Raw genomic sequence first — 105518 nt, 5'->3', positions numbered from 1 at the left:
TGAGGTTTTAAATGCGAATACAATTCCGCCTTCACCAGTCTGGAACATATGTAGTAAAAGTAAATTTTTTTGAAAAACAGGACAAAAATGTGTTCGCTACAACAAAAAGCTAGCTAATGTAGTCACAAATAATTTTTCCACACTGCCTTTTCAGAAAAGCAAAACATTCAGATGAAACACTCCAAACAGGTTGTATGGTGTATCATCGAACAACTTAAATGACATCAGTAGTATTTGTTAAAGGCCTGAAATGTTTAAATCGTCAAATTATATCACAAAAAAGAAAACTTTATGAATGTTTGTCAACCGCCCTGTATTCTTTAATGTATGAATTGTTCACGATATGAAATATATCATTTGTCATTTTAGGTCTATTCACAACGTAAGTATGGTGAGAAGTACCTGTGATAATATAAAGTTCACAAAAAATACGTCACGTTTTTCTTTTTGTCTGATACGTATGTTCTACTTAATTTATCGCACCTTGAAGAACATGCAATGATCCTTTAAAGCATGTATGAATGTAATACTAACTAGACTAGTGAAAAAATATAAGCAAACATTTTAAGACTCAGATTCAAGAATAACATGTTTTGCTGTAAAAGTGCAGCAATGTCTATCTTTACATTTCTAATAAGAATGTATTCATAGAAAAGATGACTTATAGTGTCTTTGGTTTCATCACAAACAGGTTGGTATAGGGGGAGGGTTGAGATCTCATAAACATGTTTAACCCCGCCGCATTTTTGCGCCTGTCCCAAGTCAGGAGCCTCTAGCCTTTGTCAGTCTTGTATTATTTTTAATTTTAGTTTCTTGTGTACAATTTGGAGTTTAGTATGGCGTTCATTATCACTGAACTAGTATATATATTTGTTTAGGGGCCAGCTGAAGGACGCCTCCGGGTGCGGGAATTTCTCGCTGCATTGAAGACCTGTTGGTGACCTTCTGCTGTTGTCTGTTCTATGGTCGGGTTGTTGTCTCTTTGACACATTCCCCATTTCCATTCTCAATTTTATTCCTCATTTGTACAGAGCAACAATTTTACGATAATTTTCCTTCTTGTTTTTATGACATTCTGAATACCTTAAATTTTGTAAAAATAAAAGACTTGACAAGATTTTTATTTACTTTGATACACTCAAAAGATTTAATTTTATTAATAGAAAAACTTGTGATAAAGGGAAATAACCAAATTTTAATAAATAGCATACTAAACTACAGAACCTTAGAATGCTATAGTAAAATCGTTGTAACTAAAAAACCGAACTCCAAAGTAAATTTTAAAGGGCGGAAGTCTATCTGGATCATGTTTTTAATTGTTGTTTGTCTCTTGAAGATTGAAAAGAAGCTAGCACAATCCTTAAACTCACGTTCCGCTATATGGATGATGTCCTCTCTACAAATGATTCAAATTGTGGCGACTATGTTGAACACATCTATCCCATCAGACTTGAAATAAAGTATAAAACAGATACAGTTCAGTCTGCCTCATATCTTGACTTACATCTGGAAATTAACAATGAGGACAGTTGAGAACAAAACTTTTTGACAAAAGAGATGATGTCAGCTTCCCAATTGTGAACTTTCTATGTAGAAACATTCCAGAAGCGCCTGCATATGGAGTATATATCTCCCAGTTGATACGATATTTCATGGCTTGCATTTCCTATCATGATTTCCTTGAAAGAGAACTGCTGCACACAATGACGAAATTTAACCAAGGGTTCCAAGCGGTGAAGTAGAAATCATCCCATCTGTTCCAATTGTCGTAGCCACAATCCCGTTCTCTTTTCTTAGAATGTGACCCTATTATTTAGACTTATCACCGGATTTGTACGTACATGAGCAACACGACGGGCGCCACATGTGGAGCAAGATCTGCTTACCCTTCCGGAGCACCTGAGATCACACCGATTTTTGGTGGGGTTCGTGTTGCTCAGTCTATAGTTTTCTATGTTGTGTTTTGTATACTGTTGTTTGTCTTGTGGTCCTTTTCTTTTTCTTTTTTTCTATGGGGTTGTCAGTTTATTTTCGACTTACGAGTTATAATGTTCATTTTGGTATTTTTCGCCTCTGTTTTAATGCACGTTTGTTTATTTGGGGGGAGCGGGGGTAGAAGGTCGGAAACTGGCGATTAGTGCAATCTGTTGTTCTTTCAAATCATTCGGGGTTAACTGTTATCTTTTTTATTCGTTTATTAGAAGTGTGTATAAAATTCAGTATGAACAATAACTGTTGGATTTATGTTATTACGTTTAAGTTAGAACCTTGGATTGATTGATTTAATGATTGATGTTAACCGCCACTTTCATCACTATTGTGCTATTTCGTGGCGGCCTATTTTTATTAAATGTAGGAAACCGGAATCCCAGTGTTTACAAGCTAGTGGTACAGTAATTTGACTCTTTAGACAACTCGACCACCAATGCCCTTCAGAACCTTGGAATGTTCATAATACAAATAGCTATGTTATAGAAGTATACTCTTCTTTATTTATTCCTCTTTGGAACATGACAAACAGTTTTTTGTATTGAGGGTTTTTACTTTAAGGTGTATTTTGTATATTTATTAAGTTGTTCATTACAAGATGGTTGTAAGTAATTTTGTATGTTTCTTTTATGTTCCAGTGTATCGGTAGTTTCCTACTTTGGTACACCAAATTAGTATAGGATCACCGATTAGTCATTAGTTTGCAGTAATATGTTAAATCATGTTCCTATGACGGGCGTCTTGGGTTTGATTTTTGGTACTAAAAGTTAAAAAAATAATAAAGGACCCTCTACAATATCCCGATTTAGTATACAAAGAAATTGCTCATAGGATCATTGAACTTTCAGCCAATAATTATAAATTTTGGCCATAGCGATGATTAAAATGAGAATAGGTTCCTGGCGAAGGTGCAGATAAAGGGATGACATTACCTCATTTGACCATTTGGGTCAACGTTCAAAAGCTGTTTAGGTCAGGTGAGCTCATAAGTATATGACGTATACTTTTGTGTTTAAATTGAATTCTATCATTGAAAAACTTTTCTGTCCAGACCCAAAAGGCGTTGTTTGCATGATATCATGGGACATGCTTCCAATTTAATCTTAATTGTAGTAAAATGGTTAATCAAAAGTGCGTGTATTTTATTATTTAGTGTGGATTTGCATTGCGATTGATGAATGTATGGCATGAGACGCTTATCATGTCGACGTAACTGGTCTCGCTCCCTTTCGAGTTACTGCAGTTATCTCTGTTTTCGTTTATTAACTAGTATACCATAAAAATGACGTCGTAGTCAAATGAACCCTAACAGACGCACATGTGACCCTTAAAATTGTTATACATATCTAATGTAGTTGATCAATTGATTATAGTATCTGAAAAATGCACCTTTTAACGAAATATAAAGATAATCATTGGTCTTTGAAATGAGGTCAGCTGAACCCTGTCTGACATACATATATACCTTGCAATGTATATATCAAATGAAGTGGGCATATTTTTCATCAATACTAATATAAACTTGAGAAAAACACTATACCATCTTAATGAGGTCAATGACAACGGACACATGCCAACTTCAGGCATGATAGACATCTGTATGGATGCAAGATATGAAGTATCAATGTCTTTTACCTTTTGAAATATGAAGCTTTTACAAAGATGTTACCACACCGGATAAGCTTCCCTATATCTCGCATGTTGAGACATTAGTCACAGGCGCAATAAAAATGACAAGAGACAAACAACAAAACATTACAAAGAAACTTAAGATTGAGAACACAGGACCCTAAGAAACCGGCTATGAATTTAGATGATCAGGAAAGGTCAACATTTCCTTTTTTAGTAGTAGTCGTGTTACTCCTGTTTAATGAAAAAATCACTTTGTAAATTTCTTGCGTCCAAAGTGTTTTTCTAGATTAGTCTTCATCAGGAAAGCTTTATTAGTCTTTATCAGGAAAGCTTTATTAGTCTTTATCAGGAAAGCTTTATTAGTCTTTATCAGGAAAACTTAAACCTAAGAAATGTAGAAATGTAAGGTTACCAAAAGTGACGAAAAAGAATCGCAAAATTTGTCAAAGTTCGAATTTGCTTGAGGAAGTTGGAACCTTAGTTTCATAATAATTTCTTATTTTATAAACGGGGCATTTGAAAATACTTGTTCTAAATCGTGACTGCCGAAGCACCGACTATAAAGCTGATGATACCCTAAAGGACTTACAGTGCAGTAGCAGCAGTATCAACCCAATGTTAAAATACATTTATGAGACATATTCGTTGATTAGGCAGCACAAAATAGCAGATTAGTAAATAATTTGAGTTTAACCATACGAATCACTAAATGTATTAACATACGGTCATGGAAAATCGTAACTTTAAATTTTTAATCTTTATCTCATTCAGTGAAAGGACATCATGTATATAGCGGAACGTAAAATAGAAGCGACATATACCAAAGGGAAATTCAAACTCAAGTCGAAAACAAACTGACAATGCCATGAAAAAAACAAAAAACGACCAAAAGAAAACAACAATACACAAAACACATCATAGAATACTAAAGACTGTTCAACGCGAACCTCATCAAAAACCGGAGGTGGTCTCATGTTCTCCGGAAGGGTTGGCAGATCCTGCTCCACATGTAAAGCCAAAGGTTAATGACAGCTCCTTTCCACTTTTCTTGAGAAGGCCTTGTTTTAATTCTACATTATAAGAATAAAGGTGGAAATCGGCAAACAAATACATGGTCCTAAAAGAATTCCGTGCATATGTTATTGCCCCGGAGGTCGTGAAATTTCGTCATACATTTTGTTCATAGGCGTGATGCCTGGACACCTTCGTATCATAAATTGTCAAATGTCTTGGAAAACAATTAAGGACAAAGCAAAAACGATGTCGAATAGCATTGACGATTAAAGACAGGAATATCGAATTAGCATGATACGACGAAGGCAATGTATGCCTTGGAGTAGAAAACCCTTAGTGTTTCGATAAATTTGACACTTTATACACAGTAAATTTACCGTACTTGATATAAGTGACTCAAGGACTACCATGGCTAACATATTGTCTTTTCTATGTTTGAAAAGATTTCTGGATGAATTGTTATCAGGAACATATCTTTAACGAACATGCCTTCCACTAACCCTCACCTTTTTTCATTTATCTACTATCGTGACCACATGTTGTGCAACATTGCAACAAAATCAGAAGACAATATTGAGATATGTTAGAAATATTATTGAATAAAATCAAAGCTGTTAGGATGGATTTCAATTAGACAATTTTTGAACAACTACTAGTATATATATCATTAGTAAATTAATATAAATAGTAGAAACAATAATGTATATATTTATTCAGATTCATGAATATCGAAATATGTATAAAGTATTAACACAAAAATGTGCAAGTAAAATTCACTGAAAATATGAAATGAAATATTAGTTTCTAAGATGGGAACTAGCTTGCTTTTAATGTGAGAGCACCAAAGAGATAATAAAATTCTATGCTCCAGGATGGCCCCTTTTTGTTTAAAGAGGTGAGCAATGAAGTGGTTTCAGATCTTCAATTTTTATTCCTTTGTTTGATTTTCTCTCAGTGGTAAGTCGAAGTTGTATTTTTTATCTTTGATAGTGTATTGTATTATAACTGGTACAGAAAAACTTGTACCGTATGGTATTATCGGTCAGCGTAAACGCAGGTATTTCGGACAGTTTGCATAAATATACCAGATCAAATTGTTCTCGACATCATCAATAGTGATGTGTATGTTGAGGCTATGGTGATAAAAGCGTTGACTTCACATAGCCAAGATTTCAGTTAAATTAGCTGACTGCTGCATTAAGTAAAAGGAAATCGAGGAGCTTCATCGAATCAAAGTAGGATGTTATACACCATCCATCGAAATGTAAGCCTACGGGTTTATGTCATCGATTTTTGTGTATCACATCTATCAGTTGTAGATGCAGATCTTTCAAGAAGGGGAAGGTAGAGGGTCAATGGAAAGTACGGGGTTCAATTTGTGTATATTTTACCTCTTATTGAACATTTGATTTAAGACTACAAAGAGTAAAGAATAATTATTTGAACATCATCATGATCATATACACAATCAGAGATACCAGTAGTGAACTGATGCCACCAAACCGGTCAGATCCATTAGTATTATCATTTTGAAGATTTTGAAGGTACAAATCGGCAGCCATTTCACCTTTACATGAATCAACTGCTACAATGAATCCTTGCATTTCCTTATTGTCCCACTGAATAGCCATTTGTTTGATCAATTCGTATACGTCACCTGTCATGCATGGATGCTCTGCAAATAGGACCTGAAGTGTCGCTTTGCATTCAGATAAACAATTACCGAACGGTTTACAATTTGTCATTACTTCATCCTTTACGCGCTTTGTTTCATTTACATTGACAGATATAAAATCAGACCATTTGCAATCGTTATATTCTCGTGTAATCCACTGATCACATATTGAGATATCTTTCCATGCTGTGCACGTAGAGAATGGCATGTTATCAGCAGGGTAAAAAGCCATGAATCCGAAACACATCTCGTCACTTGTAGCATCACCAAAAAACGTGGTCTTTGGTCTAGAAAGGGATTTGAACTTGCATGTCGTTACAATTTCGTCTCCTGGTAGCACTTGAACTGCAGTTGAGTACCTAAAATTTACATTTTAAAATCAGTTGACATACATTTTGTTACAAGAATCACAGTTGCCAAATCAACAAAAACATGAATAAGCACTACTGCGCTTTGATTTTTAAATGTTAAGTATAAATACTTTAATGTTCAAATACCGACCAAGAAGTGTAACGACTGATATTGCATAAAAAGTTCAATTCCATGAATGTGGCGTACAAAATTATAAGCTTGGTATCTTTGGTGAGTTCTTTTTTCATGATTACTACAAACATGAAAAAGGGAGATGTGGGAAATACGTCCTTGAGACAACAACTCATCTACACAAATATCCAAAAGACGAATAGAGAGTGTTATACAGTCATTAGATAGATATCAACAAAATATGCCAAGCTGTAAATCGAGTCCATTCGAGTTATACCATTTGTCAAGAATACACTATCAAAAATCCACATTTCTTAGGTTGTAGCGAATATGATGCCCTATACTTTTCTATTGTTATCCAAACTCTAATATATTTGGTCAAATACTAAAACAACGCCCATGCAAAAAATAAGAACATGGAGGAAAGTTTATTTTACGATAACATTGACCACTTATAATTGTAACTTGATGAAGATGAATTTCATGTTAATTGTGACGTGAATACTTCACAAATTACTGCTTCGTCCAATCCTATTTGATACAAAACCTGTTCTATAACTTCTTTGTAAATAGATGGGTCAATTTTGCACACTTAACATGTTTTGGTAAAAGTTAAAATCGGGGAGATCTTTAATCAAAACATTTAAATGTGTGCTTGTTAAACTATACCGGTATATCACTTTACTTCAATTTGAATTTTGGTTTTGTTAAAGAATGTTATTCGTATACATTGTTTTACATATACTGTTGCAGTCTTCATCTTTCTATTTGGCCACATTTAGTTCGCTCATATTGTTACAAATACGCCATAATATTGTAAGAACCTCAATATACACACACGACGCTGTGAAACTGTGCAGTTAGGTTAAGATTGATAGACTGTTTGAATACAGTCTTCTAAATAATAAATCAAGGGAAATTTGTCTATTAGACCTAATTGGCATTTCATCAACAAGAATGTAAGCGTTTAATCACTAGTAAGTCAAACTATCAGAAACGAGATATCATATGTACAGATTTTTTTTCATTCCATACGCTGAAAAATTCATAGTATCGGCAAGCAGAAAGCAGGTATCTAATAGATAAAAAATCAACATACGTTGAAACTCATCTTTATCAAGCTGTTGGCCAAATATTAAGGCATTCTGTTAAGTAAACTGAATAAATGCAAGACGAAAATTTTAAGCTCATTTAATTTATTAAAATCTTTATAGTGTCTGCAAACAACAAGAGGGTTTCAGCCAGATCCTAAAAGTGCTCGCACAGTACAACTCATCAATGTCAAGCTGCTGACCAAATATAGAGTAGTTCTGTTCTTTGGTTTTTGTGATACGTGTGACAAAATATTTGTTGGGCGAACAGACGGACGGACGTATAGTCGGACAAGACTATTGCATTATAGTTCTTACTTTACGAGTCGGGTATAATTGCTTGCAAATAAATTGTGAGAGTTTGTATTATCTATATATATAGATAAAAAAAGTAAAAAAGCAAGATAAATAACGTATCTCACAACTATTTTTTTTTACATTTAAATAGCTCAATGAATCTTGATTTGTACACTCACTTGTTCTCTACAGGACTGTCATAGTTATAAATGGCATCATTTGTAAGTTCTGTATAAAACACACCATCTCTGTATACCTGAATACTCATTTCATGTCCTGAAATTTTTTTGACAACAAAATTATATTTATTCATGAAATCTAGCTTCAAAACTCTCTCTCTCTCTCTCAGTAAATTTACAGAACAGATGACGTTTCTGGTATTAAAGATTTAAAACATGTCGCTTTTGAGTTGAGACATAAAAAGATCGTATCGGTCAACCAACTCGAGATCTTAAAATATTTTTATAAACAGAACAAACTAATTGTAAACCACTTAATTATAATAAAATGTATACATCGCAAGTTCGATTACTGCCTTTTGAATCCAAATGAAAAGCAACCGTACAATTTAAATGCACATGGAATAATATTAATGAGTTTAAATGAGAAAGGTAAAATAACAAAAATACCGAACTCCAAGGAAGATTAAAATAGAAACTACTTATGTTTCATCTCGGTTGTTAAATGCTCAGTGTTAACCAGTTGTCAGCTATATTATGTATGTAACGTATACGACTATACGTGATCAACTGATACAGCAGTGTGCAAAAGCTAAGACCTAATGACAGTTAGAACAGACTGTAATTTTAAACGGAATATGTGGGTTAATGGTTGTTATAAATAACTAAATGAATTGTTTCATGAATTTGTTTTGGTTAAAAAGGTTGTAATCAATATAAGTTTGTTTTAAAATTTTCCATTAAATGAAAATCACTAGGACTCTAGGGCTAACGTGATGATGAATTATAGGAGGGATAAATATTAGAATGTGTTTGTTTAATAGACCACTTTTGAGTTATGTTCTTCACCGGAAACGTTTGTCAATCATGCACGCCTCTATAACGTCATTTACTAGATAGAGGGGATCGCCTATATCCATTCACTATTACAAGCGTCTTCGTGGTCGTCATTGTACATGATAAACTAGAAATAATGTTTGTTCCGTAGGTACTTAATCACAATTCCCTAATGACAGCTTTGCCGATTATCAATTATAAGAATTTATGTTGGCGAATGATTTGTGCAATATAGCATCCTATTTTTTTCAACTACTCGCTCAACATGAAAAGGAAATTACGATGCCCGTAACGCACGAATGATGTTCACTGAAACCAAAGTTTTTGACGGAAATGCAACGAACTCGAAAGTGATCTATTAGTTTTATGACAACGGCCGTTAGTTTTAATTAAAGGAATTAAAACAGCCTTGGTCTGTATTAACTACATTAATCCTTTATGTTATAAAATTGCAAATTCGCATAGTATTGACATCTATTTTTAATACAGGCTTTTAAAATAAGAAATAATTATTACCTAAATAGTGCATATGGTTTATAGCCCAAAATATGTTAATTGGTGCTTGTATTAATTTCCTTGAACATTCTGAATGGCATTTCCCAACTACTGTGTAACTCTGCTGTCCAGGTGGAATTTCAAGATATAGCTGACCAGTTTGCATAATGGCAGCATCATTTGCTCGAAGCTTCGGAGTATAATAAAGAGTAACTCCCGATGAATCTTTCCAATCCGCTACTAACTGTGGATTGTTCCAGTGAAACTATGAAATGATAAAATTATCATTTAAAACCAATAAATCTGTTTGATCAAAAACATTTTCTCTCTTTCTCTTCAACAGCAGTTATCAATATTTTTTTAACAAAAATTAATTATAATTTCTAATATTTAATTTTTTCAGGTATCCACTTTATTTGACTGCCAAAAACTAAATCCTTTTATCAGTAAAATACGAGGAGAATATTGTAATTGAACATTTTTCTTCAAATGCTCGTTTTTTATCATGACGGAGCATTTGTTCAAGTTTCATTATATTTCGTGGAGATTTGACAAAGTAAATGACCAACTTTATTTAAGCTGAATAATTTAAAAAAAAATGATATGATAAACTGACACACAACGATCACTGTACTGACGAAATATAACTTCGATTGCATTGTGACATCAACATGTTATGATTGTTATAATTAGGTTAAACGTGTCATTTAACAAAAAGTTAATGATAGTGTTAAACGAAATTACTCAAAAATACATTTGACTCACACCGACATCTTAGTGGCAAAAATTTGTTAGGGCGACGGTGTTGATCATATCATCACATCGATGTGAAGTCAAATGTCTTTTAAGATAGTGTTTATATTAAATTTCAAATGAGATGAATTGTGTATTTTTTTCCCTTTATATTTCAAACGTTTGAAGGCCTAATGCCAACATGTTAGCTTCAGAAGAAAGTTATGAGACATCTTTATAAAACTTCGTGATCTACAAAATCAGAGGAACTACGAGTTGGTGTATATAATTTCGTCTCATTTTGTGAAATCCTATTTTAAAGATTTTTCTACTTTCGAACCTCTAATGCGGCCTGTTTGAATCCACTTTGACCAAAACGGAATCCCATTGGTCCATCTATGCAATATCCAGAAAATCCAACCGCCCATAATCCGATGAGTTTACTACAGCTACCACCTGCTCCCATGCCACACTTGGTAACTGTATTGAGCTGTTCGTCTGGCACTGGGTCCTCTGTATAAGTACAAACATTTACTTATCTAATTTCTTCTCAGATTCAAATGAAAAGTTATTTTTTCTCAACAGTAATCAATACTCGTATCTCAAGCTTTATTGCCAAGGTACTGATATAATCATGAATACTATTACTTAGAAGAGAGGCGAAAGATACCAAAGGGACATCACACTCATAAGTCGAAAATAAACTGACAACGTCATGGCTAAAAATGAAAAAGACCAACAGACAAACAACAACATAGAAAAATTAGGACTGAGCAACACGAACCTCACCAAAAAACTGGGGGTGTTCTCAGGTGCTCCGGAAGTGTAAGCAGAGCTCCCATGTGGCACCCATCTTAATGATGTCAAAATAAGGAGTCCATTACATTATCATACTTATACAACATTTCTTTTATCAGATGTCAATGGTTCAGTTATTATGTATAATAACTGGGAAATTGCTCCAATCGAGAAACCAAGAACTTAACGCAATTTTTTTTAAACACTGTCAACTTTAAAAATGAGGTTAAACATTCAATCAGCATGTCAAGCTGACATAGTTACAATGTCCTATAGGGCACTACTGAAATACCAAAAGCGATAAATAACGAATTATAGTCAAATCCACATTACGTCAACTTTGCCTGAGTGAGTTGAAACAATGGTTCTCTAGTAATTTCTGAATTTATCAACGGATAATCTAAGAATGGTTGTTATAAGTCATGTCATATGAAAAATATGGATGGTATTATTTGTCTTCGATGTTGCGTTTGCATCAAGTTATACATTCTTGTTGGAATAACAGACATATGTTTAAACTTCAGCAACACCTTGAAGGGAAGGCACAAACGAAATTATTTGTGAACCATAACAGCTTTGCACATTTTTTCATGTATATACATTTAAAAACAAATATATATGTTTATTTAAAAAAAAGTCTTTATAAGGCCTTTTTGATGTACTTCTAATATTCTACTTGTGTAAAGTATTTGTTTGTTTGTATGTAATGAGTTTTATTTGGACTATTTGGCCACTTTTTATACATCCTGGACAATTAAATAGTTCGGCATTGAGCATGTGTAATGACAGTAAATCCAGACAAACGCTTCGATTTTGCGTGCTGACGTTGTTTATCATCTTAATAACGTGTTATAGTATTCTTTTATTTGTCTGTATTATATTACTTTTACTGTTAAGTCTGTTTTTTTAGATATCTATTTGACGTGACTCTGTGCTTATGTATCCCGTCATACTTTGAACGACAAAATTATTTTATTTATTAATATTACTTTTACTGTTAAGTCTGTTTTTTGTGATATACCTTTGACGAGACTCTGTACTTATGTCTCCCGTCATACTTAGAACCACACAATTATTATATTTATTAATATTTCTTTTACTGTTAAGTCTGTTTTTGTGATATCCATTTTACGTGACTCTGTATTTATGTATCCTGTCATACTTTGAACGACAAAATTATTTTATGTCTACCTGTGCGAATTTTAAACGCGCGATGTTACGCCAGTACTTAAAACCTTCCATCCTTTATGGGTGGATTATACATAGATAAATAAAATCGTATAATATAAGCAAAATGAGGATGTTAAATTTGATGTATGCCTTTTTGTGCTTCTTCGTTACATTTGTTTTTTTTTTATAGTGATTAAGATGATACCACAATGTTGACTGCTGTACCCCTATTTTTGACATTTTTACCTATTGTGTCTTTTTGTTTTGTTCACGCATCGTTGTCAATATAATGGATTTTGATGCGACTGTCATACAAGTGAGAGGTTTAGCTACCTATAAAACCAGGTTCAATCCACCATTTTCTACATAAGAAAATACCTGTACCAAGTCAGGAATAATGCAGTTGTTATCCATTCGTTTGATGTGTTTGAGCTTTTGATTTTGCCATTTGATTATGACTTATATCTAGACATTGACTATGAGGGTCGGTTGAAAACAAAACTTTACAACACAAGAGATGATTTCAGCTTCCCAATTGTGAATTTTCATTTATTAAACAAAGAGCTCCAAATGGTGAAGTTGAAATCATCACTTTGTACGTTTTACGGACGCCATCTCGAGTTGGTTGACCGTTATGGAATATCCGTTTCACAGATGATATCGGATATGTTCCTTATGTCGTAACTACAATTCCGTTCCCTTTTCACGAATGTGACCTACCGAATTAGACTATTTACACCTATTTGTGACAGTTTTACCTATTGTTTTTGTTTGTTTTGTTCACGCATCGTTGTCAATATAATGGAATTTGATGCGACTGTCATACAAGTGAGAGGTTTAACTAGCTTTAAAACCAGGTTCAATCCACCAGTTTCTACTTAAGAAAATGCCTGTACCAAGTCAGGAATATGACAGTTGTTATCAATTCGTTTGATGTGTTTGAACTTTTTATTTTGCCATTTGATTGGGGACTTTCCTTTTTGAATTTTCCTCGGAGTTTAGTATTTTTGTGATTTTACTTTTTTCGAAGGCATGAAATTTGTGTTGTTATCATATTGTACCTACCATTCGGATCACATCCGTAAATTAATATATGATGCATGACCATCTCATTATCTATGTAAGGTTCATATGCCATCAGATGATAATCTTGGTCAGAGGGAAGATTGAAGATCATACAGGAATACGTTGTTTCTTCAGCTGGCACTGCCGTCTCAGGAAAGCGAATGGTTGTATTTAATGTCTCTGAAAACAAAAAGGTACGATGAAAATGACTGGGTAAAAGAAATTAGACAAAATGTATGGATAAAAACAGAATATTTAACATACTCTTGCTATCAAAGTTGCTTTAACCTCATAAAATTAGTTCATTAAAAAAATATTCTTATATTTGCTTTTTGCTTTTTTGGTTTTACCTGGTTCTTTCAAAACATTACAGTTTTTCAGTCCATCTTCCACTTGACAATCTATCCATCCTTTGTCCGCATCACAAATGGACCCATCTGATAACGTACACACTCCTGAAAATTATCACATTATTTAAATAAGATCTTGTTTAATGGTTGGGTGTATGATATGTGCTCAATGATGCCGATAACATCAGTACAAAACACAAACAACATAAAGACAAACAAAAACCAAAAAAACGAGAAGACAATCAGAAGTCAGATAAACACTTTACAGAAAATTATTAAACATCACAAGAACCCTGCTATCTAAAACCCGCTGCTGAATTAAGTTTCTTTATGGGTTACTCCCGCAGCCGTTACTACTTCAAAGATGCACAAGTGTTACGAACTAATGGATACGCACACACGGGACGCAAATATCTGATTTCTGACATGAACCAGAGAATATGTGGCTGTGTTTCAGTTAAAACTCTTTTCACAAATTCGCTACAATGGGTTTTACTTTTAGGACAAGAAAAGAAGCAGACATTTATGAAGAAAAGTCTAGCGAACAATTTATTTTCGACATTTAAAACAAACACAATTTGGAAATGAAGCTTAATAAATACAAATGTCCATTAAAACCGAGAATGTCACAAGATCTTTTGATCAAAAGATGTCTCACTCCACTTTTTAATCTTACCTGGGTGTGTTATATCTGCTAAACGTGATGGTAAAGTTCCTTGTTTCCAGACACAATCAGGATCTCCAAGTTCTTCACCATTTGTTCTTCCGTCTCCGTCAGAATCTTCTCTACACAATTCAGATGTCCATGACTAAATGCAAATTAATTTCGATGAGATTCTATGTATAGTAATCCGTCAGAGCCAACAATGTTCTACATGTGATTAATCATATTAAAATTCTTATTGGTAAATGTGTCTCGCCGCTAGTCGATATCTTTAAAGATGAAATTAGATATGACATATTTGATTTTTAAATTCGAGTTTTTTATTATGAACATATTATAAGTTATATGCTAAAAACTACTTTTATCATGAACAAACAGACGAAGATAAAATAAGAAACAATCAAAAGTAAAACAAAAAACATTGGTAAATTGTTGTTTGCTTTATTTTCAATGACTAGTATTTCTTACCTTAAACAATAAATGGGGATGCTGTATGGTTGTCAATAAGACAACAATATACAAAGATCAAAGTACTTAGATATGGTTAAGCAAGGTAGACCCACCTCGGGTTGAACATCATATTTTGGCAGCCAGTGGAAAAAAGTTGGTAGGGCAAAAATCAATAAGCCACAATACGACCACTAAAGGTTTCTTGATCATGCGGTGATTGTAGAACTCTTACTACACACGGCCCAAGGATTAATGGCCCGGTTATCCCGCGTATCCCCCACAGCGGAACGGATGCACCTCTTTAGCATGCACTTTTCTAAATATATGCCTACTTTCTCAAGTTCAAGCGGAAGGAAAAAAATATAATTATATGTCTGGTGTCATTGTATGATCGATTGTGACATTTAATAAATGAAAATGAAACATAGAATCAGTTATTTGATATTCAACGTAAGATATTTTGGCTAAGCGATATACTACAACTACTCCATCAAATGTGTATTAAATGTTTGACCAAAAAGGTGGAATAGTGCTTCAAATGTGAATGCTTAAATGTTCGATCCTTGGATTTTTTCTTAATTTTCTATCTCACTGAAGCTTAACTTTACAGGTACATATGTTTAAATAGAAGCGTTCTTTCAAATTTTTACCATACTAAACCTACTGTAAAAAAACAGCAGAAATTTTCAATAACCAGGAGCATTCAGACAACTATTGCAGGGTTTTGTTAAGATACACCTAGTGCAAATTGGGAAATAAAATGCCTCGTGCCGGAATAGTGCATCGCAGTCTGAACGTTCAAGACCTACGCAACAACTCTACCATCGGAGATATATAGCCTGTTGCAACACAAAATTTCTATCCGTATCCAAAGTACTTCTTTTCCAAAGACAGTCTAAATTTTCTGTTCTTTATCCCGACAATGCTTTACAAAACGCACCCAATGATTCAATATATTATATACGGTCATAAAGATAAACTCGACACATCAATTAAACAACCATCAGTCAATTTATCTTATTCGTGTTGTATAAAAGTTATGCTTTCAACATACCAATCCTGCTGCTTTAAAATCCACACCAAACTGGTTTCTACTTCCACCTCCAAGTGGATTGTTGTGGCCTACACCATGCCACAAGTAGTTAGCTTTACATGGATGTGGTACTTCATTTCCATTCGGAAGGATATCTTTAAAGTTAGGATAGGCAGCTGCAATGCCGACACACACAAGAGTTTTGAGTAATAGTCTAATCATTCCACTAAAATAAATGAGTTAAAACAGAAATAAGAATGATTTTTCATATATAAGACTGCTGCATCTTATAAAAATAATCCCGATATCAAAACGAATATGCATGTGTTATTGAAAGGGCAGCACCCAATGACTGTCTCTTCATCTTTCGTCATTATGGTAATCCGAATGATTTTGATAAGCTTCCTATTCTAATGCTAATAATACTGATGAAATAGTTTCATTTAGTTTCATATGTACAGTGAAAGAAGTATATAGTCAACTACTCCCCGCGAAGAGAGAGTGCCACGCTCTCTGCACGTTAAGAACCCTTGCAACAACTCTTTGAGGGGTCCATAGGTTGTCATTTGCAAAACAAAGTGTATGTCCCTATCCAATATACCATCAATTTCCAGTGGAAGTCCAAATTTCGACGGCCTTTTCCCTGGACGGCCTCTTTTATATGACCTACTTATTATATTTATTGTTAATTTGTTCTCGTCCTGAACATGCACGAAATATTTGCCACTGGACGTTTAGCTACCACCAATCAATCAATAAATGCGTTTGCTGAACATTCAGCCATAAATATTCGGGTAAAACACAATAAAAGAAACAGTAAGGTTGCACTTTGGGTCCAAAAAAAAAGTTCAACACAATTGGAAAAAAAATGTGATCCTGAAAAGGTAACTCATTTGGTTAGTGGAAAAAACAACCAGATGTGTTTTATATTATAATTTGTGTCTGGTAAGGTACTTGCTAGTTACGGACACTAATTGTAAAATTAACCTCTGCAATTTTATGTCTTTACGTATAACTTAATATTTATAATAGTTATATATATATATATTTCACAAGTGGTATGCACAGTTATAATTCAAATACAATTAACTAACAAAGTTCAAACAACAAAAAAATCACAGGAAAAAACATATATCTTTGTATTCTGCAAAAATGTACCACCGTTCTTGATTATTGAAAAATATGATCATTGAAAGATCAGCACAAAACCTTCAATGAATGACTTTATACGCGAAGCATATCAAAATAATCAAGAGTTGACCTATTATTCATTAGAAACTATCCACACTGATCTGTGTCTACACTTGTATTCATTGGAAAAAAATCACAGATGTATATTCAATTCTTACGTAAATGGTAATTAAAAGTTAGTAAGTTATTTAATTTACGGACACTACAAAGATCTAATGTTTTATAATATTCTCAAAATGAACAATTGTCCTTAAGTAACACATGAAATTCATGTATTTTCTATTAATATTTACATTTTTAATAACAGAATGCTGCTGAATTGTAATGAAATATATGTAATTAAAGGTAAATCCAATGTTAACAAACATGTTGACATGGATGGTATTCCAAATCTATTCAAGATAGAATCATAAAATTTTCAATGAAGTTAAGTATTAAAAACAGAGCACTGATCTCCTTTTTTGTGTAAATTAACTGTAGAGCTAACATAGCAAAGACCAATTGTAAATGTTACACTCTTTTACATTCAAAATCAGAACGATATCATGTTCAAGGGCGTAATTTAGTTTCTCGAAGATTTAGTCCGTTGATCTACATTTGTATAGAGTAACAAATTACAAAGAAAGTCCTTTGATAGGAGAAGTATGGGTCTGTTTATCTCGATTTATCGACGAAATGTTTTGAAGATTAATTATAAAATCTTATGGTATTAATATTAACATGTGTGCAATCCATTTGATTATGAAAATAAAAAGTAAGTAAGTAAGTAAGTAAGAGTAGGTAAGTAAGTAAGTATTTAGTAAGTAAGTAAGTAAGTAAGTAAGTAAGTAAGTAAGTAAGTAAGTAAGTAAGAGTAGGTAATTAAGTTAGACTAAGTAGGTAAGTAAGTAAGGAAGTAAGGGTAAATTAGTTAGTAAGTATCATGAAATAGATCATATCGAATATCGTCATAAAGCGTGCATTCCTTTAGAAAATATTTCAGTTTCTACACTATGTACAATGATAATGACATGATGTTTGAAAGATATGATAATTAATTGAAACTATCACCCAATTATGCGTAGTTTGCAAAGATTTGCGTATTTCTGATAAAGAATTGTCCGTTGATATGAAGAGTCAATCTTTTTTTTAAACTCAGTCTGTTGACTGGTCCGTTGAACGTACTTAGGATGGGACGTTTACCTTTCTTGGACTGTCAACTGTTGAATATGAAGATGGATTAAAGATATGTCTTTAAAAGCATCCTTATTCAATTTATATATAAATAAATATCTTATTTAGGTCTGTGCTATTATACCATTTTGTTCATGTATATATAGAATACCATTAAATGCCGTATGTTGGGTAAATATAGTTCGTGGATCAACTAGAGCCGGTAAAAAAAACATAGATTCCATCAATTTAACATTTTCAATGGGTTTAATTTTAAAAAGTTTTGAGAGTTTGTTTAAAACGTTCAAGTTTGACACGCAATTTGGCAATTTTAATAGAATGTACCAAATTTTTCACCTCAGCACACAATACATTATGTTAAAGTGGTCAATAACTTGTTTATTTTCATTTTATACAATAATTACTGTCTATTGAAGCAGCAAAATTCGTGGTTTTATTGACTTGAAAAAAACTGTTATTCACCGAGGCAACCGGCACTGCTCTCTGTGTGTAGAAACTGAATCAAAATTACAGTTTAGATCCCACGGTGATTTTTTAACGAAAATGTGCATACAACCTATTCTTTACGTCGTGATTTCAAATATGTTATTAAAAACCTTCATTTGCTACTTTTAGAGATGAAACTGGTCGAAATTTTACACATTTACCCAAAATCGGGGTTTCTTAATAATTTCTATCCTTCAGAAGGACATACCTAAGTTTTTTTGTTTCAAAAGATAAAAACAAACGGATTTTGTAAAACCATTTATAATATCTTTTTTACATAAGTATGCTATAAACTTATCTAACTTTAGAAATAATTCATTTTTATTAAATTTTCATGATTTAAGAAAAACCGTCATTTTTTTTTTTTTTTTTTTTTTTGCTGTTTATTTATCGTATTTGAAAATACATTATCGGTGATTTGTTCATAAAAATTGATACAAATAATCTTCTCTCATATTAAAGATAAATGTCATTTAAAACAAAAGGGTTAAAGTACTCGTTTTCTAGCTAATGATTAAAATCAGTCGAAATAGGATATTTTCCCGAGTCACAGTCGTATATATATAGTGTCTTTGCAACAGTCTTTCAACAATTCGTTTAGGAGTCCGAAGGTTGCCTGGTGAAAGGCAATATTTCTGCCACCATCAAATGTATCCAGAGCTTCCAGTGACTGTCAAAATGATAAGTACTTGTCTACAGATCAGAAACATAGTCTGTTTTCGTGTTTGTGCAGGGAACATAATATTTTAGAAATGTACGTAGACAATTACTGGCTGAATAAATAGTGCTTCTGGAGACAAGATTAACCGGAACATCAGTTCCAGTTTAGACATGCATTTTTTATAGTTTATACAATATGGAACAATACCAGTGCAGTGTGGATAACTGTAAGTTACTTGTTTTTACAGGAACAGCCTCAAAATTAAATTTACGAAATAAAAACAAGGTTTTAAAAATTTCGCGCGTGGGAAAAGAAGTGAGGTTGAATGAATATTTGTGTTCCAAAACTGTCGAAGATTTAAAATGGTGTCATTTGTAAGACATTATAGTTATATTTTCTTGACTAGCAACGAATACAGCATGCATCGTACATACTGACAGATTTAACTTTGTTTATTCTAACAATTTTATATTTATGAATTAATTAATATTTACACTATATCAATAGCAAATATTTATTTATTGATTTCAAGTGGTTGTTCAAACTTTAGTGTAGGACAAAATCGAACTCTATTCATAACTATTTATCTGCAACTTCGTACCTCGAATTTAACCTTTCGGAGTCTGGGGTTCTCATTGCTCTTCAACTTCGTACTTTATTTAGCCATTTTAACTTTTTAATTCGAGCTGGCGTCATTGGCGTCTTTTGTAGACGAAACGCGCGTCTGGCGTACAAAGTTTTAAGTCTGATATCTATGATGAGTTTATTCAAAACTTTTGTTCGTTTATTTTTCAACCCAACTTCATAGTGTAACTAGTATACATTACCTTAAACACGAACTATTATATAGTTCAACTTCAACTTCATCTCCAACTAGCGCAAAAGCTCTAAATTTCATACGTCCTCAGAATTTTTTTTTTTTTATTATTGGGGGAATTTTGACTCTTAGCAAAGTAATTAAATTTCCAAAACTGAAAATTGTTTTTAAATGTTAAATATTACTTTTTGAATTTTATTTTCAAAACTGTTATGTATCGTTGATCCTGACAAGGACTCCATGATGTTGTGTGTTTAAAGAGAATTTAAAACAGTTTTAAAAAATGTGTCTTAATTTGACTTAAAATGGTAGGCTTGAATGCCCGTACTTAATTCTTACACAAAAATGCAACAATATGAATACCTTGGTGTTATTGTCTCTAGAAGTGTATCTTTTTATGCCAATAGAAAAATATCTTCGAGATCAAGCTACTAAAGCCATGTATTGTGTTATAAAGAAGTGTAGATCTAACTATTTATTTATAGATTGCTAGCTCGATGTGTTTGATAGATATAAAAATAAGGAGATGTGGCATGATTGCCAATGAGATAGCTATCCACCACAGTTCGAATGAAGTGGATGTAAGCGATTATTATTACCCTCTCCTAACCTAGGACATTGGTATAACAGCACACCATAAGAACAAACTATAAAAAATCAGTTGAAGAAGGCTTAACTCATCAGATCGATGCAACGCAGAAAAACATCAAACAAAAACACAAACCGGACGGGGCAGGGTATATACCCATCCCTCATCTCTAACAACAAAAAAGACAAAAAAGACACTAAGTACAGATCTGAGAGTACTCGCAGTTACTGACAGATAGTTCAAAGCCAATAACAACTAATACAAAAACCATGTATCTAAGACTAAAATATCAATCAGTACACATCCAACATCCAGATTTAGTATACAGACGTCATTAACAGTCAGAGAAAAACATGACCTTACGCATTGCCAAAATGTAGCTATCGAAATATTGTAGTACCGTGAAAGTACATAACGTGTATAACAATAATATTTAGTATGGTTTTAATTTACTGATAACAAAATCAATATAAATATTCCAATAAAAAAATGGTCAAAGATTTAATTACAGTAGGCTGTTTTACCTATTCTTTTATAAGGGGACGAAATCTTGTTGAACGAAACTCTTGACATTTTGAAAAGGGTACATTTTAGTGTTTGTAAGCATGTATTGTGGTTAAAAAGATCGACTCCTTATTTTATGACTATGACTAATTGGGAATATAACCGCTTTTACACACGTTAACTTATGGATGATAATATTTTGGTGCAACCTTTTAGATAAAACATTTCATAACAAGATTTCGTCAATATTATATGAATTGATATATAAATATGCATATATATAATGGCAGTCAGCAGGGTTTAAGAACGTCCGTTGTTCGACCTGTTAGTCAAGTGCGTTTTGTTAAAATATACTTTTTCACTTTTTTGGTCTTTTGGAAAATGTTGTTTGTGCTGTATTTAGACCCCTTTACCAAATGTCCTGTACCAAGTCAGGAAAATGGCCATTGTTATATTATAGTTCGTTTCTGTGTGTGTTACATTTTAATGTTGTGTTTTTGTTTTGTCGTTGTTCTCCTCTTATATTTGATGCGTTTCCCTCAGTTTTAGTTTGTAACCCGGATTTGTTTTTATCTCTATCGATTAATAAAAAAGGGACGAAAGATACCAGAGGGACAGTCAAACTCATAGACCGAAAACAAACTGACAACACCATGGCCAAAAATAAAAAAAAAACAAACAGACAAATAATAGTACAGATGACACAACATAGAAAACTAAAGACTAAGCAACACGAACCCCACCAAAAACTGGGGGTGATCTCAGGTGCTCCGGAAGGGTAAGCAGATCCTGCTCCACATGTGGCACCCGTCGTGTTGCTTATGTTACTACAAATCCGGTAAATAAACTAATTCGGTAAGTCACATTCGTGAAAAGGGAAGGGTATTGTAGTTACGACATAAGGAACATATCCGATATCATCTGTGAAACGATTATTCCATAACGGTCAACCAACTCGTGATGGCGTCCGTAAAATTTACGAAGGGATGATTTCAACTTCACCATTTGGAACTCTTGGCGTAATAGCTTCCTTGTGAGCAGCAATCCTCTATCAAGGAAATCATGATAAAATACACTTTTTCACTTTTTTAGTCTTTTGGAAAATGTTGTTTGTGCTGTATTTAGACCCCTCTACCAAGAAATTTGTTTTGCTTGCACACGTATAAAAATTGCAGTTTTTATCCAACGCAATCAAAGGTTTGAACGTTGTTTTCAATTTAGACTTGTTTATAATTTTTCGTTTGGGCTTGTATTATATTTGCCTTCGGGTTTATATGATCCGTTCATCCTATTTCGAATCTTTAAAATTCAAGAGTCAATCCTAGATTGATGTAAATTATATGGCCTTCCAAATAACGTTTCGATTCCTAACATCACGGAAGAGATATTAATTGTTGAAATCCGGATATGGTGTATCAATTTTGGCACCTCATGTTTGCGGTAAACCATCTTTTCCGCAAGTTTATTGTTTCCTGTTTGGTATTAAATTGATAATTAAGATCCATTTTGTTACATCTGGTGATCCGCTTATGTGGCAATCGCCAATGGCAGTCAGCAGGGTTTAAGATCATCCGTTGTTCGACCTGCTAGTCAATGCGTTTTGTTAAAATATACTTTTTCACTTTTATGGTCTTTTGGAGAATGCTGTTTGTGCTGTTTTCAGACCCCACGACCAAGAAATTTGTTTTGCATGCACACGTATGAAAATTGCGGTTTTTATCCAACGCAATTATAGGTTTGAACGTTGTTTTCAATTTAGACTTGTTTATATATATATATGTGTTACAGTGAATGTCTATAATTAGGGATTGTGTATAATCCCTGAAAATTTTATGTATAATCACTAGCAACTTTAGTGATTATATATAATTACTTACAATTTCAGGTTTATTCATAATCACCAGAAAGAATGTCAGGGATCATACATAATAACTGGAATGAAGAGACAATGTATAAAAGTTGAATACTTTATTCTATAAAATCATATTTAAACATCTTTAGATACAAAAATATTAAAATTTCAAGCACAATATACAAATCATTTATTTTTACAAACGACATTGTAAATTTGGATGGCATATGGTATGAGGGTCTGTGTAGGGGTCCCTCATTTCTTTATTCTTCAATTTGTTCATCATTTTTTTTTTTCTATTCTTAATTTATTTTGCTCATTATTCTCTTTTCTGTATAATTTAACATGCCATTATTCTCTATTCTTTATCTTTTTGTTTATTTTTCTCCTTTCTTTATTTTTTGATTTTTCCCTTCGTTTTGCAATTTTTGTCCATTATTCTAAGTTTATTTAGTTTTTTTTTTTGATAAATGAAAATATACACTTTACAGATTTAAATGATTTAGATAAAATTATATATATACTCAACCCAAGATCACACATTCAGGTAAAAAAGCTCGGATCCTTTTTAAAATAGTCTATAGAACTGAGGACAGGGGACTCTTGAAATATTTACTTTTATTGTGTATATTAATGATCTTGTTTATATTGTTTATTGTTATTTTGTTATGTTTTGTCACATGCTTAAATATATATGGTGCAATGGCAATTAAGATTTAAATTAAATTGAATCTATTTGTAAACCGCATCTAGACCCTCTACTATTGAATATTTGCTCGGCTGTTTGCGTTTGTGGTTATAATGTTTCAAGACTATAGCAAATGAATGCAGATTGTTGCCATGGAAACACCAAAAAGAAATGATATTTTACCATTTTAACTACTGGATATCAAATCTATGGAAGATATTGATTACAAACATATGCACATATATGACACAAACAGTAAGCTTAATTTGTAAGAAAGCAAGAAAAATGGGATGGTTAAATTTATGAGTAAATTTTTACATTTTTTCCTAACTGTGTAAGTTACCTTAACAAAAATGTGTACTAGTTCAGTGAAAATGGACGTTATACTAAACTCCAAAACATATATATGAACTAAAATTAAAAATAGTACAAGACTTACAAAGGCCAGAGGCTCCTGACTTGGGTCAGGCGCAAACATGCGGCGAGGTTATACATGTTCAGTGAGATCTCAAGCCTCCTCTATGCGTCTAGCCAATTTAGAAAAAAAAAATAAACAACACAGCAATACGCACAGTAAAACTCAGTTTAAAAGGAGTCCGAGTCCGATGTCATAATAGGTAATAAAAGAAACTAAGCAAAATGACAATGATACATAAATTAACAAAGGACTACTAGCAGTTACTGAAATGCCAGCTCCAACCTGAATTAAACTGATTGAAAAATTATGTCTTCATCATATGAAAATCAAGCACAATCCCTCACGTTAGGGGTTTAGTATCAAACCATCATAAAATATATGATAAAAACATAACCCGTATCATGCCAACAACTGGTTTTAGAATAAATGTGTTTATTTCCGATGCAAAGACCCTATGTTATAATCAATATTAATACCAAAATATGCCATCTTTAATGACCTGACAACAGTATCGTAACTATATCCCTTCTGAATTAGTCTGTTTAAAGGTTTGGTTAGCTTTTGTGCTTTGTAAAGAATATTACCATAAAAGATTGGATGTGAAAAACCTGAACGTATAAGATGTCTGAATGTTGAATTATATTTACGAATGATGTCCTTGTACCGATGATAAAATTTAGTAAATGTTTTGACTAGTTTGTGATATCGAAAACCCTGGTGTAATAATTTTTCAGTAATACAGCCTTCAATACTGGTAGCCTTCACATACCAGTATTGAATCTGATTTTACTGCTCGTTGAAGACTAAAACTAAAGTGTTCATCAGAAACATCTGAAGGTTCTTAAAAGTTCAATCAGACACCTCAAATTTATTCTTTGGGTATCATCTTAAAAAAAAATTCATGGTTCGCAGCCAGTTATCATTTTCAATCCTTTTATGAACAATGGCCATTATATTTTTGGGGTCTCCTTTCTACGATCACCATGCGAAAGCGGCTTTCTCCAGAATTGTGTTCAATCTGTCAAGCATGTGTTCTGTTTGTGTTTCAATACCTTTAGTAACAATTCTATGCTTGGTTTGAATTTCTTGTTCTTTGGAACAAAGAAAACACAAAATATGTATTCAATAACTTTCAGCCCTTTGTTTTACAGCAAATTACATGATTAGTGCATTTATGTTGGTATTATTAATTTCAATTTCAGATAATTTTATTTATGAGTTAATGCGGTCAACACATTTAAATAGAATATCACTTTTGACACTGCAGTCATCGGCGATGACTTCCATTTTGTAATGTTTTGTCCTTTTTTCTTTTTTTTTTAGAAAAGAACGACATAAATATTTACCACACTGTTGTTGTACAAATGTTAATATTATTAAATTTAATAATGTATTCACTACAGTCAATAGTGTTTTACTAGAAAATCTGTGTAGATTAATTAATTATATATATATCAGTGAAAGTCTGTCCTCCTGATTAAATATAAATATAAGAAGATGTGGTATGATTGCCAATGAAACAACTCTTCACAAGGGACCAATTGCCACAGAAATTAACAACTATAGGTCACTGTTTGGCCTTCAACAATGAGCAAAGCCCATACCGAATAGTCAGCTATAAAGGGCCCCGGAATGACAAATGTAAAACAATTCAAACGAGAAAATTAACGGCCTAATTTATGTACAAAATAATGAACGAAAAACAAATATGTTACACAGCAACAAACGACAACCACTGAATAACAGGCTCCTGACTATAACAGGCACAAACTTTATGTTGCATGGTTAAACTAGTTTGAAGGCGCTAAGTACGAATATTTTGTAATTTTCACAATTTGTAAAATGTGTGATATGATATGGTGTATATTATCATCTCTGTAACTATGGTCTTTATTTAACAAGAATAAAGATCTAGTGTATTCTAGACTAAGAAAAATTGACAACGCCATGGCGATAAGAGTGAAAACATTAAAATTTTCAATTTTTATAACCAAAATTAGTTAAATTTTTTTAGATATCTGTCGTTAACACTTGTAGCACCTACTAGTGTTTATTCAATCTGTAAAATTATGTTATTTTAAAACACACTTAAGTATTATTTTGATCGTAAAATGTAAAAAAATATATATATATGTATAAAGTAATTAAAAAACAATCAACAGTTAATTGGAAAATGAATATATTTTGAAACAGAAATAACAGTTATTGTTAATCAAAGGGAGTATATAAAATCACTGACACCATGATGATTGAACAAAGGAAGGGGATGCTCATTTTCCTGGCCTCATACAGCAAAGTTGGGGTTGAAGTTTTTACGGCCCCTCAAACCTCTCATGTGTTTCAGAGTTATTTTAAATGCAAAATATATTGCCCGTAGTCACAAATGAATTAATGTTTACCGTCAAAACACTTTCTAAATGTTTTGTTTGCCATTTATATATTTTATTTGAAACATGGTCATCAAGACTTGAACTAAGAGTGAACTTGTGCTATTCGATATGTTACAAGACATAAATATTCAAATTTTGAGAACCATATTGGATGTTTGATTTATAGTGACGAACTTTTTTTTTCTTTCGAACTCTACAAGTCAATAGAAAATCATACGAAATCATGAAATTGTTGTCAGATCATATTCAAATCAACTGTAAAAGACAGGCGAAAGATAACAAAGGGACATTAAAACTCATAAGTCGAAAATAAACTGACAACGCTATGGCAAAATAAAAAGGACAAAAGTATACAAAACACAACATAGAAAACTACAGACTGAGCAACACGAACCCCGCCAAAAATCGAGGGTCATCTCAGGTGCTCCGGAAGGGTAAGCAGATCCTGCTCCACATTTAACAACCGTCGTGTTGCTCATGTTAGTACAAACCCGGTGATAAGTATAATTCGGTAGCAATTGGCAATCCTCGGGCGAATCTGCTACTCTTCATAGATGAAGGAACGGAATCGGCCGAGTTATGACGAATGATTCAGTAGGTCACATTCGGGAAAAAGAGGACGGGATTTTAGTTACGACAATTGGAATATATCCGTCATCATCTGTGAAACGGGTATTCATTAACGGTCAGCCAACTCGTGATGGCGTCCGTAAAGACATTTCATAGTACCAATGTCAATATCTATGTAGCACGTATTGTCTGTGATTATGAATACTGTAAAATCCAGAAAAGCGCTTCGGATGCATGAAATAATTAAACGTGTAGTTTTCAATTTTTTGTATGATCAAACAAAACAAATACCGTGTCTGGACCTGCGCCGCTGCATGCAATAACTAGAAGTAATATGTATACTGAAGTATGACTGATCATTCCCTAAAATCATTGAAGCCAAGAAAACGTTGAAGAAAATTTTCTTTGTACAGTGAGTGTTGTAAAATTTAAAACTATCGCCAAACAGAAAGTGGTTGCATAGCAAATGTAATATTTCTAACATACTACAACCAAACAAGACCATGCTGCAGACCAAAAATAAAACCGCTCCCTTTCATAGAAGCCCAAAAAAGTTTGACGAAATGTTCTTGTTCAATGAGTGGTGTAAAATTTCAAACTGTCGGCTAACAGGAAGTGGCTGAATAGCAGATGTAAAGATTGCTTGGAACTACAAAAAGAAAATAGCTGAATATATAGAAAACACAGATAATTTATCAACCTATAAAGTTGGAACAGACTATACAATTGTATTCTCATTAAACCTTTTTTCTTTTTTGTTTTCTTTACTAATAGATAATTGGTATAATTAAATGTGCTCAAATTTCGCCGAAAATAAATACTTCTTTTCCAAATAGAGATAAAATATATCAGAACCGTTTTAATAAAAGCTTTATCCTGCATACGAAGTTCGTAGAAAGCATTTAAAATTACCACGCATTTGAAATTATATATTATATATAAAAATACTGAATAAATAAATGATTTGGAAAATACGTTAAAGGTATAAAAAGTCAAGAGATTTCAGAATGCAATTAGGTTCTATCCGTGCACTCTGGTTCAAAACCTTGGTTCCATCCGGGTCTTTTGGTTCTGAACCATGGTTCTATCCGGGTTCTTTGGTTCGAAACCATGGTAACTGGATCAACATCCGGGTTGTTTGGTTATAGAAACCCAACTTCTTGGTTCTATCCGGGTTCTTTTCTAATATTCCCGTTGAACTTTGAGAAGATATCCGCAAGTATCCGAATAAAGAGATAAAGTAGGTCAAAGACGCTTACCTTGTTTTATATCATTTATACATTCCAGCATCGCCGGAAAATGAAGCTGTAAGGTAAATACCTTCTCATTTTAATTATTCAACATGGGAAACTGGACAAAAATATAACATCGTATTTATCTGTATCAACCCAAATATACAGTATATCTTAAATCCGTTTCTAGAATCACAGTCGTTCTGTTTTCATTTATTTTTCACTACTCATCCCTCATTTCCGTCAATATTTTTAGAAGTTTTATAAAAAAAATGATTAGAACATATCGTTCATTTGGCCAACGATATGTGCGTATAGCACTTCGATCCTTTTGTAGTAGCGGTGAGCATATGAGACATCCAGTACCCTTTTCATATATCTTGAAAATATGTATCCTATCATGCTGTGCGTGATTAAGCTGTTCCGCAGAGAAATAAATAGATTTGACAAAAATCTGATGCACATGACATCCCACCAAGACTATGTCTCTAGTTACGACTAACCACAATCTCTACTGCCATGGCCAATATAAAAATCGGTCAGCTAAATTAATTTGTTCACCACTAGCCATATGACCTACACCAGTAAATTTCATCACTGGTAAGAGGCCTTAAAATCTTAATACAGGCAATGTAAAGTATAAGAAATTTGATTTAAGATTGATTTTCGGTCTAGAAAGTCAAGAAGCTTTTCAAAGACTGAATTTGCCTTGCAGAAAATGCCTCACAAGCCATATAAACCAAAAGAAATTCCATGAATTACTGATTTTCGGGTTTGTAAGGGAAAATTGTCCTCATACCAGGAGACAATAGACCATATCGCTAATTGAATATCAGAACACTTGACCTGATAATCAGCTACACTTGAAGTATTGACGTCATACAACAATCACTTTTCAGACAGACATTTTCTATTGTGACGTCAAAATTTTCCGGGAACCTTTGTGATGTCCAGAAATGACAAATAGCGATAAGGTCTATCCAGTTTACCAGAAAGTTGAATGTGTTGTTCACATCTTAATTGCACGGGTCTGAAGGGAACAAGTATTTGAAATTTTTTGTGGGGATGGGGAGGGGGGATCTATCGTACATAACATTCATTTTCACCTGTTACTATGTGCTCATCTAGCAAGTTGGTTGATTTAAAAGTTCATGTCATTAAAACTGAGGGTCGAATCATATCACAAGGATCATACGTGTTGTGATTCCACAGCTAATACAAATGTTGAAAAGGACCCAAATCAGTTAAGGAACCAGAGCTACAGTATATATAATAATAAGAAGATGTGATATGATTGCCAATGAGACAACTCTCCACCAGCCTGAGACCATATGACATAGAAGTTAACAACTATAGGTCACCGTACGGTCTTCAACAATGAGCAAAACCCTTATTGCATTGTCATGTATGAATATTAAAGGGTGAATGAATACTATGTAATTAATGTTTAAGAAAGGAACACAAATAGATTTATCGACTTAAAAATAAAATTTACTCTAATACATATACTTGAAAAAAATTAACTTGCTACATGTTTTATTGGTCAAGCTAGTCCTATATATATATATATATATATATATGCCTTTGCGCAGGCATGGGGTAGTGCTAATTTGTAATTGTAATGCCCTGTAATGCATTACATATCCCCAAGTAATGCATGTAATGTGTAATGCCAAATTACTTTGCATTACATGTAATTGTAATGTAATGCATTACATTGGCAAAAATGCATGTAATTTATGCATTTCATGGGATTACACAGCATTACTTCTTGTCTGATAGTGCTATATATTTCTACAAATTTCAGGGATAATAAGTTCATGTACTACTGTTTCATTCTTTCCTTTAAGAAAATAGGAATATTAAACACAAATCGATATGTCTAGTTAAATGATTAACAAAAAGTGTAAATTTGAACTGTTGTAAAACTAATGATTTTCTTCATCTTACCTTAATACTAAAACATTTATACTAATAATGAAAACAGATCAATTTTATAAACATACAAAAATAATAATGTTTTTCATTTGCAATCATTTTCATATACCATTATAGTCAATGAAAAATCTATTATACATAGATATTTAAAGATGAAAGAAATGAAAGAAATAAGTTGAATGATTGATAATTAACACCTGACAAAAACCACTAATTAGTTTGTATAGCAATCAATTATTTTCTTTTGACAAGTGAGTTTGTGATTTTAAAGTAATTAATTAACATTGAGATTAAGTTAACAATATAATTAAAAAACATAATGGTAGAATAAATTCCTTACAACAATTCTGTTGTTTTTTTTTTGAGAAAACACAGAGATGTATACTTCGAAATATAAAAAGCCTGACCCAGAAGAACAGTCAACCTTCGCAAACTTTGTAAATCCATCTGGTATTCAGAAATATCAATTTAATGACCCAAAGCAAAACAAAGCTATATATTCACTTTTCGGGTACATTGCTAGAAGTGATTTACTCCCATTGTCAACAGTTGAAAGTCAAAAGTTTAAGAACTTTATAGAAAATCTTAACCCAAAATTTCAAATTCTAAGCCGAAAACATCTCTCATCTAAATTGATACAGACTAAGGCCAAGGATGTATGTCAAAAATTGTATGATAACCTTCAGGAAGCTAATCACATTTGTTTGACTGTTGTCATTTGGTCTAATAGGGCAATGAAAGGATTTTTATAATACCTATTTAATAGTTTCCAAGATTGCAGTATGAAATGCTGTATATATGTTTCTTTTGATAATACAATTTATAAAATGTAATGTGTAATATAATGCATTACTTTGGTAAAGTAATTGTAATTTAATGCATTACTTTCCAAAATACTTGTAATTGTAATTGTAATATAATGCTCGTTTTGTCCAAGTAATTGTAATGTAATGAATTGCATTGCAATGTAATTCGCCCCATGCCTGCCTTTGCGTCATCTTTTCATTATTAAGTGTTTTTAAAGGGGCATTAGCTGTAAAATTCGTGTTCACCGATTTGACTCAATTTCGTGTGTATTTTAGTCTAGACGCCTCTAATTAACCATCGAGGTGACCTCCAAGACTGCCAACGGTCATGTAACCTGATATAAACATAAATACAGAAATAAATAGATAGCAAACACGTGAAATTTGATTTTTCTAGGTCTGTTTGATTTCATATTGTAGGTTAAAGAAATATGTTAATCATCGTTTTTTCCTGTATAAGAATGAGTTTTTTTGTGGATCGAATCAGTCAACTAAATGGTTTACTTTTGTTTTACTTTTGGAGTTTCAATGTTGACATTCTTTTCCTTTTATTAGCTGAACATGCCTAGTTTATGCCTAATCAATCTCTAGCTAAGGGGTTTTATGGAAGGTCACATAAAAACGGATTTAATGAGGTCGAATTATTCACTTGCAAGTGAATAATTAATCAGCGATGTTTCTTAACTTATTTTGACAAAATTGAACCAAACTGGCTGTTAAAAGCGAATTATCATTTCACTATTTCACTTTCATTAATCATGTTAATGATTGAACTAAATAGAAACGTATTTTTTTTCATATCTCGTAGCTCATGCCCCTTTAAAGCTGATATTTTCATTTCTTGCTTTTTTTTTAATTTTGAAGCTCGTAACAGCTTGATTATAAAAGTTGAAAATAGCAAATAACAAAATGAATGAAAAAGAAAATATGAAAAAATTAAAGAAAATGTAAATATCGCCACACAAAGTTTGTGTTTTATGACTATTGTCAAGCAAAATACGGAACATAAATTGAGATGTAAAATGAATCCACCCATGTGATTGCAATTTCATGAAATATCTAAAAATAGGGTATAATTCTGCGAAATGAATGATATTGATGAAATTGCAGCCTTTTTATACGCCCGTTTACAGGACGTATTATAGTACACGTTGTCCGTCCGTCGTCAACATAGTCCAACAATAACTCAAAAACGCTTTAATCAATTTGCATGAAACTTTGGTGAATTGATTATATCTGTTAACGTGAGCTCCCTTTCGTTTTTATTTATAAATTTTAGATATTAACTTTCCGAGTTATGGGGTCTTATTCATTAAAAAAAGGATTTTCAAGTTTTCGGAAAAAACTCAAAAACACTTACACCAATTTGTAAGAAACTTTGGCGAATTGTTTATATCTATTGACATGAGCTCCCACTCGATTTTCTAGATTTTACATTTCCGAGTTATGGGGTTTAATTTATTATAAAAAGGGTGATTTTCCAGTTTTCGGACAATAACTCAAAAACACTTTCAGCAGTTTTCATGAAACTTTGGTGAATTGTTTATATCTATTGACGTAAGCTCCATCTCGATTATTATAAATTTTAGATTTTATATTTCAGAGTTATGGGTTTTTATTCAAAAAAGGGGTTGATTTTCCAGTTCTCAGACAGTATCTTTAAAGTGCTTTGAGGAGTTTTCATGAAACTTTGGTGACTGGTTTATATCTATTAAGATAACCTCCCTTTAGTTTTTCATAAACTTCTGATATGACATTGAGAAGTTATTGAACTTTATTCTTTTAAAAAGCGACGGGCGTAGCATGCGCTCATGGCGCAGCTGTTTATTTGATAGTATATAGACCTGAGTGTTGTTCCATAATTATAATTCGATTTAATTCGTGGTTCAGATGTTTTTTTTAATAGTTTTATCTGTGACTACGCAGAAGCACCAGGCTTGATATAGAAAACTTCGGTAAAGTGAAGTTTAAATGGAGGTTTTCTTCAAATAATCATGCATTTTCTTGGGGTTGGAAAAGGATGGGAGGGTGTAAGTAGTTTTTTTGCAACCACGAGTGGTCATTTTCAACGTTGGGAGGAAAGCAATATATTTTTAACACTTTATTCTACATGAATATCTACTTTAAAAGTATTGTGATCTTACAACGAAAACTTACTGTAGACAATCTTTCATATATTTGCAAGATTTTATATGAAGAATATAGACTCATTGATTGCTTGAGGCCAGTTTATATTTAACTGTGAATGTAAAATTAAGGAGAAATGGTATAATTGCCGTAGAGACAAATATGAGCCCAAATTGTCGAGGATGAAAGACGTAAGCTACAGGAAACTCATTTTATGCAATTTCTTTAAACATTTAAATTGGTCAGAATATTTATCTGTATTAAAAACTATACTGGATTTTCATTTCTCGTTTCAGTGTTTTTTAAGCAGTGGCTGTACTTTTCCGGTTACTATTTATGTGTTGTGTATTATGTATCGTAACACTTTATTGTTACTGGACAGGTTGAATTTAGGCGACAAAACATCCAAACAGCACCAGATCATCATGATCATTTTCGATTCCAGCTGATTTCAGATTAGTTATAAATGATAAAAGAAAGTTAGAAAGCTCTAGTTCATTTAACCGATTTTATTAGATGATTGATAAATATTGAATACAAAAAAAGCTTAACAATGATCGTAATAAAGAAAATGTAGGTTTTGTGATTGAAATGAAAATATATCATGACATGATGTGCCTACGCATGGGAAGTTGCATACAGCAGCAAGTCCAGTGATATTGGCAATATCCAGTACGTACAGATTAAAGAGACCACTACTGATAATCAAAATAAAATTTAAAAGATTTTGCATTGTTATCAAAGTGGTGCATGTATTATTGTATGTATGCAACTGGTGAAGACAAGATCTCCTTGTGATATCTTATATATTTAATGCCAATATATACTTTAATTAAAAATGGGGGTTTGTCATAGACACAAAATTATAACGCAGGCTTACAGACTTCAATTGCAGCACTTTAATAAAATACAGTCACCAATCTGAATAGAAGAGTGTATGTCTATGATATCATTTTAGCAGGCTATGAGGTTAAGCTCACTTTCAGTAACTCCAAACACTCTTTAATACAATATAATATTGTATATTACTGTTTCGTTGTATTTGTATTTTTATAATTCATCACAATGATAATCACCAGTTTTAGATTCATGCGCTTTTCCTATATATTTTTTATATAAATAATAAACAAACACCAAAAGATAAAAGACTTTTCAATTGAGTGATTAAACTTAAGTCACCTGGTCAAATATATATATAAAGAAACATACAATGCAAAGATGTCAGCCTCCAAACAAAACAGCAACCGGCTTTCACAGAAACAGATGCCAGCATCCAAAGAAGACGGAAGCTAGCATCAAAAGGAAATGACTTTAAACAAAACGCACACCCGCTTTCACAGAAACAGATGCCAGCATCATAATAAACAGAGCCAGCATCCAAAGAAACAGATGCTCGCATCCAAAGAAGACGAATGCCAGCATCCAAAGAAGATGGATGCCAGCATCCAAAAGAAATGACTGTCAGCATTCAATTTATACTGTTTTGAGATAACTTTTACTTACAACTGGGATAACAGCATCCCTGAGATTAACTTTAAAGGATGAACATCCATTTTGTTAATGGGATGGCAGCTTCCAAAGAGAAAGTTGAGTCTGCATGCATATAATTGGGATGCGAGCATCCAAACAAAAGGTATATCAAAGTCTATATATATATTAGATGCCAGCATCTGAATGCTGGTGTGTTCAATATGAAACTTTAAAAAGCCATATCAGCATTCTGCAAAGATGAAGATGCTATTTCCATATTTTTTTGCATAATCCGCCAATACATTTTTAAAATATCCTGTATACAAAAATAATAGTTGTAAATTGTATAAAACAACCTATCAACTACAAAAGGTAATGAAATAATCATAGAGGCATCCCATATTTTTTAGAACCAATAAAATTTGCTCAGCAAAATCTGCTACCCATAGAGATGAAATGAATCTGTATGCTTGAAGTACGATTAGCATATGTTGATACTATAAAAAAGCAATGTAATAGAAAATAAAATAAAAGCTTAACTTTTTCCCAGAACATGGTGAAATTTCGTAGAGAGTAACACAAAGTGATTATAAAAATTCTAAAGATATCAAAAATTTCTATCACAGCATATGAGAATTTAAAATTGAAGTTGAGATCTCATTTTGTGCTGTATATGTAACAAATCGTTTTGTTCAAAACAGGGTGTTAAAAGACATCTAAAAGAGCAACACAACATTTGCTTAATAGAATGTACCTATACTATCATACATGAAATTGAATATTATGTCCAGAACAATGCAAGACATAGAGGTGTATATGAATGAAAGTTATGATAGATCCGAATTTTATTCAGAATGCACCAATAAGAAACTGTAGTTTTTATACGACCGCAAAAAAATTTGCGGTCGTATATTGGTTTCACTTCGTCGTCGTCGGCGTCGTCCGAAGACATTTGGTTTTCCGACAATAACGTTAGTATTAGAAAATAGAAATCTATATAACTTATACATAAGGTTTATAACCACAAAAGGAATGTTGGGATTGATTTTGGGGGTTATGGTCTTAACAGTTTAGGAATTAGGGGCCAAAAAGGTCCCCAAATAAGCATTTTTCTAGTTTCATGACAATAACTTGTGGAACAATGTATGGATCTTTCTGAAATTGTACCACAAGTTTCCATACCACAAAGGGATGGTTATGATTGACCTTTTGGGGTTATAGCTCAAACCGTTTAGGAATTAGGGGCAAAAAAGTGAGAAAAATAAGGGTTTCCTGGCTAATGGGCAATTACTTAAGTACACATTACAGTGTAAGGGAGGTGATTAGCTGTCAATTCATTTTTAGAAGTTACTATTTTAATAATTTTAAAATAGTTGATTAAGGTAAATTAATTTTAGCTATGATTATGTATGTCATTTTCTATTTTAAGACTTTTATGATGTTTTTAAATGGGTTATTATGGTTGCAAACTCCATTGGAAATTTGAATTGAGATTATGACCATGTCTTGAGGGAAAGAATTTTTTTTTTTGGAAAAAGGGGGGGGGGGAGGTTAAAAAAAAATTGGGGGGGACAATTTTTTCTCCTCAAGATTTCAGAAATCAAAAGGAAAATTTCTTCAAATATTTTTTTTTTTTAAAGGGGTTTTTGAAAAAGAAGGGGGGTAAATAAAAATTTGTTTCGGGGGTGGGGGGTGGGGTGGGGTGAGGGGAGGTCAATTTGCAACAGCATAGTGTATTGCACAAAAGCAAAAAATGAATATAAATTCAAGTCATATAACCAATTCTAAGTTCTTTGACTACAGTTATTCTGTGTCAGAAACCTATTATGTGTCAAATATTGAATTACAATCCAAATTCAGACCTGTATCAAGCGCGAAGATTGTGTCCATTTTTGCCCCAACTGTTAAAGGTTGGACCTCTGTGGTCGTATCCAGCTGCGCCTACATTGCATTACACAATCGAAATTAACAATGTATATTTATATAAACGATCAAACTTGTAAATATTTAAATAAATAAATAAATATACGATTTTATAAAATTATTTTCCACTGAAACAGATAAAAATGTTTCAAAGACCAAACATTTCACTTTCTCGGTAAGTTTGTTTTTTAAATATGACAATTCTGGAACTCTATGGCGATTGTACATTGTACTTCAACTGCTCATCTTTCAATTCTCTCAATATTTTCAAATGTCTCGAAAATGCTAGTATTTGAATTATTATCAGATACATATATTGTTATAATCAATAACTATTTCTATCTAATAAATGTTTAAAAAAAATATGCATACTAGTTGTAAAAAGAATCTTGAACTACATAAGACTGGATTAAAAATTTTACCTCATTATACAAGTCTTCCAATATTCCTCTGGCCGTTGACCAAAATATTTGAATTTATATAATACCCAGTTTAAATTTAACTGGGGTTGATAAATGGACCGAGAAATCCAAACCATGTGATTATGATTTGACTTTTTCTATTTTAAAGATGTTTATGTATAGTACATTTTGTACATACATAAAGTAACATTACAATGACACTCAATTTACTCAACTTAGTTGTATTGATTGATTGGTGATTGCTTTACGCCGCATCAGCACAAAAATGCAATTGAGTTGTAGACTATATACATTATTTTGGGGTTTTTTTTATTCAGCCAGTTTATCTATCGACCAAAGGAACTTTCTTTTTAATGCTGTGCCCAATTTCATTATAAGAAAAAAACTTAATTCACAATACCAATGATATGGTCAATTTCGGTAAATATAATGTTAATAAAATGTTGAATTAAAAAGTAGAACTATAAAAAGAAACATAAGGTTTTCTATTCCAGGCTTAGATAAGGGTGTGGATTTGGGTTAACAGAATAGAGAATAATGGGCAAAAAATATAAAGAATAGAGAAAAATGGACCAAAATATAAAGAATAGAGAATAATGAGGTGCTAAAAAATAAATAATAGGGAATAATGGGCAAAAAGTATGAAGAATGGAGAAAAATGGCCTAAAAAACTAAAGAATACAGAAATAAAGGACCCCCTATCCAGACCTTCATAGATGACCTTAGTCAGATTTGGTACGACTTTTAAGAATTTTCGGTTTCGATTGCTCTTCAACTTTGTTATCAATTTAGCATTCCAACTGCTTTGATCCCAGCGTCACTTGAGGACAAAACGCACGTCTGGCGTACCAAATAATAAGCCTTGCGTATTTGATGGGTTTTGACTATATATCCAATATATATACATCTACCTACCAGCATGTAAATATACAGTTTTGGAATGGATTAATGTAACATATTTATCACATGTTGTATACTTCGCACCTTTTTTTGTAATATTATTGAATTGTTCATGTCGATTCGTTGATAAACTATGTTTCATTTAATTCCGTGAACATGTATTAACATCATTTGAGAGTTTAATGTGAATGTGAGAGAACAAGACAACCCCTTTTCTCGTGATAAAGTAAGAGAGATAGCGAAAAATAATTACAATGTCAATCTCGTAAGATACATTTCTCAACTCTCGACAGTGGAAAGGACTATTTCAGTTGTGATAACTTGTGTCTGATCTTTTTTGTTATACATGTATTATAAAAAGCAAATAAAATATGTCTAAAAGAAATCTAGACAGTTAAATTTAAAAATTTAACTGTCTCGAGTGGAGAAATATTGTATCACACTCGATGCAGTGTTAGAATATATATTTCTCTGATGGATGTGTCCTTTTATCTATTACTTCAATAAACATATATTTTCTCATAGCATAATGGTTTTCCTGTTTGAATTGTTTTACACTAGTCTTTTTGGGGCCCTTTATAGCTTGCTGTTCAGTGTGAGCCAAGGTTCCGTGTTGAAGGCCGTACATTGACCTATAATTGTTTACTTTTTAAACATTGTGACTTGGATGGATAGTTGTCTCATTGGCACTCAAACCACATCTTCTTATTTATATGAACTGATTGTGAGGGATTGTGCCTGATATTCATATGATGAAGACATAATCTTTCAATCAGTTTAATTGAGGTCTGGAGCTGGCATGTCAGTAACTGCTAGTAGTCTGTTGTTATTTATGTATTATTGTCATTTTGTTTCTTTTCTTTTGTTTCCTATTCTGGCATCGGACTCGAACTTCTCTTAATCTGAGTTCTACTGTGCGTACTGTTGTACGTTTGTTTTTTCTACATTGGCTAGAGGTATAGGGGGAGGATTGAGATCTCAAAAAACATGTTTAACCCCGCCGCATTTTTGCGCCTGTCCCAAGTCAGGAACCACTGGCCTTTGTTAGTCTTGTATCATTTTTAATTTTAGTTTCTTGTGTATAATTTGGAGTTTAGTATGACGTCCATTATCACTGAACTAGTATACATATTTGTTTAGGGGACAGCTGAAGGACGCCTCCGGATGCGGGAGTTTCTCGCTGCATTGAATACCCATTGGTGGCCTTCGGCTGTTGTCTGCTCTATGGTCGGGTTGTTGTCTCTTTGACACATTCCCCATTTCCATTCTCAATTTTAATTTTATTATATCGATATCAACAAGTGGTCACACAAATGCGTTGATTTGGTTGGACTATCCTACAATGTGTTATCAAACTGCGACAAGGGAAGTGAATTTTCTTTTTCGTTAAAACAAAGGATATAAATGAATACGACAATGAGTTAAAAAAAATATTGTTCCTATGTGCTATTGAAAATATTGGGTTTTTTTTAGTTTTTAGTTTTTCTGAGATAAAACCATTTTTCCTCGCGTAAGATGAACAGAGAGATGTGCTCGAAAATTTAATCCATGCCACCACATGTTAATGTAACTGACCTAAGCCAGGAAATGTGTCAGTTGTTGTTTAAATATCCCATGTGGCGAGGTGTGTTCGACTCTGATCATTGTCAGTTTTCTTGCCGACGGTTGTGTGGTTCTCTCTGGGTACTACAATTACCTCAACTAATAAAAAACTGATATAGCCAAGTCGAATATCACGTAAAACGGCGTTAAACATACAAAAAAACCTTCTGATACGTATTTCCTTTTGGTGTTTTCTTACTTTTTCAAAAAATAAAAAATAAAAAGAGGCAAGGCCAATTTCATGTTTTGCTTTGGGTACACATTAATACATTTTGATTTTAAGTTTTCTTTAAATGCCTTTTTTACAAAAACATGCAAAATTCGCATTGTTGCATCACGATTGTTTTGAAAAGCAAGGTATATAGATTACGTTTTGATTTTATAGAAATATTTTAAAGTGTTAACAACAATACTATCTTATTTAATTCATAACCCAGTCACTTTTAACAACTTTTAGATTTTATATTTGACCCAGCAGGAAAACAAATACGAGGAAAGTTGGCCCTACTAATCGTTTCTTATATATACGATTTTTGTTGAAGTTGACCATTCTGTTTCAAGAGCCTAGGACAGTGATACTTTTCTTAACTCATTCAATTTTTCACAAGTTTTGGGAAATGTTGAAATCGTGTAGCCATTTCTTTTTAATTAGATTAATCAATTAAATCAAGTCGTTAACGATGGCTACGAAGCGAGTAAGAGATATCGATTATATAGAGGACCTGAATTATACGGGTTATGTTTTCTCACTTAATTACATGTTAAACATTTCTCCACTGAATAAATATCATGTCACGTGACAGTCGTGTTATTATATGGAACACTACAAAAAAGACAAACATGTTATGAAAGTTTTATTTAAATAAAATATCATGTTTGTATTCCTTGTAACTCGAAGAAGCAAATATATATATGTTAATGATAGACTTAAAGTAAACGTTTTTGTCAACTTCAATAAATTGATCAATTTTAAATCAGTCGTTTAGGGATGATTGGTGAATTATTTAATTTTCATCTACGACATACCACTTTGTTGTGTCATAATCACAAGAGATAAATAAGTTTGCATTCATCTTTCACGCCCGTCATTCGTTTGTCGGACGCACCAGGGATTTACAATAATTTCTATGAAAAATGCTCACCTTGTCGATATACTCAGTGATACATTCATCATATTATATTCGTCGTCGTTAGCTCTTAGCCTTTAATAAAAATAGCTTCTGAAACCATTAGGGACCAAAGTAGTCTCAACTCTGTAGGATTTAGCGCATGACATGCACGTGTCCGAGTTGCCAAATTTGTTGTTGTGCCTCGGATCGATTCTTTGGAGTAGAGAAAATTGCAACTGATTTTATAATTTGATCTTACATTGTGCAGTAACACCACTGTTCCACGTTAGGGGAGGCTTGAGCGTTCGAAAACATGGTTAACCCAGCCACATTCTGTATGTGCCTGTCCCAAGTCAGGAACCTGTAATTCGGTGGTTGTTGTTGGTTCACACCTGTCATATTTGTTTTTCTTAAATTGTTTTGTTATAAATTAGGCCGTTAGTTTACTCAATTGAATTGTTTTAGACGACATAAACTACAAAAAACTGTCATATATCGTTTCATCTCGGTTTTTAAATTAAATTTCTACAACAAAACTAATCTGTCATTTAACTACATGTAGCTCGATGAGTATGATTAAAAACAAAACTGGTCAATATTATTTTTGTAATGAAGTATATGAAAATAAAGGAATTCATTATTTTGGAGTGTAAAAAGGTCTTTGGCTGGTTTGGATAAATTACCTGCTTTTGACGGTTGACAGTTATATAAAGATAAGGAGATGTGGTATGATTAACAATGATACAAATATCAACCAAAGTTCAAATAGTGGATGGAAGCAATTAGAGACAATCGCTGTTAATGTTTGATTTATTTTAAGTAAGTTCCTTTGGGTAAATTTCAGCAGTATATTTAGAAAGTTCTTGATTATTTAACGAAAAAATATCATTAAGATAAGTGTTGTTGAATTTATCAATTAAATAGAATTTAGACGTTTCTTTACTGAGTTTGGCCATAAACTGTGATTCATTACAGTATAGGAACAAGTCTGCTATTAAAGGGGCACAATTGGTGCCCATAGGAATCCTACACCCTGTCGATAAACTTTATTGCCGAAACGTACATAAATGTTGTCAAGGAGAAAATTTACGGCTTTAATCATCTCATTACACCTCCAATAAGTATATCTAGCATATTTACCTTCAAGTTTCTCATTTAAGAAAAAGGCTTTTTATGAGTTGCAGCAAATAAATTTGCAATCAGATTTATCAAAAGACCATTTAATTAAATAGGAAGACTTTTGTTTGATAAGATTGTGTGGAAGTGTAGTTTAAAGAGTGGAAAAGTCAAAACTGTTAACCAAATTAAAAGTACCATCAAAAGCACGTAATTTATCTAAAACATCAAAAGAATGTTTTACACCCCAAAAATGATTAAGCGATTAAGCGAAATCAAATCCGAGTTACAAGCTTAAACCGAGGGAAACACATCAAATATAAGAGGAAATCAACGGAACAACAAAAACACTGAACTGCAATAAAAACAAACGCCAACATACAAAGAAACGAACTATTTGATAACAACTGCCATATTCCTGACTTGGTACAGGACATTTTCAGAAAAAAAATGGTGGATTGAACCTGGTTTTATGGCTAGCCGAACCTCCCGCTTATATGGCAATGTTAAAAATACCGCTAAAATGTCAACACTACGAGACAGGATTACAGTACAAACAAACGCAAGAACACTCAGCACAGAGAAATACATAAATAAATAATATAATAGTACATTACAGGGTATTTGTGTGTGCTTGGTACCGATCTGATGAGTCAATCTTTTTCCAATTGATGTTTATAGTTTGTACTTATTTATATCTATTTTTCGGTTATAAAGTTAACTTTCTCGCGGAAAGTATTAAAGCTACAGATATATCTTTTATTAAATATTCATGTACAGACCGGTTTCTCGTGCTATAGTTGCATGAAAGAATTTAAAATAAGGCCGTGAGATGTATGCATTAGCGTACTTGTTACCTTTAGATTAGAGGTTATATAGATGTCGCAGTATATTCTTGATCATGCAAATAAAGGTATATCTGATGACTATGAAAAGATTATAGTGGAAATTTAACATTAAAGGCGACTCGAGAATAATGACCAAGAAATCATTTGTATTGAAAAATCTTGTATTCAGAATCGAGTTTACAGGTATTAAAATATTCCCATGAGGCCCTGGATGGGGTTTATAGGATAGAAAATAAGAGGGCAAAGAATAAACGAAAAAAATGGACCAAACAATAAAAATGAGAGACCAAATAGGGTGCTAAAATATATAGAATAGAGAATAATGGGCAAAAATATAAAGAATAGAGATAAATTGCTTTAAAATTAAAGAATACAAAAATGTAGGATTCCCCCATCCAAACCCTCACACGTGAGTACACCATTTTAGTCAGGACAATACTTGCTTTTGCATGTTCGGCGCTTTTTTTTTCGTAATATGCAGAATATTCAACGATACATTTATTTATATTCAAAAAACGAATTCATTGGCCCCATACGAATTTTACACCAATAAAACAGAAAGTTCACTGGAAATAACATATCATTTTATGTAAGAATGGTCGTAGGACAGGGTTTAGAGAAATACTAACTTAAAGCCTAAATTGCTAAAGTTTTTTGCTATATTTACGTACTTTCCAAACTTTTGATGTCTAAAATTTTTGTGTCGTTTGGTTGATGTCTTATTGAAGTTTACATGTAAATCTTCTTTAAATTTGCTCATGTAAGTCTTGGCGTTGTTTAACCTTGGTTTCTTTTAACATTGTCACATAGTATATATAATTTACATTTATTCCAACCGTGAATTCTTGAAATATTGCTTTAAGCAATATTGATTTTAAAGTGTCCGCTTTTTAGGGAAAAAGTTGTATTAGTATTGGCTTTTAGTTGGTCTTTTGTGTACCCAAGGCAGGTGAAGGAAGTCAACTTAGGAGCGCTGTGAATGGATGTAAGGGTATATATTTTTTTAATTTATTTATGAATAACTGCAGTGTGTATACTTACAATATAGATTTTAAAACACATTGAAATATTTTCTTGAGAATTATTCGAAAAGGCTTCCAAATTTTCATAAAGTTGATGTATAATGACGGTGGGCATGGATACCATAAACAAGCTCTGTTCGAAGATGGTCATGCTACCATTTGACTTCAATTTAGAAAACAGAATAATAAAGTAATAATATCACACATAACTGTTTTGTCCACGTTTTTATTACAAAAAGTGATAAATTTAGAAAATGTTAGTATTGTCGCCTATGGAAGAATAAATACTACCGTTTTCCCTATACTAAAGATAGCAAGTGAAGTCAAAATCATTCAGAGTTCAGTCAGATTGCACTATTTTAAAGCTTGATAATAACATTTGATTTTTATCACCAAGAGTATATATTATTCACCGCGACCAATAAGATAAGATGTGATTGGATACAGGTTGTTTATCATGCCTTATCTGCAAAAGGAGTACAGAAAGAGGTAAACCAGCATGTAGGGTGGGGACATAAAATGATCCATGTTTCTATAAGTAATGGGGACAGACAAGTATTTTCTATGGCGCATAGATTCACAAATAACTCAGTATTGCATTGATGGTATCATAAAATTTTCATATCTTTATGTCACAGTATAGGGAAAAAAGTAGTATTACATTTTCCTGGATATAGTTTGACCTTTTGTGTACCCAAGGAGCGCTGTGATTGGATGTAAGGGTATATTTGTTTTTATTATTTATTTATGAATAACTGCAGTGTGTATATTTACAATATAGATTTTAAAACACATTGAAATATTTTCTTGAGAGTTATTCGAAAAGACTTTCACATTTTCATAAATTTGATGTAAAATGACGGTGGGCATGGATACCTTAAACAGTGGTATCGACCCAATGCTATAACATAAATGAAAACAACACTTTATAATAATGCGACCGAAGCGCTTTCCTGGATTTACCTGTATCAAGAACGCTTAAAGCCGAATATTTGAAAGCCAAGGATGTTTAAGAACCGACCCAGTTGAAGACTATATGATAAAAAAGGACCGGAAAATAATAGCCAAATCCAATTCCGGTCAACTTTGCCAGAGGGAGTTGAAAACTTAGTTGGTTAATAATTTATGAATCTATAAAATAGCTATTTTATAACACTGAAATAAACAATAATCTTGAAGGAATCACGAAATTTGAAAATAAAGAATGAAACCGTTTTTACCAGAGTTTGTGTGAACCATGAGTTTTCTTCATTAATGATTTACTTAAGGATAGCAGTGACTTTTTGACTTTATATGAATTCCGAGAAAAGTTTAACCATAATATTAATTTCCATTCTATACTACATATGTTATCAAATGCTTGGCAAAATATCATCACTGCCTGAAGGAAACTACATGTTGGACAAATGCCCTTCAATTTCGTATTTGATTTCGGCTTCCGACTATTTTGATTCGAGCGACACTCATGAGTCTTATGTAAAAATCTAGTACATGTATCTTCGATGAGGTTTTAAATGCGAATAAAATTCCGCCTTTACCAGTCTGAAACATATGTCGTAAAAGTAAATTATTTTGAAAACAGGACAAAAATGTATTCGCTACAACAAAAAGCTAGCTAATGTAGTCGCAAATAACTTTTCCACACTGCTTTTCAGAAAAACAAAACATTCAGATAAATCACTCCAAACAGGTTTTATGGTGTATCATAAAGGCCGGAATTTTTTAAATCGTTAAATTATGACACAAAAATGAAAATTTTAACTTTATGAATGTTTATTAACCGCCCTTTGTTCTTTAATGTATGAATTGTTCACGATATAAAATCTAGCATTTGTCATTTTAATTCTATTCACAACATAAGTAGGGTAAGAAGTACCTGTGATAATACAAACGTCACAAAAAATACGTCACTTTTTGTGACGTTGATCCATTCATGTGACGCGCAGTTTATATTTCGTTTGTGGTTTCCTGGTGTGCTGTCGTAAATTCATGGGAGGTGTCCGTTGTTTTTCTGCTATTTACATGTTGTAATGTACTATTATATTATTTATATTATTTATTTATGTATTTCTCTGTGCTGAGTGTTCTTGCGTTTGTTTGTACTGTATTCCTGTCACGTAGTGTTGTCATTTTAGCGATATTTTTAACATTGCCATATAAGCTGGAGGTTTGGCTAGCCATAAAACCAGGATCAACCTACCATTTTTTCTTAAAATGTTCTGTACCAAGTCAGGAATATGGCAGTTGTTATATACAGTCTGTTTCTATATATGTTGGCGTTTGCTTTTGTTGTAGTTCAGTGTTTCTGTTGTTCCGTTGTTTTCCTCTTATAGTTGATGTGTTTCCTACGGTTTTAGTTTGCCACCCGGATTTCTTTTTTCTTTTTTTTCTTTTTTTTGCTCAATAGTATTATGACATTGAACAGCGGTTTACTACTGTTGCCTTTTTTATTATGTTTTAGAGAATAATTTTATTTAAAATCAATATGCTGATAAAGTTTCTTGAAATAGTTGAAAGTCGATGGCATTTTTACCACTAAAAGTCAATTTTATGTTAATGCAAAGCTCTGTTCATTAAAGTAAATATTTATTAAGTCGAAGTTCTTCCGAATAAAAAAAATACAGTATGTTTTATAACATGGAAATGGAAATATTTGCTATCATTGTTTAAAATGTCAATTAATTTTTTTTAATTTTCCCTCTCTGAAAATGTTCCATTAAAGAAGATTCACAACAATACATAGGCAATGGGAGATTAGGGATGCTCATTTAGTTCCAACAAGTATTCAGGTACTTTGATAATATATAATCTTTTCATAACAAAACAAATGATGTCAAGGAACAAATATAAAGCTTTAATATTCTTTGTACATGTCCAGTAACAATATTTTTTAAAGTATCTTTTATGACAAAAAAAAACGCAATGCAGCGGACTAATTTAAAACTTGATATGTGAAAAGCTCTTTCAATTACTTTTCCTAGTTATTTTGATCACACTATGTGAAAGAGTTTAGACAAAGAGAAACTCCCACCTGTTAAAAGAGTTCACTTCGTATATAAAAACTAAAGTTGTTTTTCATAATTGATATTTGTGTTTTCATTGCATTATCGAATAATGAGATATTAGATGGTAATAGGTATACTTATTAGATCTGATAATTTAGTAGACGTACACTTTTGTTTGAAGCTGACGTAAAACGGGGCAAGTCAGGGGCCTGTAATTTAGTGGTTATCGTTGGTTCATGTCTTCGTAACTTGTTTTGTTATAAATTAGGCTGTTAGTTTTCTCAATGGAATAGTTTCATATTTTCATGTCGGGGCCTTTTATAGCCGACTATGCTTTTATTCTCATTATTGAAGGCCGTTGGTTGCCTATAATTGCTTACATCCACTTCATTTGAACTTTGGTGGATAGTTGTCTCATTGGCAAATCATACTTCATCTCCTTATTGTTATACTTATAAGTAGTTCTTTGTAGTTTAGGTAACTAAGAAAACGTTTTTTTGTTATTAGATTTTATTTCAAAAGCTCCCAACATTTAAATACATTAATAAATATAATCATTTGCAATATTAAAAGATTAGATTATGTTTTAATATACTGTATGTCCTATCAACTACAAAAACGTTTTTGTTGACACTTTATCAGATGTATTTGTATGTTTGTTTGAATTTTCCAATCAGTTTTGTTCTACAAGTATGTATGTAATGTATGTTTACACAGTTTTGACTGCTGGATCCCAATTTTTGTCACATTAACCAATTATGTCTGTTTGAGTTGCTCACTCAATTATGTCAATTTTACGAAACTAAAAACAACTGTAATGAAAGTGAGAAGTTTAGCTAGCTATAAACCAGATTACATCTACCATTTTCTTCGGAAAATGGCTGTACCAAGTCAGTAATATGACAGTTGTTTTCCATTCGTTCCGTTGGATGATATTGTCTAACGTTTGATTTTGTTAGGTTTAATGACTTCCACCTTTTTGAACTGAGATTGGAGTTCAGGTTTTTAATACGTTTTACGTTTATACTAAGATTCCAACGTGTATGGCGGAAAGTAATTACCAAAAGGACAGAATTACAAAGATGACAGCAATAACAGTTAAGGTGAGAAAAGTCACAATATTGCCCTATATCAATATACTAATCTATGAAACGATGCGCACATACCACTGACCAATTACGATGTGCATCAATATCGTATTTATTCTACATAGATAAATGTATGCCTTGAATGATTTATCCACCCAGATATTTACTATATTTTTTTAATTCGTTTCCATTTACTCTCAATTTCTCTATTGTTTTACGGATCTTTAATAAGAGGTGAATATTCTTTCTGTTTGATAGGTATGTTCAACTTTATTTATCGCACCTTGAAGACCAGACAATGATCCGTTAAAGCATGTATGAATGTAAAACGTAACCAGACTAGTCAAAAAATATAAGCAAACATTTCAAGACTCAGATTCAAGAATAAAATGTTTTGCTGTAAAAGTGCAGCAATGTCTATCTTTACATTTCTAATAGTGACTTATAGTGTCTTTGATTTCATCACAAACAGGTTTCCTCATTTGTACAGAGCAACAATTTTACAATAATTTTCCTTCTTGTTTTCATGACATTCTGAATACCTTCAATTTTGTAAAAAAAAAAAAAAGACAAGATTTTTATTTACTTTGATACACTCAAAAGATTTGATTTTATTAATAGAAAAACTTGTGATTAAGGGAGATAACCAATTTTCGATGAATAGCATACTAAACTATAGAACCTTAGAATGTTATAGTAAAAACGTATTTACTAAAAAAACCGAACTCCAATGTAAATTTTAAAAGGTGGAAGTCCTCAAAACCTGAGAAAATCAAACGTTAAACTATATCAACCATCGGTACGGATGGAAAACAACTGTTATATTCCTGACTTGGTAAAGACATTTTCCGAAGAAAATGGTGGGTTCAACCTGATGTTATAGCTAGTTAAAACCTAACATTACAAAAATTTGTGCCAAATACGGCTAAGGCAATCTATTCATGGGGTAGATAACCCTGATCGTTTAGATGAATTCAACAATTTTAACATCAGTAAACTGACAGAAAATGAACATATCATTGCTATTTTTATATGTTGGATTAAGTTGTTTTATGTAATGTATCCGTTTTTATTCTTTAGTTAGTCCCCACTTAGGTTTTATCATGTACATTTATTATATCGTCATTTTATAAAATTTACTGTTTTCAAAATTATAAATTATTCTAAATAATAAGGATGTTCTTGTCCCAGGCAGAAAACCCTGGCCGTGTTAGGCGCAACATTTTGGAAGTTTTGGTCCTCGGTGCTCTTCGGCTTTGTACTTGTTTTGGCTTTCAAGCTTTTTTCATCCGAGCGTCACTGGATGGTCTTGTGTGGACGAGACGCACGTCTGGCGTATTGAATTTTAAGCCTAGTACCTTTTGTTAGCTATTATTCGTGTGTTTCTTTGTCCTTTATGTTCTCCCATTTATTTGTATTGTGGTCCTGTCATGTGATGTTGTAGTTTTGGTGTTGTGTTTGACGTTGCCATTAAAGCAGGAGGTTTGGCATGCCACAAAACCAGGTTCAACCCACCATTTTTTTCTTAAAATGTCCTGTACCAAGTCAGGAAAATGGCCATTGTTATATTATAGTTCGTTTCTGTGTGTGTTACATTTTAATGTTGTGTTTTCGTTGTGTCGTTGTTCTCCTCTTATATTTGATGCGTTTCCCTCAGTTTTATTTGTAACCCGGATTTGTTTTTGTCTCTATCGATTTATGAGTTTCGAAAAGCGGTATACTACTGTTGCCTTTATTCATGTCAACACAAATGTGCTGAATACTGGGCTTGTGATACCCTCGAAACGAAACGCCCGCTGGCAATGGAATCGACTCAGTAGTTGTCAAAACTCATCAAAGAGACCAGGCTTATACTTCTGTCCTCCAGATTTGCGTTTCGTCTTCATTAGATTCATCAGTGGTAAAACTGTTTTAACCCAACAAATGTAATATACCTGTACTGAATCAGGTTTATCTGGATCATGTTTTTAATTGTTGTTTGTCTCTTGAAGATTGGAAAGAAGCTAGAATAATCCTTAAACTCACGTTCCGCTATATGGATGATGACCTCCTCACATATGATTCAGAGTTTGGCGACTATGTTGAACACATCTATCCCATCAAACTTGAAATAAGGGATAAAACAGATACAGTTAAGTCTGCCTCATATCTTGACTTACATCTGTAAATTGACAATGAGGATCAGTTGAGAACAAAACTTTTTGACAAAAGAGATGATGTCAGCTTCCCAATTGTGAACTTTCCATTTATATGTAGAACCATTCCAACAGCGCCTGTGTAAGCGTTCTTTCAATCCGCCGTGTATTTATTCCGGGTAACTGTTTTTCACTAGAGAATATTGGATGTAAATTGTGTGAAAGCGTCGATCTTGATATTGTTGTTTTGTTTATATTAGACCGGTTTATTGTTTACATAAATAAATGGGTTAAAATTATAATGATTTTCAAGGTTTATTTGATCTGAGTCAATCCAGTAAATAATATTGATGATGATGAGGAGGATATTTTTATAACTCAAAATACTTTATCAATGATCAGGACATTGAACTTGATATAAACCAAATTTAAAGAGCAGATTTGTTCTTACATAAAGTTTCAATTATAGAAGCATCCAATGATATTGACATAGAAGATATGATTTTATATCCAAGTCGACCGGAAAGAAAAATACACAGTAAAACTTTGGCAATCCAATAAATATAAATATTACAATCAGTGACAATTTAAATGCATATGATTTTATAGATTTAAATAGAAAAAATTATTTAAATCTTATTCGTTAATAAGCGTTATTGTGTTATCGTGTTCAAAATAAGTATTAATCACTTCATCAATGTATGGATCTAAAGCACTAGTGTAATTAATCCCGGTATAAAATAACTAGTGCAATCATTCCGGTACAAAAACACTAATGTGAACATTCGTTGGATAAAAGCTCTCCACTTTTTACATAAATCAACTATGCAAGTTTCAAATACACTTAAAACTATTAAGCCACATTTTATATATATTTCCCCTTCAAAAAACATTTTTAGAACCTTATAATGACTGGTGGATGTTTTACACTGGACCCGGATAGAAAAACCTAGTGAATTTTTGTTGGTGGATAAAAATCACTGGGGATTTTCTTTCTCCGGATAGAGTACACTGGCGGAATCAAACCACTGTTACACCTGCATATGGAGTATATACCGTAAATTGGGAAATTTTGGCGTCGGGATATTTTGGCAGTTTTCTCTCTAAAGGCATGTGTTTTATTTTGGTGTGTGTAATTTTGGTGCTTCGTCCAATTGATATGTTTAATTTTGGAACAACAGTACTGAGCAAGCTCATTCATATTTGCCGTTATGTACTGGTTTATTGACAAAATATCATTGAATTTCTTAAGCTAGAAACACGAAAAAGTTAACTTAATGAAGGAATCGGATACGGATGCAATTGCAAATAATTCCGTATATCGTCGTTCAAAACTAAAAGAAAATATGAAATAAAATCCTTAACATTAAAATCACTTTTTAAATAGATTACTTATTTTTTACAAATATCATATGAAATCAATTGTATTCATCTCTATTGCAGTACATGTTAATCTATTGACGATCAAGGATTTAAATTTTAATCCTTATACCTCTGGCAGTACATGTTAAATTCATTGAAGATAAAGGATTACAAGGAGTTTTGATATTCTAATTACCAATAACGGCGTCTAATCAGCAATAACCTGGCATATTTATGACATGTGTGAATAAAAAATCATGTTGTGTTTTCTTAACAATTTTAGAAAATTGACAATTAAGTAAAAATTATATATTGTTGTTGTCAAATTATACCAGGTATTTATTTCCAGATTTGGCTATGTTATAGAATTGTAGGAAATATACGGAAGATATAATAACAAAAAAAATTTTCCCCCACAATTAACATTACGATATTGTTGTAGCGGTACGCGATTTTGGCGTTTCAATTTTTACTGTGCTTTATTTTCGTGTGTTTAATTTTAGCACTTTCATTGGAGGCTCCAAATAAACCAAAATAAAACTACAACCAAAATAACCCAATTTACGGTACCTCCCCGTTGATACGATATTTCATGGATTGCATTTCCTATCATGATTTCCTTAATACTGAACTGCTGCACACAATGACGCAATTTAACCAAGGGTTCCAAGCGGTGAAGTAGAAATCATCCAATTTGTTCCAATTGTCATAACCACAATCCCGTTCTCTCTTCTAAGAACGTGACCCTATTATTTAGACTTACCACCGGATTTGTACGTACATGAGTAACACGACGGAAAGAAACTGGCGATTAGTGCAATCTGTTGTACTTTCAAATCATTCGGGGTTAACTGTTATATTTTTTTATCGTTTATTAGAAGTGTGTATAAAATTCAGTATGAACAATAACTGTTGGATTTATGTTATTACGTTTAAGTCAGAACCTTGGATTGATTGATTTAATGATTGATGTTAACCGCCATTTTCATCACTATTGTGCTATTTCGTGGCGGCCTGTTTTTATTAAATGTAGGAAACCGGAGTGCCCGGAGGGAATCACCGATTTTCAGTAGGAAAACTGACAATTCTAATCAATTAAGATTTGAGTCGAGCACACAACCCCAGTGTTTACAAGCTAGTGGTACAGTTTTCGATTCTTTAAACACCTCGACCACCAAGGCCCTTCAGAACCTTGGAATGTTCATAATACAAATAGTTATGTTATAGAAGTATACTCCTCTTTATTTATTCCTCTTTGGAACATGACAAACAGTTTTTTTTATTCAAATTGAGGGTTTTACTTTAAGGTGTATTTAGTACATTTATTAAGTTGTTCATCACAATATGGTTGTAAGTAATTTTGTATGTTTCTTTCATGTTCCAGTGTATCGGTAGTTTCTTACTTTGGTACAGCAAACTAGTATAAGATCACCGATTAATCATTAGTTTACGGTAATATGTTAAATCATGTTCCTATGACGGGCGTCTAGGATTTGATTTTTGGTACTAAAAGTTAAAAAAATAATAAAGGACCCTCTACATTATCCCGATTTTGTATGCAAAGAAATTGCTCATAGGATCACTGAACTTTCAGCCAATAATTATAAATTTTGACCATAGCCAATTTGCGATGATTAAAATGAGAATAGTTTCCTGGCGAAGGTGCAGATAAAGGGATGACATTACCTCACTTGACCATTTGGGTCGACGTCCAAAAGCTGTTTGAGTCAGGTGAGCTAATAAGTATATGACGTATACTTTTTTGTTTAGCATGAATTCTATCATTGGAAAACTTTTCTGTCCAGACCCAAAAGGCGTTGTTTGCATGATATCATGGGACATGCTCCCAATTTAATCTCAATTTTAGTAAAATGGTTAATCAAAATTACGTGTATTTTAACATTTAGTGTCGATTGGCATTGCAATTTTTGCATGCATGGCATGAGACGTAACCGGTCTCGCTCCCTTTCGACTTACTGCAGTTTCCTCGGTTTTCGTTTATTGACTAGTATACCATAAAAATGACGTCGTGGTTAAATGAACCCTAACAGACGCACATGTGCCTCTTAAAATTGTTATACATATCTAATGTAGTTGACCAATAGATTATAGTATCTGAAAAATGCACCTTATAACGAAATATAAAGATAATCATTGTTCTTTGAAATCAGGTCAGCTGAACCCTGTCTGACAGACATATATACCTTGCAATGTATATATCAAATAAAGTGGGCATATTATTCATCAATACTAATATAAATTTGAGAAAAACACTATACCATTTTAATGAGGTCAAATGCCAACTTCAGGCATGATAGACATCTGTATGGATGCAAGATATGAAGTATCAATGTCTTTTACCTTTTGAAATATGAAGCTTTTACAAAGATGTTACCCCGCCGGATAAGCTTCCCTATATCTCGCATTTTGAGACATTAGTCACAGGCGCAATAAAAATGACAACAGACAAACAACAAAACATTACAAAGAAACTTAAGATTGAGAACACATGACCCTTAGAAACCGGCTATGAATTTAGATGACCAGGAAAGGTCAACATTTCCTTTTTTAGTAGTCGTCGTGTTACTCCTGTTTAATGAAAAAATCACTTTGTAAATTTCTTGCGTCTAAAGCGTTTTTCTAGATTAGTCTTCATCAAGAAAGCTCTATTAGTCTTTATCAGGAAAGCTTAAACCTAAGCCAGCACTGACTATAAAGCTGATGATACCCTAAAGAACTTACAGTAGCAGCAGTATAAACCCAATGTTAAAATACGTTTATGAGACATATTCGTTGATTAGGTAGCACAAAATAGCAGATTAGTAAATAATTCGAATTTAACCATACAAATCACTACATGTATTAACATTCGGTCATGAAAAATCTTAACTTAAATTTTTTTATTCTTTAACTCATTCAGTGAAAGGACATCATGTATATAGCGGAACGTAAAATAGAAGCGATATATGCCAAAGGGAAATTCAAACTCAATTCGAAAACAAAATGACAATGCCATGAAAAAAACGAAAAACGATTAAAAGACAAACAACAGTACACAAAACACATCATAGAATACTAAAGACTGTGCAACGCGAACCTCATCACAAACCGGAGGTGGTCTCATGTGCTCCGGAAGGGCTGGCAGATCCTGCTCCACATGTAAATCCAAAGGTTAAGGTCAGCTCCTTTCCACTTTTCTTGAGAAGGTCTTGTTTGAATACTACATTATAAGAATAAAGGTGGAAATCGGCAAAAAAATACCTGGTCCTAAAATAATTCCGAGCATATGTTATGGAACCGGAGGTCGTGAAATTTTGTCAAACATTTTGTTCTTAGGCGTGATGCCTGTATACCTTCGTATCATAAATTGTCAAATATCTTGGAAAACTATTAAGGACAAAGCAAAACCGATGTCGAATAGCATTGATGATTAAAGACAACAATATCGAATTAGCATAATACGACGAAGGCAATGTATGCCTTGGGGTAGAAAACCCTTAGTGTTTCGATAAATTTGACACATTATACACAGTAAATTTATCGTATTTGATATAAGTGACTCAAAGACTACCATGGCTAACATATTATCTTTTCTTTTTCTGTGTTTGAAAAGCCTTTCTGGATGAACTGTTATCAGGAACATATCTTTAACGAACATGCCTTCCACCAACCCTCACCTTTTTTCATTTATCTACTATCGTGACCACCTGTTGTGCAACATTGCAACAACATCAGAAGACAATATTGAGATATGTTAGAAATATTATTGAATAAATTCAAAGCTGTTAGGATGGATTTCAATTAGACAATTTTCGAACAACTACTAGTATATATATATTCAGTAAATTAATATAAATAGTAGAAACAATAATGTATATCATTTATTCAGATTCATGAATATCGAAATATGTATAAAGTATTAACACAAAAATGTGCAAGTAAAATTCTTAAAAACACTGAAAAGATGAAATGAAATATGAGCTTCTAAGATGGAAACTAACTTGCTTTTAATGTGAGACAATCAAAGAGATAATAAAATTCTTTGCTCTAAAATGTTTTTGTTCAAATGGGTGAGCAATGAAGAGGTCTCAGATCCTCGATTGTTTCCTTTGTATAATTTTTTCTCAGTGGTAAGTCGGAGTTTTTTTTTATCCTTGATAGTGTATTTTATTATTACTGGTGCAGTAAAACTTATAATCGATCAGCGTAAACGCGACTATAACGGACAGTTGGCAAAAATATACCAGATTAAACTGTTCTGGACATCATCTATAGTTATGTGTTTGTTGGGGTTATGGTGATAAAAGCGTTGACTTCACACAGCCAAGTTTTAAGTTAGATTAGCTGACTTCTGCATTAAGTGAACGGGAATCGGGGAGTTCCATAACATAGGATGTTATACACTCACGAAATGTAAGCCCAAGTGTTAATGTCATCGATGTTTGTGTATCATACCTATCAGTTGTAGATGCACGGGAAGATAGAGGCTTCAATTAGGCCTACATTTTACCTCTTGTTTTAACTTTTGATTTTAGACTACAAACAGTAAAGAATAATTAATTCATCATCATATAAACAATCAGAGATACCAGTAGTGAACTGATACCATCCAACCGGTAAGATCCATTAGTATTGTCATTTTGAAGGTTTTGAAGGTACAAATCGGCAGCCATTTCAGCTTTACATGAATCAACTGCCAAAATGAATCCCTGCATTTCCTTATTGTCCCACTGAATAGTCATTTGTTTGATCAATTCGTATACGTCACCTTTCATGCATGGATGCTCTGCAAAAAGGACCTGAAGTGTCGCTTTGCATTCAGATAGACAATTCCCGAACGGTTTACAATTTGCCATTACTTCATCTTTTATACGCTTTGTTTCATTTACATTGACAAATATAAAATCAGCCCATTTGCAATCGTTATGTTCTTGTTGAAGCCACAGATTACATACTGGGATATCTTTCCATGCTGTGCACGTAGAGAATGGCATGTTTGCAGCAGGGTAAAAAGCCATGAATCCGAAACACATCTCGTCACTTGTAGCGTCACCATAAAACGTGGTCTTTGGCCTTGAAAGGGATTTGAACTTGCATGTCGTTATTATTTCGTCTCCTGGTAGCACTTGGACTGCAGTTGAGTACCTAAATTTTACATTTTAAAATTAGTTGACATTATTTTGTTACAAAAAACACAATTGCCAAATCAACTAAAACATGAATGAACACTACTGCGTTTCTATTTTTACGTGTTAAGTTAAAATACTTTAATGTTCAAATACCGACCAAGAAGTATAATGACTGACATTGCATAATAAGGTCAACTCCATGAAGGTGGCGTACAAAATTATAAGCCTGGTATCTTTGGTGAGTACTTTTCTATGATTTCTACAAACATGAAAAAGGGAGATGTGGAAAGTACGTCGATGAGACAACAATCCAACTACACAAATAACCAAAAGACAAATAGAGAGTATAATGCAGTCTTTAGACAGGTATCAACAAAATATGTCAAGCTGTAAATCGTGTCCTGTCGAGTTATATCATTTTTCAAGAATAGACTATCAAAAATCCACATTTCTTATGTGGTTGCAAATACTATGCCCCATACTTTTCTATTGTTATCCAAACTCTAATAATTTTGATCAAATACTAAAACAACGCCCACTTAGAAAATAAGTTTATGGAGGAAAGTTTATTTTACGATAACATTGACCACTTTTAATCGTAACTTGATGAAGATGAATTTCATGTTAATTGTGACGAAAATACTTAAAAATTACTGCTTTGTCCAATCATATTTGATACAGAATCTGTATTTGTAAATGGTTGGGCCAATTATGCATATTTTACATGTTTTGGTAAAATTTGACATCGGGGAGATCTTTTATCAAAATATTTAAATTTGTGTCTGTTGAACTATACCGGTATATCACTTTACTTCAATTTGAATTTTGGTTTTGTTAAAGAATGTTTATCGTATACATTTTTTTTACATGTACTCTTCTGTTGCAATCTTGATCTTTCTTTTTGGACACTATTAGTTTGCTCATATAGTTATTAAAACGCTATACTATTGATATTGAGAGAACCTCAATATACACACATGACACTGTGAAACTGTGTCATGTGTGGTCAAGATTGATAGACTGTTTGAAAACAGGCTTCTTTAAAAAAAATAAATCAAGGGTAACTTGTCTACTATAAAAATAAGAAGATGTGGTATTATTGCCAATGAGACAACTCTCCACAAGAGACCAAATGACACAGAAATTAACAACTTTAGGTCACCGTACGGCCTTCAACAATGAACAAAGCCCATACCGCATAGTCAGCTATAAAACGCCCCGAAATGACAAATGTGAAACAATTCAAACGAGAAAACTAACGGCCTGATTAATGTAAAAAATAATGAACGAAACACAAATATGATATACAGTAACAAACAACAACCACTGAACTACAGGTTCCTGACTTGGGACAGGCACGTACAGAATGTGGCGGGGTTAAACATGTTAGCGGGCGCCCAACCCTCTCCCTAACCTGGGACAGTGGTGTAACAGTACAACATATGAACAAACTATAAAAATCAGTTGAAAAGGGCTTACCTCATCAGATAGATACAAAGCACAAAAACAGGTAACAAAAACACAGAGTGGACGTGGCAGGCTACTTATACATTCCCACAAGAAAAAGACACTTCTGAGAGTACTCGCAGTTACTGACAGCTAGTTCAAAGCCAATAATAACTAATAAAAAAAGACTAAAATCTCAATCAGTACACATCCAACATCCAATGGATTTAGTATAAAGACGTCATAAACAGTCAGAGAAAAACATGATCTTGTGAAATGCTAAGATACAGGTATCGACAGATTGTAGAGCTATGAATATGCATGTGTATATAAAAATAATATTTAGTGTGATTTTAATTCACTGATAACAAAATCAATATTAATACTAATAAAAACTGTATTTAAAGATCTAATTACAGTGTTGAATTGGTAACCTTTTAGATAAATTTATATAAAGGATCGATAAGTTTACCCGGATGATTTCTAAATTTCCGGGCTCGGTTAACAACATCTCTGTAAAAATTAGGATATGCTATCCCGTTTGAAATAAGTTTTCTACAGATACAACCAAACTTCCAAACCAAATCTTTATATCTATGGAAGAATTTAGTAAAGGTTTTGAGTTATTTGTGGTTACGAAATCACTGACTTCAGAATTTACCAGTAATACATAGATTACGTTCATTGAAATCCAAAACGTCACAACAGACAATGGCATAGCGAACAAGTTGTGATATATAAATACCGTAAGATGGTGCCAAAGGAACATAACCGTCCAAAAAAGGAAAATTAACAATAGGGAAAGAAAAATCGTCCTTTTTGTCGTACATTTAAGTATAGAGTTTCACGTGTGAAACTGAAATATCTTAATCTAGGAAAGGGCAGTTATTACCGTTTGTATTTGATTATTTAAAGTAAGTTCCTTTTGGGTAACTTTCGGGAGTATATTTAGAAAATCCTTGATCATTTAACGAATAAATATAATCAAAATAACGGTAAGTGTTGTTGAATTTATCAATTAAATGCAATTTAGACGGGTCTTTACTGAGTTTGGTCATAAACTGTGATTCATAACAGTACAAGAACAAGTCTGTTATTAAAGGGGCGCAATAAGTGCCCATAGGAATACCTACAACCTGTCGATAAACTTTATTGCCGGAACGTACATAAATATTGTCAAGGAGAAAATTAACAGCTTCAATCATCTCATCACACCTCCAGTAAGTATATCTAGCATATTTACCTTTGTCATTAGAGAAGAAGGCTTTAAATGAGTTTCAGCAAATATATTTGCATTCAGATTTACCAAACGACCATTTAATAAAATAGGAAAACTTATTGATTGTGTGGAAGAGTAGTGTAAAGAGTTGAAAAGTCAAAACTGTCAACAGAATCAAAAGGACCATCAAAAGCACGCAATTTATCTAAAACATCCAAAGATTTTTTTACACTCCAAAAATAGTTAATTCCACTATTTTCATATATTTTATTACAAAAGTTAATGATAGGTTCTTTGATAGTAGTTAAGGAACTAGTTAAAATCACTGAAAGATTAGTTGTAGAACACTTACTAGAGGCCGGGATGAAACGAGATTTTACTGGTTTGTTGTGTAGTTAAGATAACCAATACATAGTAGGGACCTTCAAATGTTCAGAAAAGGCTTTAAGCTGTGATGAGGTTATGATATTTTTGTTTACTATATGACTCTCTGTGAAGCGCACAGTCTTGAATCTAGAAGAATTTAAAATTTCATTCTTAAGAACGTCCGTGTAGTATTTATAGCATACCACCACCACATTATTGGCTGCTTTGTCGGTCGGTACAAACACAAACCGCTGTGGAAGTACTTGAAGTTTGTTTCTTATTCTAGAAATAGGCGTATTATATACTCTTTTATGTATTTCTGAATTATTTTCGAAATGTGATATTCGAATATCCACAACATTCATACATTTATTTAGATAAGAATCAAGAGATTTTTTATCAAATTTTTCCCTTTTACACCAATTTTTACAATACGATGAAAGAGCGTCTTTTGTGACCTGACGACACTGTTTCCAATCTACTTTAGATGGAGGACGATATTTTGGCCCTTTTTTTCAAAAGAATTTTAATCTCTCGGTCTTGAACGATATTGAGGTCCCCCCGTAATAACATGGCCATAGGGATCATATCTAAAATTCGACGATTCACAGTCTCAAGTTAGAGGAGTATTATTTTCTACATTGACGTCTGATGTTACTGACGTATGATTAAAAATTAAACTTCTACTGGGTTTTTTGTATGTATACGAAATAATAGGTGGTTCTGTGTTATCAAAATAGGGGGGTATAAAGTTTTTAATGGAAGAGTCATTAAATATACTCGATAACTTGATGAAATCAATACCTCTGTTAATATATTTAATTTCCGGAAAATGCCGTTTATGATCGTCAGGTTTATCGATACACGGGAACAGCCTATGGTGGTAAAAAAGCTGTAATTGTACGCGAATATTCATAGAGTGGGCTGAAGAATGAGATTGTGTCACACTCCTTGAAAATATCAAATAATGTACTGGTATTTGACCCAGTTTTCATAATAATTGATTCCTACCATTGTTTTTAAATATAAACAGGAGATCATCAAGTGTATAATCTATACGATGTTTAATTCGTTGATTTCGATTGATACGTTTGCCATGAGACCTATTAATCCGTTGTCTTTTATCAACAATATTCATGATATCAATGCAAGAACTTTTAGATATGTTCCCTTGTCCCAGTATATTGTCATTTAGACCCAGGGGATATGCTGTCTGCATAGACAGTTCGATAATTTTACTGGAATCTTCAAATTGTTCATGCGATTGCCCTTGTAGTCTCTTCTAGTCCATATTGGCAATTTATCAACAAGAATGAAAGCGATCAATCACTAGTAATTCAAACTATCAGAAACGAGGTATCACGTGTCCAAAAAGCAGTTACATGTGGCAAAAGTGAGAAAAGTGTACAGAATTTTGTTTTATTCCATATGCTGAAAAATCATAGTATCGATACGCAGGAACCAGGTATCTAACAGATAAAAAATGATCATACTTTAAAACTCATCTTTATCAAGCCGTTCGCCAAATATTAAGGCATTCTGTTTAGTAAACTGAATAAATGTGAGACAAAAATGTTAAGCTCATTCAATTAATTAGCATCTTCATAGTGTCTAGAAATATCAAGAGGGTTTCATCAAGATCCGAAAAGTGCTCACACAGTATAACTCATCAGTATCAAGCTGCTGACCAAATATAGAGTTGTTCTGTTTAGTGGTTTTTGTGAAACATATGAAAAAAATATTTGTTGGACGAACAGACGGACAGACGAATAGTCGGACAAGATGATTGCAATATAGTCCCTATTTTACGAGACGGGTACAATTGCTTGCAAATAAATTATGAGAGTTTGTATTATATATAGATATAGATAAAAATAGTAAAAAGCAAGATACATAACGTAACTCACAACTCTGGTTTTTAGATTTATATATCTCAATGAAACTTGATTTGTATACTCACTTGTTCTCTACAGGACTGTCATAGTTATAAATAGCATCATTTGTAAGTTCTGTATAAAACACACCGTCTCTGTATACCTGAATACTCATTTCATGTCCTGAAAATTTTTGACAACAAAATTATATTTATTCATCAAATCTAGCTTGTTACAAAACTCACATAGAATCTAAGAAAAATAGAGAAGTGTCATATATTACAATTAAAGGAATGGACAAACAGATATGTGTTCAAATACAATTCATATAATGTTTTTTCTACTCAAAGGCAGGAAATTTTACCAAAATGAATTAAACCCAAACTAAATACAGTATTGGTTTGTAATAACCTATTACCACGAATGGAAACCAAATATTTACATAATATGTAACAGCGTTCAATAAGTTTATTTTTAAATCAAAGGAAAACTTCTGTCGAGTAGGTACGTACACCAGAATACAACAAAAACTTTAAATATCGTATACAACTATCGACTCAAAATTGCCAAACCAAGGAAGGAGATGTGCTCCACAAAAAAAAACTCGTCAGACAGAAAATACAAAAAACATGCAATATAACGTACTTTAATCCAATTTCAATGTAACCAACTTCATTTCCTGTTTTTTTCAAACAATGACAGAAACACAATCAAAATTTACCAACAACGTCCACTTCATAATGGTCTTAGGTCTTGAGTATTAGTGAGAGACAAAAGGACTATACTGATGTATAACTCCTAAATCAATACATATATATGCAAACACAGGATAAACAAAACCTGAGGAAATCGAACGACTCCAAACGGATCGAGACCAGGTGCGACCACATGGTGTCTATTGCTATACATGAATATCACTCCTCATGTAAATCCACACTCAGTCAAATATCACAAAAGGAAATAGGATACAAGCGGTAAATTTACAGAACAGATGACGTTTCTGTTACCTAAAGATTTAAAACATGTCGCTTTTGAGTTGAGACATAAAAACAACTCGAGATCTTAAAATATTTTTTATACAGTACAAACTAATTGTAAACCACTAAAATATAATAAATTTCATTCATCGCATCATCATAGTTCGTTTACTACCTTTTGATTCCCAATGAAAAACAACCGTACAATTTAAATGCACATGGAATTGTATTAATGAGTTCAAATGAAAAAAGTAAAGTAACAGAAATACCGAACTCCAAGGAAAATTCAAATGAAAACTACTTATGTTTCATCTAGATTGTTTAATGCTCAGTTTTGTCAGCTATATTATGTATGTAACGTATACGACTATACGTGATCAACTGATACAGCAGTGTGCAAAAGTTAAGCCCTAATGACATTTAGAACACTTTTTAAAGGGAACTAGAACATACCCGCGAAATCGCGGGCATTTAGAGCGTGGTACTTGGGGACAGGACAATTTTTTTAGTCCTCTCCCGTTTTCCCATTATTTTTGTTTTCTGTTAATTTCAATTATTTTCGCGTTTTTCGGTATACTATGAATATACATATTTACTGTAATTAAAGTGTAATTGCTATTTACTGTCAATGTATCAATTCCAAGTTTACTATTCACGGCGTAGTCCAATTAATGATAACGTCTTGAAAGGCTATTTTTCTTTTTCTGTGAATAATTAAAACAGCCTTTCAAGACGTCATAACTATTTGGACTATCCATGGCGGTCACTGATACTATTATATAGAGAATCTATATAATATATCAGAGACCGCTGTGGAGAGTAAACTTGAAATTGATAGTAAACAGCAAATACGCTTTATTTATAGTATATGAATGATCATAGTATACACAAAAAAACGCGAAAAATAATTGTCCTGTCCCCAAGTATTTTAAAAACAGTCCTAAACGGAAGTCATATCTATGACTTAAAATTCTGTCCGATGACGGAAACAATATTCGGACGACTTTATTTTCGTTTTTCACCCAAAAAAACCCAAACTGAATAATAATAAGCGAGGGTGACAAATGCGACTATGCATGGTACCTATAGGACACAGAGGAATGATCATTATTTTATTGTGGAAGGAAGAGAAGCGACACACAAAATGAGGTCTTCTCATTTAATAGTATAGATATGTGCGTTACTGGTTTTTATGAATTAAAAATGAATTATTTCATCAATTTATTTTGGTTAAAAAGGTTCTAATAAATGTAAGTTTGTTTTAATATTTCCAATAATATGATAATCACAAGGAGTCTAGGGCTTACGTGATGAATGAATTATTGGAGTGATAAATATTAGAATTTATGTGTTTAATTAGTTTTATATCATAAAAGCCGTTAGTTTTATTTAAAGGAATCAACACAGCCTTGGTCTGCAATCACTATATTCATCCTTTATGTTATGAAATTGCAAATTCGCATAGTATTGACATCAATTTTTGGTTTGAGAAACATCAAGCGTTTGTAGTTTTTTAATTCTGGTTTTCTTAAATAAGAAACAACTATTACCTAAATAATGCATATGATTTGTAGCCCAAAATATGTTGATTGGTTCTTGTATTAGTTTCCTTGAACATTCTGCATGGCATTTCCCAACTACTGTGTAACTCTGCTGTCCAGGTGGAATTTCAATATATGACTGACCAGTCTGCAATATGGCAGCATCATTTGCTCGAAGTTTCGGAGTATAGTAAAGAGTAACTCCCGATGAATCTTTCCAATCCGCTACTAACTGTGGATTGTTCCAGTGAAACTATGAATTGATAAAATTGTCATTTTTAACAATAAATCTTTTTGATAAACATTTTTTTTTCTCTTTTTCTCTTCAACAGTAGTAATCTTTTTTTTAACAAAAATCAATCATAATTGTTTAATACTTATTTTTTTCAGGTATCCACTAAATCCTTTTATCAGTAAAATACGAGCAAAAATTTAAATTGAACATATTTCTTCAAATGCTTGTTTTTTTATCCTAAAGAAGCATTTGTTCAAGTTTCATAACATTCCATGGAGATTTGACAAAAGTAAATGACCTCAATTCTATTTAAGCTGAATTAACTTTTGTTAAAGAAAAAATGATAAACTGACACACTCCGATCACTGTACTGACGAAACATAAGTTCAAAGTCATTATGATATCAACATGTTATGATTGTTATTATTAAGCAAAACATTTCATTGAAGAAATAGTTAATTATAGTGTTAAACGAAATGAGCAACTTTACTCAAAAATACATTTGACTACCATCGACATTTTTGTGGCAAAAATTAGTTAGGGCGTGGGTGTTGGTCATATCATAACATCGGTGTGAAGGCAAATGTTTTTTTAAATATTGTTCTTGTCAAATTTGTAAAAGAGATGAATTGTTTTTTTTTTCTTTTATATATAAAACGTTTGAAGGCCTAATGCAAAAATGTTAGCTTCTGAAGAATGTTATTATACATCTTTATAAAACTTCGTGATTTACAATATCAGAGGAACTACGTGTAGGAGAATATAATTTCTTCTCTGTTTGTGAAATCCTATTTTAAAGATTTTTTCTACTTTCGAACCTCTAATGCGGCCTGTTTGAATCCATTTTGACCAAAACGGAATCCCATTGGTCCATCTATGCAATATCCAGGAAATCCAACCGCCCATAATCCGATGAGTTTATTACAGCTACCACCTGCTCCCATGCCACATTTGGTAACTGTGTTGAGCTGTTCGTCTGGTACTGTGGCCTCTGTATAAGTATAAACATGTATTTATTTAATTTCTTCTCAGATTCAAATGAAAACTTATTTTATCTCGACAGTAATTAATATTTGTATCTCTAGTTTTATTGCTGAGGTACTGACCAAATCATGAATGCCGAGTGGTTTAGAGCGCTTGACACAGTGCAGGCGGTGTTGTCTCGATATCTCAATAGCATGAGTTCGAATCCCGACGAGGGAAGAACAAATATTTTCTTCCGCAAATTTGCAGATTTAACATTGTCGTGCTGATATTTAGAGTAATTATGAATATAACATGTTTTTTTTAGCCGTGTATCACCTTCACTGGTGATCAAATGGATGGATATGTCGTAGAGTTGTCACTTGTTTAGAAGTACTTATCAAATAACTAGTTTTGTGACTGCATCTTACGATCCTCTACGGTAGATAATTTAGCTAAACTGCAATCAATTCCATCTCCATGCCTAATATATCATGTACTGTGTTACAACTCTAGATTCTAATGACAAGGAAAGGTAAGACTAGGCCACCGAAAGCTGAATTTTTAGTTCAGTCTAGGTGGTCGTGTGGTATAGAGCGCTGGACACAGTGCAGGCGGTGTTGTTTTGAAATCTCAATAGCATGAGTTCGAATCCCGACGAAGGAAGAGCAAAAATTTGCTTCCGCAAATTTGCAGATTTAACATTGTTGTACTGATATTTAGAGTAATTATAAACATTTAAAAACAAATATATGTTTATTAAAAAAGCCTGTATTATACCTTTTTGTTGTACTTCTAATAATCTACTTGATAAAAAAGTATGTGTTTGGTTGTATGTAATGAGTTTTATTTGGACTATTTGGCTACTTTTTATACATCCTTGGCTTTTAAATATTATTTCGGCATTGGGCATTCGTAATGACAGTAAATTTTATCAAAACTTCGGACGCATGATATTCGTGTTGTTGTCATAATGTACCTACCATTCGGATCACATCCGTAAATTAATATATGATGCATGACCTTGTCATTATCTATGTAAGGTTCATATGCCACCAGATGATAATCTTGGTCAGAAGGAAGATTGAAGATCATACAGGAATACGTTGTTTCTTCAGCTGGCACTGCCGTCTCAGGAAAACGAATGGTTGTATTTAATGTCTCTGAAAACAAAATCGTACGACTTAAATGTCTGGGTAAATGAAATAAGACAAAAAGTATGGACAAGAATAGTATATCAGTATTTAATATATTCTCGCTGTCAAAGTTCAGGCGGATACCAAGTTGAAATTAAACAAAAGAAATGGAACTCTTTGTTAGAGAAGGTAAAATCGCCGAATTGGTATATTTGAATTGTTTACATCTGTTTCTATGGGCTTTAAAAGTTTGATAAAGGTGCATTATTGAGGATTTTATGCATCTCATATACGTGTTTTTATTTAAATTATAGTATGGAGTTTCGAGATATTTGTAAACTTTTAAGTACCTGTCTTTGTAAGAATCATGCAGGTTCCAGTTGATTGACGATTCATGACCCCTCTTTAAATATCTTTATATTTTGTTTATGAAGAAGGTATGGTATGAAATTAAGTTTCATATATTTATTTTTTTTCTTTTGAACCTTGGTTGCCATGGAAACCGTCCTAACAAAATTTTGCCTAAATACGTGCAAAAGTAGCCTTTCGAAAATTGAAAAAATAAGGGATTTTAAAGTACAATTGCAATTAAGTTAATCAATACAAACAATAAGCATTTTTACATTGTTGACAAATAAAACCCCAAACTGTTAAAAAACGTTACAATTTTGAATTTATCTAATAGTTTGTTTCCATAGCAACCATTTAAAAATATGTAAAAATTCGATAATAAAAAATTTTGAAAATCGCAAAATTTTATTTCTGTTTATCTCCCAAGACCAACAATACCATAACATGTCACTGACAAATTTTGAAAGACACCATATTATATATTCATGAAATAAAAAGAAAGACGTGCGTTTTTTTTTTCTTTAAAAAATATTTTCATTCAAAAATTGTCAATTTTCACAAAAATCCAGATTTACATACAGATAAACAATCAAAGATCTTGAACTTAATGAGCAATACTCATCCATTTATATGTGTAATTCTGACACACATTTGTTAATTATAAATGAGAATATATGATTTATAAAGATATATTCGTACAGAATGAAAAATAATCACTCTGTGTATGGTGCCCCCCCCCCCTTTTTTTTGGAACAAAAATCATTTTTTTCAAATTATAAAATTTGTCGAAAAAAAATGTGGTATTTAATTGTGCTTTCTTGTTAATATTTTGTGCATTTAAGCATAACATTTCTTCTATGGTTGAGGGCAGTATATGTACCCCCTCCTCCTAATTATAGATATAAGATTTCTCAGAAATATGAAAAAAATGTGAATGGTTACGCATAACCAAGTGTCTTGCCTTGGACTGATGTTGTCAGTGAAAAAGAATAATGTTGAAATCCAAAAACATTTCAGTCTATATTTTAAAATATGAATTTGTGGTATAATCGCCAATGAGACAACTCTCCACCAGAGACGAAATGACATAGATGTTGCCTTCAACAATGACGTAACATGTTTATCAGTAAAACAAAACATAATGAACAAATAAAAAAAAATATTGGCTCAGGATACTATCACTTTAAAAATGGCTATAATGAAGTCAGAGTAAAAGTTTCATGGAACTCTGTGTTGGTTTGAATCAGATTATTGATGCTTTAAAAACTTTAACCTTAGACTGTAAGATCTGCCTAACAAGAATCCACACACTGAAATGTCTCGCCTGTTTCATTTATCAATGAATTGCTGTGGAACTCTGTTAATGAACATTTTAAAACAAGTACCATATTAACTTAACATTATCAATGTTCTAAGAAAATGAGGTCACGGTCAGGTGAACAATGGCAGACAGACATGTACACCTTGCAATCATTCCATTTTATTGTTCCATACACAAAATAGAATGGTCCCATAGCTTAAAGTATCCGATAAATAGACCAAACCCGAAAAAACAAGTTTTATCCATGAACAATGAAATTGAGGTCAAAGTCAGATGAAACCTGCCAGTCTGACATTCCATACAGAAAATATAATTGACCTATTGGTTATAGTATCTGAGATACAGACATGACCTCGTAACTTTAACTGATCTACAGAATGAGGTCGAGGTCAGGTGAACCTTACCTGACGGAAATGTAGACGTTGCAAGGAAACCACATACCAAATAAAATTATCCTATGACTCAAAATAATTGAGTATTGGGATTGTAATTTATTTTCAAGCAGTCACTAAACCATGAAAATGAGATCAAGAACAATGGACATATAACAGACGGAATCTTCGTAACATAAGGTATCTGCACAAGTAAGGGATGACGCATCGAGGGGCGTGTTTTATTTGTCTCTTCTGTACATCTTCAGAATGTCTTTTTGGTGAAGAGTCAAACTAGACGCTCTAAAGAGCCTGTGTAGCTCACCTTGGTCTATGTGCATATTTAACAAAGGACACTCTCCAACATTGTAGACGAGAATGGAATTGATGACAAAAATCTCTGTTTTGTTGATCTTGTATTAATGATTATAAGGTCTGTTTAGTTTCATTCTATCTTCTTTAGTTTTTGCTCAAAACACAAGAGGGTTAAAAAAAATCCTCATTTGAGGGCAATCACTCCTATAAAAAGTGACAGTCTACTAACTATGTCAGCAAAATTTGACTTGTTAGTAGATCAATCATTGCTGACCATTTTTGTGATTTAAAGTGTCTATTTATCTATTATATTTTAATCATATAAGGCAAAATGCAAAAACAATGGTAAAAAAAATTATCATTAAAGGGAAATAACTCCAATAAGGAGTCGTAGGATGATTTCCTCTCTTTGTCTTAATTATAGAATTTGTCTTCCTGATAATTTTTGCTCATTTAAGTTTCTATCTATCTTTTATAGTTTTTAAAATACAAGGCAAAAAAAAATGGTACAAATCGTCATCAGAGGGCAAAGAGTAGACTGACGATTTTGACAATGCATACTTGTTTGTAACTTGTCTTGCTGATCATATTTGCAATTTAAAGTTTCTCTCTTTCTATCATAGTTTTCAAGATTATAGGCAAAAAAAAAGGATAAATTTGTCATTTAAGGGCAATAACTCCTTTAAGAAGTTGTCTGACAGTTTTGACGTATATGGACAGTTGGTAGAGCTCAACATTCTGAACATTTTTGCGCTATATTTTCTCTATTTATAACATTTTTCAAAATAATAGACAAAACTTGCATTTTACCCCTGTGTTCTATTTTTAGCCATGTCAGCCATCTTGGTTGGCAGACCGGGTCATTGGACACATTTTTTTAAACTAAATACCCCAATGATGATTGTGGTCAAGTCTTGTTAAATTTGGCCAAGTAGTTTCAGAGGAGAAGATTTTTTATTTTTCGATAAATTTTTAAAATTGATTTTTTTTTTCAAAAAAAAAGGGGGCACCATACCCAGAGTGATTAATTTTCATTCTGTACCAATATATCTTCATAAATCATATATTCTCATATATAATTAACAAATGTGTGTCCGAATTACACATATAAATGGATGAGTTTGGCTCATTAAGCTCAAGATCTTTGATTGTATATCTGTATGGAAAGAGAAAGTCGAGTGCACCTTTTTATGTTCGGGCGTGTTTGAGTTGACTATTATGTCTTGAAAACGTAAAAGGCAGATTCTATTATCTTTATATATATAGGCTACAGGTTGATTTAATAACATCAAAAATTCTCAGTACTAAAAAATGAAATATATGGGTCAAGTGAAATACCCTTCTAATGAGTCATAACAACAGAGTAGGTGTGTTCGAATAACAAATTTTTACTGACAGACTTAAGAAGTGGATCTTAAAAATGCATAACTTCAAAAAAAAATCATTTTTGTGCGTGTTATTAGTTATTAGTCTTCAACATTGTTTAGTCTGCCCTTCCACGAAATATTTAATTAGAAAATTTTTAATGTTTAGAACTTTCGAAAATTCCACCTGACAAGCGATCAGAAATACGTTAGTCTTTTAAAATACAACTGGCAAATGAGAATCGTAATGGTGATATGTGGATAAATTTATCGGTCTTAAAGAGCTAAATTGGCAGCGCGTCATCGATCCCTACAATGGCTTCATTTTTACGATTGTAAAATTCAGCTGGCGTAATGGGGAGATAATTTTGACGAAGTAGAATCCTGACTGAGTTACCTTAACCTCACATCATAAATTCATAAAAAAAATCCAAAGTCTTCATTTACTTTCTTTTTTATTTCTTTTCGTTTTGAGATTATTTTTATTTCACAGTTTCAGTTTAACAAAATTGAGTAAATCGGTTATCAGACTTTATATACTATTTTACACGCACATTTCATTTCATCACACCAAACTTGTTCGACAACTTTCTTTCATTTATAATGTAGCATAATTCCTAGATTAATACTCTTAATCTGTGTATTCTCTTTTGTAGATTTGTGTATTCACATGGAGATGTAGTCTCGATTATCCAAACGCGTATATAAATACTCTGAAGAATTAAGCGGCTGGGTGATCGATACTAATGGAGATGTAAAATTTGATGTATGGACTTTTTTCTTGATGGTTTGATATATCGTAAAAATGTCTACCAATTAAAACAGTTTGACGTGTATCTACTACAGTAACATTGTTTGATGTTCCTTTTATAAAATCAGAAATAGTTTATGTTCAGACGAAAAAAGTGATGGAGAACATAACAAGAATTCTCAGTGTAAGACATACTATATATACTCACTTTGTCAAAAATGCCTACATAGGAACTCGCTAAGATCTTTTATATATATCTTTTTTTTATTCATGGGAAAATATCGAAAACCAGTAGGATAGAGTTGTATACATAACCCCAGTCCATGTGCCTGTCCCAAGTCAGCAATAGCGTCAGTGGTAATTTTATGTTATATCTTTATGTTTTTGTCACTAAGGTTTTTTTTTTATTGATGGCATACTTTTTATCTAATAGTTACTTAGCACGTTTAAGACTCGCGGCTATTAAAAGCTTGGTGCAATGTTGAGGCACAATCAATTGTAGAGGTCCATATGTGCACCTGGAAATGTTCTTGGGTTCATGTGCCGCTAAGTTGATATCTCATTACAAACTACTTATATCCGTCATCTGCATCAGGGGGTAGTTAACTAGGCCAATTTCATATAGCCCTTGTCCCTGTATTTCGTATACTGACAAAATCCTATCCTGTACCTTGTATGTAATTTTTTTTTTTAAGTTTTACCTGGTTCTTTCATAACATTGCAGTTTTCCAGTCCGTCTTCCACTTGACAATCTATCCATCCCTTGTCAGCATCACAGATAGACCCATCTGATAACGTGCACACTCCTGAAAATTACCATATGTACTTATAAGATCTTCTGTAATGGTTGGATGTATGATATGTGCTCAATGATACCAATAAAATCAGTATAAAACACAAACAACATAAAGACAAAAAAACAAAAACGAGAAGACAATCAGAAGTCAGCTGAACACTTTACAGAAAATTATTAAGCATCACACGAACCCTGCTATCTAAAATCCGCTGTTGAATTAAGTTTCTTTATGGATTATGTCCGCAGCCGTTACTACTTCAAAGATGCACAAGTGTTACGGACGAACGAATGTACACGCACACACGGGACGCAAATATCTGATTTCTTACATGAACCATAGAATATGTGACTGTGTTTCAGTTAATACTCTTTTCACAAATTCGCTGCAATGGTTTTTACTTTTTGGTCAAGAAAAGAAGCAGACATTCATAAAGAAAAATCAATTTATTTTCGACATTTAAAAAAGAAACAATTGGGAAATGAAGCTTAATAAATACAAATTTCCATTAAAACCGAAAATGTCACAAGACCTTTTGATCGAAACATGTCTCACTCCACTTTTCAATCCTACCTGGGTGTGTTATATCTGTTAAACGTGATGGTAAATTCCCTTGTTTCCAGACACAATCAGGATCTCCAAGTTCCTCGCCATTTGTTCTTCCGTCTCCATCAGAATCTTTTCTACATAATTCAGGTGTCCATGACTAAATGCAAATTAATTTCGATGAGATTCTATGCATAGTAATCCGTCAGAGCCAACAATGTTCTACATGTTATTAATCAGTTTTAAATTCGTATGGTTAAATGTGTCTTGCCGCGAGACGACGTCTTTAAAGATGAAATTAAATATTTGATATTTGAATTCATTATCTTTTTTATTGTGCACGTATCATAAGTTATACGCTTAAAACTCTAGACTTCTTCTATCATGAACAAACAAACGAAGATAGAATGAGACGGATTTATAAAAGTTTTCCAAACTTGTTTCCGAATCCCATTTTTGAATTTCATGTAACATTGTACTACTTCATTGCTATGATTTTTCATTAATAAATACTGTTTAAACTAAGATAGAATGAGAAACAATCAAAATCAAAACACAAAACATTTATTGATTGTTGTTTGCTTAAATTTTAATGAATGGTATTTCTTACCTATTTAGGACGATAATAGAAATAAAAGAAGATTCTGTATGGTTGTCAGTAAGACAACTATATATAAAAATCAAAGTACTTAGATATGTTGAAGCAAGGTAGATCCACCTCGGGCTGAACAGTATATTTCGGCAGCCAGTGGAAAAAAGTTGGTAGGGCAAAAATTAATAAGCCACAATATGACCCCTACAAGTTTCTTGAACATGCGGAGATTGTGAAACTCTCACTACACACGGTCCAAGGATTGACGGCCCGGTTAAACGCACGTGTCGTCGTATCCTCCACAGCGGAACGGATGCACCTCTTTAGCATGCATTTTTCTAAATATATGCCTACTTTGATTATCCCAGTCAAACCAAGTGGTAAAAACAGAAGGAAAAAAGTTATAATTGTATGCCTGGTGTCATTGTATAATCGATTATGACCATTGATAAATAAAAATGAAAAAGGGAATCAGTTTTTTTATATTTAACGTAAGATGTTTTGGCTAAGCGATATAATTTACTCCATAAAATGTGTTTTACATGTTTTACCAAAAAGGTTGAATATTTCTTCAAATGTGAATGCTTCAATGTTCCGTCCCTGGGTATTTGTTTTTAATTTCCGGTCTCACTGAAGCTTTACTGGTACGTGTGTTTTACTTGGAGTGTTCTATCAAACTTTTAGCACACTAAACCTACTGTCAAAATGGTAGGAACCATCAATTATAAGGAACATTCAGACGATTATTGCAGGGTTTTTTTTGTACACCTAGTGCAAACTGGGAAATAAAATGACGTGTTCCGGGAGAGTGCAACTCAGTCTGAACGTTCAAGAACCTACGCAACAACTCTATCGCATGTATATAGTCTGTTGCAAGACAAAATTTCTATCCGTATCCAAACACCTCTTTTCCAAAGATAGTTAATATATCCTGTTCTTTATCCCGGTCATGCTTTACAAAACTTACCTAATGAATTTATATATCATATACAGTCATAAAGATAAACACGACACGTCAAACAAACAAACAACAATCAATCAATTTATGTTATTCGTGTTCTATAAAAGTTATGCTTTCAACATACCAATCCCGCTGTTTTAAAATCCAAACCAAACTGGTTTCTACTTCCACCTCCAAGTGGATTGTTGTGGCCTACACCATGCCAAACGTAGTTCGCTTTACATGGATGTGGTACTTCGTTTCCATTCGGAAGGATATCTTTAAAATTAGGATAGGCAGTTGCAATGCCGACACACATAAGAGTTTTGAGTAATGTTCTAATCCTGTCAAACAAATAAATAAGTAAAATTGAAATAAGAATGATATTTCATGTATAAGACTGCATCTTATAAAAATAATCCCGATATCAAAATTAATATGCATGTGTTATTGAAAGGGCAGCACCCACAGACTGTCTCTTCATCTTGCGCCATTATGGTAGTCCGAATGATTTTGTTAAGCTTCCCATTCTAAAGCGAATAATACTGATGAAATAGTTTCATTTAGTTTCATACGTACAGTGAAGGAAGTAAATGGTAATATATACAAACAATTTTAAACATTTAGGAGAACTTCAAATAATGCATACACTATAGTACAACAAATTAACAACAATGTGTCACAAATATACCCTTTGAGTATGTACATTTATATGTGTTCATTAAAAACTATATTTTAGTTTTGTTTGCCACTACAGATGATTAATTGGTTGTTGCTCACTAAACGTCCTGTGGCAAAGTATGTCATGCATAATCCCACGTCCGAAGAAAATTAGGATAAAAATCAATAGCCCATAGAAGTATACGATTAATTTCCTTTTGCTGTCCACCTAATGGTGTCTGGGGAATAGAAATATGGTCATTCTTGGTCCTGAATATGCATGAAATATTTACCACTGGACGTTAAACGACCAACAATCAATCAATCGAATAGTTTGCTGAACATTCAGCCACAAGTATTCGGGTTAAACACAATAAAAGAATCAGTAAGATTGCACTTAGGGTCAAAAATAAAGGTCAACACATTTGAAAAAAAAATTGTTATCCTGAATAAATAACTAATTTGGTTGGTGGAAAAAATAACCAGATGTGTTTTATATTATAATGTGTATCTGGTAAGGTACGTGTTAGTTACGGACACTACTTGTAAAATTAACCTCTGCAATTTTATGTCTTTACGTATAGATTAATATTTATAATAGTTATATATATATTTCACAAGTGGTATAATTCCAATACAATTAACTAACAAAATTCAAATAACAAAAAAATCACAGGTAAAAAAATATATCTTTGTATTCTGCAAAAATATACCCCCATTATTGATTAGTGAAAAATATGATTGTTGAGAGAACAGCACAAAACCTTTAATGAATAAAATTGAGAATGGAAATGGGGAATATGTCAAAGAGACAACAACCCGACCAAGGAGCAGACAACAGCCGAAGGCTACCAATGGGTCTTCAACGCAGTGAGAAAATCCCGCACCCGGAGGTGGTCCTCAGCTGGCCCCTAAATAAAATTGTGTACTAGTTCAGTGAAAATGTACGTCACACTAAACTCCAAAACATATAAATGAACTAAAATTAAAAACACATTCAAGACTAACAAAGGCCAGAGGCTCCTGACTCGGGACAGGCGCAAAAATGCGGCTGAGTTAAACATGTTTTGTGAGATCTCAACCCTCCCCCTATACCTCTAGCCAATGTAGAATAAAGAAACACATAGCAATATGCACAGTAAAACTCAGTTCAAAAGAAGTCCAAGTCCGATGTCAGAATAGGTAACAAAAGAAACTAAGCAAAATGGCAATGATACATTAATGAACAAAGGACTACTAGCAGTTACTGACATGCCAGCTCCAGACCTCAATTAAACTGATTGAAAGATTATGTCTTCATTATATGAAAATCAAGTACAATCCCTCCCGTAAGGGGTTTAGTATCATACCATCATAAAATATATGAGAAGAACATAACCCGTATCATGCCAATAACTGGATGACTTTATACGTGTAGCATATAAAAACTAAAAACATGGATGACTTTATACGTGTAGCATATAAAAACTAATAACAGTTGACCTATTATTCATTGGAAAAGGAAAACTAACCAAACGTGTATTCATTGGGAAAAAATCACAGATAAAAATTCATTTCTTACGTAAATGTTAATTAAAATAAACACAGTAAGTTATTTGAGTTACGGACGCTACAAAGATCTAATGTTTTATAATATTCTCAAAATGGAACATTGTCCTCAAGTTACACATTTAATTCATGTATTTTCTATTAATGTTTACATTTTTCAATAGCAGAATGCTGCTGGATTTTTAAAAATAATATGTGTAATTAAAGGTAATTCCAATGTTAACAAACATGTTGAGATGGATGGTATTCAAAAATTATTCAAGATAGAATCTTAAAATTTTCAATGAAGTTAGATATTGAAAACAGAGCACTGGTCTCCTTCTTTGTGTAAGTTAACTGTAGAGCTAACAAAGCAAAGACCAATTGTAAATGTTACACTCTTTTACATTCATAATCATACTTATATCATGTTCAAAGGCGTAATTTGGTTTATCGAAGATTTAATTCGTTGATCTACATATGTATTGAGTTACAAATTACAAAGAAAGTCCTTTGATATGAGAAGTAGAGGTCTCAGTGTATGTAATGTGCGATTCCTGAAATGTCATTTTTACTGTATCCGTGATGAATTTCTGATGAAGAATGATAAATAAACAGACGATAAATTCATGATTTTTGAATAAAATAAGAAATAATATATAATGTGTACTGTTTTTATAAATTCATGATATAGGTATGAGATGCGGACGGGTTTTCATTGCGCCTACTGCCATCCAGGTACAAAATTGATACACAAATAGATAAATATTAAGAATAGTTCACGAACAGAGCGTGCAAGAGTTTTAAAAGTAGCAGTTAAGTTTCATTTGCAGTAAAATGTACCTTTTGACATAATTATTAATGTTGTATAACTTAAAACAGGTTTTGTTATTCAGCTTGTTGATATTGAATCAAATTCCACTATGCTGTTTTCGTTATGCGATTCATGTTTACTGTCGAATAATGATACTAGACTTTCATTTTCACTGTAGTGCGATTCATTTCTATTGTACATGCGATGCATTTTCACAGAAGAAAATTAATTAATTTTCCATTATATAAAGTCTTAATTCAGCCAACTCTCTAGCAAAATTTATGAGATTGATTATATATATACATACTTAGTGAGTGAAAGTCTGAGGTAATATATCAATAAATTCCTGAAAAATGGCATTTATTGCTAATATAGTCAATTTTTTTTTTCTCTAATAATTTGTCCAGATCCAGATCTATATGTAGGATAAAATTTATCCTTTCCTATAACACGCCTTCATTGAATACATATATCTTGGACAGTTAAGCCAATCCACGTCACCGAAAAAGCAAAGTTTCTGTTTCGGTCTAAATCTACAACGCATATACGGATACATTAAACGTTATTAGAGCTATTTTCCGAATGCTTGTAGTTTAAAGGTGTGGTTGGCTTGCTGCTTTGTTTGTATAAATGTTTGCTTAAGCATTATAATTTATATTGAGCAAGCATTTATACAAACAAAGCAAGTAGGCCAACCAAACCTTTAAACTACAAGCATTAGGAACATAGCTCTAATGGATGCATTTTAGATAACAAAGAGCATTTACACCGTGTCATACTTATTTCTATCATATTGATAGGCTTTTGCACAAAGAACAGTACAAGAATGTACAACGAACGGTAATAAAGATAGTAAACAAACTACAAAGAGAATGAATCGTACAGTGCCAAAATTGTGAGGCCAGTTTTTCAAGTAAATGTCTTCAAAAATAATTAAAACAACGGGTTTCTCATCGCATTATGTATTTTTCACAACAACAAATCACAAAATTGTACTTGACATGCAAATAGGCAATCTTATTAGAATGTACCCAGTTTTTTAACTAAGGACACAATACAGTATGTTAAAGTGGAACGTCAATAACTTGTTAATTTTTCATTTTATACAATAATTACTGTCTATTGAAGGTGCAAATTCGTGGTTTCATTGACTTGAAAAAACCTTTTTTCACCGAGGCCGCCGGCACTGCTTTGTATGTGTAGAAACTGAATAAAAAATACAGTTTTGATCCGACGGTGATTTTTAAAGAAAATTTGCCTACCATCTATTCTTTACGTTGGGAATTCAAATATGTAATTAAAAACATACCTGCATTTGCTACTTTTAGAGATGAATGGGGTCGAAATTTTAGACATTTATCCAAAATCGGGGTTTCTTATCAATTTCTATCCTTCAGAAGAACATACCTAACTTTTTGTTTCAAAACAAAAACACAAGCGGATTTTTGTAAAACCATTTGTAATATCTTTTTTTACATAAGTATGCTAAAAATTTATGTAACTTTAGAAATAATTCACTTTTATTAAATTTTCAAGATTTTAGAAAAACCGTAATTTTTTTTTTTTTTGGTTTGTTTTGCTGTTTATTTATCGTATTTGAAAATAGATCATCGGTGATTTGTTCATAAAAATTGATACACATAATATTCACTCGTTTTTCAGCTCATGATTAAAATCAGTCGAAATAGGATCTTTTCCAGAGTCACAGTTTGACGTCGCGAAAAATTACATTTTACGTTAGCAACGTCATTATCTCCCCTGTAGCTATATCGTATGCCTTAAAATCTGTTGACTCGCAGGGGAGTAGCTACTCGGAGTCACAACAACACGTACATCCAGGTCGTTTTCATAAAAAAAAAATTAACAGAGAGATAAAGAGAGAGAGAGAGACGGATTAAGTTAACACATAGGAATTGGTCTTTTTATGTTTGCATTTTAAAAACTACATAAAGAATAAATGCAAGAGGAATACACATGAAGCGAAATTTTTAATCCAGTATTAAAGACATGTATGTTAACGATAAATACATATAACTGTTGTAAACTTAGCGGAACTTTTTATATTACGGGCATTGCTTAGAAAATACCAGCCACATAGTTGTCGGTACTACCACCATAACGCCTTGAGTGAAAAAAAAACCCAACATAATCCCATCCATTAGGGTTAACAAAAAAACATGAAAATTATTATTTTCCGCTTCGCTCAAAAGCACACATCTTACTAGAACGAAGACACTTCAACTCATATCGATCTGGGAATAATGACTGTTACCTTGTGAGCTAGTTCAAAATTGACACAGTATGTAGGTCTTGACAACACGAATAGTTCATTTTCACATCACGTAAACGTATTCTCGTCCTGGTGTGCATGTAATATTTATTTGTATATACCGGACATTGATAACCATTCAATCAATCAATAGTTTCAGTATACTAGTAGATGTCACAGTGGCGGATCAAGAACTTTTTATAAGGGACCGGGGGGGGGGGGGGGGGCACTGACTGCCGTAAGAGGGGGCCCGCTACAGTCATGCTTCAGTGATTTCCTATATAATCAACCAATTTTTTCCTACAAAAAGGGGGGCGGGCCCCTCAGGGCCCCCTGTATCCGCCTATGGATGAGAAGTTGGAACTGCTGTTATTATAAAAAAAAGTACACATTTTCCAGTACATGTATTACGTTTTTTATTTATATCACAAAAAAACATCTTGTGTATAGATTCGATAATTCGAAGTCGTTTCTATATGGGTCAACTATGCGAATGGTTGATTGTAAAGGCATTTAAATATATAGTTAATTCTAACCCGTTTTATTAGACTATTTGGTCATTCAATTTTATAATGAATTTTCTGTACGAGTCTGACACTAAACTACTGATTCTTGTTCGAAAGATACACCAAACTTTTAATACACGTATCTTCACTGTTATCATCTAGATATTGCCATACAACTGGTCGAATTCATATGTATTTGTTAATTAGCTGGATAATTAACAAACCCAGATCATGACAAAGATCGTGATCAAAGTACCATTCCTTCTGAAAAAAATCATTAATTTCTATTCTCTCTCTTGTAGAGTTTACCCGCAAAATTTTAAAACATTTTACTGAATACATATGTTAATCAAAATATTGGAGAATGTGTCCACCAAATATTTGGTATCCGATGATGTTTATGCTAACAGAAACTCCACATAAAATTGTGTTTATGTTTATTGTTTGTTTTTTTTTATACATCTACATTACTCAATACAAATACTAGCATATGTAACAAATCTCAAAAGGTCTCACGACGTACAAAAAACGCAAACGACAATGTTTCGTCTTTATTCGACTTGAAGTTAAACAAATATTTGTCAAGAAAAACACAACAAAAATGTCAAAGTTTTATTACGATTGTGATTGTTTTGAAACGCTATATATATGCGGAGCCTCCGAAGGGCTTCGTCTCCCTGCCCCCCCCCCCCTCCCCCAACCTAAACCAGGGATTTGCTCTGTTACTATTGGGGGCCTAAAGCGGCCCCCAGAGCCCTCGCCCTTTAGTTTGTGATTCCACTTCATTAAGAAGGTAGCTACGACCCTGCCTCGCATATATGCATAGTGTCTGTGCAATAGCCTTTCAACAATTCGTATAAGGGTCCAAAGGTAATTGTGAACGTACTTCGGCCCGGTTCCAAAGGTTGCCTGATGCAGGTAATATTTCTGCCTCCACTAAACTTATCCAGAGTTTCCAGTGACTGTCAAAATGATAAGTACTTGTCTACAGGTCAGATACATAGTCTGTTTTTGTGTTTGTGCAGGGTACATAGTATTTTAGAAATGTACGTAGACAATAACGAGCTATATGAATAGTTCATCTGGAGACAAGATTAACCTCAGCCTCAGTTCCAGTTTAGACATGCATTTTTATCGTTTATACAATATGGAACAATACCAGTGCAGCGTGGATAATTATAAGAATTAAATTTACGAAATAATATCAAGGTTTTAATATTTCGCGCGCTTGGGAAAAGAAGTGAGGTTGAATGAATATGTATGTTCCTAAACTATCGAAAGATTTAAAATGGTATCATTATAGCTATATTTTCTTTACTAGCAACGAATAAAGCATTGTATCGCCCGTGGCGCTTGAGTTATAATGTTGGTAAAGATCTCATCGTCAATTTATGAAGATATCGATATATGACGATATTACTGACAGAATTAACTTTGTATATTCTAACAATTTTTATATTCATAAATTAATTAGTATTTACACTATATAAATAGCAAATATTTATTTATTGATTTCCAGTGGTTATTCAAACTTTGAAGTCGGACAAAATCGAACTCTATTCTTAACAATGTATGAAGAACTTCGTATCTCGATTTTAACCTTTCGGAGTCTGTGGTTCTCATTGCTCTTCAACTTCGTACATTATTTGGCCATTTTAACTTTTTTTAGTTTGAGCTGAAGTCACTGGCGTCTATTGTAGACAAAGGCGCGTCTGGTGCACACAGTTTTACGCCTGGTATATATGATGAGTTTAATATTTCATGTTTAAGGTAAAACATTAAAGTTAGAATTTGAGTTTCAGTTGAAAAATAAATGAACAAAAGTTTCTTTTTCCTGGCCTAATACAGCAAAGCTGGGGTTGTGGTTTTTATGACCCCTAAAACCGGTCATGTGTTTCACGGTGATTTTAAATGCAAAATATATTATCCGTTGTAACAAATGAGTTAATGTTTACCTTCAAAATACTTTCTAAACCATTTATATATTTTATTTGAAACATGGTCTTGAACTTTGATTGAACTTGTATTATTCGATATTTTATAAGACATAAATGTTCAACTTTTGAGAACCATGTTGGATGTATTGATTTTATTATTTAAGTCTGTTTAATCTATAATTGACATTTTGGCCGCTTTGAATGTAAGCCCGTTTCAGTCAATATATACAGATTTATTTCCACATATATGTTTGTTGTCTTCTGGCTATTCCAACATGGAAGAATAATGGATCTTGTTTTTTGTCATTAGTGTCTAATTAGATAACAGATATGAAAAGTAAATTTACCTGTTTAAAATAAAATAAAATTCTAAATTTATTTAAATTTAATAGTTAAATAGTGAATAGATTATAAAATGGGGAGGGGGTTTGGAAGGGGGAGAGAGAGAACACATTTTAAATTATGTACAATTAATGACTAAATAATGATTCAAATCTATTGTGGGAAATATACATTTATCAAGATGTTGGAATTTAAGAGTCCAATCTACTGAAAAAAATAATTTGATTATTCAAAAGGAGGAGGGAATTAAATCACCGAAGGAGGAGGGAATTAAATCACCGAAAGGTATATAAACTACGACGCATTTGAAATAAACAAATAGATAAATATATTTTGTTAAAATATACTTTTTCACTTTTTTGGTCTTTTGGAAAATGTTGTTTGTGCTGTATTTAGACCCCGCTACCAAGAAATTTGTTTTGCATGCACACGTATAAAAATTGCGGTTTTTATCCAACGCAATCATAGGTTTGAACGCTGTTTTCAATTTAGACTTGTATATATATATATATAAGACATAAATGTTCAATTTAGACTTGTTTATATATATATATATATATATATATATATTGAAAACAACGTTCAAACCTATGATTGCGTTGGATAAAAACCGCAATTTTTATACGTGTGCATGCAAAACAAATTTCTTGTCACAAACAACTTTTTAAAAAGACAAAAAAATGAGAAAAAGTATATTTTAACAAAACGCATTTGACTAACAGGTCGAACAACAAATGTTCTTAAACCCTGCTGACTGTCATTGGCGATTGCCAAATAAACGGATCACCGATGTAATAAATGGATCTTAATTATAAATTTAATACTAAACAGAAAACAATAAACTTGCGGAAAAGATGGTATACCGCAAACAAAAGGTGTAAAGGTTTTTGTACACCATATCCGGATTAGACAATTAATGTCTCTTCAGTGATGTTAGGAATCGAAACGGTATTAGGAAAGCCATACAATTTACCTCAATTTAGGATAGACTCTTGAATTTTGAGGAGTCAAAATAGGATGAACGAATCATATAAACCCGAAGGCAAATATAATACAAGCCCAAACGAAAAAAATATAAATAAGTCTAAATTGAAAACAACATTCAAACCTATGATTGCGTTGGATAAAAACCGCAATTTTTATATGTGTGCATGCAAAACAAATTTCTTGTTAGAGGGGTCTAAATACATCACAAACAACATTTTCAAAAAGACCAAAAAAGAGAAAAAGTATATTTTAACAAAACGCATTTGACTAACAGGTCGAACAACAAATATATATATATATGTTCTACGTCTCATTTTGATAATCATCTAGAGTACGTTTTTTTTTAAATTATTTTCCACTGAAACAGATAAACATGTTTCAAACACCAAACTATTTACTCTCTCCGTAAGTTAAAAAAAATATGATAAATCTGGACCACTAGGCGACTGTACATTATACTTAAACTGCTCATCCTTCAATTCTCTTTATATTTTCAAATGTCTCGAAAATGCCTAGTATTTGAATTATTATAATTTCTATGTTATAACCAATAGCCATTTCGATCTCATAAACGTTAAATTACATATTAAATACTAGTTATGGAAATAATCTTGAACTACATAAGACATATTGGATTAAAAATATTACCTCATTATACTAGTCGTCCAGTATTCCTCTGGCCGTTGACCAAAATCTTTAAATTTATATAATACCCGTTTAAATTTAACTGGGGTTGATAAATGGACCGAGAAATCCAAGCTATGTGATTTATTTGAAAGATTTTTATGTTTAGTACATATGTATTTAGTTAAATTACAAAGACACTCAATTTAGTTGTAGACTACTAGTATATACATTTTTTTATTCAGCCAGATTACTTATCAACCAAACTGGCAAATAACTTTCTTTTTAATGCTGTGTACATTTTCATTATGAAAAGAAATCAATTTACAATACCAATGACACGGTCATTTTTGGTAATTAAAATGTTTCCTAAATGTTGAATTACTTTGGGAAAAAAAAAGAAAAAAAAAGGTTTTCTATTCCAGGCATAGATGACCTAAGTCCGATTGGTTCGTCTTTTTTAGAATTTTTGGTTTCGATTGCTCTTCAAATTTGTTATCAATGTGGCCTTCCAACTGCTTTGATTCCAGCGTCACTTGAGGACGAAACGAGCGTCTGGCGTACCAAATGGTAAGCCTTGCATATTTGATGGGTTTTGACTATATATCCTATATTTACATTGCTTCATAGATCAAATTTATTCGTTGAGTGTATATTCACTTGTTTTTGTTGATATGTCTTTTGATTGAGTTGAGCCATTTCGATTGATATTTTAAAGTGTGTCTTTCTATGTTGTGATGTTACACTATTGTTTCAGGTTAGGGTGAAGGTTGACACCTATTAAAACGTTTAAACCCGCTGCATTTGTTTGCGCCTGTCCTAAGTCGGGAGCCTGGTGTTTAGAGGTTGTCGTTTGTTGATGTGGTTCATGGGTGTTTCTCGTTTTTTTATATAGATTAGACCGTTGGTTTTCCTGTTTGAATGGTTTTACACTAGTCATTTTTGGGGCCCTTTATAGCTTGCTGTTCGGTGTGAGCCAAGGTTCCGTGTTAAAGGCCGTACTTTGACCTATTATGGTTTACTTTTACAAATTGTGACTTGAATGGAGAGTTGTCTCATTGGCACTCATACCACATCTTCTTATATCTATATACCTACCAACATGTAAATATACAGTTTTGTAACTTTAATTTCGATCTTACAGAAATGGATTCATGTAAGAGTTTTGTCACATGTTGTATACTTGCACCTTTTTTTTGTATTATTACTGAATTGTTCATGTCAATTCATTGATAAACTATGTTTCATTTAACACTAAATAAAATCCAACAATAAAAAAATTTGTCCCGTGAACATGTATTTACACCATTTTATAGTATGGTGGGAATGTGAGAGAACAAGACAACCCATTTTCCCATGATGATAAAGTATGAGAGATAGCAACAAATAATTACAATGTGAAAAGAAGTGAATCATTTATTTTCTTAAACTTCAGAACATTGTAAGTAAGCTAGATTTAGTTGATTGCTCCAAGATGCATCGTATTTCTGTGCCAAAAGTCATTGCGGTTATCGAATCTGATTATAGATTAAAGAAGAAAAAAATAAGAGTTAGAAGTTACACATCAGTGATTGCGATTATAGGGTTTTTAGAAGAAGAAAAATTGAGAATTCAGCAATGCTGACCTGCTTCATTTGTTTACCGTAAAGGCAGTAAATAGTTAAAGGTATACTTAATCTGTACGTACGGATATTAAACTAACAACGCATGATACGGTGCTTTCGATTCGGGATTTGCTTTTTGTCCGATAATTTTGCTTTATGTCCGACAGTTTCGCTTTTTGTCCGTTGCTTTCGGTCCGTTTTGCTTTTTGTCCGATAATTTTGCTTTTCGTCCGACACTTTTAATTTTTGTCCGTTGCTTTCGGTCCGTTTTGCTTTTTGTCCGATTATTTTGCTTTTAGTCCGACACTTTTGCTTTTTGTCCGGTGCTTTCGGTCCGTTTTGCTTTTTGCCGACAGTTTTGCTTTTTGTCCGACACTTTTGCTTTTTGTCCTTTGCTTTTTGTCCGATTTGCTGTTTGTCCGATGATTCTGTTTTATGTCCATTTTAAAATGTGCATATTTTGTAGGTTCCATTTGAACTTCGAAACTCAATGACAGTTGGAATATATGATATGAATTTCTTTTTCTAATTCTTAGTCGATTTATCAATTTCCTGACCCGTTGATTATTTCTAATAAATCAACGTGTGGTTCGTTTGATCTCAGGTCTTCATTGGTCAAAATTCAACTTTGACGTCAATTTGTGTTGCTTTCCTCAGAATATTTATTGTGACGTCGCGAAAAAAGGCGACCATTCGTGAGGACGTTTCATAGAAAGAACACATCGTTTGCAGATAATTGGAAAAGAAGGATTAAGTTTGTCTGCATATTGTCTAAAAAATTAATAAAGAAACAGATTATACCTTCAAACTTCGTGCAATTCGACATTTCTCCGCTTTGAATATTCTTTATTGTTTCGAGAGGAGAAATATCGATGCAGTGGTATAATCTATATTTCCAGAGGCGGGTTTAGGGGGGGCAGGGGGCCCGCCCCCCCCCTTTTTGGGGAAAAATTTGGTTGATTATATAGGGAATCACTGAAGCATGACTGGAACGGGCCCCCTCTTAGGCAGTCAGTGGGCCCCCACTTATGAAAATTTCTAGATCCGCCACTGATTTCTTTGATGGTTGTGTCCTTTTTATTTATAACGCCAATGAACAGATATTTTCTCGTAGCACATTGAACGGATATCGATATCAACAAGCGGTAACACAAATGCGTTGATTTGGTTGGACTATTGAACGGATATCGATATCAACAAGCGGTAACACAAATGCGTTGATTTGGTTGGACTATTGAACGGATATCGATATCAACAAGCGGTAACACAAATGCGTTGATTTGGTTGGACTATTGAACGGATATCGATATCAACAAGCGGTAACACAAATGCGTTGATTTGGTTGGACTATTGAACGGATATCGATATCAACAAGCGGTAACACAAATGCGTTGATTTGGTTGGACTATTGAACGGATATCGATATCAACAAGCGGTAACACAAATGCGTTGATTTGGTTGGACTATTGAACGGATATCGATATCAACAAGCGGTAACACAAATGCGTTGATTTGGTTGGACTATTGAACGGATATCGATATCAAAAAGAGGTAACACAAAACCGTTGATTTGGTTGGACTATTGAACGGATATCGATATCAACAAGCGGTAACACAAATGCGTTGATTTGGTTGGACTATTGAACGGATATCGATATCGACAAGCGGTAACACAAATGCGTTGATTTGGTTGGACTATTGAACGGATATCGATATCAACAAGCGGTAACACAAATGCGTTGATTTGGTTGGACTATTGAACGGATATCGATATCAACAAGCGGTAACACAAATGCGTTGATTTGGTTGGACTATTGAACGGATATCGATATCAACAAGCGGTAACACAAATGCGTTGATTTGGTTGGAATATTCTACAAAAGAGAGAGGCGAAAGATACGAGAGGGACATTCAAACTCATAAGTCGAAAATAAACTGACAACGACATGGCTGAAAAGGAAAAGACCAATAGACCAGCATACAAACAATAGTACACAAAACACCACATAGAAAACTAAAGATGAACAAACACGATTTTTTTTAATAACTCGTTTGATTCCACATATCTTGAGAAAAACAATAGTTTGTTAATTCAAAACATAGGGAAGTAAAGTTTTTTTTTTCATTAAAACTAGGGATATAAATAAATATGACAATAAGAATAAAAAATATTGTTCCTGTATGCTATTGAAAATGTTTGGTTTGAAGAAAAAAATGTGTGTTCCGAGATAAAACCATGACTCCTCAAGATGAATGGTCGGTACCTTGACAGGGAGATGGGCTCGAAAATTTAATCCATGCCAATACATGCTCATGTAACTGACTGAAGCCAGGAAATGTGTCAGTTGTTATTTAAATGTCGTATGTGGTGAGGTGTGTTGGACTCTGATCATTGTCATTTTTCTTGCCGAAGGTTGTGTGGTTCTCTCTGGGTACTACAGTTCTCTCCACCAATGAGAAGCGGTGTTAAACATACAAAAAAACTTCTGGTTCGTATTTCACTTTGGTGTTTTCTTACTTTAAAAAAAAATATGATAAAAAATGGTATGACCAATTTTCCATTCATATATTTTTATGTGGTCATTTATTAAAATCTTTCAGCATTACTACAATTCAGTTCACAGCTACATGTATATAGTTGATGTTTTTCAAACAAAATTGTGACTCATTTCTGGACATATGACATAACTACAAATGCCACAAGACAGCTAAAAAATTCAATTTTAATTAAAACGTAAATTCCATTAGAAGCAATTTTATGCTGTGCTTTGGGTACAAATTATTACATTTTTAATTTAAGTTTTTTTTAGATGTTTTTTTTTTTACAAAAACATGCAAAATTCGCATTGTTGCATCACGATTGTTTTGAAAAGCAATATATGTAAATTACGTTTTGATTTTATGGAAATGTGTAAAGTGTTAACAACAATACTTTCTTATTTAATTCATAACCCAGTCATTTTTAACAATTTTAAGATATTGACCCAGCAAGAAAAACAAATACGAGGAAAGTTGGCCATACTTATGGTTTATCATATATATACGATTTTTGTTGATATTGACAGCCTAGCTATAGGACAGTGATACTTTCTCACCTCATTTAATTTTCACAAGTTTTGGGAAATGTTGAAATCCTGGGGCCATTTTTTTTTTAATTAAATTATTCATTGTTAATCGAAACACACCAGATATCAAAATAATCTTTAACTATAAAAAAAACATTGCATAATAAAACCTGTTAACTAACTCATTATAAATAGCTTTATTGATAATTATGTAATTCCCTATTCATACTTTCTTTAGGGTTGGTAAATGGAGTGATGAGACATAAACATGTGACTACAATTTGGTATTTGTATATATATTTCATCAAGTTCATTCTCTTACATATACTTGGAGAAGTTTTAAATAACGTAAATATGTTAGGTTGTGAAATTCACCTAACCTCGTGGTAGGGATGAACCTCTGGAAAAATGAAATATGTCATATAACATGTATAAATTGCTGAACGAATCTGAAACTAATCAGATTTGATATTTTTTAAAAGAGGCTATTAAAACCACAGTCGTTAATACATCAAATGTTCGTCAAATCTATTTATCTCTCCGTGAAATAGCGTAACCCATGGTAGCTATATATCGGTGTATTTTTTATTTAAAAAAAATATGTGATAGGGTTTGATTTTTTTTAATTCATGTTTCAAAATAAGTACAACATTATATTAATTGTAAAATATAAATATGAATTAAACATTCATTAGTTTTAACCCGTTAAGAGGTGTACTGGTTAATATCTTATTCTGGGAGAACTTGGTTTATTGTCTCGACTGCATCAAAAGTCACAGAAAGCGAGACATAAAGACTATTAACGGAGAGCGACGGTGTAAACTATTTATAACTGAGAAATAAGAGGATTGGATACGGATGGGGTTTACCTAATAGAGAATAATAGGCAAAAAGAATAAAGAATAGACAAAAATAGACAAAAAATAAAAAGAAGATAATAATGGGGTGCTAAGATGTAAAGAATAAAGAATTGGGTAAAAATATACTAATTACAGAAAAGAACAATGTCCAGAATACAGTTATCAAGTAATCACAGAAGAGCCATTATTTTTAAAGAGAAAGAATAATTTAAGAATTTTAAAATCTCCGTCTGGTATATGTTCGTTGTCCCTAACCTGGTTTTAATAGTTCAGCGACTGATTTAAAGCTTTTTAGATTGTGTCCTGTTTTTTATTCAGTATTGAGTAATAGGACAACTTTATTTATAGTAAGGTAAAATTATATGTCCGTAAACCACACGTGTAAAACAGGGTTTATCTGACCTCGACTTCGTTCATTGATCAATTAGCAACACATCAAATCAAATTAAATCGATGTTAAGTTTTCGTGTTAAGTATAACAAAGAAGATGTGGTATGATTGCCAATGAGACAACACTTCACAAGAGACCAAATGACACAGAAATTAACAACTATAGGTCACCGTACGGCCTTCAACAATTAGCAAAGCTCATACCGCATAGTCAGCTAGAAAAGGCCCCAAAATGCAAATGTAAAACAATTCAAACAAAAAAACAAACAAACGGCCTAATTTAAGTACAAAATAATGAACGAAAAACAAATATGTAACATATCATCAAACAACAACCTCTGAATTACAGGCTCCTGACTTGAGACAGGCATATACATACAGAATGTGGCGGGGTTAAACATGTAAGCGGGCGCTCAACCCCCCACCCCCTAACCTGGGGCAGTTGTGTAACTGTACAACATAAGAACAAACTATAAAAATCAGTTGAAAAAGGCTTAACTTAGGTCCATTTTCGATTCCGAAAAGTGGTTGGTTCTAAATTTATAAGTAATAGATCAACTATTAGATCGATACTCTGTGTGCTGGTTTTCTCTTTTAAATTGTTTGGACTTTTGTCAATCCCAAAGCCTTTTATAGCTACCTATATTATACGGTATGGATTTTGCTCATTTTTGAAGGTTGAACGATGGCCTGTAATTGTTCTGATCTTTGTCCTTTGGTCTCAATGGATACTTTCCACATTGGCAAGTATACCTCTCCATACCTTATATTTATTTTGTTCGTCATTACCTGGATTAAGAATGTTGTTATCGCGTTGTATTTTTAAAGGAAAAAAGGCGAAATCGCGAAATGGGATATTGCGAAGGCAAAATAGCGAAATGACGAGAGTGAAAACGCGAAATCGCAACATGAAATGATTTCGTATTTTGGCAATTTCGCTCTTGTGTTTTCGCGATTTCGCATTTCCCGGGTGGTATGTTTTCTCTCTAACCCGAAATCATTTTACAGTCGTTAATACCGCTGGTCTGCGATGGCTACCAAATAAATAAAAAAAAACGATTCCATATAAAGCTGGAATTACTCCGGTAATGTTTTCTCACGATCTTTAATTACATGCTAATATCTTTCCACTGAATAAATATCAAGGCACTTGACAGTCGGGTTGTAATATGGAACACTTTAAAAAACAAACATAAATGTAGTATGATTCTCAAAGTGGCAATCTTACCACATCTTCTTATTCGTAGATGTTATTAAATTTTAATTCAAATTCAATATCACGTTTGTATTCCTTGGTACTCGAAGAAGCAAATCCAAGTAGGTGTTTTGTCAACCTTCCATAAGTTGTTCAATCTTTAATCAGTTATTAAGGGATGGTTGGTGAAATATTTCAATAGATCTACGACATACCACTGTGTTATCTACTGTGTTATGTGATAATCACAAGAGATAAGTAATTTTGTATTCATCTTTCACTTTCGTCATTAGTTTGTCGGACTCATCAGGGATTTACAATATCTTCTATGACAAATCCTCACCTTTACAATATCTTCTAATCCTCATCTTGTCTATATAATCAGAGATGGTTTCATCATATTATATTCCTAGTCGTTCGCTCTCAACCTTTAATAAAAAAAATAGCTTCTGAAACCAGTATGGACCAAGTTTGTCAGTAGCCAGACGTGTGTTTGTGTCTCGTATCGATCTTTTGAGTAAAGAAAATTGCAACTGATTTTTATATGTTGTATACTAACGTTGTACTGTAACACCACTGTCCCAGATAAAGGGAATGGTTAAGCGCTCGAAAACATGTTATACACCGCCACACTCTTTTTGTGCTTGTCCCAAGTCCATGAAGTCAGGAGTATGCAATTCGGTGGATGTCGGTGGATGTCGTTGGTTCATATCTGTCATATTTGATTTTCGTAAATTGTTTTATAAACTAAGCTGTTCTATCATTTAACTACATATAGTTCGATGACTATAATTAAAAAAAAAACTTATTCATATTTTGTTTTTGTAATGAAGTATATGAAAATAAAGAAATTGATTATTTTAGAGTGTAAAAAACTCTTTGGCTGGTTTAGATAAATTACCTGCTTTTGACGGTTAGCAGTTATGACTTTTCGACTCTACACTATACTTCCACAAAATCTGATCAAATTTTTTTGCTGCAACCTATAGACTGTTTATGGTGTCTTTACACTAAATCCGTTGGATGTGTAATGATTTATATTTAAAACTGGAAAAACACAGTTTAGTTATTGTTGACATTTGGCTAGCTTTTAGTAACTACAAATAGATATAAGAAGATGTGGTATGAGTGCCAATGTGACAACTCTCCATCCAAGTCACAATTTATAAAAGTAAACCATTACAGACTTAGATATCTACCTTGTGTTTGTTGTCTTTTTGGTCATTGTTGTATTGCCGTGTGCTTGGTGCCGATTTGATGAGTCAAGCTTTTTTAAATTGATCTTTACAGTTTTTTTCTGGTTTATATCTATTTTTCGGTTATAAAGTCAACATTCTCTCGGAAAGGATAAAAGCTACAGATATATATATATATATATATATTTAGATATTCATGTGCAAACCAGTTTCTTGTGCATAAGTTGCATAAATGAATTTAAAAAGAGCCGTGAGATGTATGCATTAGCGTACCTGTTAACTTTAGATCAGAGGCTATGGAAAAGTCGCAGTATATTCTTGATCATGCAATTAAAGGTATATCTGATGCATATGAAAGGAATATATTTGAAAAATTAAATTGAAAGGGCGACAGTCACTCAAGAATAATGACAAAGATTTCAAATTAAAACTAGGTCAAGATATTATTTTGTTATGGATTTATAAAGATTCATTTGTATTGTAAAATCTTGTATTTAGAATTGTGTTTACAAGTATTGAAATATACCCATGAGGCCCTTAGTGGGGTTTACAGAATAGAGAATGATAGGCAAAAAAAAATAGGAAATAGAGAAAATTTTACCAAGTAATAAAGATAAGAGAATAAAAGGGTGCTAAAATATATAGAATAGAGAACATTAGCCCAAAAATATAAAGAATAAAGAAAAATGTCTCATTGAATTTTATACGCAAATTTTCTTTGACTTTAATCATGTAAGCTTTGAAGATGTTTACCATAGGCTGAAATACTGCTTTCTGAATATAGTTAACTATATTTTCTTTTCTACTTTTAGTAAATCCAAAAACAAATATTGGACGTCTGTGATTTGTATTAGTTGGATAGATCTTTACGTTCAAGACATTTGATAGGTAATGAAAATAAAATAATGATATGAAATCTTTTCATTTAGTTGAAGTTATTTTGTATGATGTTTGAATAATATTGATTTTAAAGTGTCCACCCTTTAATGATGCATACTAAAATTCACCCCAATGTGTTAAAATACTTTCTGTGTACTAAAAACACTAATGTACTTGTTCTTCAGACAAAATGGCACCACTCGGTTTATTGATAAATTATTTCGTATAATCTACACTAGCATGATGAGATGTTACATTGGGGAAAAAAATCCGTTCAGCATCAAGTATTCTACCGGTCAGTTGAGAGTGATTTATCATCAGTTTTATAAAATATTATCATTTTTACGTTTTCATTTTCGCCTTCGCATTTAGTATCTAGTATCTGGCAAAATGGTTCAGCTTCACCAAATGAACAACATTAAATATTAGTCTTAAATGGTTGCTATTACTGAGAAACAACCTAAAAATCAGCAAAAGACAATTTTTCACTTCATAACAGTATACTTTATACTTTGCTATCGAAAATTAGAAGGTTTAAAATTTAAGCTATGATACTTCAAGAACGTGGGAAAAGACGTGATAAAGATTACTTATGATCTTGTAAGAAAAATGCAAAAACAAGTAATGACATTGGCGATGAATTTCACTACAGTCATTATCAATGTCATGAAATTTTTTCGACATAGAAAGAGAAAAATATTTACCACATTATTGTAAAAAATGTTAACATTATTAAATTTAATCATTTAATCATATATTCTCAACTAAAAATATTGTGGAACTAGAAAAATTGTACAGATTTATACGATACATATCAGTGAAAGTCTGATCTCCTGGTTAGAGGAACCGTAGTACTATTATATTGTTATTTATTTTCACACATGCAAAACAAAACTGATATGTATTACATATTATATATATGAACTGTTATTTTCTCTGTAGCTAAGTACTTCTTTATGAGAATAAAATCATTCATCCATTCATTCTGTGCATTTTTTAAGGAAAAGGGAAACCAACGCATATTGTTTACAAAAGCAAGAGTCAAGTGAATAGAGAATTATAGTCACTTAAACATCACCAGTCTTGTATTGGGGAAAGATGTCTGTTTTAAACACAATCACGTCTAATCGAAATGCATTCATTAAATGCAAAACACAATTAACGTTTAGTGTATCCCCTTCGGCCCTTTATGCCCCGCACAGAACCTAGACAATTGATTACAAAATCATGTTAAGAATACTGGTTTGAGTTTGTAAACCTCTTAAATGTGGCTGAAATGTTTGATATTTGACTTGCAAAAAAGCAACTGCTAGTAGTCTACATGGAGATGGAACATTTTTTTATTTATTCGCCAGCCATCAGAGCTTACGTTCATCCATGTAAACTGCACGCCAGTACTTTGATTTATAGGGTTAACAAAAGAAGATAATTGCGTACGGAGTAAAGACATATGTTTGTACCTGGGACATGGAACTTAATATGTTAGTAAAATAGCCCCAGTATGTACTGAATAATTCTTACATAATAAATATAAATAATTTGACAATTAGAATGTTTATAATTATATAGATTATATGTAATATAAAAACGTTCTAAAATGATTCTTCTCCAATTTGAAAGTGAATACAATTAAATTGACAAACAAATATTACATATCAAATGATTTCGATTAAAATAACTATTCGTTTAACATAAGAGTAATGACAATTTATGAACCACCAGTTTATCAGTGAAAAACCAGAAATGTCGAATCAAGAAAGCACTCCTTTTAAAATAGTTTCAAATAAAGATGCACAATGTCACAAATTCATCGCTACCACATATCGATTGACAACAAAATTGAACAAATATTGGAGTAAAAGGGGAAATGCTGTGAATTTTCTGTAAAATTATAACATTAATCAACAGGTTACATAATCTCCAACCTCTTGTTCCTGAGATTTTTAACATTTAAGTACGCGCCAAATTCATGTAAAAATGACGCGATTTTATCACACGAAATTACACAATTCAACTGTAACGGGGCTTTATTCTGGATGTTTTTTGTAACTAGTCATTTTTCGGATCTATGTATCCGGGATCGATTACTCCATGTTTTGCCCGTTAGCATAGGAAAGCAGCTATATTGTAACGTTACTCTCACAGCTCACTACTGTCTATAACTAATAATAAAACAAAGGATATGGGGTATCCATCCATGACACAAATCAGTAAATGCACAACAAAAAAACATACAAAAAGCAAAGGAACAGCGCTCTTATTGCTGTTCTTCATCTCAAAGTCACAGTGAGACCTCAACACTGAGCAAAAACTCCCACCTCACTGCAAGTCTAAGACAGCTCCACAGTGGACGGCCCCCAGCACCGGCCCAAGCGGAACTCTTTGCAAAAATAATTTGGATAGACTTTGTAAGATGTAACACCACCCAATCGGACCCGGTCAAAAAAGAACATACTGCAAAGTAGTACATATTTAAAAACAAAATATATAGTTCCTACGCACAAGTGTAAACTTCAGTGGCGGATCCAGAAATTTTCATAAGAGGGGGCCCACTGACTGCCTAAGAGGGGGCCCGCTCCAGTCATGCGTTAGTGATTCCCTATATAATTAACCAAATTTTTCCCACAAAAGGGGGGGGGGCGTGCCCCTGCCCCCCACCCCTAAATCTGCCCCTGAACTTTAAGCTTTTAGTAATTAAGGTATCAGATAAAAGGTGAAGGACTGGCGATCCCTGCAGAGCACACAATCCACTGACAATCTTGAACAATACAAAAATGCATGATTGACTTCCAAAACTGAGGGCACATATAGCCTGTCTCCGTCAGATATGAAGTGCCTGGTTTGGTGTATCCAAAACTCCGGCAACCAGTGCAGTACGATCTGATGTATAAACACAGGCACATTGATCCCGCTTCCATAAGATGTCCCGAAGTGAAAAATTCAACGTGGATAGGAATGAGGGCCAAGAATAGGTGGTGTGCGTCTCACCAAAACCTCAGTAAATAAACTGTCCTAAAATTGAGAGAATGATGTGGCACACATAAATCAAGATGAAAGATCATTAAACTGATTAAGTATTGACCATCAACTCTTTGATGTAATTGACCACGCCACACAACTTTGTTGTTTAGAGTACAGTGATGCCTACACTATAGCGGCACCGGATCGGAGGATGGAACAGGTTTGATAAAAGCAATTAAAATATTTGTCTATGACATTGCAAAATCGTTACATTCAATAAATTCTTTCAACTATGTTAACATAACTAAATTCTCCCATTACATATGCCGATCAACACATTAATTTTGTTTGTTACATGTAGATATATAGGATATAGTAAATAATGCGTTGGCATTTTTTTAATGTCTGCAAATAATTTATTTCTAATGAAATGTAAAAATATCATATCGTTATAATTAAAAATTAAATGGTGTATAATGTGTTTGATTCAGATTTGTATCCATGCACTGATTAATATTTGTGTGTTTTGAAATATTTATACAAGGAAACAGGATTTAAGTCAAATGTGACCGGACGAAAAGCATGCCAATTATGTGGACTATCATCTTTCGGACTTTGATAATTAAATCTCATTGTTGTCATCTATAGCTCAAATTTCCCGATATAATTATCGTTTGATTTCCAATTAATGTATGTTTCTTCTAATCTATTCAGTTTAATAATTTTATAAACGATCCAAGAAGAATATAAACGATGTTATAATATTGAGTCCGGTATTTACGATTAGAGTACCTTTCCAAAACTGAATATATACTAGTTTTAACATGTTTAAGAAGTATATAACATAGTATTATAAAGAAATACATGTAACTACGGATTAAGCAATTATTGTCCATTGTTGAGATAATCTGCTAAAAACTGTCTATGACACGTTGATACGAGGCTCGAACATGGCCAAAAGAAAAACGCGAAAATACAAAGAAAATCCACAAAATCACCATAAAGATAAAAAAAAAAAACGATTTAGCAATACGAATTACACCATGAATAGTGGATGAACACTGACGGTTCGTATGTGTAAGCAGTTATATTCTTGCTCTACTAGCAACAACCGTCGTGTTACTCATATAACCATCTGGTTCATATAAAAGACATTGCCTAAAACTTTTTCATGATTTCAACAGTTTCTAATTTCACGTGTAACATATGGAGCAGGATCTTGTAACCCTTCCGTAGATCACCCCCAGTTTTTGTTGGGGTTCGTGTTGCTCAGTCTTTGTTTTCTGTGTTGTGTTTTCCATGCCTTTGGTTGTCTATTTGTCTTTGTCTTTTTTTTTTCTTCTTTTTTTTTTGCCATAGCGTTGTCAGTTTATTTTCGACTTATGAGATTGAACATGTTGAATGTCCATTTGGTATATATTTCGCCTCTCTTTTTCCACTTGTATGTTGACGCCCAACTGACACAATATGAGCTATATTTAAAACGTTGATATACCTTTGTATTATTTTGTATATTTTAGCTCCGTTTATAACGGTAACGGATAAATAATTGAGACCTCTGACGAACCACGCCGGATAAGGGTATCACGATATTATCTATAATGATACTTGTCAAGGACCAGTTACCGTCAACTGCCACTATTTTCAAAAGAATTTAGAGAGTTTATAAGTTTCAAAATTAAAGCCTTTCACATCTCTTCAATTGAACAGTGTAAAACATGGATTTCAAGTGACAAAAAGTTCACTTTCTGAATAGAAAGATCTCGAGGACCTTCTAAATTTTCCAAAATAATGGTCATAATGGTGATGTGTCTAGTTTAATTAACCTACTTTTTTCACATCTTGCTACACGAAAGCAAATACATAATAAATTGCCCGATCAAAAATTAAATTCTATCAATTAGTTAATGACAAGGTTCAAAAGTGACGGTAACTGGTCATCGTACCTATAAAACTATTTCCCGGCAAAAAATCAGCACAGTAGTAACCATTTTTTTTTCGTTGTTTTTAAACGAAATTAAAGTCTAAGTCTATGGTGTCAAACCTAACTTTTGTTAACCCTTTGAATGTTAAAATAATATTCCCCCAAAGAGTTCTTGTAAAAAATAATTCCAGAAAAACTGCGAATTTCTAACGGTAACTGGTTCTCGGCCATTAGTCTGACCAGATAATACCCGGTATGTCTTTGGTTTGTCGAATCACGATACAAATTAAATCAAGATAGTGCGAACGATAGTCGAGACTATACAGAATCTTGTTCGTCATTTATAAATAAATTAATAGTAACAGAACAGAGTCATGGTAAAAACAAAAGAGCTATCAAACTGACAAGTTGTCACAGCCACAGTGGTCACAGCAAGCTAAGATGGTCAGTCGAGATAAAAAAAAAATCATACTAAATGTAATAAAAACCACGTATATATATAACTGGCATATACACAGAGTGGAGTGCCTGTGAATTGAATATTCATAAATACCAAAATGCCGTTTTTAAAGGCTTCAAAACAATAGATAAGGCTGTCTATTTCCTCCTCTCTGGCAACGCATATTACTCATGCCAAAATATCCCAGTGTATGAAAAGAATGAAACAAAAACACCTAGTAGTTATAATCATGTCTGTGAAGGAACATGCACAGAGATAATCAAAATCAATACAACATTGAGAACTCTGACACTGTCACTGATTTAGATGAGCATGATGAGTATACATTATGTGAAACTGACAAAGATGAAGATACAAATGTAAAAGAAATAGACTCTATATCAGCACAAGGTGACCCAAATAATAATAAAACTCAAACAGTTGATAGTTCCCAAGATCAAGTACTTCATGATGAGAGCAAAAAACCACACAATAACGTTAAAAACAAAAATGACAATGTCACTTTACCAGACAAGAATGGTAACTGCACTGCTATGTGCTCAATTCCTTTCGATAAATTCATGATTATGTGTAATAGTTGCAAATCTTGGACTCATTACATATGCACAGAGTTGCCAATGTATCAGCTGTACACGCTAACAATTACAAGCAGAAAGTACACCTGTTCCAAATGCACAGTAATCCCACATGACTTCAGAGAACAGTGGGAGCTAAAATTACTCCCTTCATTAGGTAAACCAAAACCTGAAAATATAAATATAGGCGATGAATACCATCAAAACCTGATCACACAAACTTGGAGGAAAAACTTACTGCGGCAATAAGTAATGTACACAAGGCAAGCTACGATAAAGATATTCTACATCTTAAAACTGAGTTGAATATGAAGAGAAATCCAAATCGGAAAAACTAAGTCATACTAATGTAAATCTCACTGAGAAAAATATTGAATTGCGTGAACAATGCAAATTTTCTACCTATCTCGACTCCTTAAATCATAAAGTTGATGCTATAAGTAACACAGAGGCAAACATCAAAAAAGCTTTAGGTCTCATTGGTGAACAAAGCAAACTACTTGCTGAAGAAGTAAAGGAATCTACAAACATGATTGTGAACACAGTGGGAACAATTAAACAAAATCCTCAAACAACACTGCCACAGAATGTGGACTCGTTAAAAAACATTGAACATGCAATCGTCACAATTGAACAAGACATACATTCACTTAAGGATAATTCCTTGAATGATTCTCTTCATTCCATTAAGAATCAATTAGTGACAATATCTGACAAATTTAAAGAGGACAACTTCAATTCACCACCAAGGCAACTTTCCACAGAGACACAACAAGAAACCTATAAATACAATGTACCAACTGCAAATAGATTTGAAGCGCTACAAATAGATAATTCACATGAACAATCATCTCAACCCAGTAATAGGGATAAAGAAGATTTAGTAGCACCGATTAAGCAAGTTCTAATGATAGGAAATTCCCACTTTCAGAGAATTCAAACGCCACATTTAAGTTTTGTTGATAAGTGTTAAGATACAAAAAAGGCAACTTATGACATAAAAGAGGCAACAAAAGTCATTTTAGATTTACAACAGGAGATGCAATGTGTAGTTATTCAGTCATTCTCAAAAGACATCCATGCTGAGACAAAAGTCAACTACATCGATTCATTAACAAGTCTTTTTGACAATATACTAGCAAAATGGCCAAAGTGCAAAATAATCATTTCCACAGCACTATTCAGAGGAATGTCTCCATCTTACAATGAGAAAGCTTATGCAGCCAACATTGAAGTTTTGCACAAATTTTTCCAGGACCCACATATTTTCGTATGTGACAACTCGGGACTTAGTTCAAGAGGTCAGCCAATACATCATTTCTTGGCCAGGGACAATGTACATCTTTCATATGCAGGAAACAAAATATTTGCTGCAAATTTGCGAAATTCAATCAGGGATTGCTTACAAATTCCATACCAGCCTCCGCGCAGGACCAATTATCAGCAGAAAACCAACAACAATGCATGGAAAAACAACTATTATCAGCAGAAAACCAATAATAATTCGTGGAAAAACGGCTATTATCAGCAGAAACCTAACAATAATGCATGGCAAAATGACTATTATCATCAAAGAAATAACCAGTACGCAAATTCCTCAAATTATGACTGGGGACATTATAAATAAAGAAGAATTTAAGATAACAGTTATCCTTTTTTCAGAACTTATATCATGTATATTATGGTTTAAAACGTTCAGATAGAACATTTTTATACTTGTTGCAAATTGAAATGACTGACAATATGTTTTCAGTCTTGTTAAGAATCTGATTTTGTATATGAAAAAAAAAATGCAACTAACTCTGCTGTTTATATTATATATTTTTTCAGCTTCTCTCCTACACAAAGTGCTAGTACTATTCAAAGAAAGATAACTCTCAACATTTTTATTTTTACTTTCCTTTTTACAAACCAAATAGGAAGAAGTTAGTTGCAATATAGTACATATGTTTCATTCCTTTTGTATAATTTTCTGTCTGATTACCTTAATGTATATTGGTTCTAGGAGCATGTTTATCTGTCAATACTCTTAAAATAATCATCATTCTGATGGAAAAGAAAAATTTATTAATTTCTAGCTGGAACATTCAAGGACATACTAGCAAGGGGCATGATAAGTTCACCGACCCAGAATTTATTACAAATATTAAAAATAGTGACATTATATGTCTTATGGAAACTCATAGTGGCCCAGAAGACAATTTAGAAATTCCAGATTTTAAAGCTATCCATTAAGTAAGACCAAAATCTAAAAAGTCTAGGAAAAGATTTGGGGGCATCTCAGTATATGTAAAATCATGTTTAAAGAGAGGAATTAAATTCCTGAAACATCAAACAAATGATTACATTTGGTTACAGTTATGCAGAAGCTTTTTTGGCCTTAAAAAGATATATTTATCTGCTATATGTACAATCCCCCTTCAGATTCTACTTATACTAAGTCTCTTGATCTAGATTATTTTGATATTCTTGAAAAAGAAATATCCCTTTTTTCAGAACAAGGCCAGATTATCCTGGGGGGAGATTTAAATGCAAGAATTGGAATTGGCTTTGATTTTACAAAAGAAGATAATGGGGCCCATCTTCCCCTTTTTGATGGATATTGTCCTGACAATAAAATTAGTCAACGTCAAAGTATGGATAAAATAGTTAGGGGACGACCATTTGATATTCTGGGGGGGGGGGGGGGGGGGGGGCAGGAGGATTTGTTTTGGATCGGTTATTTATTTTTGTAAACTAAGAGGACAGATTATTTATTTTCTGCACTGTTGAAGCAAGGTTTTTCATTTTCATTAAAACAAGGGACTGATTATTTATTTGCATAACTATATTAATAATATTTGAAAACATACAATTTTAAATTAATTTTTTATTATAAATAATACATGTACAGTCAAGTCATTAATGTACCATTTAATCAGAATTAATCATCATCCTCTGCGGAAATGAATCTTCTGAATTCCAAACTGCATATACATGTATTGCATACATACACGGTATTAGACTTGGGCTGTGACTAGCCTCTTTTAAAAGTATTGCCAAATGTATTTACGCCGAGCGGAGCGAGGCAAAACAATTTTGAAGGGTTTGGAAGCCGCTGAAGGCCCAAAGAAACTATAGAACAAATGATGCAAAATCGTGCTTTCTGGGCGTTCCCAGACCCTTTCTTATTCTGAAAACGCAAGTTCTGTTTTAATAATTTTTTGACAATATTTTGGTCTCAAAGTAAAATGTATAGATTCAGCGTAAGACTTAAGTTTATATGGACAACATCAAAAGACCAATTTTAATGTGGCTGCTGGTTTTTTGTTTTTTGTTTTTTTTTTTGTTGTTTTTTTTCGGCATGCAGAATTTAAATCTTTTATACCTGTAAATTATATGGGGTTTTATTCAAATTAAGTTAAGAGGGGGCTGATTATCAGTGATATAACTATGTCAAGTAATTTTTAATAACACATTTCAATTACAACTTGATGTAGCTCTTAACTGGGATACAATTTAAAGTAATTAAGTTGTAAAATTAGCTAAAAAGTACTAAATAAAATAAAAATCATGATCAAGTTGAAAACAAAATTACTAAATCATAAAAGGAATGCAACACTAAGAGAATACAGAAGGGTAATCAATGAACAAAAGACAAATTTAAAGAAACATTGATCCCGAAAAAACAGGTGCTACGTCCAAGGGAGAACAGAATTTGCTTCTTGCAAACACTCGCTGTGAAAACAATTTGATATGAAGACAAGCTTTTGGTTTTAAAATTTGCTACATAAAGGCATTTGCCTCAATGTAGTTAAAGCCCTGTAATAAAAGTGAGGTAAGTGTTCCTGAGCCAATATACCTCAAGTTAAATGAAACCCATTTTCAGACATTTCAAGTATATTTAAATAATATTTATACCTTTATTATTAAAAGATTTGGGAAGTGTTTCCCGTATTTTTTTTTGAAAAAAAGATGAATTTTATGAAGAATCTGGTGCCACCTCATACTTTCGAATAGCATTTATAAAATGGCTTAAAGATCTGCTCATGCTGCTGAGTTATTCATTTTCAATACATTGTAAGTCAGGTTATTTATTTTCGAACTACCACAGAACAAACCATTTATTTTTGTGATTATCAAGGCCGAGTTATTTATTTTCAAAATCCCCCCCCCCCCCCCCCCCCAGAATATCAAATGGTCGTCCCCTTACATCAAGGGGCAGACAATTAAATGATTTATGTATCCAACTTGGGCTACGCATTTTAAATGGCCGTATTTTTGGAGATTCACTGGGTCAGTATACCTCATACCAGTATGGTGGTAATAGTGTAATAGATTACTTTATTGTTTCTGAGCAATTGTTAGAATATATATCTTTTTTCAAGGTACATAAATTTGATGGTCTTATGTCTGATCATTGTAAAATATCTTTGATGATAAATGTTAATTGTTTTTTACATGTTGTTAATCCAAAATTGACTGGTCTACCTAATAAATATAAATGGGACGATAACTCTGAAACCAAATTTAAACTGGCATTAGAATCCAATACAGTCAAAGCACTAGTTAAAGAATTTGAAAACTCAATATCTAATAACATTTCCATAGAGAAAAATAAAATTGAAAATATTGTTAACAATTTCAATAAAATTATTTATGATGCAGCTGATCAATGCCTCAAAAAGAAAGGGGAGCCCTAAGAACAAAAATTCTGCATGCCGAAAGGCTAAATCAAGTAACTCCTCTTTTAAGTGGTATGATATGTCATTGATAAACCTAAAAAAAACATCTTGACAATAGACTTAATCTCTTTCTTATATATGGCAGTGACCCAAATGTTAGATCTTTATATTTTAGTACACTTAAGCAATATAGGAAACTTAGAAAACTTAAGTCTCGCCAATACCGCCAAGAGATTATAAATAGACTTGACACTTTATACAATACAAATCCAAAAGAATACTGGAAACTGCTTGATCAGCTTAAATCAAAAGATAAATTTAAAACGGATGATGAAAGTAATGTATCTGAAACTGATTGGTATGATTATTTTAGGAAATTGAACAAAGAGACATACTTAAATAAAGGAATGGATATACTTTTAGAAAATTTAGAAAAAAACAAAATTTTTAACGAATTAGATTACATCATATCTGAGAATGAAATACATAAAGCAATAAAAGAGCTTAAGAATAATAAAGCAGCAGGCTTTGATGTAATAATAAATGAGATGTTTAAATGTGGCCAGTCGGTTTTGGTGATACCACTTACTAAACTATTTAATACTATATTCTCATCAGGGGAGTATCCAACTCAGTGGAGTCAAGGGTATATTTATCCTATTCATAAAAATGGAGATAAAGATGATCCATCTAATTATAGAGGCATTGTTATTAATAGCTGTGTTGGAAAATTATTCACAAAAGTCCTCAATTTACGGTTAGATAAATTTCTTTTAAAAAACAATATTATACCCCACGAGCAAATAGGATTTACAAAGAAAAAACGTACTGTGGATCACATGTTTGTTCTAAGATCCCTTATTGAAAAACATACAAAAAAAGGGAGTAAACCTTTGTATGCATGCTTTATTGATTTTAAAAAAGCTTTTGATTCAGTTTGGCTTCAGGGGCTTTTCTATAAACTGAGACAGATTGGCGTAAGTGATAAATTTTATCATATATTGAAAAACATGTATGCCAATACTAAACTTTGTGTCAAATCAGGTCATAATTTGACTGAATTTTTTCAATCTGATGTTGGGGTTGAAGACAGGGAGACAATTTAAGCCCAAATTTATTCAAAATATTTATTAACGAAATAAAGAATGATTTTGATATCTCTAGTGACCCAGCATTATTAAATAAGAATCCATTGAGTTGTTTGCTGTATGCTGATGATATGGTATTGTTATCTTCAAGTGAAAAGGGACTGCAGACCTCTCTTAATAAGCTGTCATCTTATTGCTTGCAGTGGAACCTGAAAATAAACTATGAAAAAACTAAATGTGTGATATTTAACACGTCTGGTCGCTTATTGGGTTCAAAATTTACAATCAATAATATCACATTAGAAAATGTTAAACATTATAGATATTTGGGAGTTGAATTTTCAGCATCTGGTGCATTTACAGAGGCAAAATCTGAACTTTACAAAAAGGGGTTAAAGGCCTTTTTTAAACTAAGAAAATCATTAAATGATTCACTTCCAAAAATTTCAACCTTCATTCATATATTTGACCACACAATTCAGCCAATTTTACTTTACGGATCAGAAATATGGGGTGCTGGCAGTCCCTCAAAACTCAAGGATTCATCTTCTTTTTATAAACTATGTAATGATTTTATACTTGAAAAATTGAATGTAAAAAGTTGTAAATATATACTTGGTGTGAACAGAAAGAGCACAATCAATGCTGTCATGGCAGAAGTGGGACATTTACCCATACAATTGCCTATTTTAATAAGCATCCTTAAATATTGGATAACTTTAGAAAAATCTGAAGACATTTTACTAAAAGAAGCACTGGCACTGTCTAAAAACCTACATGAAAAAGGTCACACTTCATGGTATAGTTATATTATTAAAGTTTTGAAGCTTCTGGATCTCACTCCCAACAGTTTACTACATAAGAGTAAATATTGTATTAAAAATATAGTCATGGGAAAACTTAAAGGATTGTATATAAAAGAATGGAAGATTAACATTTTTAATGATGTAAGAAGTATTAATAACCAAAAAAATAAACTTCGTACATTTCGTTTATTCAAAACAAATTTTAATTTTGAACCCTATTTAAACCTGCTAAACTTTAAACAAAGGCAGGCATTAACAAAACTCAGAATTGGGGACCATCAGCTTGAAATTGAAACAGGGACACACAAAAACATCCCAGCTCCTGAGCGTATTTGTAAACTTTGTGAGGAGGAGGTGGAAGATGAGATCCACTTTCTCCTTCAATGCAAAAAATTAGAAACTTATAGAAAAACATTTATAAAAGAACTTTGTATTTCTTATCCTAATCTAAAGAAATGTAGCACCGAAAATATGTTTATATGGCTAATGGGTTGTGAGAATCTAGAAGTTCTAAAACGCCTATGTAATTTAATAATCAGTCTCTGGACTGAGAGGG

General features: G+C 32.6%; 2 protein-coding genes and 1 long non-coding RNA gene across 3 annotated transcripts; 1 reads left to right on the top strand and 2 right to left on the bottom strand.

Annotated features, from left to right (window-relative positions):
* Positions 1–5086: 5086 nt before the first annotated feature.
* Positions 5087–55624, top strand: LOC127729100 (uncharacterized). The gene is made up of 2 exons (XR_007994520.1): positions 5087–5605; positions 55540–55624. It is a non-coding gene; the product is annotated as an uncharacterized LOC127729100 (long non-coding RNA).
* LOC127729093 (tyramine beta-hydroxylase-like) lies at positions 5328–37374 on the bottom strand. The gene is made up of 9 exons (XM_052236745.1): positions 37212–37374; positions 15976–16180; positions 14484–14616; positions 13808–13912; positions 13458–13637; positions 10765–10937; positions 9714–9957; positions 8361–8457; positions 5328–6669 (listed from the first exon to the last, which is right to left on the bottom strand). The coding sequence occupies exons 1-9, from the start codon at positions 37325–37327 to the stop codon at positions 6072–6074; spliced, it is 1851 nt and encodes a 616-aa protein (XP_052092705.1). The 5' UTR covers positions 37328–37374; the 3' UTR covers positions 5328–6071.
* On the bottom strand, positions 55262–73969 carry LOC127729095 (tyramine beta-hydroxylase-like). Its single transcript, XM_052236751.1, has 8 exons — positions 73775–73969; positions 72125–72257; positions 71459–71563; positions 66132–66311; positions 65004–65176; positions 63960–64203; positions 61519–61615; positions 55262–56543 (listed from the first exon to the last, which is right to left on the bottom strand). Exons 1-8 carry the CDS (start codon positions 73946–73948, stop codon positions 55955–55957), a joined length of 1695 nt encoding a protein of 564 aa, XP_052092711.1. The 5' UTR covers positions 73949–73969; the 3' UTR covers positions 55262–55954.
* Positions 73970–105518: the final 31549 nt, after the last annotated feature.

Source organism: Mytilus californianus, unplaced genomic scaffold (assembly GCF_021869535.1).
Source record: "Mytilus californianus isolate M0D057914Y unplaced genomic scaffold, xbMytCali1.0.p SCAF_2, whole genome shotgun sequence".
Classification (NCBI taxonomy): Eukaryota; Metazoa; Mollusca; class Bivalvia; order Mytilida; family Mytilidae; genus Mytilus; species Mytilus californianus.
This window is presented reverse-complemented; position numbering and strand designations above follow the sequence as displayed.

Bases quoted from the DNA above. Each gene is read 5' to 3' on its own strand.
- LOC127729093 (XM_052236745.1), bottom strand. From the start codon at position 37,327: ATGGTTTGGATTTCTCGGTCCATTTATCAACCCCAGTTAAATTTAAAC. The intron at 13,913-14,483 runs GTAAGATTAAAA...GATAATTTTCAG, and splicing joins AGCAGATATAACACACCCAG to GAGTGTGTACGTTATCAGAT. The intron at 9,958-10,764 runs GTTCGAAAGTAG...ATCATTTCATAG, and splicing joins TCAAACAGGCCGCATTAGAG to TTTCACTGGAACAATCCACA.
- LOC127729095 (XM_052236751.1), bottom strand. From the start codon at position 73,948: ATGTGTGTCGGCATTGCAACTGCCTATCCTAATTTTAAAGATATCCTT. The intron at 66,312-71,458 runs GTAAAACTTAAA...TTTTGTTTTCAG, and splicing joins CAATGTTATGAAAGAACCAG to AGACATTAAATACAACCATT. The intron at 65,177-66,131 runs GTAGGTACATTA...ATACTTATACAG, and splicing joins TTACGGATGTGATCCGAATG to AGGCCACAGTACCAGACGAA.